At 38.5% G+C, this 124,699-nt stretch overlaps 1 protein-coding gene across 2 annotated transcripts; it reads left to right on the top strand.

Annotated features, from left to right (window-relative positions):
* Positions 1–33,935: 33,935 nt before the first annotated feature.
* On the top strand, positions 33,936–123,144 carry SMARCA1 (SNF2 related chromatin remodeling ATPase 1). Of its 2 annotated transcripts, XM_081081297.1 has the most exons (25): positions 33,958–34,321; positions 39,494–39,580; positions 41,455–41,621; positions 41,959–42,059; positions 42,151–42,251; positions 44,949–45,128; positions 52,809–52,964; positions 54,353–54,484; positions 55,625–55,693; positions 60,140–60,249; positions 62,719–62,945; positions 63,864–63,985; positions 66,669–66,704; positions 67,645–67,797; positions 72,082–72,214; positions 72,790–72,938; positions 75,335–75,454; positions 89,481–89,591; positions 89,923–90,036; positions 101,028–101,150; positions 102,250–102,382; positions 104,952–105,070; positions 106,301–106,513; positions 121,209–121,319; positions 122,421–123,144. In XM_081081297.1, exons 1-25 carry the CDS (start codon positions 34,154–34,156, stop codon positions 122,490–122,492), a joined length of 3,207 nt encoding a protein of 1,068 aa, XP_080937423.1. In that variant the 5' UTR covers positions 33,958–34,153; the 3' UTR covers positions 122,493–123,144. The 2 variants fall into 2 exon arrangements, with proteins under 2 accessions (XP_080937424.1, XP_080937423.1); XM_081081298.1 differs by lacking the exon at positions 66,669–66,704 and having other exon boundaries at positions 33,936–34,321.
* Positions 123,145–124,699: the final 1,555 nt, after the last annotated feature.

The raw sequence follows: 124,699 nt of genomic DNA, 5'->3' as shown, positions 1-124,699 counted from the left end.
ATATTTGCAACCATAGTAAAACAAAGGCTTATATTTTTGATATTTATTTTATATATTTAAATGCCATTTAACAAAGAAAAATCAACCAAAAAAATGAGTTCGTGTGTCACCTCTGACACGCGTGTCATAGGTTCGCCATCACTGCCATAGGAGATGCCTGACACTGATATTAATCCACATTATATTATCTATCTAGATAAAATCTATTGACTCTGCAATGATCAAAGCAACCAGAAAAAAAGAATCTTTTCACTACCTGAAAAACCAGAAGGCTGATGCTTAGTGTCTAATTTCTGGTACCAGCTGGATGAGTCCTTTTGTTCTGGAACAAGAAGTTGTGAATGTGCTGGAGAGATAAGGGTCATGGTCAGAAACTGGGGAGCCCCTTCATTGGGTGGAATTTACGACAACCAAAAGCCATTCACTCAGCACTCCGCAAATGCAGGGCCAGCAGCATTCTTGAATGTAAAGGAAGACACTAAGAAAATGAGGGCAGCTTGGGAATCATTTGGGGACAGAAGGCAGATTACACTCTGTAGTAAACTGTCAAGTAGTAAGCTGTAATGGAGATTCTAGAAACTGGCTCAGTGTCCTTAAAGCTGAATAGACTTGTTCCCTCACCCATCCCTGGGTTTATTCTTGAATTTTTTAAAAAAAATCAGCTATCAAGACTCAGGAGGTGAGGTACTTTGTTCATGGCCACTTGCTTCTGTATGAGCATGTCAGAACTTCACTCCTATTCAAATAGTAGAAAGACAACTGAGGAGTCTTGAGTTACCTTCTTGGGCAGCAAGGACCTCTGACAGGAACTTCAAAAGGCGTTCCTCATTAGGGATTTCAAAGCGGCGATCTCTGGCCCAGTCCCCCTGAACCCGAATTCTGCAGCCACCTAAAAGGAATTGAAATCCATACACATATAGCTATGGAATACACTGCTTTCTTGGAATCATATTCTCAGCTTAAAAGATTATTAAGAGAAAGTCCAGATCACAAATACTTCAGGCCTCTAATATAGGAAGCATGTCCACCAGATCAAAAGATTCAGTGTGATAGTGGTGGTGGAGGGTAATGCAGGGTTGGAGGGTGGTGCAGAGAGGGAAATCTAAGGGGCTGGTGAACTGTGTCAATGAGCAGCCCAATATAGTGATATAATATATACTAAAATAATAGTTTCCTATGTTCTGATATATTTCTCAGATGTCAATGCAGAGACTTCTAAATTCTAGCAAAAGATTAATTCTGCAACCACCCTCCTCCCATCTCCTAGCTGGAAATTCCTACCATTTCAAATCCAGATCGCATAGTAAGAGTATCCGAAGTGTGAAGAAAGTAAAAGAAATAGGATGATTATTCCTAGGTACAAATGTACCTAGGCAATCAAATTTACAAACTAATTAAAACGAAAAGAATATGGGATTGGTTTAAATTATTCTGAAAAGAACCATCTATACTTCATTACTAGTGGAAAACATATGTCTTGGATAAACTTATAAAAGCAATATAATGACCTATGTTCAGGAGTGGTCTGGTTCAAGTACAACCAATTGGAAAACAGTATAATTACAAGCAAAGTTATCTAGGACTTTACAACATTCAATCTCCCTTTTTTCTGATGCCCTATAGTTATCGTCTATATCAATCATCTGGATATGGTGATCTAGGAAAACTATATAGTTGTTTATATTTTTATTTTAACTGATTTATTTACATCTATTGCTTTCTCATGCCCCTGGAAACTATAAGTTCCTTGACAGCAAGAGGCAGCCTGCAAGCACATACTTTTGATGGTCTCCCAGGGTTGTCTACAATGGAGGGGATTCTCAGGACTCACAACTTACAAAGCTAAGACCAGGAATGTCCCAGGAAAACAGAGATAGTTGGTCACTTTACCGGTGACAATGACATGACTTCGCAGATAGAAGGCATTTAATAAATGACTTTAACTGGACTCTTTCATACTTGTAAATAACAAAGAGATGAGAAAATGAAATGAAAATCCTAGTTTCTCATGGTAGAAATCCACTGCTGAACCTTTGACTCTTTTTTTCCCTTTGTATTTCCTTAAATTTCTATTGCCATAGATTTAGTGATCAGAAAAGAGATAAAATAGAGAAATAAATAAAAAAGAAGGCACGCAAGGAATCAGAAATAAGAAAATCAATGACGGTGCCACTGTAAGGAGGAGATAAAAAGAGGGGGCATGAATAGACTGCCAATGAAGAGCAGCTGTGAGATACAGGAAAATGCTCCTTCAGGGCACAAGTAGTCCTTTCTTTCTCAGATAATTTATATTAAAAACAGCAAAAATTAAAAAAATAATAAAAAAGAGAAGTTTCAATCTGATAGAAACTTAGAACAAGAACACATAGTCTTCTCTCTCACAATCCTTGAAAGATATTTTAGCACATCTAAAAATAAATTAAACCATTTAATGGAAAGAAGATTCCAGAAACTGCTTACAAAATAACACTAGATGCTCTCTCCCCATGCTGCATGGGAAAGAGAACAAATTACCCCATGACCCTACCTTCTAATTTGGCTCCCTTCTGAAAGACTCTGGATTCTTTGTGATCAATAAACACACCTAGATCCTCAACTTTTCTGAACATTCCCTGCAACTTTCAGTGGTTTCCAACTATAGCTGCATTAGAATTACCAGAGGCACTTTTAGAAAATACTGACTCTTAGGCCCCACCTCAGGCCAATAAAACAGAATCCATGGGGGTGAAGCCCAAGCACTGGTAGTTTTTAAATTACTCCCTGAGTGATTCTATGTGCATCCAGATTAAAAATCAGAGTCACCTGCAAACTGGCTGGTCCCCCTGTACTCCTCTGAAATGGAGGCTGTTTGTAGCCTCCCACACCATATGTAATTTAAGATTCGTGTCCTTATTTGTCCTAACACTATTTCCAGGCCATTCCCTCTTCTCCCTAAATCCTGTCTCCTTTGAGACTCACCCATTGTGTATACCAGCTTCTTACCCCCCGTCCTCCATAAGATCATTTACTATCTTCCCAGAAACTTCTGAATCCAGGGTTCAATATTTGACTCATAAGACCTCCTCTCCACTCAAACTCCTGCCTTAAATTTTGGTCCCTTCAAAACTAGCACAGAAAACGGAGTCAATGCCTTCAACTTCCTTATCCAATGACCTTGCCCCTCCACCTCAGTCATCTACTCCTTTAGTCCTTACTGGGACTCCCTCAGTTATACGCTGGACCTTTTCATCATGGAAACACCACCTCTTCATAAATCTCTAATTCAAATATCCCACTCTGACCTGTTATTCCTTCTACCTTACTTGCTCACATGACAACCTCTCCAGCCCATTGATCCCTCCTCTTTCTCAGCATCCACTCACTCACTCCCTTCTGCTTTCACTTCCCTTTATACCAAACAGATGCCATCATTACGCTCTGTTCCAAAAGCTCAGAACTTCCTTTCCATTCTGTTCTTCCACAGCACTTAGCTGGCAAACATCCAATCCTCAGAAATCCAACTAATTGCTTTCTCTTTACTTACACCTGAGCAACTAGAGAGTGTAACACACACACACATTATAAATTGATTGCTAACCTCAACTGGGCACTCTATGATAGGGAGCAATCTAAGTTTTCATAGTCAACTAGTGTCCTACTACTATTAGAACAACTATTTCACATCTTTTCATTTATCCTCAATCTTTGCATCCCCCTCTTCTCAAGCACTCTTATTCCAAGCTGAATGTTTTACTTCACACTTCAGAGAAAATGAAAGCCATCACATGGAAACTTACCTTATCTGTACTCATTTTTTCCTTTCCCCCCAGATATAAAGAAAACGCCACATTTTCTTTTAATTACAGCCCCTATCAAAGGCCATCTTTTCTTTGAATTACAACCCCTCTGATTCTCACAGGAATCTTACACTCATTCCTAGACACCTCCCCCGAATATTTTTAACCGGTCCCTTTCATAGCCTACTTCCCATCATCATTAAATTAAACCACATTTTAAATCCCTCGTTTTAAAAGCAAAAAAACCTTCCTGGACCCCCTATTTGCTCCAACTCTAGTCCGTATCTATATTCCCCTCCACAGTCAAGCTCCTTCAAAAAACCAAATTCGCAACTTGCTCATCTCCCATTTCTCTCTTAAATTCACTCCAATATGACTTTGGCTCCAACCACCTCTATGAAGTTGACTTCTTAAAGTCACCAATAACCTCCATATTGCTAAATCCAATGGGTACACTTCAGTTACCTCATTTGACCTATTAACAGATATCAACAGTTGACCATTCCTTGAAATGATCTCTTCCAAAAGCATGACACCATATTTATCTAGTTTCTCTCCCTCCTTCCCCCCAACTTCCCTCCCTCCCTCTTGTCACTAATTTCCAGAGCCTTTTGAGGCATCTCCTTTTCTGTCTAACCTTTAAAAAGTAGAGTTCCTTAGAGTTCAATCCTAAACCTTTTTCTCACTCTATAACAGCACTGTCATTGGACTTAACTGTGATGATGGGCATGTTCTATAACTGCACTGTTCAATATGGTAACCAATGATCACATGTGGCTAATGAGCACTTGCAATGTGACTAGTGCAACCGAGGTACTGAATTTCTAATTTTTAATTAATTTAAATAGGCACATGTATCTAGTGGCTACTATACAGTATCTGATAGCACAGCTCTATATGCAATCACATTATCTCTCTGGTTTCAAATACTATCTATGTACTAGAAACCCAGGCCTGAGCTTTGGAGACATATATGTATATTTATACTAAGAAATCCAAGATCCACTTCCTGCAACATGCTGTGTGCCTTAAAGTTTATGTATGCCCTGGCCGGTTTGGCTCAGTGGATAGAGCGTCGGCCTGGGGACTGCAAGGTCCCGGGTTCGATTCTGGTCAAGGGCATGTGCCTTGTTTGCGGGCACATCCCCAGTGGGGGGTGTGCAGGAGGCAGCTGATCGATGCTTCTCTCTCATCGATGTTTCTAACTCTCTATCCCTCTCCCTTTCTCTATGTAAAAAATCAATAAAATATTTAAAAAAAAGTTTAGGTATGAAGTCCAAGGATCAAGATAAAATTTGGTTTCAGTGCATATTACTAAATGGGCAAAAATAACAAGAATTTTATTCAAATGGTTACCTGAACTCTGGAGAGAGTAACACGTGGCTAATTTCTATGTAGGAGAGGCCAACAAAACTAATGCCACAAACTAGGTGTTTATAAGAGAAAAGGCATACTTCAGTTTAATTTTTCAGCTTTGGATGAAATACCTATTTCCACACTAAGAACAGAATATTTCAGTCTCTTCTTTCAGTAGCAATGTCAGCCACTGCTGAACTACCTTTACTCAAACTTTTTTAGAGTTCTTTTTGCCTTCTTTCTAAGCACAAGAAAACATAGATTGTAAGTTATTCACTCTCTTGGATACCTGCAGTAGAAGTCAGGAGCTGAGTTTATTTAACTTTTAGAAATTAGCCTTTAAGACTTCCAAAGAAAATAATAATAAAACCTAAACCAGAAAAGCTCACCCAAACTGTTAAATGCAAATTAATGGTGCCAAGGACAGGGACTATGTGTCTAAACAAAAGTGACAAAAGTGTATACAATCCACAACGCCAAGATAAGAGTTCAGTCCCACTCATCCAAGGACTCAACCAAGAGATAAGGCAACCGGTTTGATTCAGATTCCTGTGGTCACATACTCTTTTCAACAACAATCAAACAGTGCCCATTTTCTCCTCCCCATAAAACAGTACAATTAGATAAGCAAAGAACAGCTTGCACAGAAAGTCAATGATTTGCTTCAAACAGATACAAATGAAAGAATGAAAACAGTGAGAAGATGATGTTCTCTTTAATAAAGGGATGCCTTGAGGGGATGGGGCTAAAATAAAAGCCCAAAATTATTTTAAGAAAAAAAAAGGTATGCCTGGTAAGAGAGACTCTATAGCAGCCGTGGGCAAACTACAGCCTGTGGGCCGGATCCGGCCTGTTTGAAATGAATAAAACTAAAAAAAAGAAAGACCGTACCCTTTTATGTAATGATGTTTACTTTGAATTTATATTAGTTCACACAAACACTCCATCCATGCTTTTGTTCCGGCCCTCCGGTCCAGTTTAAGAACCCATTGTGGTCCTCGAGTCAAAAAGTTTGCCCACCCCTGCTCTAAAGCCTCCGAAAAGAATATAACAAGTAAAGGTGAACATTATGATTTAACATGTAAAAATAATAAATGGATAAAAAAAGTTTAAAGCATAACAGCAGTTAAAAAACAATCAATGCCCTGGCCAGTTTGGAGCACTGTTCTATACACCAAAAGGTGGTGGGTTTGCCTGACTGGTATGGCTCAGTGGTTGAGTGTCAGCCCATGAACCAGGAGGTCACCATTTGATTCCTGGTCAGGGCACCTGCCCGGGGTTGCCTGCTTGATCCCCAGTAGGGGGTGTGCAGGAGGCAGCCGATTGATGTTTTGCTCTTCCATGTTTCTATCTCTCTATCTCTTTCCCTTTCGAAAATCAATAAAAATATGTTTTTTAAAAAGGTGGTGGGTTCAGTTCCCAGCCACAGCACATACTTAGGTTGTGGGTTCAATCCCCAGTAGGGGCATGTATGAGAGGCAACCGATCGATATTTTTCTCTCACATCGATGTTTCTCCCTCCCTCTCTCTCTAAAAATCAATAAACATATCCTTCGGTGAGGATATAAAAACAAACTCATAAACCTTCTGTGCTTTAAACATTTTCTGGCCCTTCCTATAATTATCAATTCCATAGCAAAGATTTAACTGATAGCAACAATACTGGTAGCTCAAAGAAGTTCAGCATTAGAAACATGATCATATTTTCAACTTTTTAAGAGATTCTTGCCAGCCACCTGCTTTTTATTATGCATACCTAAGAAATTCTAATTTGTATGACTGCCTAAAGAAAATGGAGAATATAGGATAAGATGGTAAGATAAAAAATGTGGCAAAAAGGTGTCTTAAATATAGTGGGTATTCAAGTAGTTGTTTGTTGAATGAAAATTAGTTCCATTCAGAAAGATACTCACTGTTTGAAGCTATATCAATCAAAAGATTTTCTTCTGCTTCTGAGGGGAAAAAAGAATAGGATCAGGGAAGAGAAACCAGTCATTACAACCAAAAGAAGTATATGCCTAACTAAAAAACTGCTTCTCTCAATCACCACTTCTAGGTCCTAGAACACATATTTTTTAAAAACCCTTTGCTTTTTTGTTTAGCATTTAAAAAAAAGGATTTTAATAGTACTGATGCTAAAGATTATGAGCAAGTAAACTAAAAGAAAAATGAATTGAACAAGTAACCAAATGGAACGCCTCAAAGCAAATCAAGGGAACATAACATGTTAATTCAAGTGAAGATGAGTTTAAATCCCCCCAACTATAACATACAAATTTCATATAATCAGCAAAATTTAGATATTTTTTATAAAAAGCCAAGGAAGTGACCCCAAAAGCCCAGAGGTTAATTACTTTTTACACTCAGATCTAGTCTCTGAAAATTTCCCAGTGATCCCATTACCTCCGTCCCTGCCCCACTGAGGAACAAAGAATACCCAAAGTTCTTTATCTCAGGCTACAACTAGTACCCATCAGTCCAAGGCCTCCCACGCTCAAAAAGGAAGTATAAATTGAGGCAAAGTATAGTCTCCATGTTCAGACTTCTCTTTTCTCTCCATGGCTCTCCTGGAATTCCTTATTTACCTTTATTGTCTCGACCCAACCCATCTCTTCCTCTCTGACTTCCCTGGATTTGGCCTACGGCACCTGCCAGATCTTCCTGGTTACTGCACTCTGGGTACTGACTCCGTGGGATTAGCCTGGATTGACTGTGGCCAAATGGAGTAGTCTCGGCCTTTTCTAGTTCCTTCACAAGCCAGGATTGTATATTTGGCTCCATTATTCAGGCACAACAGAAGAAACTGGTAAGGAACTAAACTGTCTAATATTAGGAAATACTTAATACTCTTACTAGCATGATGAAGCAAGGGTCACAGGACATAGCTGTTTATATGTTTGTCCTTGTTCTTCAGTAACTAATTCTTTAAAACCCAGTATTTATAGACTTTTCAAAACAGGGCACAGGTCAGGAAACAGAAAATATGAAAACTCTAAGTAACTTCCTTTTGTTATGGGGAACTACTGTGTGTGTGCACACATATTTTCCTAGATTTCAACCTAACACTGCTGTATTTCTTATTAAAAACAATACTAAGAGGGTAAAAGAGACTCTAGAAGTAGTACAAAAAGGTATAGAGTTAATAGTATACTAATCTAAAGCCATCTTTGGCTTTTCTCCTTAAAGGTCTGGGTATGCAACAAAGGGTGCTACACCATGAAAAGTGAAGTGACTATAGCAACTTGTGTGGTATGCAGGTGCCTTGTTCAATGTCTCTCTCACACAGGGCAAGCTGAATGGTTATGACTTCAATCTTCTCTACAATGTGGATACCATTCATTGCAGGTATTTTTCATTCTTAATACATGCTTCCTTAAAAAGTCCTATCCACTTAGTATTTCTACTTGCAAGAACAAATCCTAAGGAAATAAAAGATGTGCAGAAAGATTTATGTACAGGGATACTTATCCTATTACTATTTATACTAGCAGAAAATAACCCAAATGTCAAACACAGGGAAATAATTACATTATGGGCCATTCATAAAATGGAATAGTATGCAGCTATCAATGGCACGGGAAAGCACTCATAACATGATGGCATACAGAACGAACAAAAAACTACATATAGTTTGAGTTCCACCAACTCTAAAAGTCACATGTGTAGAAAAAGGTGAAAATGTTAGATGTTTATCTCTGAAGGATGAGAATTTGCTTTGCTTTATACATTTCTATTCTTTCAAAAATTTTATTAAATATTTTTGGGGCAAAAAAAAAGTTCAATGTAGTTTAAGAAAGAATCCATGCAAGGTAGAATTCAAGTTTTCCAAGGAGCTACAGCTTAAACAGAACGCTTCTGTCAGATGAAGCCAAGGGACCCAGTGGAAACATAACGAGTTTGTTCTCTAGTAATCAGTTTCCTTTCCAGAGCAATGTGAGATGACACAAGCAACACCTCCTACACAAACCTCCCAATTTTTTGCTGCTCATTGTAGCAGATGAAACAACACATGTTCTGTTCTCTGTCCCTAAATTTGAGGGCAGGAAGCCAAATATATCCTCCCCAGAGCTGATTTTCTTATGATTCACCAATGTCAAGGTAAATTGCCAAATGTTTTAATTTCAAATGGTGAGGGGATAAAGTGCTGAATGTGTGTGAATCCCAGCAACCTTGATACTTTACAATGAGCAGTTTGTCAGTTAAACCCAAGAATGTCACTTAAATCTACATGAGTCTGTCAGCATAAAAGACTACCTACATAGGTAACAGACTACATTTTTTTAATTTTTTTTAATTTCTTTATTAAGTTATTACATGTGTCCTTATCCCCACATTACCCCCCATCTCCCCCCCACTCATGCCCCCCCCCCCCGCGCCCGTTGAACAGACTACATTTTTAACCCCCAGCCTGGGAAGCGTGTGAATATGTATATGTATATGTACATATATTCAATATAACCCTTCAGCTCTCAGACAAAGCATTTATCATCTTCTCAATGGTAGATTCATGCAGAGTAGTATGTTTCATTTTACATACAGTGATAAATTTAAATATGTATGATATTAAACAAGGCAATAATGACCATGGAAAAACATTATAAAACTAGCTAAGCAATTAAAGCTAGTACCTTGAACACATCTAAAGTGGCTATTTATAGGAATGATATCTTGAACATGCTGTTCCTTCCCGTGCAACTGGATTATTAACCTAGGAAACAGAAGAATGTATCAACGAATAGCTACTGAAAAATCCAAACATTTAACAACAAAATACAGTGCTGTGTTGTTACACAAATCTAGACTGTATTGATTAGGCTAGCTGTATCTTGTTCCCTAGATCTGAGCATCAAGACAGCTAGATATTGCTCCAGGACTAAAAGGATTTAGTGGTGATCAATATCTCAATATCCACACTGTCCTACACCATAAATAACATAGAATAGCCTATGTCCTAAGAACAGGTTACAATCTTAAGAGCATGAATTACAGCACGTATACCTTCAGCGTTTGCATACCAGAGGGAAGAACTAATAGCAGCTAGGTGTGAACTCCCTAAGGGCAGGGACTGTAGCTTTCTACCATAGTATTTCTAGCACCTAGCACAGTGTCTGGCACATAGCAATTGCTCAAGTTTGTTGAATGAATGTCTTAGAAATTTTATAAAATACCTCTATAATTATATCCCCATGGCTTTTACCAAAAAATGGTTCTATCTCTTCAAAGTATACAGGTTCATGGAGGACTAAGAGGAAGTGCCCAGCCAGCTAGATCACTCAAAATAACTCCAGTGGGCAACAAGGTAGCAGATATCACCAGACTGCCTTTATATCCCTTATGTTTTTTTTCCTCTGGTTTCCAACTTCATGCTGGTAGTTCTACGTAAACATGACTAAAAAACTTGCCCCTCTCCCCCGTATAAAATGTGTGAATTCTAAATTCCTATGCACACCTGAAATATTAATTTTCATTCACTACTTATCCGTTGTGGCCCAGAACCAAGGTCTAACCTACTGTTAAATGGCCATTCTGAACACATTCCTGCTTCCCCCAATCCTATCAGTCTTCAGGTGGTTCTCTTTACCAGGAACACTCTTCTTCCCAAGAGCCACCTCAAAATCTAACCTTCTGTGTGACACTCCCTCCCCCCCCAATACCCCAAGCAGAGCCTGAGACTTCATCCCCTTTGTGTGGTCCTGTAATACAGCACTTTTATACTCCATTATAGTTATATTTACTTCCCAAACATGTGAACTCCTTGAAAGCAAAGACCCTATCATATTCACTGTCTCCTGCCTAATACATAAATATTCGTTGAATAAACAAACTAGATTAAACTATAAACAGAGATGAATGTCTAAATATAACTGTTCAACATCTGACATTAAAAATGTCATTGTTTTGAAGGGTTTGATTTCTATTTTGTTATCATTTGGGGAGATAAACTGGAGAAAGAAGTTGCTTAGACAGAACTAAGGGAAATAAACTAAGGAAAAGAATACTGCTTGCCTGCTCTGATCTTAATTTGCAGTGGTTTGTATTTTAAGATGACTAAGGGAATGTGGGACCCTTTTCAACATGCAAAGTTCATGAGTTGAGCAGAGAGTCCTATAAACCCAGATGGAGACCAGAAACTTAGATAAAGGCTGAGAAAGCAAGGGTCAAGGAGGAAGAACTTACTTTGAGGAAAATGAACACATACCAATATAATCTCGAAGTAACTAAACTAGAAACCGTGTTAAACATTAGCAGTAAAGCTTCAACTGGAATGTATAGCTAAAAACAATCACAAAACAGGCAACACGGATGGGTCTTGAATGCATTATGCTAAGTTAAATAAATCAGACAGAGCACGCAAATATTGTATGATCTCAACAAAACACAACAAGAAACAAACTCAGAGATACAGAGAACAGATTGGTGGTCTTCAGAAGTAGGGGGTAGGAGGTGGGCAAAATGTGTGAAGGTGGTAAAAAGGAACACAGATTCAGTTATGGGGCTGTATGTTACATTCCCATAATTTACTTTACAAAACTGTAACTACGTGTGGTGATCATCTCTCAACATATACAAATATTGAATCTTTACACTGTACACCTGAAATGCAACCCCCACAAAAGGCCATCCGAAAACAAAGATAATCTGAGAATTTAATTCAATTCCACAAGCATTTAATGAATATCTACATGTTAGTCACTAAATGAATTGTGGTAAGAAAGTAGGGCTAAGAATAATCACAAAAATGCTACTTAACCATTCCTTTTAGAACAGAAAGGAACATGACAAAACAATGGAAATCAGAATTTGGTAGTTATCAAGCAGTAAAGAATGACAAATTGTAAATGTGGATTCAGCATTATCCCTAGGAAATACTATGATTTGTTCAAGGAAGGTTCAAGATGAAACAACAGCTTGTATCATAATCTATTTTCCTTGAAAAAAACAAATGTTAGTGCTTGATTTCATTTCCAAAAATCTTATTTTTAACTGTAATGTTAGTCTCTCATGTAAATTTCTCCACAGTCAATAGCAGCAACTACAGAACTAAATATTAAGGTAGGTTTCAAGTTCTAGGACAAAAAGGCCTAAAGTAAAAAAGTTCTGGACACCCAATTCAGAGAAGGACCCCAAGAGATAAGAATTTGAGGATTATACATGGTATGATAGTATTGGGTGTCTCTAATAAATGATCTCTAAATAAACTTCAGACAATGTAATTCTGAGATATGTTATATGGGTGTAAATCTCGGTTATGTTACATCCTAACTGTGAACAAGTGACTTAATTTCTCGGCTCCTCAATTTCTCTCTGTATAAAAGGTGGGTGATGAAAAGTGCTTAGAAGAGGGCCTGGCACAAATCAAGCCATTAAATGTTAGCTGTTGCTGTGCCTCCATAACCTATGCAGATATGGAACACAAGAATTTGATTTTTGTGGGAAAGACACAGTCAGGACAGCTATCATTGCAAGTTTAAAAGTTCTAGTACAAGTTCAGATAGTGAGACATTTATCTCAAAGCCAGCTGCTCACTCCCTTTTAGCTGAGTCCTGGGCTGTGATGATCTCAACAATGCAGCTATTTTATGTAATCCTCATAATTTTTTTTTGTCCGTGAGAAAACCAAGGCACAAAAAAATTACTGATTTGTCCAAGGGTCATATTTCTCCACCCTTTTCTAGAGTCACACAATGTAATTCTGAGAAGTGGCAGTGGTGGTCTACTTTTCAATTCACATTTATGTTAAACTGATTTTTATTAAATTGGTCTTGCAGGGTTTGATGAAACGGGGGAAAAGAATACAAGCTTCCTACATCAACAGATCTGACCAAGAAGGCCCTCGGGAAGAGCTACTTCATAGAACCAGTTGATGTCCAGATAGGGTGGCACTAAGAGTCTCAGAAAAAGGGCAGGATAAGCCAGCGGGAATGTCTTCTGTATAATTAGATACAGACTGAGTCTGGACAACCTAAAAGCAGGGACTGAGAAAAATTGTTTTTTAGGCAGAATCCAATGTTGGGCAATGGCAGGGTTTAAGTGATCAGCAATTTTTAAACTCTAATGTCAAGAAACCTGTGAATAACCAAGAGAAGTGGCTTGAGCTCACAGGGATAGATAGGGACCTATGAAATGTAATGGTCACCATAGATACTTGTAAGATGAGGCATTAGTGGCGATGGAGTGAAACCAACAGCTATAGTGATAGCTTATCAAAATAATCATTTGATCCATCAGTCAACAGTATTTACCGAGCTCCTACATGCATGGCAGAGTAGAAGGCAACAGATAAAATGCCAAATGTCATTTCTATTGCTGCACATTTCATTACTTTTTCTAACAGTCAAGTCAATAAATGGGGCACTTACTGGGCTACATTAAACCATTACTGAATTAATGAATATGCGTTCTAGCCAGTGGACTAAGCGGGTGGGGAGACTGGAGGAACCAGTTGAATGGGGTTAAGAAAAAGCACTTCTGTCAAGATTAACAATGAAGTGATTCTACAGCACTTTTACCTTTTGTAAACCACTCTCACATTTATTATTCTTTCAGTTCCAACTCCAAAGGCTATAAGGTAAGCAATTAATGTTTTTATTTAACTTATGACAGCATTAAGGCCTCGACACCTTTATTGACTTGCCCGAGGTTACACAACTCAGGTCAGTTGCAGGGGCGGGAACTAAGAACCCAGGCTTCCTGCTTCCCTGCCCATTGAGTCCTTCCACTGAGCCGCACTTCCAGGAGCCATCCTGCGGCTTAAGAGTTGGCGACAAGGCCCCGCGGTTAGAACACTCGCAGTTCACACCTGGCCCTGAACCTGTTGCCCACGCGGCATCAGGGGGAAGGTGGCTGGCTCCTCGGTTTGGGGCTGGGAGGGAATGGCAGGCTACCCTGTGGGAATCAGCTGTTACTTACTCATACTGCCCGTTCCTCTGGGCTAGGGTCAGGGTGCAGGGCTCCTGGACAGGACCCTTAATCTCCACACCCTCCACAGTATGTGGGCTTTAGTCAAGGGTTTGCACTAAAATGCGGCCAGCGAGGGGTAGCCCGTTGCGGGACGGAGGGAGGCTGCCGCCCCTCGGCCCGCCCACCCCCAAACCGGAGGCTCGGCCTCCTGCGCCGGCCCCCTCCCCCCCTCCCCCCGGCGAGGCTCTGCCTCGGGGCCTAACGGCTCCCGCTCCCGCCCCAGCCGCGTTCCTCAGTCCCTCCGACCCCCACCCTCGCCCGGCGCGGCCTCCCCTCCTCCTTCCCTCAGGCGGATACTGCAAGGGGCTGGGCTCCGACTGGAAGCGGCGCCTCCATCCGGGCGGCCTCCGGACTCGGCCGGGCTGCGGAATGCGGACGACACTGCCGCTCGCGTTCTCCTACACGCGCACCTCCGTTGCGTGTAGGCTAGGGGAAGCTCCACGCCGCGAGCCGAGACGGAGCCGGGAGCCGAGAGCCGGACCGAGAGAGAGCGTCGCCTCGCGTCCCCGCCAGTTTCCCAGGCCGCCACGGAGTCCGCCCCCTGCGGCCAACCTGCGGAACTGCAGCGAGAGACCCGACGGACTGGGCGTCTCCGACACGTCCAGTATGGAATACGTTTTAAATGCTGCCCTGGACACCAGAATTGTTCTGGCGACTTTGAAGATTGCCACAGAAATAAAACATAGTCATATTTGTGAGGGAACTCAAAGGAGTTGGGCCAACAGGATCCACATCATCCATTCAAAATGTCCTTATTACCATTACAATGCACGGTCCTGGGTATCCTATCTCTCAGATGTTCCTTCCTCCTCTTCCTCTTATTCCTTCCACCCACTATATCAGAAAAATCCCCAAAGCTCAGATCTTTGAACCCTTTCCAGGTCACCTCTATGCAGGCAACAACCAAGTGTATATCCCTGGCCCTGACCCCTTCCTTACCTAATATACCCCATTGTTACCACAGCACTGAATAACAAAACCAACTCATCATAATTTCACACAGCCACCCAGGCTTGAAACATCAAAGCCATATGCTTTCTTCATCTCTCCTCATTTCTCTGTATCCAATCAGTCAACAAACCTTGTTAATATTTCCTTTGGAATTATGTTTTCTCTCTATTTGCACCACCATCACTTTATTGTAAGCCATTGTGATAGATCTCTCCTTTGACCATTTTACTCTGTTGAGTCATAAGAATATTACTCCCAGTGGAATGCTTCAGCTGTTATTCATTTGCTCAAGAATCTACAATGGACTATATGTCTTATTTTAAACTGATTTTTATAGTGGTTATAGAAGTAAATAGACCAGTGGAACAGAATACAGAGCCCTGATACGGATCACACATATATGGAAGTTGATATGCAGCATGTGACATTTGAAATGAGTGGGGGGAAATGGATTATCTACTAAATGGTGCTAGGACTATAGATCATCCACATGGAAAATTATAAAATTATATCCCTAGCCGAAACCGGTTTGGCTCAGTGGATAGAGCGTCGGCCTGCGGACTGAAGGGTCCCAGGTTCAATTCCGGTCAAGGGCATGTACCTGGGTTGCAGGCACATCCCCAGTGGGAGGTGTGCAGGAGGCAGCTGATCGATGTTTCTAACTCTCTATCCCTCGCCCTTCCTCTCTGTAAAAAAATCAATAAAATATATTTAAAAAAAAATTATATCCCTACTTCACACCACAGAGGGGGAAAAGCAATTCTAGGTAGATTAAAGATGTAAATGTGAAAAGCAGATCTTTAAAACTTTAAGAAGAAAATAGGAGACCATCTTTCTGACCTTAGAATATGGAATGAGAATAATTACTTAATATACTAAAAGGATAAACAATAAGGGAATTGATTAGAACACTTAACTATATTACACTTCAAAATGTATGCACTCCAAGACAACATAAACAGTTAAAAGACAAGGCATGGTCTATGAGAACATTATATATATATATAACAAAGGATAACCTGTGAGGTTCTACATTTCCAGCTGGTACCACCTTTCTGACTTCCTCTTCCACCATTCTCCCCCATTCACTCAGCTTAGACACACTGCTCCTTGCTATTCCTAGGACTTGACAGGCACACTCTTGCCTTAGGGCCTTTGCACTTGCTGTTTACCTTGTCTGCACTTGCACTTCCTTCAGGTCTTTTCTAAAATGGCACTTTCTCAATGAGGCCTTTCTAGACAACTTTATTTAAAATTGCACTTCAACAATCTCCTTTTCCAATCTTATACCTTCTTCCTTGTTTATTTTTCTCCAGAGGATTTATCACTATCCATTAGTCTATTTTACTTATTAATTTTGTTTACTGTGTCCCTTCCCCTACTAGAATGTTAGTTCCATGAGGGCAGGCATTTTTTTAAAATATGTATTTTTATTGATTTTTAGAGAGAGAGGAAAGGAGAGGGATAGAGAGAAATGTCGATAAGAGCAACATCAGCCCTAACTGGTTTGGCTTAGTGGATAGAGCATTGGCCTGCAGAGTGAAGGGTCCCAGGTTCGATTCCGGTCAAGGGCATGTACCTTGGTTGCGGACACATCCCCAGTAAGGGGTGTGCAGGAGGCATCTGATTGATGTTTCTCTCTCATCGATGTTTCTAACTCTCTATTACTCGCTGTAAAAAATCAATAAAATATATTTTTTTAAAAAAGAAGAGAGAGAAACATCACTGGTCAGCTGCTTCCTGCATGCGCAATACTGGGGATCGAGGCCACAACCTAGGCATGTGCCCTGAAGGGGAATCTAACCAGTGACTTCTTGGTTCCCGGGTCAATGTTCAACCATTGAGCAAAACCGGCCAGGCAGGAGGGCAGGCATTGTTGTCAGTTTTATTCATTGCTTCATTCCCAGTGCCTAGAACTATTCTTATAACAAAGTAGATGCTAGAAAAATATTGATTAAATGAATGAATGAACTAATAGCTAGAATATAAAAGATCCTCTATAAATCAGTGAGCAAAAAAGAAAATTAGTAGAAAAATTGACAAAATATATGAATAAGAACCTCATAGTCAAGGAAACCCAAATGGCCAATAAAGACACGAAAGGATGTTTCACTTAATTACTCTTTAGGAAAATTGAAAATTAGAACCATGAGATAGCATTTCATGACCATTAGTTTGGCAAAAATTAAAATTCAGATGACGCCAAGTGTTGTTGAGGATGTAGAACAGATAGAACTCTGATCACTGTGAGAAGGAGTGTAAGTTGGTAGAACTGCTATGAAAAGGAATTTGACATAATGCAATAAAATTGTATATGTAATATAGTTCAACCTAGAAATTCCATTTCCAGCTACAGAACTGGGCAAAATTCTGCACTTTGTGCACAAGGAGGGCACAAAGAATGTTCATAGCAGAATTCTTTGCAATCTCAGAAAAAAAAATGGAAGCAAATTAAATGTCCACCAGCAGGTGAATGGATAAATAAAGCATAGTATTCATGAAGTTGGTTACTATTTTTAAATTAAAATGAATAACTCAAACTATATGTATTAACAGAGTTAGATATCATAAAATACAATGTTGAACATAAAGAGAATATTGTAAAACATGTACAGTATACCATTTATATAAAGTCTTCAAATATTGTATGTTGTTTATGGCCACATAGATATAATAGTAAAAGTCTATAAAACATGAAAGGGCAGGCCAGGGCCGGATTGCTCAGTTAGTTAGAGCAGAAAGTTGTCCTGATACTTTCAGGTTTGATCTCGAGTTAGGGCACATACAAGAATCAACCAATAAATGAGTAAAATAAGTAGAACAACAAATCTCTCTCTCTCTCTCTCTCTCTCTCTCTCTCTCTCTCTCTCTCTCTTCAATAAAAAAAAAAAAAACACGAAAGGGCATAATCACCACCAAAAGAGGGAGTGTACTGAGACTAGAGAGGAACATACAGAGAATATCACCTATATCTGTAATATTTATTTTTTTAAACACAATCTGAAAGTTGATGTTGCAAGATTTGATATAATTGGGTGGTTGCTACATATACTGGTTATGTTATTTCATGTTACTTCCTGCATTTTAAATTGTTTGCTATCAATGAAAAGGAAATAATATGTAGGGGAGGGTCAGCAGTGTCAAATGCTGAAAACAGGACAAGGAAAATGAGGATTGAGAGACTGTGTTCAGATGTGTCAAGGAGTTCAGTGGAGACCACAAAATAAATGGTTTCAATAAGTGGTACAAACAAACAAACAAAAAATAAGTGGTACAAACAAGGTGACAATTGAGAAGGAATGTATCATGAGGAAATGGAGATGAGAGACCATGTATTGCAGAGGTTTGAGTATAAAAAGGAGTGGAATAAAATTTTAATTAAATTAGCTAGAAGGGTCAAAGAGAAATACTTGGCAAAACCTGAAGCCACTTTAAAACAAAGGGGAAGGAACCATTGAAGGGGTGGGGGAGCATTTAAGATACTAGTGAGGAAAACAGAAACTTTGCAAGAAAAATTCCTCAGTAATTAGGAAGGGCAAGGATCCAAGTTGGAGATGGACACATCAATCTTAGGGAAGCTCATACTTCCTCCCCCAAGTCTACAGGATCACCAGCATGTAAAATAGTGCCCTGCATATAGTGGGCACTCAAGTATTTGTTGTAAAGAATAAGAGGTGGTGCCCTGGCAGCGTAGCTCAGTTGGTTAGAGCATCGTCTCAATATGCTATGGCAAGGTTTCAGTTTTGATCCCTGGTCAGGGCACATATAAGAATCAACCACTGAGTGCATAACTAAATAAAACAGCAAATCCACCTCTCTCTCTCTCTCTCTCTCTCTCTCTCTCTCTCTCTCTCTCTCTCCACTCCCCTCCTCCTCCTCCTCTTCTTCTTCTTCTCTCTCAACAAATAAAAATGAACAAAAAAAAGAAGTTGTGAAGAAATGGAGGTGAGGACACCAAAACTTCTGGTTTCTCTAAGAGGAGATGATGCTTTTCTCAAAAAATGTAATAAGTGGGTGTTGTAATAACAAAAATAATTCCTAATCCAGGTGGCTAACATTGAATATTCACGTGACAGACATTCCTCATGGCTTTGCATACATACTTTTAAAAATTTAATTATCACTAAATCTCTGTAAAGAAATATTGTTTCTATTTTAAAGATGAGAAAACCGAAACTCAGAGAGGTTTAGCAACTTGCTCATTAACTAGTAATTGGCAGAATCGCGATTCAAACGGACATTTGTCTAAATCCAAAGCCAGCGCTTTTAATATATATATATATATATATATATATATATATATATATATGATTGACTTCAGAGAGGAAGGTAGAGGGAGAAAAAGATAGAAGCATCAAGGATGAGAAAGAATCATTGATCAACTGCCTCCTGCATGCCCCACACTGGGGACTGGGCCTGCAACCCGGGCATGTGCCTCGACACTCAACCACTGAGCCACACCAGCCATGCAAAGCCAGAGCTTTTTAACCAAGATAGTTCGCCATTCATTTAGTATTAATAGTAAAAACAGTATTTATTTGGAACCTTTGATGTGCCAGGTACTATGGTACCTGCTCTACCTGAATTATCACATTTAATCTGATGAAATTAAAGTTGAGCGTAGAGGAGGGTTTGATGCTGGGGGCCAGCCCCAGCGGTTCCAGGGGTTCCCAAAGGTGTGGACAGAGTCGGGGAAGAATGTTTTACACGGAGACAGCGTTCAAAACTCTCTAGCTTTCCTTAGTCTCCGTGGATCTTCCCTGTGCCTGGCTGAGGCCAGAGAGAGAGATCCCAAGGCAAGCTGAGCCTTTATTTTATAGTGAGAGGTAAACAAGGTAGTGGTTTCCATTAGTTACATTGTTCTTGTGAGTTTCACTTGTTTACACTGTTCTTGTGAGTTTCACTTGTTTTTGTTCTTGTGAGTTTCACTTGTTTACACCATGGTTATACTTCCTGCACTTCCTCAGCCCATTAGCTTCCCAGATAAGATCTAGGGAGCCTCATAAGGTCAAGCCTAATTATGCTAAGAGGACTGTGCCCTCTAAGCTGGGAATTGTTTGTGACTTTGCCCACAGGTCAGTCCGAGGCTTAACCCTATATCAACTCCCTACAGTTTGAGAATTTAAATAAGGCAGAGAAGGAGGGAAGGCACTGTTGGAGAGTGATAGTGAAGGCAGAAAGATTAATAAAGGGTTTTAGAACAACAGAGAGAACCCCATTGGAAGCAGATGGCACGACTTTCTATAGTGATCCAAATGAGCATGCATCTATAACTTTCTCTGGCAATGCTTGGCACATGGAAAGCAAGAGTAAGAAAATATACCAAGAAGGTACATTAGGCTTGGGAATTAGTATAGCAGGCACAGCAGAAGGTCACGGGGTGAGGGAGTCTAAAGTGGTGCTTAGGATGCATTGAAATAGCTGGCCCTATAGTCAAAGTTAGGTGAAGATATGAATCCCCTCAGACTAGGGCCAGCCGAGGGAACAAAGGCAACCTTGATAAATTTAATCATTTCCTTAGGCCTGATCCTGTGGTAAATTGTTATATCTACTTTGGGGGGATCATTTTGGGGACTGTATGTGCTTCTCTATGCAAAGCCATTTTTGTAAGTTGAGTAAAATCTTTTTTTTTTAAATTCACAACTGCCTTCTGACTTATCTGTGGTTGTTAATGGCATCACTGTTTAACTAGTCATTCAAGTTTGAAACTTCAGGTTTATCCACCAACCCTGCTTCTCCTTCACCTATGATACTCCATAAATCAAGTTTTGCCATTTCTATAGTAAATTCCTTAATGTATAGCTCTGATCATTTTCACCTATCAGATGGCATTTTGCCTTAACAGAGAAAGGTCCTGTGCCTTATACTTGTATTTACATACAAGAGACAGCCAATGCAAAAGTTAAATGGCCATTAAACAAAATTCAAATAAATGAAACTCTAGCTTCAAGAAAACACAGGCCTCACTTACTTCATTACCACCACACACACACACACACACACACACACACACAATTAAATGGGTGCTCAGTGCCTGTCTTTATCCATTAGACAACTATAACTAAGTGCTTAGGATTTATGGGCTCTTTGGAGACAAAATAAAAAATTGAGATCTAAAAAAGAGACTATAAAACACTAAAAGAAAAGGAAAACTCAAAATAATAACCATTTAATGAAATAGTTACAAAATATAACATACTAAGTTCATTAAATATTAAAATTTGTTATTAAAAAAGTTGTCTTTGAAAACAATTTGTAAGTTGGATCGTCTCACTTCCCAAGAATTTCCAGGTATGCATAATAATTATAGAGAAATTACAGCCATTATAAATGAAATTAGTTATGCACAAATAATTTCAAGAGCAAACTTATAAAAGCCCTTTCAAAAATTTACAGCAAAAATATAAATATTTTAAATGCAGGATTTAGATGCATTTTAATATGTTTATATAATACTGGCTGAAGCTTTTACAAGTGAGAGAGCTTTGGGCCTGCAAGGCAAAAACAGGCCTGCTTAACATAGATGAGGCTGGGGAGGAAGATTTCAAATAGGTGAGTCAGCAGCCAGAGGCTGGAAAGCAGACCAGGCAGAGGTAAAAATGATTCAATGATTTTTAAAACACCACTAGTTGAAAAGCCTTGCTTTTCATATGCACAAGTCCAACTTAGATATTTTTTTTCCATATAGTGAATCATAAATAAGAGCTATTTTAATATATATATATATATATATATATATATATATATATATATATTGATTTCAGAGAGGAAGGGAGAAGGAGAGAAGATAGGAACATCAATGATAAGAGAGAATCATCGATCGGCTGTCTCCTGCAGGTCCCACACTGGGAATCAAGCCCAAAACCAGGGCATGTGCCTTCACTGGGAATCGAACTGTGACCTCCTGGTTCATAAGTCAATGCTCAACCACTGAATTATGCAGAAGAGCTCATTTTTATTTACATATTTCCATTTATGTTTTTCATTCCTTATAGAATTTGGGGTGAGAAAGGCTCATTAGATGGTGAGAGGCACCTTTCCTTTGCTACTTTATTTCTGCCCCCGCTAGTTTCTTAATTCCCTTTGTCCTATTTTTTTTCCGCTAGGCTAGGCTCTCCTGTAAGCTCAATGAATCCCATAGCCAGGTCTGGCACCGCCTAGGCCTACTTTCCTCCTCTCTGCAGAGATTGGAGATATGAACTAAAAGAATATGGACTTAGCCTGGTATTTAAGGCTCCAAGGAAGCCGTCCTGAACAAACCTTTTCAGAGTCACTTCCCAAGAACAGTCTTCACAAATCCTATGCTCTATTCAACATTTCCCTTAGAAATTGAACATGGGCAGTGGTTAGTGGCAATCAGACGAGTGTGCTCATGACTCAGGTACTTCGTTGATCATACAGCTGAGTAATGCTAACTTGATATTTTGGTCTTGACCATTAGAGATTGTTTAAAAAAATTTTTTTTTTAAAAATACTGGTCATAAGTTGTTTAATGTATATCTACAAAGAAACAAAGACATGCTGATGTTGAAACAGGTGATAAAAATTCTACAAATTCTCAAGATGATACTCATCAGACCCATAAGCTGCATTTATCTGATCAAAATTCCTACAGAGCATGTACAGGTTCCTCTAGTACTTTGAAAATCTTAAAAGAGAGAGTAGAGTTATGGCTAAATTCACCTCAGTTTTTCCCTTATTGGGAATAAAAATTATCCACATCTGCCAAGTAAAAAACATTTCTGTAATCTCATTATTTAGAAATAAAACACAGAAAGTAAAGCAAGCTGATATTTTTTTTAAAGCACAAAATTTTAAAAATCCGATCAGATCTTGAAAAAAGGGTTTTTTTTGTCTATTTGTGACATTTAATTGACTCTTTGATGGATCCAGTGGGGCAAACCATGAAGATTATTAGCTGAGCTCCCTTCTATCCTCAACCCTGTGACCCTTCTCAAGGCAGGCAGTGACCCATGAGGCTGGTCTCACTGCCAATGCAGGCGTCACAATTGAAGGGCAGAATACATTCTGGGTTTTTAGGTTGTTTTCTGTCTCATTCCAGAGTATAAGACAGAAAACTTTAGGGAAGAATGCTTGCTGCGTAAGACATATTAGGTTACTTACCCCATCCCTCCACCCTAGTAGGTAAGAGCCTCCCAGATGAGAAGAAGGAGACAAGTAGGGAAAGAGAACTTAGAAGCAGGGGTCTGTGGTCCTGATGAAGGGATGCAGCATTGAGTGGCAGTAAGGACCATGCCATTAGATGCCTGGTGAGGAGTTGTCCACCTTAATGGATGGCAGCAGGGAGGGATGACACGGTGAGTGTACTTCTCAGAGAAGGCCAGTGCGGAATATATCAAGAGCCCAAGAAGTGGACACCTCCTTCTCACCACTGCTGTCTTAATCTTACATAAACTCTGGAGTTAAAAATCAATAGTAGGGCCATGAAGGAGGGAGAGGGTGACTTTAAATCTGTTTAATCATGAAATCGCACACGCGCGCGAGCGCGCACACACACACACACACACACACACATTTTGTGGATGAGTCTAGATTGTTTTCTGCTCTCAGGAAGAATGTTGAAATTAAACCGAGATATCGGCAGTGTAATTTTCAGAACCTTATCTGTCTTGCGAGGATGCCTGTATCCCTAGCACGTAGCACAGTAATTATTCAGTGGTATCTGTGGAATGTATAACTATTCTCTAGAGAAAATAACGTATGATTTAGAATTTTCCTCGGGGTGATAAGCATCAAAACAAGTTGGGAACTGGTCCGGCTTGGCTCAGTGGTTGAGCCTCGACCTATGAATCAGGAGGTCATGGTTAGATTCCTGGTCAGGACACATGCGGGCTCCGGCATGATCAGGGACATGCAGGAGGCAGCCAATCAATGATTCTCTCTCATCATTGATGTTTCTATCTCGCTCTCCCTTTCTGAAATCAATAAAGTATAAATAAAATAAGTTGGGAGATGCTACTCTAATCAATTTAACTATTTAATTTCTTGATCACATGCTACTTATTTTTACTTCCATCACATTAATGCTGTCTTTCCCCCCAACCTCCTCTACAACAGTACCTGCTAGAATCCTGTTTTTCAATGCTCACCTCAAATGGTCTTTCTTCTGTGAAGCTTTTCCCCTGTCGCCTCTCAGCTGGAAAAGAATGCTCTCTCTTCTGAACAACAGTGTCACTGTGTACTTCTTATAGAACTTGGAATTTCTCAAGGTCTGTTTGTTTTGTTACCATATTGTTACAAAGCACATAAGCACAAGATAGTGCTGGTCATTCTAATCTTCACTCCCACACAATCTTCTCAGGGCTTTAGTTATCCTTTTTTTTTTTTTTTAAGAAGCAGACTTTCTTTTTTTTTTCCTTTTTCTTTTTTTTAATATATATATTTTATTGATTTTTTTTTTTACAGAGAGGAAAGGAGAGGGATATTGAGAAACATTGATGAGAGAGAAACATCGATCAGCTGCCTCCTGCACACACCCTACTGGGGACGTGCCCGCAACCTAGGTACATGCCCTTGACAGGAATTGAACCTGGGACCCTTCAGTCCGCAGACCGAAGCTCTAGCCTCTGAGCCAAACCCGTTAGGGCTATAGTTATACTTTTTAAGGTAAACATTTATAAAGTATGTATGTATGTATTTATTTATTTATTATTTATGTTAACCCTCACCCAAGGATATTTTTCCATTGATTTTTTTTTTAGAGAGAGCAGGAGGAAGGGGAGGGAGGGAGAGAGGGAGAGAGTGAGCACATGCTGATGCTCTAACCGCTGAGCAACACCAGCCAGGGCAACATTTATTTATATTTTCCTATAAAATATTTATATTTCCTTCTTTCAATGTGCATAAAATATATATGTACAGTTTAAGAAATGATTATAAAGTGAATGCCCAAGTAGCCTTCACCTAGCCGAAGAAATCAAACATTGTTAGCTTTTTGGAAATCACCCTCAAACCAGGTGCCCCTCTCTCTAACTACCCCTTCCTCCCTCACCCAGAATTAAACCAGGGCTAGTATTGAGCCAGCATACTCTGGTGAGGTATAAAACTTCTGTCTAGCCCTAGCTGGTTTGGCTCAGTGGATAGAGCGTCAGCCTGTGGACAGAAGGGTCCCAGGTTCAATTCCAGTCAAAGGCACATGCCCGGGTTGTGGGCTTGATCCCCATTGAGGGGCATGTAGGAGGCAGCTGATCAATGATTCTCTCTCATCACTGATGTTTCTGTCTCTCTCTCCCTCTCCCTTTCTCTCTGAAATCAATAGAAATATATTTGGAGGGGGGCGGTAAGAGATCAACTGAAGAACTTGTATGCATGCATATAAGCATAACGAATGGACACAGACACTGTGGGGGGGGGAGCGGTGAGGTGAGGGCATGTGCCAGGGGGGAGGTAGCAGAGGCCTGGGGAAGGTCAATGGGGAAAAAAAGGAGACATATGTACTACTATTTGTGATACTTTAAACAATAAAATGAAATTTAAAAAGAATAAAATAATTCAGAAATGATATTATTGGAAAAAAGAAAACAAGGAAACTTGAAAATGTAGCTTATAAAGCAGTGGTTCTCAACTATCCTGATGCCGCGACCCTTTAATACAGTTCCTCATATATTGTGGTGACTCCCAACCATAAAATTATTTTCATTGCTACTTCATAACTGTAATTTTGCTACTGTAATGAATCGTAATGTAAATATCTGATATGCAAGATGTATTTAGGTGACCCCTATGAAAGGGTCGTTCCACCCCCAAAGGGGTCACGACCCACAGGTTGAGAACCACTAGAAATAATATTTTAGAAACAATATTTTAGAAATGGAGACTAAATAAAAGTGATATGGTAGTTAAAATATATATATTTAAATAAAACAGCAACAACAAAGTTCTTGAATCAAAAACTTGTTAAAAAAAACTTCTGTTTTCATTGGTCAAGACTTTTTAGAAAGATATTAAGCATCATGTAAATTCTCACATCTTTATTTATTCATTATTTTAGTATACTTTATTGATTTCAGAGAGAAGGGAGGGGACGAGAGAGAGACATAAACATCAGTGATGAGAGAGAATCATCAATTGGCTGCCTCCTGCACACCCCTTGCTGGGGATAGATGGAGTCCACAACCCAGGCATGTGCCCTGACTGGAAATCAAACTGTGACCTCCGGTTCATGGGTCGACACTAGCCAGTGAGAATGCCAGCCAGGCTTCATTGGTCAAGATTTGTGTCATACTGATTGATTGTTAAAATTTTTGATGATCATCCCATAGACATAGCCACTATCTTGACTTCTGTGATAATCATCTAATTACTTTTCTTTATATTTTTATCACTTGTGAATGCTGCCATAAATACTGCTAACCTGTTTTTGAACTTTATATGAATGGCACTATACAGTATGCACTCTTTTATATCTTGCTTATTTCACTCAATATTATGTCATGCATGCAGTTGTATATAGCTACCATTTTTATTGATGTGTAATAATTCATCATATGAATATATCACAGTTCATTCATTCTCCTGTTGATGGACATTTAGGTGGCTTCCCCTCTTTGGCTACAATAAACAAAAACTGCTATGAAAATTCTTGTGCACAGTTTTTGGTGCACTTATGAATTATTTTCTCTAGGGCATATTATCCTAGTGGAATTCCTCAGTCAAATATATTGCACATTGGGCTCTCCTGAAGCAAAAACTAGGATGGAGTGTTGAGTACAAAATGCTTATTGAGGACCAAAACTCATGAATGTAAGGCAGAGGAAGTAAAACTGTGCAGAGGGAAAGGATGAACAGCAATACAAATCTGAAAAAGCTTGGGTCAACTTGACATGGAGCTGGAATATAAGTAGTGCCCATCAATGTATTCTGCATGAGGCTTTGCTCATTTCCACTCCTACCTTGCTCACTCACCTTAGGATCAGCATGACCTTGGGCAAAGCAACTCTCTGCAGCTAAGGCAGCCCCTCAAGGAGCTGGTAGCTAGAAGCTACCTATTGACAGCATTCTCTGTATCTGTGCAGAGTGACCTTCCTTGGAGGAGAATCGGGAGGTAAGTCTCTGTTTCTCTACCACAATAGGATACATATGTATTTGGCTCTAGTAAGTAATGACAAACTGGCTTTCAAAATGGTTGTGCAATTTACACTCTTATGTGAGTGTAAGTTCCCCATTGATTCTCAACCTCACCAATTGTTGGTACTGTTAGTCTAAAAAAAAAAAAAAAAAAAAAAAAAAAAAAAAAAAAAAGGTCATCCTAGTGGATGTGTAGCAGTACTTCATTCTGGTTTTAATTTGCAGTTCCCTGATGACTATCAATGTCAACCACTTTCTCGTGTATTTATTGCTTTATGTCTTTTTTTAAAAAATTGTTTTGTCTTCCTTAGATAATCACTCTCTTTCAGGTAGGGGCCAGCAAACACAGCCTGATGCCCATTTTTGTGTGGCCCTCAACCTTAGAATATTTTTTATATTCTTAACTTGTTGAAAATCAAAAGAGGAACAATATTTCCTTATACAAGATTCAAATTTCATTGTCCATAAGTAAAGTTTTATTGGAACCTGGCCATGCTCGTTGTGTTTACCTATTGTCTATGGTTGCTTTCATGCTACAACAGCAGAGTTTAATCATTGTGACAAAGACCTCATAGTCTACAAAGCCTGAAATATTTACTGTCTAGCTCTAGCCCTTGATAGAAAAAGTTTGCTGATCTCTGTTCTAGGTCACTGGTTCTGAAGTGTGGTTCCGGACCATCAGCATCAGCATCACCTGGGAACTTGTTAGAAAGGCAATTCCTAGCCATACCCCAAACCTACGGATTCAGAAACTCTGGGAGTGGGGCCAGCCATATGTGTTTTAACAAGTCCTCCAGATGATGCTGATGTGTTAAAGTTTGAGACTCCTGATCTAGGACCAGGACAAGGACCTAATCTGTTTTCTTTGCAAATCATCCTCGGCCTGATATCTTGTTCTACATGTAGTAGGTAAGCTGTAAAAGAGCCTTTAAAAGTGTTCTATAGATGTATTATTATGCATGTGAAATCTGGCCAAAATGGACACCTGGGCAAAATTAATGAGGAAAAGTGGGAGAAACCCCAGAGGGCAACATAAAATCTGAAGGGTATGTGTGGAGGGTGGAAGACCCAATGTAGCTAGGGAGCTGGCCCCTGGATTTTCTTCACTCCACCTCATTTTATGTAGCCTCTTAACAAAGATGAATCAGATATGGCCCCTGTCCTCAAGGAGGTCACAGTCTAAGTAGGGAAGTGTCCTGTTGTCCCTCTTCTCTCTCATTTACTGCCTTCCTTCAGAGCTTACCTTTGAGGAAGTGTAATTGCACCAAATTGCTGACACTAATAATGAGAATGAACAGAGAAAATTAATTTGGCAAACCACAGTTTTGCTCTATTCCCACTTGAGTTTAGGACTGACTTCCAGAGTGACTTTCTCATATCCTGGCTTTTTCCTTGGCTCACTCAGTGTGAAGCTCAAAGCATCCCTGCGTTTTTTTTAATTTTTGTTAACTACCATCCATTGAGTGCATATTACATGCCAAGGCCATGCTAAATGTTTTACATATACTTTTACATTAAGTCCTGATAAAGCCACTTTGAGTTAGGTATTATTATATTTATTTTACAGATGCAAATCTGAGGCTTAGAGAAGTTAAATAATTTGGTAGAATTGGACTGCCAAGTCTTTTTGACTCTAGAGCCCACGCTGGTAATAATTGTGCCTCTAATAACATTCACCATTTGCAATATTGCAAGACAATGCAAACCAAATTCAGATTACATAGCATATGCTTCATGTTTTAGGATGCTTGGGTGTGTAGAATTTCAGGGAGGGAAATATTTAAAAATCAGCTTTATCCTTTTCCTAAGCTAGATTATGTGTGATAATTTTTAAAAAATATTTTTATTTTTTTCAGAGAAGAAGGGGGAGAGAGAGAGAGAGATAGAAACATCAATGATGAGAGAGAATCATTGATTGGCTGCCTCTTACACACCCCACACTGTGAATCAAGCCCCAAACCAGGGCATATGCCCTGACCGGGAATTGAACCATGACCTCCTGGTTCATAGGTCAATGCTCAATCACTGAGCCATACCAGCCGGGCTGTGTGATAATTTTTAAAAGTAGGAAAATCCTTTTGCAGACAACTTAAAAGGATAGTGTCATAAACAGTTCCTTAACCAGGTAACATTATTGTAAATAGCACAGTAATTTATATTTCTTTTGTTAAATTACACATTAAATAACTGCATTGAATCTTCAGTATGAAATTGTTCTTTTTTGGACTCTGTCTCACTCCTGTTAGGGAACATTTCAACTGGTCCATTTTTGAGCAATATTTTTAAATTAATCTTTAACAATATTATTTAGTTATTATATAAGTATAAATACCTTCATCAAAGAAAATTAGAATAGGAAAGCAAAAATAAAAAAGTCACCTGTAATCCTACCACCTTGTTGTAACTACTGTTGATATTTGGAGTAGAACTTTCCAGACATTTTCCTTTGTGGAAATTTATTTATGCAAATAGTTTATTTTTATTTATTTTGCAAAAATGGGACCATTTTAAAACAATCCTCACTCAAGGAGATGTTTATTGATTTGAGTGAGAGAGAGAGAGACAGAGAGAGAGAGAGAGAGAAACAGAGAAACATCGATAGTCTGCCTCCTCTATGTGTCCCAACCAGGGATCAAACTAACAACCTAGGTATGTGCCCTGACAGAGAATCAAACCCACAATGTTTTTGGTGTACGGGATGACACTTCAACTAACTGAGCAACCCTGGCCAGGCCATTCTACTTTCTTCCTTTCCTTTTTTTTCACTGAAACACATATTAGGAGCACATCTCCATGTTCACAGATATATATTTACAAAATCATTCATAATGACTGCACAGTATTCCATTTATAAATGTACTGTACAATATTTTGCCAAATAATTCTTCTTGAATATCTAAGTTGTTTCAATTAGGTTTCTCCCTTCGCTGCACTCTGTCATGAGTCCCAATATTGTTCCAAGAATTTACTTTGGGCACATGCAAGAATCCCAAATTATTCTCCAAATTCCACCTTATAATAACTTTTATGTAGACCTAAAGAAATTATCTGGCTAGCATTACACCAGAGCCTATGATAGACAATACCTCCTTATAAACTCAGAGGGAACCCTGTAGAGACAGATGGCAAAAATATTTCTCAGTCATTTTCTCAGTATGATTTCTACTGTCAATAAGAAAGCCCTGTGAGGGACAGAGAACTTAAAAAAGGTGAAGTGAAAAGATGAGGTTTGGAGCAAGACAAGTTGAGATTTGACTATGGCTTCTGTCACTCATTAGCTAGGGGACTTAGATGAGTTATTTAGTCTTCTAAATGTCTGTCTTCTGATACGTAAAATAGGGATACTAGCATTTGTTTCATAAAATTCCCAGTAGTATTAGCGTTCTAATATGTAAAGAATCTAGAACAGTGCCTGACACAATAGTGGGTGCTCAAAAAATGGTAAACGTACACAAGCTATTACCATTACTTTTCCTTAACATACAGAACACTGCGGAAATATCACCTTTTAAAAAATGCCACTATTGTAAATGTGTTCAAGAAGAAAGGTGAGAAAGCTTACTGATATAAACAGGATGGTTACTGAAGCTGTAAGCAAGATACTATTACCAGAATATTTTTTACCAGTTTCTGAAGAACACTGACCGTGGGATCACAATGTGGTTTTAAGTCATACTGTGATTTTGATGATAAACTTCAGATACAGCCTCAGGGAAGGAACACCAAGCCCTTGACTTCGCCTTTATGAACTTTATAAAAACATTTAATACCACCATTGGACATGCATTCTGCTGGCTACTAAACAAGTTTGGCTATGAAAAATGACTATGGGATAACTTCTACAATATCCATAATTTGACAAAATGGATATATTGTCCAGTAGACTAGGATTTATTTTAAGGCTCCCAAATATGGCCCCAAGGTTCTTTATAAAATGTTGCTTTGTTCTCCAACTTCAATGGGGCAGAGCAATTAAAGACCATGTCAAGACAAGAAAGGAAAATAGTAGCAGATAGAGCAAGGTGTTGAGACGGATCAGAACCCAGGTGACTCTTGTTCTGTTTTAAATCATTTTTTATTTTCAATTACAGTTGACATACATCATTATATTATTTTCAGGTGTATATCCCAGGGACCAGACATTACATAACTTAATAAGTGATCACCCCCCAAAATCCTGCACTGATCCAGTTCCATGCCTAGTTATTGGAATATTATTGGTTATAGTCCCTATGCTGTACTTTACATCTCATGACTATTCTGCAACTACCAATTTGTACTTCTTAATCCCTTCCAGGTAATTTTTTTTAACAAAGTCTACAGATCATGAATTTTAGGCAGATTTGCAAATAAGGTAGCACATGCTCTGTAAATAGCAGCTGTTGCCACAAGCCAAAGGGCAATATTTACATGAATCCTGTCTCAAGGTCTATGGATCAAGCTTTGACCTTTCCAGCCAAACTCAGAGACTTGGTAGCACTTTCAGCCATGTCATCTTGAAAAGAAAGAATCACATCATACACACATGGAAAATTGCCAATGTACAAATATATTCTACCCCCCAAAATTAATTTCTAAATTTTTGTTTTGGAACTTGGAACACATGTTTGCACAGAAAAGGTGTTATAAAAGGAAGTGACTTTCCTAGATTTCCTCATAAGAGTACATTTAGTCCACAATGTAACTGAAATACTGTGCATTGGCCCTGAGAAATACAATGGAATGAAGTACCCTTGCAAGCAGCAACACATCAACACACAACAAATATTTCTTGAGCTTTTCCCTTTGAAGCCCCAGGCAATGAAAAGGGAATTCAATCCTCCCATAGCTGCTGTTTGCTGAAAAAGAAATTCTCTACTGTCCTTGTCTGTAAGGGTCCTTCTCAAGTCAGGTGGATGCATGCGTTTCAGCATCCCTCTTTTTCAGTGCTTCTTGAACTTTCTCATCAAAGAACCCTTAATGACTGAGAAGATTGAATAGGTAGTGGGGAAAGGGCAGAATGTCTAACTGGAAGTCTCTCAAGCTTTTGTTTGGAGAAACTTCAATCTGTGCAGTGCATTCCTTGACACATCTGCACACTTTAATAGAAAAAAAGTGTTTAAAACAGTTAAGAGAGTAGATTCCGTCCCACTTTTTGACTAAAGTTGATGCTCCAGAAATATGAACCATTTTTATACTGATACTCACTGTACCTGTTGGACAGTATGCTTGTGTACTTCAGGACGAAAAACAAGGGCATCAGGGGGAAGATGTGAGGTAAATGAGTTCTTTTTTTTTTTTTCTTCATCAATCCTTCCACCCCCTCTCTCCACCCCCACTAGAGCTGTCTGCCTGCTCTCTATGGACAAGGAAAACAGAATGGCGATTGCCAGGGATGGAGGGGGGGTGGGGGAGATAGAATAGAGTATGGGGGGAGGGTTTAATGGTAATGGGGAAAAATAAAATAAAAAAATAAAGTAAACGAGAACACAATGAAAGTAAAATCAGAGCAAAGCTAGCTAGTGCCACCAGCCTCTCCTTTCCCCTATCAGAGACACATTCCTTCAATAACCAGTGTCTTGCTCATAGCTTTTTCTCTGCAAAACCAGTCCCAGGACAGGATCTCACTCACAGTAAGGTGTAAATGACCAATAATAGCTAAAATGTCACACTTTTTTTAAAAAAAATATTAAGAGTCACAACTTTAAACCAAAAAGGAATTTAAGGTATTATCTCCAGGAAAAAGGGATATATTTGAGGGGGGGGGGCAGCAATTGTGTGCCTTTCTGCTTTTTGCAGAATTCACACTTGATTTCAAATTAGTAATTTACCAAGGAGTGTTGAGGGAAATTAATCATGATTTCTTTACACTTTGGAAAGTATTTGCTTCATTTTGGAAATTATAGGTTTTGTGACTGTTTGCTATGTTTTTCTCTCTTTTGTCTCTGAAATGTAAAAACTAGGAGGTAAATCTCCCCGTTATTGATAAAAATAAAGGGCAAGGAGAAATAGAAACGGCAATATTTAATAATTGATATTTGCACACTGTTGCACCCTTTACAAAATGCTTTTATATTCGTGATCATGTATATTTTTGGCACTGAATTATTACTAAATAATAACGAGTATACAAATAGAACACCCGCCAAAAAATCACAGTAATTCAATCTAATTGTTAACTTTAGGCACTTAGCATGAGTTGCCCAGGTTCTGTGGGGACCTTGACCTTGCCCCCAGGATTTTTACAGTTCAGTCGTTATGGCAAAAGAAAGGCATATTGGCTATTTGAGAGGTATGAATTGAAAATAGAACACATATGCGTAAAACCCAAGAGTCATTTTTGCCTTGGAAGTGAATGTTTGCCGCTCCAATGGAGATTCAAGGAGTGCTTTTCCTTGTGCAGAATGTACAGAGGTGGGAATAAGCACCACCGATCCCTTCTTGGACCAGGGAAAGGGCAGTCCGGGGGGAGGAGGAGGGAGGGAGGAGATTCTGTGTTTTACAAATGGTGAGAAAGACCTTCGCCAGTACAGTTATAAACAGAGGAAAAGTTCTTTGTGCAGGAAGGGGAAAGCACCTCGATGTACAAAGAACAGATTTAAGGGAAAGAGGTTTCCTTGTGCACACATCTGCGAGGGGAGCTCAGGCTGACTGTTGGGGGCTTTTGGGAATGGAGGTTTGAAGGGGGCTGGGGGTTGTGGGTTCCCGCCTCCACCCCAGTCCATGTCCGGTACTCAGGCAACAGTTGGTCGTGCGGGGCCAGCTCGGGCTCGGAGTGGGGAGGGGGAGTCTCGCGATCGTTGAGGGGGGGGGGTGGGGAAAAAGGGGAGGGTGATGGGGGGGAGGCCATGACGTAGGGTGGGTGGACGGAAGTGGGGCAGGGTTGAGGGTTATTTAAAGAAGGGGGGCCGAGCGCAGGGGTTGGAAGCGGAGTGATTCCCCACCCCTGCTCCATCTAGCTCTTTCCAGTGCAGCCTGTGCCGCCGCCCAGGAGCCCTCGTCGCTTCCTCGCCTCTGCCTCTCTGCTTTTCCCGCTCCAACGCCATGGAGCAGGACACCGCCGCAGTGGCAGCCTCCGTGGCAGCCTCGGATGCGACCTCCACAGTCGTGGTCGTAGAGGACGAGCAGGGGCCGTCCACCTTTAAGGAGGAGGGAGCGGCCGCCGCGGCCGCCGAAGCCACCGTGGCCACCGAGCAGAGCGAGAAGAAGGAGGTAAATCGGAAGGGGGTGTGTGTGTGTGTGTGGGGGGGGGGTGTGGGGGGTGGAGAGAGATCCCGTGCTGGCCACTCGGAGGGCCCCAGACCCCGACCTTTTTGCGCCGACAGGTACCCACGAGCTCGGGGGGATGGGGGTCGCAGGCGCGGAGTGGGGTGGGGGCGGCGGCACAGTCTATAGCGTTCGCTCCCCTCCCCCTTCTCTTCTCGCCGCCTGGAGGGCGGGGGCGGGGCTGGGGCGCGGGCGCTGCGCGGGGTGCAGGGCGCCGTTATCCCAGGGCTCGGGGGCTCGGGAGCCCCTTCGCAGCCCCCAGCCCCCTTCACATTCCCGGAACTGGGGTAACGCGCTGGGTGGGGGATGGGGCCGTGCAGGAACCAGCCTCCGCCTCTCCCTCTCCTCTCGCTCTCTCTCCCCCTCTTCCCGTCGGCCTCTGCCTGGGAAATCTGGGCCCTTCAATCCCACACTCGCGCTAAAGGGGTTTTGCTGGGGCTTATTTTTTTCAAATTTGAATTTCAAGGTGCCAGTGGTTGGGAGGCAGAGGACGATCGGGGAGACTTTTACTGCCCTGATTGGCAATGTCGGCCTTTTGGGCGGCAGGGGAAAAAAACCACATCCCTTGTTCCGTGGGTCCCCGCCTGCTGAGGTGTGGGGGGGTGTCACCCCGAGAAAAGGAGGTCTCTGAGTCGGACCCCCTCCCGCCCCAGTTCAAATCCCAAACTGAGGAACCCTGGACGCTGGGCTTAGGAAAATTTCCAACGTGTGCACCCTCACCCTCTCCTGCCCCGCCCCCAACGGTTTAGTGTTTCACTCCAGGGCCACCCAAATGGTCCCCCAATCCGGCCCCAAGCCTTTCGGGTTTCTTCCTCCCTCTCCTAGTAGGCGCTGCTGGCTCCTGGACACAGGCAGGTTAAAAAAAAAATTTTTTTTTAAACCCAGCTTCGCCAGGATGAGCTGCTACTAATATGCACGAGGGGACTGCTCAGACACGTATTAAAGCCAAATCCAGAAAATATGTATTATCTCCTTAAGGCGTATTTCATGTGGATCGAGACTTGCAAATAAAACTATGAAAGGAATTGCAAAATTGAGATAGAAATAGGATGGGGCATAAGGATTTTTGATGTATAACAACATTGTAGAATAGATAATTTATCGGTGCATTTTTTCCCCCGTTTATGAATAGACATCACAATTTAAACGGTGGGTAATTAAAATTATGGTTAAGAGATCTTAGTGGCTTTGTCTGAACCATTATATCAGACTACGACCAAATGAAAAGCTTTTGAGGGAAATTTACGTCTTTTGCTATGAATTAGAATAATTTTAAATTCAGCAGTTGCTTAAGTGACATACTTTACTGTTACAAGGTTGACTAAACAGAAAGACAATTGTGCTAAATGAAAACAGTAGCAAACATGCATTTTAAGTGATACTTGGATCAGTAAGGCAATATTGATGATTAAGACTGGGCTAAGTACCAAGTGTCACTATAAATCAAATGTTGGGAAATTCAGAAACCCATCTAATATGTCTTTTATTCCCCAGGCTGGGCAAATGTAACTGCTAAACTGCCTTTTGTATGACTGTAAAGGTTGTTGAATTTCCATGTTGTATACATTTTTTGAATTGTGAAAAGAATGAGAATCAATGAAAATAGCCTGTATAATAAACACTGAGTTGATATATATTCAAGAGCTCTGTAGCCTCATCAGAAAGTGCCTTAATAATGGAACCTTATTTGTCCGCTCAGCGTAGGGAAGTGAGATGCTGCATGGCAGGAACTTTCTGGGTATCTGAAGTTGACTACTTTACTCATTACATCGTTTTATTTTTATTTTAAAATTCCCTTGACATTTAAATAGTACCAAGACATCTACTTAAGTTTTTTTTTTTTTCTCATTTGTACCATTTCTTCAAATAAACTAATTTGGTCCCCCCCGAAAAAAACAAAACAAAACAAAACACTAAATATATTACACATTACCTTGACTCCTTAAATGATGTACTAACAGTGCAAATTAACCTTTTCCTCATGTTCATCAATTATTGTACTCTATACAAAGGCATTTAAGAGCTAAGAGGTTGTTTCCCTCAATTAAGTAACCACCTCCCAGACACTTTCAGTATTGTGTTGATTTTTCAATAATTTCTCAGCCTCCTCCATCAATTGTCAGGCTGTTAGCTATCACTTTTTAAATACTTCATCTACTTTCGTTAGAATTTTTTATGATAATGGATGTAGATGTAAAAGATCAACAGTAACTGTAAAATACAAAAATACAATTGTTGCAGCAGGGAGAGGGAAATAGTTATACCTGAACACCAAGGAAAAAGGACATTACTGTGGTGGAAGTCACATTTTAGTCCTGGGCTCCTGCCATCCCTTCTTACTGTTGACAGTGTGCCTTCTTCTAGGGGTCTTTCTCATGCCATTTGCTGCTGTTTTTATTCTCTCTACTATGGGAAGCCAGATTATTAAGCTCGCTAAGAATTGTATATCAAATAAAAGAAAATAGGCTCTGAATGAGAGCATTTTCATGATGCATAAAGTAGATGAGATTTAGTGGATTGTCTTGTGACATTTAGCTACAGAGAGGTACTTTTGCTTATCTTCTGGTTCTTCAGCTTTTTGAAGATAGGTATTTTTGCTTACCTTCTGGTTTTTAAACATTTTTTGATGTAAGTGATAGTTGGATAACTTCACTGCTAGATAATCTGTAAACTGGAGCTGGTATTTTTGGTAATAAAAACATCAAGAAAAAGGTCATGATCTTTTAAGACAAGGCATCTTGATGACCTTAAGCTGCATTCTCCTGGCATCTCAATTACCAGATGATAAAATCCATAAGGAATTTATTAGAATAGCACAGTCACTTTTTATCTTTTCTTGTATGAGAAGCGTATTTTTGAAAACACACGTATACAAATAAGAAGGTGTAGAGCAGCCGTGGGCAAACTACGGCCCGCGGGCCGGATCCGGCCCGTTTGAAATGAATAAAACTTAAAAAAAAAAAAGGCCATACCCTTTTATGTAATGATGTTTACTTTGAATTTATATTAGTTCACACAAACACTCCATCCATGCTTTTGTTCCGGCCCTCCGGTCCAGTTTAAGAACCCATTGTGGCCCTCGAGTCAAAAAGTTTGCCCACCCCTGGACTAGAGGGTAGGTTTAGAATTTCTTGTGGAAGATAGTGCCAATTAAGTAATTGCCCACAGCTTTTAATAGCACTGTTCAAGATTAGGAATTTTAATTAGCATATAATTAAAATTTTATGGTATTTTACTGCAAGGTAAGCACAAAAAAGTAACGAGTAAAATGTTTTTCTAATATTAAAGCCTTAATTTTTCATAAATCCCACATTTTAGATATATATATTTGTATATATGAGGTAAAGTAATTTTCACTGTTTTGAAATTTGAAAATGACTTCATATAGCTTTTCAAGGAATAATAAAAGTGTGGGGTTTGTTACCCAATTTTCCTTTAATTGTCGCTTTGAAAATACAAAAGGACTTATAGTATATGTGACATTTTAAAAGTGTGTGGTTGAGGGGATTTCAGCAGTTTTCTGTTCTTATCTATCCAGGATTACATTCAAAACACCTCATACTAGTATAGATTATATATATAATGCTGTAAATCAAGATGGCTGTTATTTGGATTAAGAATAACTGAACAATATCAGATCAGTGCTCCAAAGTAGAACCATGACCAGGATCAAATCTCCTGATTTTTGTTTGGATTTCCACAGAATAGAAATTTTAGTAAATCTTGGAAGATATGTACAATAAATATTGGAGCCATGTTTTTCTTATGTTTAAGGTTGCATTCTGTTTTTGATTTATGCTCTCGGTTTTCAGGAAAAGGTTGACAAAAAAACATGATAAAATGAACATAATTTATTTTGTTTTCACAAACAGATTTATATTTTGACTTGTGCAGTCTGTGTTAAAATTGAAATACTCTCAGATTTGGTACCAATGGGTAGATTTATGTTTTTACTATTTTATTTCTTGATTTCTTGCAGGAAAGGGCTTGTATTCTATATATGGATTTATATTTACAAGTACAAGTTTGTCTTTACAAAGCATAGAATGCATGAGATAAGCCCCCAGATAATTTCAGTATTTTTAAATGAAATTAAAGCTGATTTTTTTTTTAGTTTCCACTAAATTACAATGTTTTAAATACCAAAGGTCAATAGTTAATAGCTCTGAAAAACTGCTTCTACAAAATATTTAAGTAATATAAATAGCTAAAATAGTTTTATTTCCATTTGGAGAAAACATAAGTCAAAAGTTTTAAACTGTACTAGTTAATTATTTTAAATATAAATGATCAATTATATTGCATTAAAAAGGTTAAATATTCTAATTAGAATATGGAAACAATAAGACATAGTGTCTTTTCAGGAACAGAAACCACATTTTTTTTTTCTTCTGAAACTCTGGCTTTTTTCCAATACTAACATAAAGTGTTAGTATTAATATTTACTTTCCTTGAATTCTTTGGTTTGTGGTTGATAAGTATATTCTAGATTTATTATTTTATTATTTTAAGTATATTCTAGATTTTAAATCTTCTATTCAATGATTAAATTTTCTTATGCTTTAAATGAAAAAATAGGCGAAATGGTTCAATGTTTCTTCTTTTGTTTTTTTAAATATGTTTTTATTGATTTTTAGAGAGAGAGGGATAGGGAAAGAGAGGGAAAGGAAGAGAGGGAGAGAGAAAGAGTGGGAAAGAGGGAGAAAGAGAGGAAGAAAGAAACCTTGATTGGCTGCCTCCTGCATGCCCCCTACTGGGGATAGAGGGGAAACCAGGGCGTGTGCCCAGCAATCTCTCCCGGCAAGGGTTGGTGGTCAACCAACTGAACTACAGGGGGCCAGGGCTCTCCTTTTGGTTTTTATTTTATTTAATATTGTTGCTGTGGCTTTCACAATTTTTTGGATTTTTTTATTTGACTTCAGGTGGATTAATCATAAGCCCTGCTTCATGACATGCTGTTATCATTGGTCCATGCATGGCTCTTATTTATTTATTTATTTATTTATTTATTTATTTATTTATTTATTTATGTAATTTTTGCTTTCTTCACATGAGAATGTTGATCACTTTTAAGGCCTTGCTTTGCAATTTGATGATTTATTTTCTTTGAAATTCTAGAAAAGCGTTTCTCCATTTCAACTCAAAATTGCTGCTAAAGTTTCTAAATCTGAAAAGGAAATGGACCCAGAATATGAAGAGAAAATGGTAAATATTCTTGGGTAGGATAGTGAATACTGTAGTTGATTTTTATAGAGGAGAAGTGAAAGATTAAAAAAATACATGTGTATATATAATGAGTACAGAATCATAGATTTTAGAATTGGATTTTTTGTTGAATAAATGAATTTCCACATTCTCAGATGAGGAAATAAAAGAGCAGAGAAACTATGGAATATTTGGGACTAGAAGCCACAGCTCTTCATTTTTGTTCAGTGCTCTTTACCCCATAATAAGGTGTTTTGTGCTAGAAGTACTTTATTCACTAAGTGAAAATACCTGTGTCAATATCAATATGGCTGAAAGAAAGCAGGTCACAAAGCCAGACATATTTTTTGCTCCCTCTCTCCATTGCTTTGGGTTTATGAATGCTACACATTATGAAACATGTAATATGGTAATATGTCTTCTGAAGGGAAGGATATTTCCCTGTGCGTGAAAATATTACATGTTTAAGCAATATAATCTTAATTTATGCTCACCTACTGCTTTGTTTTACATTTAATTTAATTTTTAGTCACTAAAATCCATATTTTAGGTTTAATTTAACTATAAATTTTTATGCTTGGGATTTTTTAAGACCAGTGAATTTGGTAGACTCAAAGAGAAATTAACAGGTAGTTGGAACTGAGGTTTTTTTTTTGTTGAGGGGTTGTTTTAGCAGTGATATTTTAAAAATAAATAGATGTGAAATGCGTTTTTTGGTGCTTCATAGTGATTTTATAAAAGTCCATTCCTTAATGTTTAAGGCCATAGCTAACATAAACAGTTAATGTTTTAACAACTCAAAAAACAACATTCCAGTGAGGATAACATAAAATGAAAAGGTTTTGGCCTCCTTCCAGCTACCGGTCTGAATATATTTGTCTAATTCTTGTATTTATGTTAATGATCTCTTGTAAGTTTCTGGTGTTATTAATTATGCATCCTTGATTAGCAATCAAATATTCTCTACCCTGTGAATTAAAAAAATCATAATTTTTTCTTTATCTGGAATGAAACATATCCATCTTTTGGTCTTTTAAGAATTTTTACTGAAAAAAGTTTTATTGCATTTACGTGGTACAAGTTCTATGACCTTTTACAATGTATTGAGAAATTATATATCAATTTTCGGTAGTAAATATACTATTTCGTGTGTGTGTGTGTGTGTGTGTGTGTGTGTGTGTATGTGTGTATGTATGTACTTTCCTACAAATCCTGCTTACTTTCGGGGGGGAAACTTTATATACTGTTAGCATAAAACATAATTTTCCAGATCATTGTAATTGAAGAGAAAAATGTTTATTGCATTATTGTACCATACCATTGAAAATGTTTTGAGACAAGGTGACACTGGATTCTAAGATTACAGTTATTTCTAGAAGCAACTTGGAAATTCTTAAGAGTTCAATTTTTATATATATATGTAATGTTTAATTTATATTTTCATATCTGGGAAACATGATACATTATGATAATTTTGTTAACTGTTCGAGAAAAGAAAATCATTATGGTTTGGTAAGAGGATTTGCTTTCTGACCACAACTCTTTAAGCAGGGTACTTCTTATTGGGGATATTTACTAAGTCTGGCAGATCATTTGGCTTCTATTCAAAATATTTGAAAGTACCATTATCAGATTTGGCTACCTACTAGTTGTGGGAGCTTGAGCCAAGTTATTTACTCTCTCTGTACCTCAGTTTTATCATCTATAACAGGGGAAAATACTAGTACCTATCTCATAGGTTTATTAAGAGAATTAAATGGGTTAGTATGTTTAAAGGTTAGAGCTTTAAATTAAGTACAGTATAAGTTTTTATTAAATAAATTTGAATGAATAAGAAAGAAAATCATTACTTTTTATTTTGTTTTGTGAACTAGAAAGCAGACCGAGCGAAGAGATTTGAATTTTTACTGAAGCAGACAGAACTTTTTGCACATTTCATTCAACCTTCAGCACAGAAATCTCCAACATCTCCTCTAAACATGAAATTGGGACGCCCTCGAATAAAGAAAGAGGACAAGCAGAGCTTAATTTCTGCTGGAGAGTATGTTGACATCTCTCTCTACTTTCTTCTCTTCCTCTTCCTCCTGTTCCCCCTTCTCCCTCTCCTCATACAATCCTTTCCCTCTTCACATATGCACTATAATCTTATGTTAAAAAATAAGGTTATTGTTAGTACAGATATGTTTCAGAGGCAATAATATTTTTTTCTCACTAGCAGTTAATCCGTAAAAATGTAGGCTGGTTCTACCCACTTCTGAGCAAGATCCTAGGGTAACGCATTGCTTTTTTTTTCATAAAGGATATTAGCAATGTATACTGACTTACTTGACACCTTAGCATTTGGGTTGAATATGAAGGTGTTTCTTATTTCATCCCAGCTACCGCCACAGGCGCACGGAGCAAGAGGAGGATGAAGAGCTACTCTCAGAGAGCCGGAAGGCATCTAACGTGTGTGTTAGGTTTGAGGTGTCACCTTCATGTGAGTACTTCATCATTTTTTTTCTAATTTGGTTTTAGAAAAATTGTACTTGATTGTATTAATGAAAGTATGAGATATCCTTTTTTTTCAGATGTGAAAGGAGGACTACTGAGAGATTATCAGATTCGAGGACTGAACTGGTTGATTTCTTTGTATGAAAATGGAATCAATGGTATTTTGGCCGATGAAATGGTAAGGAGTTCGTAGCCAAAAATGCATTCTCAGTTATCAATAATTTTTTTGTAAATGTGAAATAGCTGAGCTGATTTTATTTAGTTATTATAGCATGAAAGGGATTTGTAAAGTCAAGAATGGCTTCTTTAAGTAACCTTTAGAACATACATGTCACTGGCCATAAAATTGTTTTTTTAAAAGTATGTTTTTATTGATTTTAGAGAGACAGAGGAAGGAGAGGGAGAGAGAAACATCCATGAAAGAGAACCATCGATTGGCTGCCTCCTGCACGCCCTCTACTGGGGATCGAGCCCACAACCTGGGCATATGCCCTGACTAGGAATGGAACTGGGGGACCTCTAGGTCCATGTGAGGACACTCAACCAAGTGAGCCACACAGGCCAGGGCTAGCCACAAAATTCTTATTGAGAGTTGCTCAGATGGTATTAAAAAAAAACCACACAACAAAAAGCCCTCCTTGTACTTTTGTTTTTGTTTGCACTTTGGCTTCCAGGAAGCTCAGAGCCAAAATGAATGCCAGAATGGAGCATCTTTGTTAACCTTTAATGGTCTGCTTATTGTGTGTCCTTTGTGCCTTATCCTTTTCTTTACCTTTTAGTCTTATTTTCCTTGATCCCTCTTTATTTCTATTTCACTATTAATTTCCGTTCCATGTTTTCATCACAGGCCACCTGAAACGAGTTTTCATTGTAGGCTATCTGAATTCATTTGGGGAATGAGGCAGGGTGTATAAGCCAAACACTAAATGAATGAATAAATAAGCCAAACAATAAACAAATGAATGCATGCATGAATGAATGTAAATGCCTCCATGTGCGAGCAACCAGAAAGTGAATAGATGGAATAAAGAACAAAATAGTAAAGAGCAATGTTGAGTCTTGATAGTTGAGTGCCAGGTGGGGGTCAGGAAGTAAGCCACGAAATGACATATAAATAAAATGATCAAAGATAAAAAGTAAGCCTATTTAAGATGCTAATTTAGCTGTTCAGGGGAGTATCTAAAGGCCTAGATTGGTATTTTAAGACCAAAGAATAAGATGAGATTTAAGAGAGGACAAGGAGAGTTCTAGATCTATATGACCCAGTGAGACTCATTTACCTAACTACTCTGAAGAGTCTTCATATTGAACTTATACTGACACAAGATATGATTTAATTACTAAAAGGGAAAGATACTTTAAGGAATATAGAAAAATTGGGGGGAAAACAAGAAAAATACTAAAAGTAAGTCATAATTCTGCTACCCAGCAATAACCACATTGAACATTTGGGCATATTTCTTTTCAGTTTTTTTTCCCCTTCAGGTGTATTTATTTTGCATAGTTAAGATCGTAGTGTATATATAATTGGGTATTTTTATTTTTTTCACATTCATATGTATTTTCAACATACTTTAAACATTTTTTTATAAAAATAATTGTTAGCCCTAGCCGGTTTGGCTTAGTTGATAGAATGTTAGCCTGTGGACTGGAGGGTCCCGGGTCCGATTCCGGTCAAGGGCACATACTCAGGTTGTGGGTTTGATTCCCAGGTTGTGGGCTTGATCCCCAGTAGGGAGTATTCACAAGGCAGCAGATCAGTGATTCTCTCTCATCATTGATGTTTCTTATCTCTCTCTCCCTCTCCCTCTCTGTCATCAATAAAAATATATTAAAAAAATAAAAATAATAAAAATAATTGTTAGTTACTGCATAATAATCCTAGGGAGGTGCTAACCATCATTTTATTCATTTCCTCCCTCATTGCTGGTCATTTGGATCAGTTGATGTAGTGTGCATGTGCGTGTACATGTGCGTTATATAATAATGCTATTATGAGAGCCCTTGTAATTTATTCTGTACCTGAAATTATTTTCATAGGTTTTCTAGAAGTGGAGTTATTTGGTTAAAGAATATAAACATTTTAAGCTTTTGATGTGTAGCATAGAAAACTGAAGCAGACAGAACTTTCAATTTAGGTTTATAAAATAAAATATATATAGTACTTTGCATAGAGATAAAGCCAGAAGTTGTATGTATGTATGTATGTATGTATGTATTTATTTATTTATTTTTGCCAGAAGTTGTTTTAAAAGGCCATACAGCATAGGACATTGTTCCCTTTCCCATGGTTAAGTGGTGTGTTCTTGGTGCTAAATATATTATTTTTAAAAGTCCACTGGGCTGGATAATCTCTAATATCCTTTATGGCTTAAGAGTTCTGTTATGTTCTGTTCTTTTATGGTTCCTTAGGTCTTCAAGGGTGTGAGGTACTTCTACAGAGCCATATGCCCCTTGACATGCATAGTCTGAATATTTCATGCCTGTGTTGTAGTGTTGGGGACAATGGGTAAGAAAGACTGGTATCTAAGCAGGCTGGTAAAATAAATGTGTCTTTGTGAAATACTCAAAATTCTTAATTTTGAAACTGGTAGAAAAAATTATATAGTAGATTGTTTGCTTTTTAGAAGTAAAAGTCTCCTAAATAGAGAGTTGCTTTGTTGAGCAACTTTCTAATTGCAAGTTCTTGGTTTCTTTTTGTGCTCACAGTAACTATTGAATTGGTATGGTTATTCACTTTTTAAAAAGCAAGATTTTTAAACTTTTCCCTATGTGAGATAGTTGACAAGTATCTTTTGTAATGTTGTTATTAACAGAATGTTTCATTAAATAAGAAATGTTCATGGATATTTTTTTCCTTATGATGATAATGCAGGGTCTTGGTAAGACTTTACAAACGATTGCTTTGCTTGGTTACCTGAAACATTACCGAAACATTCCTGGACCTCACATGGTTTTAGTTCCAAAGTCTACTTTACACAACTGGATGAATGAATTTAAACGATGGGTCCCATCTCTTCGTGTTATTTGTTTCGTCGGAGACAAGGATGCGAGAGTAAGTGAGAAACAGGTTTATAAAGGCAATCAAGACTAACATATTTCTGAGGTTAAGTTGCATACTATTGCCATAAAGACATTTAAGTTGACTACTACTACTACAACTAAATAACACTTAATTTGTGCTTACTCAGGCTCTGTTTCAGTGCTTTTTAATATACATATTTCATTCTCACAACACTCTTATGTGGTAGATGTATTACTTAATAACAGACAATCCATTATTTTGCTTATCTTCATTCATGGTTTTTCTGTTATTCCTCATCAGAGGATATTTTTTCCATTGATTTTTAGGGAGAGTGTAAGGGAGGGTGAAAGACAGAAACATCAATATGAGAGACGCATTGATTGATTGCCTCCTGCATATGCCTCAACCCGGGGCCAGGGGTCTAGCCCTTGACCAGAATTGAACCTGAGACCCTTCAGTCCAAGGGCCAATGCTCTAACCATGAGCAAAACTGACTAAAGCTGCATTTACTTTTAAGTAGCTCATTAACTTAAGCATGTTTGAGTTGTACTTTTAAGAGACTTTTTATTTAAAGACGTTATTTTATTGACGGTGTATCTCATCAGTAACTCTTTGTGCTATTTTGACACCAGAAATGTGTAAATTTGCATGACATAAGGTTTTATGTTTAAGTTTTTGACTTTTGACTTTGACTGGTATACATGCATGCACATGCACACACACACATATGAATGGAACCTTTTCAGTTTGTACTGAGAGCCTTGTGTTTTGTGTTTATGCATAGACACAGCTTTCAGTTTTGGTCATTGAAGAGAAAAATATATGTCTGCATGCATTCTTAGATACGAAACTCTGAGCTCTTGTTTAAATTAGCCTTTTGTCAATCTAATAGGCTACAATTATTTTGGGAGTGTAGAATTATTTAAAAAAATAAATTGTGCAAAAATACAAAAATTAATAATCAGCTTAGAAAGCATATTATTAAACTTTGTCTTTATTTTTCCTAAAGAGAGCATAGTTTAGAGTATAGTTATTCTGTTTAACATATTTTAGATAGGTTATCAAAATATATACTCAAAAGAATGGTAGCATAATGAATTATTTAATTTTATTTTTGTCATTTTGCTTGAAGAAAAATGACTTAAATTTATTGAAATTTAACATAAATAATTTTAAATATTGAACTCATACATTTAGAATTATAGACTTGATTTTGCCCTGTGCCTAATATTTCCCAGTAGCAGATTGGTCACTTAGAACTCTTTCTAATCATTACTGTTATTTAATGCAGTGATTTTCAACCTTTTTCTTCTCATGGCACACATAAACTAATTACTAAAATTATGCAGCACACCAAAAAAATATATTATATTTTTTGCCCATCTGACAAAAAACTAAGTATAATTTTGATTCATTCACACCAGATGGCTACTGTTGTGTTGGCTGTTGATTATTAATTTTTGTCTTTTTGCATAATTCATTACTTTTAATTTGAAAGTCTAAGGGAAAACAGATTAGTTTTCCCTGACTAAATAGTCAGGTAGTGGATGTTTTAAACATTCTTGGGGCACACTAGTTGAAAATTGCTGATTTAATATTATATTACTACTTATAAAACTTGGTATTTCTAAAGTATTGATTTCTTTTTCCTGCAATGATATCTTGATGAAGATCACAAGCAAAATAGTAATATCTAGAGCAGTGGTTCTCAACCTTCCTAATGCTGCGACCCTTTAATACAGCTCCTCATGTTGTGGTGACCCCCAACCATAAAATTATTTTCGTTGCTACTTCATAACTGTAGTTTTGCTACTGTTATGAATCATAATGTAAATATCTGATATGCAGGATGTATTTTCATTGTTACAAATTGAACATAATTAAAGCATAGTGATTAATCACAAAAATAATATGTAATTACATATGTGTTTTCCGATGGTCTTAGACGACCCCTGTGAAAGGGTCGTTCGACCCCCAAAGGGGTCGCGACCCACAGGTTGAGAACCGCTGATCTAGAGGCTTGTGTTTTCATGATATCTCAGTAAAAATGTATGTCATTGATTTTCAACTATATTATGTAGAATCCAACAGTTTCATGAAGTATCTCTGAAGTATTTAATAACTTTTAAAGAAAGAGTAGATGCATTTAATTTGTGACTGCCTTATCTCTACCCCATGGGAAGTTGGCATTCTTCTGGTAGCTTCAACATTTTCTTAATTTTGAAAACCAATCTTCAAAATGGTGTTTTTCAAATTGCCACTCAAAGGTCAGGAAGTAATCTTAGTGGGTGGTGATGACAATTTCATAAAACATTGAGATAGAATAGAATAGAAAATAGTAGAGTGTTTTATACATAGTAAGGATATGTATTGCTTTTTTCTATATACACACACTTGAACATGTATGTATATACTGGATTGCAACCTGAAATGTAATTTTACTGTGGGCCATGGTCAAAAGAGTTTGAAAACCAGTAATTATTAATTATATAAATAATGTGTCTTTCTCAACACTTAGACATTGATATTGGTATGTATAGAGAAAATCCACATCATTATGTACTAACAGATTTGAACCTTGGTACCACATGGGAAAGCTATATTGGGCCTTTCTAGTTTCCTGGCCTTTTGTAAACATTATATGAGGTCAATATTTTAGTAATAAAAATTTTATGTAGGCTACAGTAATTGTTTAATTGAGTTGCAAGTGTAACAGAAAGAGGAGGGGAGGGTCTGTGGTCGGGCCTTCAGGAACTCAAAGTCCTATAACAGTGATGGTGAACCTTTTGAGCTTGGCGTGTCAAAATTTTGAAAAACCCTAACTTAACTCTGGTGCTGTGTCACATATAGAAATATTCATAATTTTTTTGATATTTGCAACCATAGTAAAAAAAATTATATTTTTGATATTTATTTTATATATTTAAGTGCCATTTAACAAAGAAAAATAAACCAAAAATATGTATAAAATGAACAAAACCAGAAAAACAAACCAAAAATATATATAAAATGAACAAAAAAGAAAAATAATGTACATTTAGGAAAAAATAATAATAATAAACAATGATAATCAAATGGTAGGAAAACTAGAAATTAGTGACTTTTTTGGTGCTGAAGTTTGTCTGCTAATTCTTTGATTGCAGGTTCATACTTGGTGGACTTCAAGGCCAAGCAAGCGCCATTAACTTCATCTGTTAGCGGTTTCTTTTGTTCGTTTTAATATTATTTATGCTGAGAACAAAGTCTCACAAAAATATGTTGATGAAAAAATTGTTAGCAAAGCCATCGCTAGGTTTTTTATGTTGCTAAAAGTGTCAGGTACTCTGTTCCAAGCACTCAAAATTTCTTGTTCGTAGTTGCACTCTTCTTCATTATTCAAATGATTTTGTTCCAGATTTTCAAGTTTCGACCTTAAGTCGACAAACACATGAGTCCAAATGCTACCTTGAAAATCTGCAAGTTACATCTCTAAATCATCAATTTGCATCCATTGGAAATCCTTTAATTCCAAAGTACTGTAAACAACTACATTCGGATACTTAATTATTTTAATGGTCTGTTCTAGGCTTCTAAATTGGTCGAATCCTTTGCTGAACTGTTCAAATAACGAGTTTACTATATTCTGGTACATAGTATGGACTCCATTACACTCGTTGTAGTGGCCTTCTCGAAATACTTTTTCATCCGAGGAAATACTTATAAGTTTTAGTTTCAATATCTCGCTTGAAAATTTTAAGTTTACTTTCAAAAGATTTGATGTATCCAAACATAACGTCAATACTTTTGCCAAAACCTTGGAATTTTAAGTTCAGTTCATTCATATGAACAGAGAGATCTGTAAAAAACATCAAATTGCTGACCCACTTATGATCATTGATCTGAGGAAAGTTTGCCAGATCCTTCTTCTCAATAAATACCATAATTTTTCCAAAGCACTCCACAAATCGCTCAAGTACTTTACCTCGACTCAGCCATCTCACATTATTGAACATCAGTAGTCCACTGTAGGTTGAATCAACTTCCTGTAAAAGTACAGAAAATTCTCGCTTGTGTAGGGGTCGAGAAGCGATAAAATTCACAATTTTTGTTACAACTGACATTAAATCATTCAATTCTGAGAATCCTGATTTGGCACACAACACCTCTTGATGGATAATGCAATGAAAAGGTACAAGTGGATGTCTAATAGCTGCCATAAAGAATTTCAGGAATCTCACATTTTTCCCACCATATTCGGTGCCCCATCTGTCGTGACTAACACAATTTTAGAAATATCAATGTTTAGGTCACTGAATGTTTTTATAACAACCTTACATATTTTGTTTCCTGATGTACTTATTGGCACTGATTCTAACTTTATCAACTCTTCTCTCATTGTGAGACCATCAGAATATCTAGCAATAATGGCCAAACGAGCATTTGATGTGACATCAGTAGTTTCATCAAGAGAAATCGAAAAATATTTACAACTATTTAAGTCTTTTTAAAATTGATGTTGTACGTTTTTGTTAAGATCTATTATTCTGTCTTTGATAGTATTTCTACTAAGTGGTAACTCAGAAATTCTTTTAATAATATCATCTTTATTTTTCATATCGTGAAATAGAGCTGGTGCACATCTTAGAAATGTTTCCTTAATAAATTCTCCATCACTGAGGGCTTTTCTGTGCTGAGCTATGGAGTGAGCAATACAGTAACTTGCTGATGTTAAATTTGTAGAGCATCTTACAAATTTAATGATGGAATTTGATTGACTTTTATAGAGGTGTAGCTGCCTAGAAATGTATTCCTTCCTTTCATCGATATTTTTTTTCAAGAGCTCACAATGATTAGTTTCAAAATGTCTCTTTACATTCCACGTTCTGCTTACTACCGTTTCATTACACAGTATGCACAATGATCTGTTGTTTCTGTCGACAATCCCGTACATCTCGGTCCATATATCTTGAAAGGGTCAGCTACTGCTACTTCCACTTCCTTTATCATTCAATCTTGCTTTTTTATTTTATTTTTTAAATATATTTTATTGATTTTTTACAGAGAGGAAGGGAGAGGGATAGAGAGTAGAAACATCGATGAGAGAGAAACATTGATCAGCTGCCTCCTGCACACCCCCTAGTGGGGATGTGCCTGCAACCAAGGTACATGCCCTTGACCAGAATCGAACCTGGAACCCTTCAGTGCACAGGCTGACGCTCTGTCCGCTGAGCCAAACCGGTCAGGGCAACTTTTTTATTTTTTTGATTCTCCATCACAAGTCTGTAAAAATAAATATAAATCACGGCGTTTTTTATAAAAAGTTGATAGGTTTCTTTCCTACTAACATTTTGCAGTGTTGTTGCACTGACTCCTGGTGCAAAACAACTCAAAGATAGTATGTATAACCAACAAATATATGGTGTTGTAACCAATTATCCGACACGCAGAATGTCTCGTCGAGCACTGTTGCACTGTATATCTTTTTCTAACCCTCCCACTCCTGTCTCCTAACGAACATGGCGATCAAGTGCGTCCATTTGCCGAATGCACCCGAACGCACGGGAAGCTTACCCGAGGCACATGACAATAACGAGGCTGTTTCCAGAATTGGCCATTTTGTCACTCGAGTAAAAATAAAATGTCATGAGTAAAGATTAATCTCTTCATAGTGCAATTCTTAACCTTTTTATATTAATGTCAATATTGGAACAATGTATCTTGGATGTTTTGTATCTCTGCTACGCAACACCTATGTACATGTTTACATCCGGTTTTAGAATTGCATTATTGATCATGAGTAACGTAAGTAATAATATTACTCGAGTGATGCCCAACTCTGGCCGTTGCGAGAGACAAATATTTGAATTATGCAATTTTTTGTTTTTGTCGATGTGTGTCACCCAAAATGAGTTCACGTGTCACCTCTGACACGCGTGTCATAGGTTCGCCATCACTGTCCTATAACAAGGTGGCTAATCTTCTATGATGTTACAAACAGCTCAGCCCATTTCCTGGGGCCAGAGAATGGTCAGTTTCTGAGATAAACTCCCGACGGGGGTCAGGGTCCTGGCACAGCAACCTAATCAAAGCGTGTCCTGTCCTTGGTCTGTTCTCAAAATGTATTTCTTTTCTGTGTAATGAACCCATCGAGGTATTGTATCTTTTCACAGTCTTGTTTCATCCTCCAGTTTCCCAGGGTCTGTAAGAAAACCTCTTATGTATAGTTAATAAGGTGAACTCTATTCTTATTAGATGTCCTTCCCATTATCAAGATCACTGTGGTCATGTCCCCTAAACAAAATTATGTCTGAAGGAAAAAAGATTATTTAACAGTTTCTTTGAATAAACATTTCAGTGATAATCCAAGAAACCTGGATCATTCTGCCAAACATGGTTTTTTGACCCTTTTCTTTTCCACTCTGGGGGCATCAAAGATCAGGGACATAGAAACAGGGGATCTGTTCTGACTTTGCTATTGACTGTATGATGTTGAGTAGATCTTGAAGGGCCTTAACTTTGCCGTCTATAAAGTGGGAGCTTTTGGATTTTGTGATCTTAAATGTTTTGTCAAGATATTGAAATCTTTCAAGTAGTTAACAAATTTCAAAGCAGAGCTAATGTAAATTAAAAAATGTGCATATATTCCATGAAACAGTAGGAGGAACCATTAAACTGAGTCACAAAATCAAACAAGAATTAGGTGTTTGCAGGACAAAATGCGGTCTGACACTTTGGTTCCCTTTATTTTTGTTTCCAATTCCCCAATATTTTAATTAACTTTTTAAGCTTGACCACTTCCAAGGGTGCAACTGAGATCTCTATAAAGGCTTTACTTCTGTCTGGGCAATCCTTTTATACATAGTGGGCACTCAGTGAATATTTGTCGAATGAATTCACAGTGTTTTGGTGCACAACTGAATTTATTAAGTAAAGACTTTGCAGTGAACAATTAATTTTGCTTATGCACTGTAATTTAAGATTTATAATACTAATCAACCAACCCTTCCCCAAATAGTTGTTGCTGCTCCCTGTTAACTTCTGTGGTTTTATTTTGACCCATTCATCTGGAATTCAGTTCATACAAGTTAAAAAGCTGTCAGTTAACTCGGCTACCATGTTGGCCACTGCCTGTGAAGATGTAAAAATAGTTTTAAATAATCTCATAGTTTTAAATAGGCTCCTTACTAAGATAGAGCAAGTCCCCTTTATAAAATCACATTTATAGTCTCATAACAACATCAGGAAGTTCACAGAAACATGAATAGGCTTTTATGACCCTTAACCAAATATATGACCTGTCCTTGCTAGAGATCTAAAAGGGTTGAAATCTCTCATGTTTATTGAGTTATTCCCATTTGTTGAAACTATGTCGTGTTGGTAATGCTTAAGTCTTGCTAAGGATGTGGTATTCAGAAAGCAGTTACTTTGCCCATGTCCTTTTGGACCCTTTGTGATATGAAGAGAAAGCCTAGTAATTTAATAATCTTTTGGTGATATATTCTGTACTTGTTTAAGGGGAGCCATTGCTTCTCTTTTATTGATGAATATATTAGCATGGAATCCCAATAATTGACACTGAGGTATCTTTGTGCCTCAGTTTTCCTATCTTTAAAATGGATGAGTCCAAATGATTCCCAGGGTCTCTTAGAATTTTTAATCTTCTCTTGATGCTTTAATTCTGTGTTAATCTTGTCAGCATACTCTAATATAAGGAATCTTATTTTGCATTAGGCTGCTTTTATTCGTGATGAAATGATGCCAGGAGAGTGGGATGTTTGTGTTACTTCTTATGAGATGGTGATCAAAGAAAAATCTGTATTTAAAAAGTTTCATTGGCGTTACCTAGTCATTGATGAGGCTCACAGAATAAAGAATGAAAAATCTAAGGTAAGCCAGTTCTCAATACTTTTTATTAAAGATTTCTTTTACTATTATGTCTGTTTACTTCTCTATATTAAAATAAAAAAACTGAAGGAAGATTGTGATTTTATTCATGGAATATGAATGAAATCAGTATTTTAAACGGTTTTAGAGTTTAAATTATTGAATACAAAACACATGAAAAACTGAGCATAGTTTTTAATGTAATGAAAATTGGGTGTTCATTTGCTATATCTGTTGCAGCCTAACTCTGTTCTGATAATTTTGATATTTTGTTAATATTTGGTGTGCAAATGTCATTTGTGTTGATTTATTTTTATTGAGGAGCTATCTTACTAGTATGTATATTCATCTTTATTAGAAAAGCCATTTCCTGGCATTTTCTGACTTGTGTGAATTAGAGTGTGGTGTTAACATAAAAATATATTATATTTCTTGCCATTTAACTCCACCAAAAGTAGGAAAAGCATCAGTTATTATGATGAACCTCTCTTTGGGTCACTGGACTACTCTGAGAGAAACAGGGACAGAAGTGGAGCGAAACCATGACTAGGTGGATCATACTCCTTTCAAATTTGAACTAATACTAGATAAAAAGGATGTATGTTAGGGAATAATTGTTTATTTGAGAGTATTCTAAAGATGTGTATTTTTATTGATAAGATTACTGTTCTTTTATACTTTTTGTGCTTTCATTTGTGTGGCCATATATTTTGAAAGTCAATGTAAGATAACAGGGAAATTGGGCTCAACTTTGCTGCTTAAAAGTTGCAACCAAGTCAAGTTAGAACTTGGCTAGGCATGTAGATGACATAATTGACAGGGTGAGGAAGATATTGTGTAAAGTGACTGGCTTGAATTCCACAGAGTTCTGACTGTTTCTGTGATCCCAAAATGGAGACAATAATTTTCCTGAAGTGGGGGAAGGGTCTCAGGTATGACTGTAATCTGCATTCTTGTAAGTGTAGAAATGCATAGAATATTTTATTCAGTTTTGCTTTACTGAGGCAATGTTACCTGAACTAGGATGTTTTTCATAGAAAATTCCCTTTTAAGATTTATTTTTTAATTATTATTTTTAAAATATATTTTAGTGATTTTAGAGAGGAAGGGAGAGGGAGAGAGAGATAGAAACATCAATGATGAGAGAGAATCATTGATTGGCTGCCTCCTTCAGGCCCCCTACTAGGGATCGAGACCATAACCTGGGCATGTGCTCTTGACCAGAATCGAACCTGGGACCCTTCAGTTCCCAGGCCGACGCTCTAACTACTGAGCCAAAACAGATAGGGCTAAGTTTTATTGTATTCAAAAACTGTATTGGTTGGATAAAGGACTGAATATTGAGTATTCTAATAAATAAAACAATGTTAACATAACTATTATTTCTCTAGCTTTCAGAGATTGTTCGTGAATTCAAGTCAACTAACCGCTTGCTCCTAACTGGAACACCTTTGCAGAATAACCTGCATGAACTCTGGGCCTTACTCAACTTTTTATTGCCTGATGCCTTTAATTCTGCAGAGGTAAGTTTAAGTCATATGTTTCGAGTATATTTTTCTTATGTTCGCAGGCATATGTTTTTAAAGCATAGATTGAAATTTATAATTCTTTTTTCTTTGTAATTCTTTATCTGTGTGTTTCGGTTTTCTCAGAAAAGAGCTCTTAAGTACAAATTTTTCAAATGGGGATATTTAGAGAAATAGTTTTTTTTTTCTTTGAGATTATCCTGGCTGTTAAACTTTGCCTATATCACATTGTTGCCACAACTTATGATTTGAGATAGGCTGAGTTCAGAGTAGTGCATTCACAGTTTTCTTTTAATCGAATTGGGAGGGCTTTCTGCAGAGTGATTTGGCAGGTGGAGTCTTTAAAATGGTCTTTGCTTATTGTAGGCATTAACATTTGGTGAGTACTAAGGAGCTCATAATATGCGATTAGAAAATACATTTTGTAAATGTATGATTTATATTGCTTTTATCATTAACACAAGGTTATGAATAGAATGATTTAAGGACTTTCGAGCTTGATTTTCCTCATTACTGATATTAATTGAAAACAAAAAGTACCAAGTTTAGCTATCTATTGGTTTGTATACCTTATCTTGCTTTTGTTTGGTTTTTATTGTTGGATTTGCATTTTCATTATTATATGTCTTCGATTCTATATTCATACTCCTACTGGATAAAATGCTGTTATGGTATGGGAAGCCTTACAACATTGTTTTAAGGACAAACTGCTGTTTGAGTTCCTGTATAATGGAGTTCAAATTTTGTTAGCTGCTCCAGCTTTTTTCTATTTTTAGACGTAAATAATATTGGCCATTACAGTTTACATATTTTGAAAGTGCTTCTTTCAAAGGGAGAGAAAGAGAGAGATAGAAATATCAGTGATGAGAGACAATCATTGATCCGCTGCCTCCTGCACACCCCATACTGGGGATGGAGCCTGCAACCCAGGCATGTGTCCTTGACTGGAATCGAATCTGGGACCCTCCAGTCTGCAGGCCGATGCTCTATTCACTGAGCCAATCCACCTAGGGCTGATAGTGCTTTTAAAATGAATTATTGCTATGTCAATTGTATAAGAATTTATAGAATATTGAGTTTACATTTAAAAAACCCCCAAACCTGTGCACTTATTGCAGAATTTTCTTCCCTCCACAGGACTTTGATTCTTGGTTTGACACTAAAAATTGTCTTGGTGATCAAAAACTTGTGGAAAGACTTCACGCAGTGAGTAATAGCAGATAAGAAAATTTAGTAATTAAATAGAGATTAGCAAGCCAAGAAACAAACTGCCATAGAATCTGTTTGGACTGTGGGTTTGCCTCTTGACTCAGTCTCACCACTTCTTCCTCTCAACCTTCCTGACAGCCTCTTTGGGAAACAAACTTTACTGTTTCCTCAGCCTCTCTGTGGAATAGTTTTTTTGCTTCTGCTCTCCCCAATGGATAATGTGGTCCTCTCCAGTAGAGACTGTTCACTCTACACGCTCCACAGGTCCTCAAGAGCACATCAGTATTCTAGTTCGCCAATGCCAGTTCTAAGCCACTGCTTCTCCACTTATGTACAGAATTCTTCCTTTGAGGCTCATGGTGCTACCCATTTTCTTCTCATCATCTGCTCATCACCAGGTGACTCCCTCATATTTATTGAACACCAATTTTACGTTCTTTGATAACTTCTCATATTCTTCTAATACTTTCACTCATGTAACTCCTTTTGTACTTATTTTGTTACCTTACAGAGACCTCCAGTCCTGGACTCCTGCTTTTTCTCTCCATCCATCAGCCTATTTCTGTGGTTACTTTTTTTCTGTACCGAGCGATGAGCCCGTTTTCTAACACTTGGACCACTCTTTTGTGGATACTCCCAAACTCACTTGTTCTCTTGATCTTTCATTTCTGACCTGAAAGCCCTAAACTGGAATAATGTAACTGTGTGTCTGTCTTGGGGTGTAAATTCTGCTTCTACCACTTATTAGCAGAGTGACCCACTCTGTACTGGGGCTGCTCAACACCGATAAGAAGATTATACAACTGTACAGCCTGGAACCACGATTTCATGTTCCCTAATGTAAGCTGGAATTTGAGGAGGCTAGTGATTCTTCACCATGGCCTTGTACAGCATTCTTTCCCATTTTCTATAACAGTCATTTCACACCTCCCCAAGACATTTATCCCAGGTATTCCGTGCCCCCCTCCTTTCGCAGCAAGTAACAATATTCCTTTCTCAACGAGAAAATAGAAGTTATTAGGGTAAGAACTCCTTTAAGGATATCCATCTTCCAAGGGTATCTGATGTGTGTTACCTTCTGTCTGAGTGGAACAGATGTTTCTCTGGGCAGTGCCTAATTCTTCCTATGTGAACCATGGATCTCATGTCTTCCTGTTTCCTATGGAATTTTCCCCATGATGTATCCTTTTTTACTGACTGAATTTTCTACCTCTCCCTCCATATTGGCTTGTTTCCCTTAACATTCTCAGGTTATCTCCTTTATTAAATCCAAATCTGCACTATGCTAACCACCCTCACACATACAGAACAGTACCCCCTCAACATTTGTCCCTCTCAGTGATTAGTTTTTTCCCCCCACTCTTGATATCTAAGCTTCTTGAAAGAGTTGTTTATCCTCTCCATCCCTGCTACCTAATCTCTTATTCACTCTTTTTAAAAATTAAGTTACTGAATTTTTATTAAAACGTTTCTTTTTAAAAAAATATCTTTATTGATTTCAAAGAGGAAGGGAGAGGGAAAGAGAGATAGAAACATCAGTGATGAGAGTCATCAATTGGTTGCCTCCTGCACACCCCCACTGGGGATCAAGCCCACAACCCAGGCATGTGCCCTTGACTGGAATTGAACCTGGGACCCTTCAGTCTGCAGGCTGATGCTCTATTCACTGAGCCAAACCAGCCAGGGCTCCTATTCACTCTTGATTTTAGAGAAGAAAGAAGAGGGAGAGATAGAAACATCAATGATGAGAGAGAATCATTGAATCTCTTCTTCCTGCACGCCCCCTACTGGGGATTGAGCCAACAACCTGGGCATGTGATTCCCTTGACTGGAATCAAACCTGGGACCCTTCTGTCCGCAGGCCTCCGCTCTATCCACTGAGTCAAATAGGCTAGGGCTTCACTCTTATTTTTATGTACAGTTCTAAAATTTTTTTAAAAATTGTCTTATTGAAGTTTTGTGTGGAAGTGGATGCAGATGCATGTTTGCTATTTTTTTTAGTCTGTTGTTTTTACTGAGAATCACAAACCTTCTTTACAAATTAAAAAATAAAAACAAAAACATGTTGTCCACCCCCCTTCTCCCCATATATGTTTCATGTGGCAGAAACCCTGTCTGTTTTCCATCACATTAGCTCTGTGTGCCTGATCCATAGTAACTGCTCATTAAACATTCATTGACTTGAATCCCCAACAGTTCTCATGCTATAAATATTTGTTCAGAGTAAAACAGAACAAGTTACCTTAAGTAATGGGGCATTTATTGTAAGAATGCAGAAGAGGAATAGAAGACAAATCTTCCAAGAATCTTGTCATACAAGTCGTAGTGCAGTTGGGCCTCAGATGTCAAACTTGGACAGATCTAGGGACAGGGTATTCTGTCTCTAGTGGGCCTTATTCACTCCTGGATCCACTGACCACTGGATTCTATCCATTCCATACAACTGAAATTTATCTCACAGGTCTTCAGTGATTTTGTTAAGTTGCTCCATTTAGGGTATACCTTTTGGTCAGTATCTTGGCTTCTCTGTACTATTTAGCACAGCTGGCCATCGTTCCTGCTTGAAACTCTTACCTGCTTGATTTCTAGGGTACAGGATGGATTTTCTCTTCTTTTACCTCTTTGTCTGCTCCTCTCATCCCCTTTATGGGCTTTTCTTTCTCTGTCCATTCCCCAAAATTTAGTGTTTTGTAGGGCTTTGTATTTGACTTTCTTTTTTTTCATTATTGTTGAAAGTATTACAGATGTCCCCCTTTTTCCCCATGACCCCCTCTATCCCACACCCCCCCAGGCCTTCACCACACTATTGTCTGCGTCCATGGGTTATGCATACATGTTCTCCCTGGGGATACATTCCTATAGTTTCAGCTATCACCTATAACTCTCAATTTTATCTCTCTATATCTCTGTCCTAAACTCTAGACTTACATATCCCATTGCCTTCTAAGTCTTCTGCATAAATATCGTACAGGCAGTTTAAACTCTTAAGAATCCCCCACATGATCTCACTCATGTGGAACCTAATAAACAAAATAAACTGATGAACAAAATAAATCCAGAGACATCGAAGTATGGAACAGATTGATTAATCTCAGAGGGAAGGCAGGGGTAGGTGGGGAGAGATTAACCAAAGAATTTGTATGCATATATGCATAACCCATGGACACAGACAATAGGGTGGTGAAAGGCCTGAGGGGGGTAGAGGAGGTCAATGGGGAAAAAAAGGGGACATCTGTAATACTTTCAACAATAAAGATAAATTTAGAAAAAGAATATCCCTTAGACAAATTTAAGAGGCCCAAATCAAAAACCAGAAATCCGCTTTTACTTCTCCCTTTTCCTTATCTCCCATTGATCTCTAATAATAATAGTGATAGTTTAGTAATGTCTGCTGTGGTTAAGTTTTACACATGTACTACCATAAATTGTCACATCAACTTAGAAATAGGTATCATTATCCCCATTTAAAAATGCTTGCCATATATATATATATGTGTGTGTGTGTGTGTGTGTGTGTGTGTGTAAATATAAATATATATATATATATATATATATATATATATATATATATATATATATATATATTTGGATGAATGGATGATGAAACAAGCTTGGAAGAGTTAAGGAACTTGACCAGCTCATGACAGCTAACCAGAGACTGAACTGATTGTAGAATTAACTTGATCTGGGTTTGAATTCTGCTTCTACCACTCATTAGTCAAGTAACTTTGGTGATATTTTAAAAATTAAAATAATCACATTTCCCTAAAATATTTACTGTAAAGATTCAATACTAGTGTGAAGTTCATGGTGCAGTGTCTGATACATTGCAGGTACTCTATAAGATCAGTGATGGCGAACCTATGACACGCGTGTCAGAGGTGACATGCGAACTCATTTTTTTGGTTGATTTTTCTTTGTTAAATGGCATTTAAATATATAAAATAAATATAAAAAATGTAAGTCTTTGTTTTACTATGGTTGAAAATATCCAAAAATTTCTATATGTGACATGGCACCAAAGTTAAATTAGGGTTTTTCAAAATGCTGACACACCGAGCTCAAAAGGTTCGCCATCACTGCTATTGGTGGTAGCACTATTATTTCCTTGTGATAGAATCTGCCTTGCAAGCATACACTCATTATTTCATCTTTTTTTCTCTGTTCATTTATATCTTCCTTAACATTGGACCATTTTCTCCTCATTCATATATTTAGCCATTTTGGAGTTGCCTGAATTTTTATTTCATTTTTAGAGACTCCAAATTGATTTCTTCTTAGGTTTAAAAATCTTATATGACAGATTTTTAAAGGCTCCTTTTTACTTATTCAATAATCTAGTCTTAATTTTTGTTGTATTTTGTGCCATCACATTATGCATGTGTAATTTAGGTTTATATATGAAATTTTTGATAAACTTTTATAAAAACTGTAACTTTTTAGGTTTTAAAACCATTTTTGTTACGTCGTATAAAAACTGATGTAGAGAAGAGCCTGCCTCCTAAAAAGGAAATAAAGATTTACTTGGGACTGAGTAAAATGCAACGAGAATGGTGAGCTATTTTATTTTTATTAGAATTTATGTATAAGGAGTTATTAAAAATTAGCTTTGAAGTGGTTCAGTTACGCCTTAAGTTCAAAAATTACATTGTATGTTTCAATGGCAAGTTAAGTAGTTCACATATTTCAGTGGAAAATTGGTGAGTATTTCATTTAGCCATTGGGAAAGAGCGTTGGCTTTGGAGTCTATAAACTTGTGTTTGAATCCCGAGCTTTTCCTCTTAAGAGCTATTTAGCTTGGGCAAGTTATGTCACCTCAGTTTCCCTTCTCTAAAATGGGGATAATAATACTTAGCTTATCAAGATGATATCAGGGTTAAAGAGGATAATGTCATGGACACATTTGCTATTTTTTCCATCAGCGGAAATAGAAATAACTATAATAATAATCAGTAATAATGAGATGGGTGGTTATGTATATTATAAAAGTAGAAGCTCAAATGGTTTTATAAATACAAACAAAGCAGGAAATTGACAAAAGAGGAGTCACAAGGAATCATAAATTAGACATGTTAATAGTGTAATAATGCTGCTAAGAGAAACAGTATGATGCTTATATAAATAAAATTAGATCATTTATGACATATAATGACTTCTCTGTTATTGAAACCAGTTTAAGGTAGTTGTGAAGAATATGTTTTTCTGGACTCAGACATAAGATCAAACTCTGGCTTTATTCCTTCCTGTAGCTCTGAGTAAGTTGTTTCACTGCTCTCAGCTGCTTGAATTTCTGTCTGTAAAATGTGGGTGATACTAGTACAAATTTCAGGGTTTTTATGAAGATTTAACAAGATGATTCATATAAAGCCTGTGACTTGCTATTTGGCACTTTTATTCAGTGCATGTTGGCTCTTATTATAATTAAATATTCTTACCATTCAGGTGAATACATTGGTCTATTTTTGCCTGCATGAAGGTCTAGAAAAGAAAATGAAAAATGTTTATAGGATCAGAAAAAAAATGACCTGGGAAGAGAGATATAGAAATAGTGATTGTGTATTGAAAAATTATCAGATATAGTTATTTGAATAGTTATCAGCTGATTGTAATTTCTAGTAATGGAAAAAGCAGAGGAATAGGTTAATAGGCAACAGACAAGTTAAAATGTTTCAGCCTTTATTACTTTCTTGGTTTTGCTGATCAGATTTACTATCGAATTTTTATCTTTTTTAAATGTATTTTTTTATTGATTTTAGGGAGGAAGGGAGAGGGAGAGAGAAATAGAAACATCAATGATGAGAGAGAGTCATTGATTGGCTGCCTCTTGTATTCCTCCTGCTGGGGACTGAGTTTGAAACCCAGTCATGTGCTGGGAATTGAACTGTGACCTCCTGGTTCATGGATCGATGCTCAACCACTGAGGCACTGCAACCAGACTCAAATCTTATTTATCTAATCTAATAAAAGAGAAACATGAAAATTGACTGCATCTCCGCCATGCCCAAGCCATGCCCACCAGCCAATCAGAGTGACTATATGCAAATTAACCCAACCAAGATGGTGGCCGGCAGCCACAGAGCTGGAGCAAGCAGGAGGCTTGGTTGCCCAGGCAATGGAGGAAGCCAAGCTTCCCGCCTGCAGGCTGTGGCCTCCTCTGCTCAGGCAACAAAATTTCAATTATAGAAGATAAATAAATCCCAGATACCTGCTTCCAGCCAGCCTCCACTGGGAGCTTGGGTGGCTGGGGGCCGTGACCAACCTGCAAATAGCCATCAGCCCCTCACCCAGGATGGCCACACCCTCATGGGGTGAGGTTCCCCGCTAGGGGGCTTGGCCAGCCTGCCAACAGCCATCAGCCCCTCACCCAGACTGGCCAGGCACTCCAGCGGGACCCCCACCCTGATCCAGGACACCCTTCAGGGCAAACCAGCCGGTCCCCACCCATTCACCAGGCCTCTATCCTATATAATAAAAGGGTAATATGCAAATTGACCCTAACAGCAGAATGACTGGGATTGACTGGTCACTATGACACACACTGACCACCAGGGGGCAGATGCTCAATGCAGGAGCTGCCCCCTGGTGGTCAGTGCGCTCCCACAGGGGGAGCTCTGCTCAGCCACAAGCCAGGCTGATGGCTGCCAGTACAGCGGTGGTGGTGGGAGCCTCTCCTGCCTCCTCAGCAGCGCTAAGGATGTCTGACTGCAGCTTAGGCCTGCTCCCCACTGGCTAGTGGACAGCCCCTGAGGGCTCCTGGGCTGCCAGAGGGATGTCTGACTGCCAGCTTAGGCCCAATCCCTCAGGGAGCGGGCCTAAGCCAGGAGGTGGTCATCGCCTGAGGGGTCCCAGACTGCAAGAGGGCACAGGCCGGGCCGAGGGCCCCCCCCCCGCCGAGTGCACAAGTTTTTGTGCACTGGGCCTCTAGTCTTTAAATAGGAGTCTAAATTGTTCTTGCAAGTGATGTTTTTGATGGCATCAAACCTTTCTAATAATCAGTGATTAATTATATTTTAAAATTTTAGGTATACAAAAATCCTAATGAAAGATATTGATGTTTTGAACTCTGCTGGCAAGATGGACAAGATGCGACTCTTAAACATTCTGATGCAGCTACGAAAGTGTTGCAATCATCCTTACCTGTTTGATGGTGCTGAACCTGGTCCACCTTATACTACTGATGAGCACATTGTCAACAACAGTGGTAAAATGGTAGTTCTTGATAAACTGTTGACCAAACTCAAAGAACAGGGTGAGTTACAAGTCTTTCTATTAACATGAAATAATATTAATGACTTGTATATGAATAACATTTTGCAGAATCACTCATTATTCATTCATTCATTCATTCATTCATTTGGTCAGGAAACATTGTTGAGTACTTACTATTTGCCAGGAATTGTCCTATAGGCTGGGTATAAAAAGATGCATAGACACACAAAATACTCTTTGCCTTGGAGAAGCTCACAGTGTGGTGAGGAGTAATAGTTGGAGTTCATTGTGATAAGTGCTGTGATTTGTTGAGAAACTGGGAGTTGGGGAAGTGGTCACAGAGATGACATTTGAGGTGCATCCTGGAAAATGTATAGAAGTAACCCACTGGAAAAGGAGGGGAAGGGTTTTCCAGAGTAATGAAGACAGGTGTGAAAGAAGGGAATGTGGAGCTTATGGTATTATGAGAGTGGCAGTAATGAATCTGGGAATATTGATGGGGCCATGTTACAGAAGGCCTTTTAAAACATACTTTAAGGAATTTGTGCTTATTTGAAGGCAGGGTGGGTTGCAGGGCAGTTCAGAGAAGACTTGGCTGTGGTAAGTAATACAATCAGACTTGTATTTTTGGAAGAGAACCTTGGAAGCAGTATGGGGGAATCTACTAAGAAGAACAGACTAGAGGGAAGAGGTTAGAAGATTCTTGCAGTATTCCAGTGAAAGATTGGGACCCATTGCTCAGCCTCAGGACAGAGTAAAGTCAGATTTTACTAGTAGATCACCTCAACAAATGTATAGCATGCCTTGAAGGTGTGTATGTGTGTGTGTGTGTTTAGTAGAATGTTCATGTGCTACATATTTATATTTCATATGATGCTTACTGTTATTTTTGTAACTTTCAGGTTAGTTTTACACAAGCTGAATAACTTGTTTTTTTTTTTTTTGTAAAATGTTTTAGGTTCAAGGGTTCTCATTTTTAGCCAGATGATTCGCTTGCTGGACATTTTGGAGGATTATTGTATGTGGCGTGGTTATGAGTATTGTCGATTGGATGGACAAACCCCACATGAAGAAAGAGAGGTAAGGATGAGAAAATAAAATAAAGACTTCAAAATTTAGAGTTAAATTAAGCGATGTTGTCATCATTAAGGAGTTTTGAACTTTGACCTTTTTTGTAGCTAGATGCATTGAATTTCTCACTGCCACTCCTCTCTCTCTGAGATTTCCAGTTTGGCTTCCATTATACTGATTCTTTACCAATCATTCTTTTCAAGGTCTTCAAAGACATTTTCACTTATCTAAAGGATATTACACTATTGCATCTTTACCTCCTCTAACCACTGCTATCTCTGACCTTTTGATTACTAACTGTTTCTCAGCTAATTCTTTGACCTCTGATTTTATGTCATTTTCTTTTACTGATTTGCCTCCTACAGTAGACCCTCACCATTCGTGGAGTTTAACATTGAGATTTTTTCCACTTTATGACCAACCCTAAAGACTCAAGAAACATAGTAATTTGTAAAGGGAATAATCTCAATCTTACAGAGATTTTGTAAAAGTGAAATGGGATAACATAGGTATAGGTGCTGATCATACATTTGGATCTTGGAATACTAAAAGTTTGGTGTGCAGAAAATGGTCATTTAGTTAGTGAGGAAGCCTACTTTAGCACCTAGTATTTTTCTCATATTTGGAAATTCTTCTAGGTCTTAGATTATTCCTCACGAATGTCATGGGTCTAATGTATTTTAAACCTTTTAAAGCACTTTTTGGGAGGGCTTTGCTAATTTATCTTCTCTTTTCTGTGATCCTTCAGGACTCTGTCTTTGGCCTCTGTTTTAAGTCTGTACTCATGCTCTGGGCAAAGATCGTGATTTCATGGTATAGTGGAAAATGCATTGAACTTGGTTTCAGAAGACCTGAATTTTAGCACCAACTCCACCACTTTGTAGTGTGTGCAAGCCATTTAATTCTCTGAGCCTCAGTATCTTTAACTGTATTATAAGGGTAATATTAATACCTAGGCTTCTTTTATCTGACAACGTTGTGAGGACCATTGGATATAATAGGTATGAATGCAGTTTTTAAATTGTGTGGTGCAGTTTATAGCGCATGTCATGAAATTGCACACAATCCTTTTTACCTCTCAACTTTGGGGCCCCTTCTCAGGTCACAAAGACTCAGCATATGGCCTTCTCCCTCCATAGCTGTGGCGGGCCCTCTGTCCCTTGTATGTTGCATTGAAGCCTGGCTGGAGCATAGGCTAGATATACAGGTCCTTTTCATATTAAGGGTTTACCTGCTGCCCACTTTGGGGAAACACTTGCAGTAACATTTACAATAGTGGGACATTTGAAAGCTTGCACTGTCCACTGCTCTATAATATTTTACTCTTTCTAAAATGGTAACTTGAAGGTTTATTGGGCTTTTGCTGATTTAATCTTGAGAATGGGTTTCTCCAAATTCACCCTAACCGTAGACCATATAGTACCATTCATGATGACCCTTCTTTCTGGAATAAAGATGATACTAAGGCCGAAGGGTAGATGCTTTCTGACTTAAACTAGCCAATATGCATTTCTAGCTGATCTCCCTCCTCATAAACATAGTAGATGTTACCAAATTATGCCCAAAATTCTTCGGTTTTCTTAACATTTCAAATACTGTTGTCCCTCCAGAGGCTTTAAATTGCATGTATTGACTTTAGATACAGCAAAGTTAGAGCTGATCATTTTTTATTTTTTGGAAATGCCCTGCTTTTCCATTATGTTGTCCACACAATCATTTCAATCATTTTTTATTATTTTCCCAATAAGAAGGGGAAGACCATATTTGATTCCTTATTTAATCATTTCTCAGCTGATAATAAAGAATTCTTTCTCAACAGCTTACAGATTGGCCCTTTCTCCATTGATACAGTTAAATTCAGCTAAGTCTTTGGTCATCCTCAGACTCAGTTCCTGTAACTTACACTTAATTGGCATCGTCACTTTTATAGGGAAAGGGACTAACATTTGTCAAGCAACTACTACTATAAGCTAGGCAACTTATAGTTCCAATTGAATTCTTCCAGCAGCCCAATAAAGTATTGGTAAAATTTTCTGTACTTGAAACTGTGTCTCAGAGAGGTTAAATGCTTGCTCAGATCCACATATGTAATAAATGGTAGAGTTATGATTCACGCCCAGGTTTTTGCTATTTCCTCTACACCAGATTGCCTCTCACTACACCATGCTGCTTTCTATACTGCCCTCTCTACATGCTATACTGACTGTGGCAGTGGGAGTCACCTTTTCTGCCTGCAACTTTTGACCATGCCATTCCATTCATGAAAAGTGTAACTGCCTATATTTTGTGATTATAACAGTAATATTTGATTGCTGAAGGAAATTTGGAAAAGAAAAGTATTTCTGGCCAATCTTTTAATGTATAGTCATGTATATATTAAGTATATAAATATAAGTGTATATATAACATATACATTAAAAGATTATAATTGATATACTATGTACATTATATATAACGTTCAGTATCCTGATACTTTTTACTCAACATCAAATTGTACTTTCCTGTATCAGTAAAAAAGTCATTGTAAAAATAATTTTAGTGTAATATTTTATCTTATGGATGTACTATGAATAATTTATCCCCCTATTGTTGATCATTTAGGTCGTTTCAAATTTTTCACTATTTATAAATAATGGTAAAGTGAAAGTCCTTATACATAAATCTTTGTGCACGTCTCTGATTATTTCCTTAGGATAATTTCCTAGAAGTGGAATTACTGGGTCAAAGGGTATGAATATTTTTAAGACTCTTGATGCATATTGCCAAATTGCTTTCCAGAAAGGTTGTACCAATTTACACTCCCAGCAGCAATGTATGAGAGTGCCTGTCTCACCGCCCCCTTCGTCAACATTGAGTATTATCATTTTTTTTTAATCTTCAAACAATGGTATTATATTTTAATTTGTATTTATTTGATTACTGGTGGAGTGAACATTACTCTTGTGTTTATTAGCCATTTGTGATTGTTCTTCTGTGTATTGTCTGTTTTTTGTTTTTTTTGGCTCATTTTTTTCTTTTGGGGTCTTAGTGGTTTTTTTTCAAATTAATTTGTATGAGATCTTTATATAGTAAGGATATTAACATTCCATTAATTTTTAAGACTCTTTACTATATATCCCTTGAATACCTTCCTGATTTTCCTCATTACATCTCTGTTTGCCCCTTTTCACCATATCGAAATAAATCTACTTACCTTCCCCTATATCTGTTGCTCTCATTCCCATTTCTAAAACTTTTTCTTTCTTGGCTGATCTCCTAAACTATACCTTCCTTATTAATTCATCATAGAGTAATGGGAATGAAGTTGACATATCTGACATTTTGTCCCCTAGATATATGTCAGCTCCCACTTAGTTAAAACATTTTCACTATTATTGTTTTAATAATTCAAATGATTTATCACTTGCTTAGTTAAATTTATTTATATGGGTGTTCTAAGTTTGACTCTATTGATGTACTCTTATAAAGATTAGGCACTTTATGCAATATATTTCCTACAGCAACTCACACAGTACAGTATATAGACAGCTAAATGTTTAAATATTTTAGAAGGTGGGAGAATATTACGAAGTGGGGTTTTGAGTCTGCATTTTAAAATTATATTTTAAGGTAATATAATCTGATTTTCTCTCTTTTTCTTCCATCTCGTGTGTAAATTTTTAAAAAAGGAAGCAATAGAGGCATTTAATGCTCCTAATAGCAGCAAATTCATCTTTATGCTGAGTACCAGGGCTGGAGGTCTCGGAATTAACTTGGCCAGTGCTGATGTGGTTATACTATATGATTCAGACTGGAATCCACAGGTTGATCTGCAAGCTATGGTTAGTAATCTTTAATGATGTCAGAAATTTTTCTTCGCTCAGAATACTATTGTCATTTATATAGCACAAAGACAATTTATGATAAAGGGATAACAACAATTTTGGCGAGTTTTTATAGATGCTAAAATAGATTCTCATGGAAAATAAACAATATTTCAATTGTGCTACCTGCAAAAACAAACAAAAGGAAACGAAAACAAACATACCCAAATCCAACTATAGCATTTGTGTGTTGATTTTAGCTTTTTATCGTGAAAAAGAAATGTCTTGAAGAGGACGTATGCATGTTTTAATGAAGAGGGTTAAACGTCTCTTAATATTATTCTGCTTACCAATTAAATATATTAAAATCCTTACTACTAAAATTGGGAGAGGTGCGATTTTAACTTTTGTAATAAAACATTTTGGGTAAGAAGGTAACAAAGGAAAATATTTCAGGAAAACATTTGCCAGTATCAGGAACTATTCTGCCTTAATTTTTTTTTTTCAGGGAGCCATTTCTCTTACCTTTCATCATGGTTTCATTTATTGAACTAGAACTACAACTTCTGTCAATCTTAAGATATAGAAATATAATTTCAGAAGTAAAAAGATTCAAAAGAACTATTCATTCAAAATCCCAAGAAGTTATGGAATAACTGACTGTCTTTGGAAGTCATATGCCAGTGAGGCATAACTTAGAAGTCTTTCATTTTCTTTTATGATAGAGAATTGAAAATATTGACCATTGGGGCATTTAAAAATCAATATGCTTTGGCATAATTGTTCTTTTAGCATGGTACCGAACTACCTGCTTGATATAACTAGGAGAAAGCCAAGTAAGTTACAGTGTTACTGAACTGGAAAACTTACTGATGATAACCTTTATTTCCATAAAATTTTTTGAGTATTGCTGTTTCACAATTTACTGATTTGAGTTTGAAATTTAAAATATGTGTAGGGATGCTGCATTCTCTTTCAGTGTTGAAGGTGTAACTGGACTCTGGTATTTTTATATTTAGTACAAAAGCTGTTTTGAACTTTGTTTCTTTGATGATATTTTCTCAACTACCATCCTCCCTTCACCTATTTGCTCTAGCAGCTTCTGTTTTTTAAAAACCACTACCCCTAGATCCGTGGTCAGCAAACTGCAACTCGCGAGCCACATGCGGCTCTTTGTCCCCTTGAGTGTGGCTCTTCCTAAGCCTTAGGAGTACCCTAATTAAGTTAATAACAATGTACCTACCTATATAGTTTAAGTTTAAAAAAATTTGGCTCTCAAAAGAAATTTCAATCGTTTTACTGTTGATATTTGGCTCTGTTGATTAATGAGTTTGCCGACCACTGCCATAGATGTTTTAATATTATCAGAACTTGCCACCTGTCAGCTTTACCAACTATAAACCATAGGACCAATTCTAGACCAATATACAGTGAGGATATTAGTATCCAATTAATTTTTATGACTCTACTACGGATTCCTGAATTGCCTCAGCAAGCAGAAGGAAGTGTTCGATGATGAGATAAAGCTGACTTTTGCTACCATAGCAACACTTGTTAACTACTTTGTCCCTTACTAAAAGTCCTTGCTCGTGTGGAAGGTGTTTGGACTTAGTGGGTTAAAAATTATTTAGTAACTTAGTAAAGCAGCTTTTAGCTCTCTCTAGTTTTTTTTTTTTTTTAAATTTTATATAGTTGGCATGTAGTATTATATTAGTCTCAGGTATACAACCTAGTTGAACATTTGTAAACCCTGTGAAGTGACCACCATGGTAAGTTCACAAAGCTGTAATGATGACTATATTACCTATGCTATATATTATATCCTCGTGATTCATTTTATAACCGAATGTTTGTGCCACGGAATCGTCTTCATCTTCTTGATCATCCCCCCTCTGTCACCATTAGTTTGTTCTCTGTATCTATGAGTCTATTTCTGCTTTGTTTTTTAGATTTCACATATAAGTGAAATATATGACTGTATTTCTCTAACTCATTTAACTTAGGAAAATGCCCTCTAGATCCATCTGTGTTGTTGCAAGTGGCAAGACTTCATTTTTTATGGCCGAGTATTTCATATATATAGATATAGGTATAGATATAGATATAGATATAGATATATAGATATATAGATATATATATAGATATAGATATACTAGAGGCCTGGTGCATGAAATTCGTGCATGGGGAGGGTCCCTCAGCCCGACCTGCACCTTCTCGCAATCCGGGACCTCTGGTTCCTAACTGCTCACCTGCCTGCCTGATCCCCCTAACTGCCCTCCCCTGCCAGCCTGATCCTCATAACTGCCCTCCCCTGCTGGCCTAGTCACCCCTAACTGCCCTCCCCTGCCGGCCTGGTTGCCCCTATAAACTTTTTAAAAAATCTTACCCCCTTCACACATAGTTGTATTTGACTTCCTTATTGGCTTCTCCCTGTCACACAATTTTTCTCTCTTTCATTTAACACTTTTTTCTACTGACTCATCATTTGTAAACTTTTCTTTCCTCCTTATTTCCTAGTTTTGTTTCATCATCCTCCTTCCCATCTCTCTCCTACCCTCCCTCCCTCCCCACATTCCTTCTTTCCTTTATCTTTACCCCTCCCTACCCTTTTCCTTCCTTCCCACCTTAATTTTTTTCTTCACTTCCTCCCTTGGACCTCCCCCATTTCTTCCTTCTTCCCACTTCCCATTCTCCTTTTAAGTCCTACTGGCTCCCCTTTAAAACTTTTCTTCCCTCCCTCTTTCACTCTCATCCACATTCTTCTCTACTTACTTCCACTGTTTTAATATGTATCTACCTGCCTAATTATTCACTATCAGTTATCTTTTTGCTTTTCTGACTCTTACTTTTAAAATCTGTTCCCAGTACACAGCTATACTTGATTTTCATTATAGCTCCTACAGTTCACTCACACATCCTCTTACCTTCTTTAACTCTGCTCTCTACTGACTCCTTTATAAAGTTCTTCCCTCCCTCCTTCCCTTCTTAAAGCTTCCGTTGTGGGGCGGGCGTTAACCCTCAGCCCAGGGCTCAGCCCAGCCAGGTGTTCACCATCCCTCCTTCCCCGGCTTCCCTGCCGCTGTGTTGCTCCCATTCCCTGCCCAGGACGCCCGGCCCAGCGAGGTTGGCTGAGGCCCGTACGGCCTGGGCGCTGCTGCCACAAAAGCAGGAGCACCTCTGCCGAGAAGGCCTCGGACAATCCTCCACTTCATCCAGGACCTGTGAGCACCTCCCCACCAATGGCCACCACTGCCCTCCTCCCGTGTCTGGGCGGGGCTCCCTGCTCCTCACTGCCTGCGACCCCCCCCTCGCTGGGCGCACCTGCTCCGCCCTCCTGCGGTCGCCACCCCCTTCTGTGTGCAGTTTCCTTCCCTTTTCCATTCCTGCGCCTATTGTATCCTATCCTACCCCAGGCCTTGCAGCTGCTACAGCAGAGGGCAGGTTCGCAGCCTGCTGATCCAGTCTTCACGTCACGCTGTAATGGACAAATTTGCATATTCCTCTATTATTAGATTAGATAGATAGATAGATAGATAGATACTAGAGGCCCAGTGCACAAAGTTCATCCACTGGCGGTCTATCCCTCAGCCCAGCCTGCACCCTCTCACAATCCGGGACTGCTGGATCCTAACCGCTCACCTGCCTGATTGCCCCTAACTGCTCCCCTGCCAGCCTGATCGCCCCCAACTGCCCTCTCCTGCCAGCCCAATTGTCCCCAACTGCCCTCCCCTGCTGACCTGATCGCCCCCAACTGCCCTCCCCTGCTGGCCTGATCACCCCCAACTGCCCACGCCTGCCGGCCTGGTCTCCCCCCAACTGCCCTCCCCTACAGACCTGATATCATCCCCAACTGCCCTCCTCTGACGGTCATCTTGTGACAACATGGGGGCAACCATCTTGTGACCACATGGGGGTGGCCATTTTGTGATGACGTGAGGGCACAAGGGCCACCTAGCCTTTTTTTAGTATGGATATGCCACATCTTTATCCACTCATCTAATCTACTGATGGACACCTAGGTTGCTTCCATATCTTGGCTATTGTAAATAATGCTGCAATGAACATAGGGGTCCATATTTCTTTTGGAATTAGTATTTTTGTTTTCTTTGATAAATATCCAGAAGTGGAATTGGTAGTTTATATGGTAGGGCTTTACCTTTTATAGTCATCATGCTTTTAAAAAAAATTGTAGGTATAGAGAGGTTAGGAACTAATTTTAGTTTCAGAATTTTATAGCAGATGGTGGCTATACTACCTTTTATCTAGAATACAAAATCTTATAATAGATTTTTTTTCTATCAGGATCGAGCACATCGTATTGGTCAGAAGAAGCCAGTACGTGTGTTCCGTCTCATCACTGACAACACTGTTGAAGAAAGGATTGTAGAAAGAGCTGAGATAAAACTGAGACTTGACTCAATTGTTATACAACAAGGTATGTATATGTATGAACTTAATTAGGTGTTTTTTTTTTTTTGCAAAAATATATGCAAAAAAACTTTCTTTAAAGGAGATTACTTTTAGTGAAAGTTGACCAAAATTTGCAAGCTTCGTGGGCGAAAAATGTCAATTTTTAAAACAAAATGCTAATTTAAATCTTAAACTAAAGCCTTGCATTCACTATAAGCTAGTTAAGCATTAATAGCTTATAGCTGAATGTCAATGTCTTTTGACAGGCAAAATGTTGAGTTAAAATTTTTTTAAACATGTACTTGAGGGTATCTTTCCATACAGAAAATTTTGATCTAAAAAGTGAAGTTTGTACTTGAAAAAATGTTTCTGTCCTGAGTTTTAGCTGAATTTTACAGAAGGAAATTCATGTTGAAATAGAAGGTATGATAGAAGAAAAACTTGTAGAGCTGTTAATTAAAAATAACTTTAAAGCTCACTAATTTTTGTTCTTATAAAGCTTTACTTATGGATAAATGTAGTGGTGTCTTATTAGAACTGTTATGCCATGCTTTCTCTGGAATATAGTCGAATATATACAACTTCTATTTTCACTATTAGGAAGACTCATTGACCAACAGTCTAACAAGCTGGCCAAAGAGGAAATGTTGCAAATGATACGTCATGGAGCCACTCATGTTTTTGCTTCTAAGGAAAGTGAGCTGACAGATGAAGACATTACAACTCTTCTGGAAAGGGGGGAAAAGAAGGTTAGTTAAAATGGCATTTTGTTTTCATGATGGATTGTTTTGAAATCAACATACATCAACATGCTATTTGTACTTGCGTTGTTTCAAATACATGTTTTAAACCTCATTCTTCAAAAGACTCATGTCCTCTCTAAGAAATTGTAGATTTATATCCTGGGGTAGTTTAGGTTTCTTTAGTTTAAGAAAGACTATGAACCAGAGTTTAACATTGAGTGACCTTATACTACATGCTTGTTGAAAATAATGTTGGTATAAAAACAAAATAAATTTTGTGTTTAAGCACATATATCAGAACTATATTTTTTGCACTGGATTAAGAAATGTCTGCTGATAAATTTTGTTAACTAAAAATCTTTTGTGCACATTTCATGAAATATTAAAGCATTATTTGTTAAGGTATATATAATAAGCTGTTGCAGAATATTCTGGTTTTCTGTTGAATTTGCTTTTTGCCACAAATTATTTTGGATAATTTTAAGCATAAACAAAAATAGACATATCCATCCATGCTGTCTCAAAAGGTAAGATTGTCTTTATTTTTTATGACTGAGTAGTATTCCATTGTATAAATGTTCCATAGCTTTATGCTAAGTGAAAGAAGCCAGTACTATGATTTCACTTATATGTAGAATCTAACGAACAAAATAAACTAAAAAACAAAATAGAAACAGACTAAATACAGAGAACAGACTGATAGCTGTCAGAGGGGAGGAAGGTTGGGGGACTGGGTGAAAAAGCCGAAGGGATTAAGCAAAGAAAAAACCCCCTCATAGACACAGACAACAGTATGGTGATTACCAGAGGGAATGGGGGTGGGAGGAGGTAGAAGAGGGTATAGGGAGAATAATGGTGATGGAGGAAGACTTGACTTGTGGTGGTGAACACACAATATGATATACAGATGAGGTATTATAGAATTGTATACCTGATATATATATAATTTATTAACCAATGTTACCACCATAAATTAAATATATAAAAATAAAGTTAAAAAATAAAATGTAAGAACTTTTTCTAAAAACATAATAATTATAGCATTGCACTACCTGAAAACCCTGATAAATCACTAATAATATCAAATATCCAGTTAGTATTAAAATTTCTAATTGTTTCACAAGTAGCTATACTTTTTAAATTTTTTTTTAATTTGAGTACACATAATGTTCATACATTGCCATTGGTTGATATGTCATCTATATTTTTAAAAATCTGTAATTCTCCCTTCTTTTATGTATTATTTTCTTTGTAATTTATTTGGTATAGAAACTGGGTTATTTCCCTTTTGAGTTGCTTACAGTTTGGATTTTGCTGATTTCATCCCCATGGGGTATTTTTCTATGTTCACTATTTGCTATATTTTCTGTAAGTTGGTAGAATTTACTTTTCAGACCATATTTTTTTGTTTATTCACATTATATCTCCAGGACTTATTTTATAATTGACCCCACCCCTTGTCTTTGGCAACCACCAATCAGTTCTCTGTATCTATGAGGTGTTTTTTTTTAGATTCCACATATCACATGGTTTTTGTTGTTCTCTCACTTAATGCCCTCAAGGTGCATCCAAGTGTTGCCAATGGCAGGATTTCCTTTTTTTTATGTCTGAATACTATTCCATTGTATACATATATACCATATATTTTATATCCATTCACATATCAATGGACATTTAGGTCATTTCCATGTCTTGAGTACTGTAAATAATGCTGCATTGAACATGAGGGATGCAGCTATCTTTTCAAGTTATTGTCTTTGCTTCAGATAAATACCCAGAAATGGAATTGCTGGATAATATGATAGTGTTATTTTTAATTTTTTTGAGGAACCTCCATACTGTTTTCCATAGTGACTATACCAATTGACATTTCCACTAACAATTCACAAGGGTTCCCTTTTATCCACATCCTATCCATTACTTGTTGCTTGATAATTTATTGATGATAGCCGATCTGACAGCTGTGAGGTGATATTTCATTGTAGTTTTAATTTGCATTTCCCTGATGATTAGTGATATTGAGCATCTTTCCATGTATCAGATATTATCTTGAATTTTGAGCAATCTTGTGTTAGTATGCCAATTGTTTAATCCATGTTTTCCTGTATTTTTGTACTAGCTATTTGTCCCATTAAAATTTTGCAATAGAAAATATAATTTGGTTATATCTTCAATGATAAAAGATTTTAAAGAAAGCGTAATTGAAGAATACTTTGGATGAACCACTTAAGTATTTAAAATACTTGGGGCAAGTTAAATTTATATTTAAGTTTGATGTCAGCATTGTATCCTTACCTTATAAGTTAACAGATTGGGTATTTCGTGTCAAAACTTGACTTTTTAAAAACATAGAGTATACTAATTCAGTGATGATTTTCTAATTTCAATGCTTTCAAATGTAGACTGCAGAGATGAATGAACGCTTGCAGAAAATGGGAGAGTCTTCTCTGAGAAATTTTAGAATGGACACTGAACAAAGTTTGTACAAGTTTGAAGGAGAAGATTATAGAGAAAAACAGAAGGTAACTTTTTATCCGCAACCCTTAGACTCTCAAATGATCATTTCTCCCCATAACAATTATAAACATCACTGGCACTTATCTAATACAGTTCTCAGTTATACAGTGAAATTTGATGTAAGTCAGAAGATCTCATGAAAGGGTTACCTTTAATATATTTTACTGGTTTGTTATTACCAGTATTGTCATCATCATTTTTGCTGCTGTTGCTGCTATGACTACTACTTTTGTTTTTGAGAATCACTGTAGGAGTGTCATTGAGTTCCTGGATTCTGAAGCTGAAATCCCAACTCTATCACTAAGTGACTTTGGGTACCCATTTTTCTCACCTGTCAAATGGAAGTTATAGTAATATCCTAGAATGATTCTGAGGTTAAATGAGGTAATATTCATAAAGTAATTAGAACAATGTACTTAGCACTTAGTACTAAATATATTAGTGATAATATTATTAACACATAGTTACTTAAATGATAGAAGGACTTTTGTTAAAGGTGAATGAAATAATGCCTTACGTTAATAGCAAGAATCTTTTAAAGAAATGGGAGTTTTATTTATTTTGTTTGTTTTAATTGAATTGTGACTGTAGATTTTAAAACTTTTTATTTTAAAATGACTTTAGACTTTATTGCAAAAAATAGTGCACAGTCCACATATATCCTTCATTTAGCTTTCCTTAATTTTAACAACTTACATTATTAAAATACAACTAGGGGCCTGGTGCACGAATTTCATGCACTGGGGGGTGGTCCCTCAGTCCAGCCTGCCCCCTCTCACATACTGGGAGGCCTCAGGGGATGTCCTACTGACAGCTTAGGCCCGCTCCCTGCTCCCTTTGGGGAGTGGGCCTACGCCACAGTCTGGCCTCCCTTTGTGGGAGGCAACCGGGCTGATCAGGGGAAGGAACCAGCCCCATCACCCCGCTGCTGCAGCCTCTGCTAGTCACCGCAGCCACCAAGGTGTTTTCATCAACACAGACTCCAGTCCCTTTACCATGAAAAAATGACAACTTTCTTTAGGCATTTTCAAGATGTATCTTTCGTAGGATATGACATTTCTTTATTATTTTTTTTATCCTCACCTGAGGATATGTTTCCGTTGATTTTTAGAGAATGTGGAAGAGAAAGGGAAAGACAGAGAGAAACATCAAAGTGAGAGGAACACTTTGATTGGTTGCCTCCTGCATGAGCGCTGACCTGGGCCCCAGCCAGGGAAGAGCCTGCAACCTAGGTACATGCCCTTGGTCACAATTGAACCCAGACCCTGTGGTAGGCAGGCTGAGGCTTTATCTACTGAGCCAAACCGGCTAGGGCAGGATATGACATTTCTTAGCCCATCCAGCAGCAGACCTTTGTTTTTTTCTCCAGGAGTGAGGTGGAAAAACCCTACATCACCTTCTTGGATTCTTATTACTCAAATTACTAAGAATATTACCAGGGAGCTTAGCCAATGAGTGGTCAGAAAAGGTGTTTCCTCTGTAGTTTACACCAATCCCCGGCTTGGCCCCAGCCCAGGCCTAAGGCCTTAGGCTGGGCATTAGGCCTGGGCAGGGGACCCCCAGCCCCGTGTGATTGCTGGCTCTGCCCTTGCCCAGGACTCAGGCCTCTGGCTGGGGCCTTAGGCCTGGGCAGGGGACCCCCAGTCCGCTCCGATCCCCTGCCCAGGCCTAAGACCTCTGGCCGGGGTGTTAGGCCTGGGCAGGGGACCTGCAGCCCGCTCCAATCTCAGGCTCTGCCCCTGCCCAGGCCTCTGGCTGGGGCGTTAGGCCTGGGCAGGGGACCCCCAGCCCCATGCGATCGCCAACTCTGCCCCTGCCCAGGCCTCAGGCTTCTGGCCAGGGCGATCACTGGCTCCGCCTTCCCGGGTGGCATCTGGTGCTGCCCGCCCCGCCTCCCCGGTCCCCGATCTGCAGTCCGGATTCTGCGGGTGGCGTCTGGCGCTGCCTGCCCCACGTGCAGTATGCAAATTTAACGGCCATCTTTGTTGGGTTAATTTGCATACTCTTATGATTGGCTGGTGGGTATAGCAAAGGTATGATCAATTAGCATCTTTGTCTTTTATTAGTGTAGATGATCAAATCTAGGAAATCAACAGGGGATATGGTCCAGGATCCCACATTGCAATTTTGAAAAACAGCTTCATTTTGTAACTACCAATCTGTACTTATAAATCCCTTCACCTTTTTCTTTTTTAAAAAATATATTTATTGATTTCAGAGAGGAAGGGAGAAGGAGAGAGAGATAGAAACATCAATGATGAGAGAGAATCATTGATTGGCTGCCTTCTGCACACACCCTACTGGGGAATGAGCCCGCAACCCAGGCATGTGCCCTCGGCCAGAATCGAACCTGAGACCCTTCAGTCCGCAGGCTGACACTCTATCCACTGAGCCAAGCCTGCTAAGGCTTCACCTTTTTCACTTGTCCCCTTCCCCCTGCTCTAGCAGCCATCAGTCTGTTCTCTGTATCAGTGAGTTTCTATTTTGTTTGTGTGTTTATATTGTTCTTTAGATTCCACATATAAGTGAAATCATATGATATTTGTCTTCCTCTGACTCACTTATTTCACTTAGCATAATACCCTCTAGGTCATGGGGATATAAAGTACAGCATAGGAAGTATAGTCAATAATATTGTAATAACCATGTATGGTGCCACATGGGTATTGGAAATATCAGGGAGAACACTTTGTACAGTATATGATTGTCTAACCACTATGCTGAACACCTGAAACTAATACAAAATAATATTTAATGTAAACTATAATTGAAGAAAAAAGAGAATGTTTTTTTAAGAACTGTTTTAGAGTCATACCAAAATTGAGCAGAAAATAGAGTCCCATATTCCTCCTACCCCCACACAAACACAGCTTCCTTCATTATCAACATCCCCACAATAGTGGTATGTTTGATACCATCAAACTTACGCTGACATATCATTATCATCACTCAAAGTCCATCGTTTTCATTAGGGTTCACTCTTGGTTTGTACATTGTATGGGTTTAGATCAGGGGTGGGCAAACTTTTTGACTCGAGGGCCACAGTGGGTTCTCAAACTGGACCGGAGGGCCGGAACAAAAGCATGGATGGAGTGTTTGTGTGAACTAATATAAATTCAAAGTAAACATCATTACATAAAAGGGTATGGTCTTTTTTTTTTTAGTTTTATTCATTTCAAACGGGCTGTAGTTTGCCCACGGCTGGTTTAGATAAATGTGTAATGACCTGTATCTCCCATCACAGTATCATACAGAATAGTTTACTGCCCTAAAAATCCTCTGTGCTCTGCCTATTAATCCCTCCCTCCCCTCAAACCCTGCAACAACTGATCTTTGTACTTTCTCCAGATATTTTTTTTGCCTTTTCTGGAATGTCATATATTTGGAATCACACAGTATGTAGCCTTTTAATATTGGCTTCTTTCACTGAGCAATATACATTTAAGCTCTGTTCATGTCTTTACATGGCTTCATAGCTCATTTCTTTTAGTGTTGAGTAATATTCCAGTGTCTGGATATTAGACAGTTTATTTATCCATTCACCTAATGAAGGGCATGCTGGTTGTTTTCATATTTGGCAGTTGTGAAAAAAGCTACTATAAAAAGCCAGGTGCAAAGGTTTGTGTGGACATACATTTTCAACTCCTATGGGTTTATACCAAGGAGCATGGTTGATGGATTGTATAGTAAGTATGTTTAGTTTGATGAGAAACTGACAAACTTGTCTTCCAAAGTGGCTGTACCATTTTGAATTCCCCTGAGCAATGAATGCAGGTTCCTGTTGTTATGCATCCTTACCAGCATTTCATATTGTCAGTATTCTGGATTTTTGCCATTCTAATATGTGTGTAGTGGTATCTTGTTTTAATTTGCATTTCCCTGATGACATATGATGTAGAGCATCTTTTCATTTGTTTATTTGTCATCTGTATATCTTCTCTGGGAGATATCTATTCATGTCTTTTGCTGATTTTTAATCAGGTTGTTTATTTTCTTATTGTTGAATATTAAGAGTTCTTTGTATATTTTGGATAATAGTCCTTTATCAGATACTAGTGGCCCGGTGCATGAAATTTGTGTGTGTGGGGGCTGTCCCTCAGCCTGGCCTGCACCCTCTCCAATCTGGGACCCCTCAAAGGATGTCCTACTGCCGGTTTACAGGGATTGGGCCTAAACCAGCAGTTGGACATCCCTCTCACAATCTGGGACTTCTGGCTCCTAACCACTCACCTGCCTGCCTGCTTGCCTGATTGCCTCTAACCACTCTACTGGCTGGCCTGCTCGCCCCACCTTCCCTCCCCATTGGCCTGCTTGCCCCCAACTGCCCCCCTGCTGGCCTCCTCACTCCAAATTCCCCCCCCCCCGTCCTGATCACCTCCAACTGACCACCGCTGATTGCCTGCTTGCCCTCAACTGGCCCCCCTGCTGGTCTGCTTACCCCCAACGGCCCCGCCCCCCATCAGCCTGATCACCTACAACTGCCGTCCCCTCTTGGCCTCTAACTGCCTCCACCTCAGCCCCGCCACCATGGCTTTGTCCAGAAGAACATCTGGAAGGTCTCCCAGTCTAATTAGCATATTATCCTTTTATTAGTATAGATAGATGCCTGGTTCATGGGTGGGGGCCAGCTGGTTTGCCCTGAAGGGTGACCCAGATCAGGGTGGGGGTCCCGCTGGGGTGCCTGGCCAGCCTGGGTAAGGGACTGATGGCCATTTTCAGGGTGGCCATGCCCCCTGGCGACCCAAGCTCCCAGCCTCTCCTTTTCTTTTTTTCTTGTTTTTTTCAGCACCTCCTTGAGCAGAGGCCAGGGTGGGCTGGAAGCAGGTATCTGGGATTTATTTATTTTCTATAATTGAAACTTTGTAGCCTTGAGTGGAGCCCAGGGCTGGCCAGGTCAGGTGGGAAGCTTGGCTTCCTCCATTCCTGGGGGCAACCCAAGCCTCCTGCTCACTCCAGCTCCATGGCCAACACCATCCTAGTTGGGTTAATTTGCATACTCGCTCCTGATTGGCTGGTGGGTATAGCGGAGTGATGGTTAATTTGCATGTTTCTCTTTTATTAGTGTAGATGTCATTTGCAAATATTTTCCCCCAAGCTATGGCTCCTCTTCTCATATTCTTAACCCACATTATGTTTTGGTTGCTATGTCTCTTCTAATTTGTGATCTCAGTTTTTCTTTGTCTTTCATGACCTTGACACTTTTTTTTAAATTAAATCTTCATTGTTCAGATTATTACAGTTGTTCCTCTTTTTTCACCCCATAGCTTCCCTCCATCCAGCTCCCACCCCACTCTCTGCCCTTACCCCCCCCCCCACTGTCCTCATCCATAGGTGTACGATTTTTGTCCATTCTCTTCCCGCACCCCCACACCCCTTTCCCCCCCCGAGAATAGTCATTCCACTCCTTTTCTATGCCCCTGATTCTATTATATTCACCAGTTTATTCTGTTCATCAGATTATTTATTCACTTGAATTTTAGATTCACTTGTTGATAGATGTGTATGTGTTGTTCATAATTTGTATCTTTACCTTTTTCTTCTTCTTCCTCTTCATAAAAGATACCTTTCAGCATTTCATATAATGCTGGTTTGGTGGTGATGAACTCCTTTAGCTTTTTCTTATCTGTGAAGCTCTTTATCTGACCTTCAATTCTGAATGATAGCTTTGCTGGGTAAAGTAATCTTGGTTGTAGGTTCTTGCTATTCAACACTTTGAATATTTCTTGCCACTCCCTTCTGGCCTGCATAGTTTCTGTTGAGAAATCAGCTGACAGTCGTATGGGTACTCCCTTGTAGGTAACTGACTGTTTTTCTCTTGCTGCTTTTAAGATTCTCTCTTTGTCTTTTGCTCTTGGCATTTTAATTATGATGTGTATTGGTGTGGTCCTCTTTGGATTCCTTTTGTTTGGGGTCCTCTGTGCTTCCTGGACTTGTAAGTCTATTTCTTTCACCAGGTAGGGGAAGTTTTCTGTCATTATTTCTTCATATAGGTTTTCAATATCTTGCTCTCTTCTTCTGGCACCCCCATAATTCGGAAGTTGGTACGCTTGAAGTTGTCCCAGAGGCTCGTTACACTATCTTCATATTTTTGGATTCTTTTTTGTTTTTGTTTTTTCGGTTTGGTGTTTTTTGCTTCTTCATATTTTAAATCTTTGACTTGATTCTTGCGATCCTTTAGTCTGCTGTTGGAACTCTGTATGATATTCTTTATTTTAGTCAGTGTATGCTTAATTTCTAGTTGGTTCTTGTTCATATCATCAAGGGTCTCACTAGATTTCTTGAGGGTCTCACTAAATTTATCGGTGGTTTCTAGAAAATTCTTGAAAAACCTTATAAGTGTGGTTTTGAAATCTATATCCAGTAGTTTGCTTTCCTCCATTTCTGTCATTTGTGACCTGTTTCTTTGTCTCCGCATGTTTTATGCTTCCCTGTGTTGATAGAGTGGCTTTCTGTGCTAGGTGTCCTATAGGGCCCAGTAGCTCAGCCTCCCCAATTACCTGAGGTGGACACTCTTGGTGCACCCCTTTGTGGGCTTTGTGCACAGTCTTGTAGTTAAGCCTTGATTGTTGTAGGTATCACTGGGAGGAATTGAACTCCAGGACAATTGGCTGTGAGAATCAGCTGTGTCTACAGTGGGAGAACTTCTGTGCTGAGACACCCTTCTGGGGAAAGACTTGCTTCAGTGGGGCTTTGGTACTCACTGAGCCTGCTCCCTGAGTGTGTCCCTTATGGATCTGAGGAGTTGTAATCTGGATGGTCCCTCTCTGACCACTGAGTACACTGGCTCTTGGATCTAAGGAGGTGCTAATTTAGCCTCTGCCTGAAGCTACCTAGCAGGAGCTACAAAGAGAACTGCAGATTCCACTTCTTTGTTTTGGTTTTGGAGGTGCCCAGATGAGGCCCAGCTGTGAAGCAATGCAAGCTGCTGTGGGGCCTTGGGCCTTCTTTTGTATGTTCTGGGTCTCTCTGACCCAGCTGAAGTTTGTTAGGTAATTTTCAGATTGCAAAGCGCAGGCCTTTCATATGCAAAAGCCTCTGGGCACAGCTTGGGTGGGGCGGGGTCTCAGGGAATCAACAGGGCTGAGCAAACAGCTATGGCTGCTCCTCAGGTCTGCCCTAAGGGGCCCCGCATCTCAGTGTCCCGGTAATTGCTGCAAGCACCTCTGAGAGAAACCACCCTCAAGTTCCGACTGATGCCAGACAGTCCAGTTTCTCCCCGTATGAGTCTGGGTCCCCAGAGACTCACCCGGAACTGGAGTTCAGGGCCATGGGGAGCTTGAGACTCCCTCACGATTGAAAAAAACAACCGTGTCCTCAGTTGCCAGCCCTTTCCACATGTGCCTCCGTACCGTTGCACTTTACTTCCGTACCTCCTCTGAGTCTCAGTGTGGTTTTCTCTTTCCTTCTAGTTGTAGAATTTGCACTCAGCCAGCCTTCCTGTGGTTATGGGTGATGTCCATTTTGTCTTTTAGTTGTATTTTTGAAGTGGTTGTGTGAGGCAGCAATTTCCGGTATTTACCTATGCCGCCATCTTGGTTTCTCAACCTTGACACTTTTGAAGAGTATTGGTCAGTTATTCTGTAGTCTGTCTCTCATTTTGCGTTTGTCTGACATTTTCTTGTGTTTTCATGGAAATTTATGCATTTTTGGCAAGAATGCCATGGATGGGATGCCATTTTGTTCTCAGTACATCATACCAGGGAACATATGATGCCACTGTATCTTTTTTTTAATATATTTTTTATTGATTAAGATATCACATATGTGTCCTTGTCCCCACGTTACCCTCTACCCCCCTCCCCTGCTCATGCCCTCACCCCCCCATTGTCTGTGTCCATTGGTTAGGCCTATATGCTTGCATATAAGTCCTTTGGTTGATCTTTCTCCCTTACCCCTCCCCTCCCCTACCTTCCCTCCAAGGCCCGACAGTCCAATCAATGCCTCTCCATCTCTGGATCAGTCCTTGTTCATCAGTTTATGTTGTTCATTATATTTCACAAATGAGTGAGATCCTGTGGTATTTATCCGCTCTCCAGTTCCATCCATGCTGTGGCAAATGGTAAGAGTTCCTTTTTCTTCTTCCTCTTCTTAAAGAATACCTTTCAGCATTTCATATAATGCTGGTTTGGTGGTGATGAACTCCTTTAGCTTTTTCTTATCTGTGAAGCTCTTTATCTGACCTTCTATTCTGAATGATAGCTTTGCTGGATAAAGTAATCTTGGTTGCAGGTTCTTGCTATTCATCACTTTGAATATTTCTTTCCACTCTCTTCTGGCCTGCATGGTTTCTGTTGAGAAATCAGCTGACAGTCGGATGGGTACTCCCTTGTAGGTAACTGACTGTTTTTCTCTTGCTGCTTTTAAGATTCTCTCTTTATCGTTTGCTCTTGGCATTTTAATTATGATGTGTCTTGGTGTGGTCCTCTTTGGATTCCTTTTGTTTGGGGTTCTCTGTGCTTCCTGGACTTGTAAGTCCATTTCTTTCACCAGGTAGGGGAAGTTTTCTGTCATTATTTCTTTAAAAAGGTTTTCAGTATCTTGCCCTCTCTCTCCTTCTGGTACCCGTATAATTCTGATGTTGGTACGCTTGAAGTTGTCCCAGAGGCTCCTTACACTATCTTCATATTTTTTGAATCTCTTTTCTTTTTTCTTTTTCGGTTGGGTATTTTTTGTTTCTTTGTATTTCAAATCTTTGACTTGATTCTTGGGATCCTCTTGTCTGCTGTTGGATCTCTGTAAATTATTCTTTATTTCAGTCATTGTATGCTTAATTTCTAGTTGGTCCTTTTTCATGCCCTCCATGGTCTCACTATACTTATTGAGGGATTCATTAAATTTATTGGCGGTTTCCATAAAATTCTTGAAAAACCTTATAAACGTGGCCTTGAACTCTATATCCAGTCGTTTGCTTTCCTCCATTTCTGCCATTTGTGACCTGTTTTTTTGTCTCCGCATTTTGGCTGCTTCCCTGTGTTGATAGAGTGGCCCTGCGCTCCAGGTGTCCTGTAGGGCCCAGTGGCTCAGCCTCCCCAGTTACCTGAGGTGGACACTCTTGGTGCACTCTTGGTGCCTTGGTTGTTGTAGGATCACTGGGAGGAATTGACCTCCAGGCCAGTTGGCTGTGAGAATCAGCTGTGTCTGAAGTGGGAGAACTTCTGTGCTGAAGACACCCTTCTGGGGCAAGACTTGCTTCAGTGGGGCTTTGGTGCTCACTGAGTCTGCTCCCTGAGTGTGTCCCTTATGGATCTGAGGAGTTGCAATCTGGATGGTCCCCCTCTGACCACTGGGTACAGTGGCTCCTGGATCTAAGGAGGTGCTAATTCAGCCTCTGCCTGAGGCCACACAGCAGGAGCCACGAAGAGGCTCAGCTGTGAAGCAATGCAAGCCACTACGGGGCCTTGGGCCTTCTCTTGGAAGTTCTGGGTCTTCCTGGCTCGGCTGCCGTTAGGTACATTCACATGCAAAAGCCTCTGCCGCAGCCTGGGTGGGGCGGGGTCTCAGGGAGTCAAAGGGCGGAGAAAGCAGCTATGGCTGATTCTCCTAAGGAGTCGTGCATCTCAGTGACCCGATAATTGCTGCAAGCACCTCTGAGGGAAAGCCGCACTCAGGTTCGCCCGCTGCCCGACAGTCCAGCTTCTCCCCGTATGAGTCCTGGGTCCCCAGAGACTTCACAGAACCGGAGTTCAGAGCAGTCGGTAGCTTGTGATTAAAAAATAAACAGCCGCGTCCTCAGGTGCCACCCCCTTTCCGTGCGTGCACGAGCCGCCGTACCTCTGCACTTCACCTCCGCAGCTCCTCTGGCTCTCAGTGTGCTCTTCTTTCCTTCTAGTTGTAGAATTTACACTCAGCCAGGCTTCCTGTTGTTCTGGATGATGTCTGCTCTGTCCTTTGCGGTATTTTTCAAATGTTGTGGCAGGCGGCAATTTCCCGGTGTTTATCTATGCCGCCATCTTAGTTTTTCCGATGCCACTGTATCTTACTACTGGAGATGTTAACCTTTATCACTTAGTTGAAGTGATGTCTGCTGGGTTTCTCCACTGCAGGATAACCATTTTCCCCTTTGTAGTTGATAAATATCTTGGGGGAAGATATTCCTCAAACTTTTACTCACTGATTTTAACATCTATTGGTGGATTTTGCCTACAGCAGTTATTATTGTAGTGTTTGCTTAATGGTAATTTTTAAAATTTTTCTTCATTACTAAATCTACATTTATTAATGGGATTTTGTAATAAGGAAGAACTGTCCCTTCCCATTTATTTATATCAACACTAGAGACTGATGCATGAAAATCGTGCAAGAGTAGGCCCTCACAGCCCCCAGCTGCCTCAAGGCCCTGCACCCCCCTCCCTCACCCACTGTTTGTTCTGGAAGGTCGTTCCACCATCCAGTCTAATCAGCATATTAGCTCGCTATTATGTAGGATGGGCTCATGGATACTTATTTTTATTTATTTTATTTATTTAATTTTTTGTTAATCTTCACCCAAGGATATGTTTTCCATTGATTTAAAAAAAATTTTAATCCTCACCAGAGGAGTGAGGATATTTTTTTTCATTGATTTTTTTTTTAGAGAGAGTGGAAGTGAGGGGAGAAAGAGGGAGAGAGAGAGAGAAACATTAATGTGAGAGAGACACATTGATTGGTTGCCTCCCACAGGCGCCATAACAGGTCTGGGGATTGAACCTGCAGCCCAGGTACATGCTCTTAACTGGGAATCAAACCCACAACCTTCCAGTGCCCAGACCGATGCTCTATGGAGCCACACTGGCCAGGGCAGCTATTTTATTTTTGAGTTTTAATACAATTATATCATTATTTTGTTACTCAAATGGTTTTATAAAGCTGTTGTATTTTTTAACTTCAGAAGTGAATTTTATTTAAAAAAACCCTTATTCTTGGATATTGATTTTACTGAAAAAATGAGAGATGAGCCATTTTAGTTTGCAGTGCAACTAGTATGCTTATAATGCTTTGTTGCATTCATTATTTCAGGTAGTTTTTAGTGTCTTGACTTAAATCTATCTAGTTATATCTATAACTTTAATTCTGACTATTTACTTTTTATTGTGATGAGATAGAGGTGAAGGCCTACATGTACATGCTAGAAATTGTACCCCTAATATGCTTTCTAGATCTCATTATGTGATATTAATTGTATAAATTTTATAGTTATTCCCATGGGCTTACTGATATTAGGAGTGTTTTACAAAGTAGAAAAGTATTACAGTGAAGAGTCTAAATATCATTGGAGCTTCTTATCTACATTCTTAGAGGTAAATTAGACTTAGTAAAGTACTTGTCTGTTTCTAATATAACTGGTTTTCTTGTGTTTCTAATTCTAGCAAACCAATGATGTACAGATAACGAGAAATTTTAATGATGATATATTTTTATAATTGAATGTCTGACAAATCAGATTTTTTCCAAGTATTTGAGTTGAGATTATATTTTATTTCTGTCTTTTCATATTTCCTGGATAGGTTCTTAAAATAGGTTCATACTATTGTTTGAAGGAATCACAAACTTGCAAGAATGTTGTTTATACTTAAATCATGGGAGTTACACAGTGCGGTAGATTTTCATAAATGATTTGTTGAACCACTTGCAGTACTTTACAACTATACCTGGTAGATTAAGTCATGACTGATATTGATACTGAATAAATTAACCTGAATAAGTTTGTATTAATGTACTGCAGTCTGAAACAAACTAATTCAGCATGATTTATTCTGTTTTTAAAAGTTCAGGAATTGGTTTTTAATGCTATTTCAAATTTGGGTACCTAGACCTTCAAAAAAGTATAGTTTAAATGACCAAATACATTACTTTTAGAAAGTTAATTGAAGTTATTATTGATTTATTTTTCACCCCAATTGAGACAAATAAAATATTGGTTATTTATAAAATATTACTATTATCCCACATTAATCCATCTGAGGGGAAGAAAAACAAAACTCATTTCACTGCTCAGGGTATTTCTCATTTTATGTAAATTCATATTATACTATCGGTATTTCATAAGTCTAGATAGAGTTAAAAGAGACCTTAGAGGTTATTTATTCTAATCTTTTTTGTAATTAAGAAGTCTCATTATAGTATCTATGATAGTTATCCAGCCTGAGACTGTGGTCATGTTGGTAATTCTACTCTTAGGGTAGTTCATTTCATTGTTTTATTTTCTCCGGTTCTCAGAAAATTTCTTATCTATAATAATAAAAGCATAATATGCTAATTAGACCAGACAGCTGGACCTTCCAGACGTCCTTCTGGACGACTTTCTGGATGAAGCCAGGACTGTGAGGGCCGAGCCCCTTGCATGAATTTCCTGCATCGGGCCTCTAGTTTGATTTATAAGCTTCATAATGGAAGAGAATATTTTATTCATCTTTGTATCCTTGACACTGACTTGCAAATAATACAGTAGATACTTAAGACGTATTAAATTATATTGAGTAGATGTCTACTTTCCTGTGACTGTCCATGTTGTTTTTAATCTTATGAATCAATGAAGAACTATATTCTTTCCTGTTTGATAGACTTTTACCTATGTGGATGCCACCATTATGTCTCTTTAGTCTTTACTTCTCTAGACACTGAGATCTCTAACCATCCTAGTCATCTTAGATCTTAGTTTATCATCCACTCTTTATTTAATATATATATATGTGTGTGTGTATGTGTATATATATATATTTCAGAGAGGAAGGGAGAGGGAAAGAGAGATAGAAACATCAATGATGAGAGAGAATCATTGATCAGCTACCTCCTGCACGCCCCCCACACTGGGGATTGAGCCTGTAATCTGAGTACATCCTCCAGTCTTTAAATATGATACCAAATTTGGAACTCAATCCTTAGATAAGATTAGAGTGGTACCATTAATTGTAGATTAATGGCCTCTTTTGTGTAAAGACACTAGGCTAGGCACTATGAAATAAAGAAAAATGTTTGAACAAGAAAACTATTCCTATAGACTCCAAAACTTGTATTGTCAGTTTTGTCTGCTTATTTTTAAAATATATTTTCTAGCTGCTATTGGGGTGAAGTTTTGTAAAACTCACTGTTTACTCCACTTTGGATGCTTAATAATAACTTACATTGATCTTTTGGCAGTTTACCTAATGCTTTCACATATATATTCACATTTAATCATTAAGGTAGGTATTATTATTTCCATTTTACAGATGGAAAAATAATTTCTCCAAAGTTAAACAATTGGTAAAGTGGCAAAACCTGGTTTCACATTCAGGTCATTCTGATTTCACTGACTTTTTCCACAGCTACCTTACGAAGAAGTCTCATTTAAAAAACTATCTTGCCGAAACCGGTTTGGCTCAGTGGGTAGAGCGTCTGCCTGCGGACTGAAGGGTCCCGGGTTCGATTCCGGTCAAGGGCATGTACCTGGGTTGCGGGCACATCCCCAGTAGGGGGTGTGCAGGAGGCAGCTGATCGATGTTTCTCTCTCATCAATGTTTCTAACTCTCTATCTCTCTCCCTTCCTCTCTGTGAAAAAATCAATAAAATATATTTAAAAAAAAAAAAATAAAAAACTATCTTGATTTTAAGGGATATGTGCCTGTCATATTGATATTCATCATTTACCCCTTTCAGCTATTTTCTAATTCATGCACTTAACAGAGTCACCAGAATCAATGTGAGTCTTCTTTCTTTAGTAGCTACTACAGGGTGGGGAAAAAGTAGGTTTATCTACTTTTACCCCACCATGGATTTATTTATTAGGCATAAAAAACTAACCAGATTGTGAAAATTCTTCTCAATTGCTAAGGAAGAACCAAATTTTAAACTTACTTAAAAAAAAAAAGAAAAAGAAAACCATCCTTGCACCTAAACTTGGTATACAGGGCAAGGTTTTGGCCCTTGGGATGCATATTTGTGACTTAAAAAAAAGCAAGTTTTGGTTCTTCCTAAGGGCTCTGGTTTTCTCATGCTTCTGCAACCTTGATGTGCTTGATTTTTATAAAACGGTTTAGAGTAATTAAACTCCTCATTCTTGTTTGTTGTGTATAGCCCGGGATGGTGGAATGGATTGAACCTCCTAAACGAGAACGCAAAGCAAACTATGCAGTGGATGCCTACTTTAGAGAGGCTTTACGTGTCAGCGAGCCAAAGGTTCCAAAGGTAAAAGACAACAGTATGAGGCCAGTTTTTATGTCCTACAGCAGAATTCTTTTGTAACATCGTCTGTGAATCAGTTATTTCTATTAGTGCTAAATCATAGTCCCTAAAATATAACCATAATACAGAAAAGTACTTGATAATGGCCCAGCCATATCAATGGATTTCATTTCATGTATTCATTTTTCTATATATAAAAAATAGTAAAAAATAAATATGTTCACCTTATGTACTGAAAAAATATGTGTATATATATATACACACACATATGTGTGTGTATGTGTGTGTGTATGTATATATATATGTATATATCATGCGTTTTCCCCCCCCACAGGCTCCACGACCTTCAAAACAGCCAAATGTTCAGGATTTTCAGTTTTTCCCACCACGTTTATTTGAGCTCCTGGAAAAGGAAATTCTTTATTATAGGAAGACAATAGGCTATAAGGTAAAATTTAAATTTTTTAGACTAGTGTTATATAATCCTTTAAGCTAATATAATCTATTCAGCTAGACTAGAAGGTGTTTTATTTTAATTTGAGAGGATGTAAGAGTAAATCAAAATAGTGGTGTTTTTAAAACCAAAGAGGGTTAACTAGAAGTAAAACATCAATCTACTTAATTGCCAGTAGGATCATCACTATATCAGATTAATGGAGAATTCTCCAGTATTTTAAAATAGTTATAATAACATATTATTTTAATAATGCTAGTGTTCAAGTGGTTAAAGAATGTGTAAAAGAACAACAGGTATGTGATTAGGTAGAAGTGAATGTATGATAAATGATAGGAAAGTTTATCATTTTTTAAAAAATATGAACAAGAAATAGTATTTTTGAGTTTATTGTTCAAGGTTGATGAAAGCCCTGTTGGTGATTAGTAGACTGTGGTCACAGGTATTAATGATAAACATGACAATAAATTATATCATTTAAAAATGATATTTTGGAATTCAAAATTCTTATTTATATTGATAAATAGGAACCCATTTTTGTGAGTGAAATTTAATGTTATCACACTAAAGCTATCACATTGAAAATTATTGCATATCATATTTCTATATGTTGAAATTGACTTACTAGTGAACAAAAAGGGATGACTAGAAGTATAACCAATAGTATAAATTAAATTATAAAAATATTAACATTATAATTTTAGAAAAATTTCAGTTATATGAACTGGACAATGTGTTTTAAAATTTATTTTGTGAGCCTTTAACACAAGTGGGACTATGCCCAATTATTTTGATTAGATGTTGTAATGTGCCTATAAAAGCTCCATGTATATAAGGTATTTAGTTAGCTCATTTATATTTTGGAACTAGAGTGGATCTCGAGAGCATTTCTACTATTATTACAGAGTGGAAGCATTGCCATTTGAAACAGGGTAAAAAAGCTTTGCTTGCTCTTTATGTACCAAAGTTTACATATATATAAATAGGAATAAGAAACTTAAGGTAAATACTAGTATAAGTAGTTAGTTATAATCTGGTTAGGGAAATGTGATTAAATTTGAATGTATTTAACCAACAGGACTGGATAAAATCCTTCTTAGGAAGTTATACAGGTGTACAGTAACCAGTTGAACGTTGAGACCAAACATAAAACTATTTCAAAGACAGTGAAAATGGTAATATGACAAGAGAAAAAGGCAAGTTATAGGTACAAAATGTGAAATAAAAATAGTGAAATTAATAAAGTAGTTACTACTATTTCATGAGGTAAACAAATATATATTATCTCACTAAGGGTTATAAAAATTTTGTTTAGATCATTACTTTTTGTTACTTTTATTGTTATTTGTGAGACTTGAAAGAAAAATTAATTGAAATGTTAGACCTCAGAGTTTATTTGATTACTAACAACCCTGTGAAATAGGTGCTGTTGTCACCTCTATATAGTAGGTGAGGAAACTGAAATTCAGAGAGGTTAAATGACTTGTTCAGAGTCACACAGTTAACAGAATTGCCAAGGGTGCTGGTCCCAAACCCAAGTTCTCAATGTTCAAATGCTATGCTCTTTCCACTCAGACATCCTGGGCTATCTCTGCATGTGACATAACCCTGCTTCTTTCTGCAGCCCTAAATAAGGACTGTGTTTACAGTGGTGTGACATGTTTGGGAGGTGAGCCAAGTGGTAATCAAGAAGCAGCAATAAAAATTATCTTTGTTGACAGAATTGTTTTTGCTCCTTCTTTGGGAGATACTGAAATTCTGTTCCCTGCGATAATACAGTGCCCACCGCATTCTTCCCATACCTCTGGTTTTAATGTAAACAGTGCTTTTCCTTACAGGCAGTTTGTAGTGAAGAGCGAGGTCTCACAATGATTGGTTGGGTGGTGGCCAACTGGAAGGAGATGGAGGAGAGGAAACCTTAGAAGAGGGAGTAATGAAGGGACAGCTGCAAAGGGTGATAAAAAGGAGGAAGGTGTAAGAAGAGAGGAAAGGGATGAATGAGGAGCAGGAAGGTAACATGGAATCCATGCTATGGCACCTTACTATTATTTTTTCTTCTTCACCTCCCAGAAAGAAGTGACAGGACAGGGAGAACGAGTGAAAGGAGGGCTTTTAAAAAATGTTAATACATATTTATTGAATACGCCTCTCTGTCAGGTTCTATGCCAAGCACTGGGGATAAAGCAATGAGTAAGAGGGACATGAACTTTACATTCTAAAAGGCACAGGCATTAAGCAGGTACCACAGAGTAGTGACATTTGTATGTGTGTGTTTCAGTGCTTACACAGGGTGCTGCAAGGGAGCATAACATGGTTATCTAATGTGGACTGCAAGATCTAAGTAGTGGTCCCTAAGGAAGGGCCATTTAAACTGAGATCAGAGAGATGCACAAGAATTAGCCAAATGCAGTGTGGGAGAGAAAAGCTCAGGTAACGGAACCATAGCTGCAAAAGTGTTGTGGTAGGGAGGATTGCCCCTTCAGAAACTGAAAGAAGCCGAGTGAGGAGAAGAGTGACTTGAGATGCAGCTAGTGAGCAGGTGGAGTTGGATCATGTTGAACCGTTATAGGTCATATTAATGAGGTTGAACTTTAGCTTCAGAGCAAAGGAAAACCATTGAGATGATTTTAAGACAGAAGGGTGGATGGGTGGTGAAATAATAATAGCTACTTATTCAGTCCTTGTGATGGTTACTGTTCTAAGTTCTTTAAAAAGATTAGCTCATTATTCTCATAACAGCCCTGGAACTACATCCTATTTTACAGATGGGGAAACTGAGGCATGGAGAGGTTGAGTAATTTGTCTTGAATAATTTGTTAAAGATTAACTTATAAGTAAGTGGTAGAGTATGATCAGATTTACACCTTTAAAAGATTACTCTGGCTGCAACACTGAGGATGATGAGTTTCTCCAGGAAATCAGCCAGGGGCTGTTGAAGTGTGAAGATGAGAGAAGATGGTGGCTTGGAGTGTAGTGGCTGAAGTGGTGGTGATAGAGGTGGGGAAGGAGGCAGAAGAGGAATGATCCCATACCACTCTACCTTTAGCTTGTCCTCCCTTCATCCTGAATTGCTTCTGTATTGTCTTAAGACTTGCCTTGATCCTCTGATGCATCTGTAGCTGAGGATTTATAAGACAAATAAGAATGCATTCTGGATGTTGGTTCTTTCTGAACCTTTTTTTATTTTTTACAAGAAGCTACAGACCTGAGTTAAGTTGGGTGACTTAATTGGGTGGGTTTCATGTTTGAGTTCAGAGTACAGAGAGAAGAGCATGGCATGTTAATTACCTGCAAATGCTTCCTTTCAAGGACAGTGTGATACTAATAACTGTTAGACCTATTTTCTCATGGATATACAGCATTGATTCCCCCCTGATACCTCCAGAAAACTCAATAGAGGCACAAATGAATTGAACAATAGTTTATTCTCAGATGAACAGAACTGCTATAGCACAATTACATGGTATTCTCTACACAAGTTAGGTTCTCAAACGGGGACTCCTTCCCCCCATTTCTGCTTAAATGATTGCTAGCCCAAGGGAGGTGTGATCTATAGCTGGGGCCACTGTGGTGCACAGTACTGTTTTGTCCATTTTGAGTCCCTCATAATCTTATTCTGTAGTGATTTGGGTTAGGGTGAGAGGCTCAATAATTGATTTTTAAAATATATACCATATTTTTACTGATTTCAGACAGAGAGAGAGAAACAACAAAGATGAGAGAGAATCATCGATCAGTTGCCTCTTGCACACCCCACACTGGGGATTGAGCCTGCAACCCAGGCAGGTGCCCTGACCAGGAATCGAACTGTGATCTCCTGATTCATAGCTCGATGCTCATTCACTGAGCCATGCTGGCCGGGCAAGGGGCTCAATAGTTTTGAAGCAGTTGGGAAAGAGTATTTTTCTTGAGGGCCTACTTATTTGAATTTTTATTTTTTCTCTCCCACCCTTCCCCCATATTCAGCACAATAAGGTCATAGCAATATTGCTGATAAGATCTGTAGTTAGAGTTTTGTTTTATTGAAGGCTGGATGAAGTACAGGTTTGCTTTGCCCTAACCACTTGGTGGACAGCAGTGCATGTGTACCAATCCCCCCTGCTGTCTAAGCTTTGACCTTGTTGCGAGTTAGACATGTTCAGAAGCTTCATTGCTCTTGCAACTTAAGTTACTTAATGCATTTAATAGCTTGTTCACTAAACTCTTCACATTGAAAGAGAGGACTTAACTGAAATTTTAATTGCAGAATAAAAAATCCAGAGTATTTAGAAATTCTATTGAAATTTAAGACATGGAGTGAAAGAGTTTTGATATATTTGAACCTGAAGAATGCTGTAGAGCTTTCTAACATGCATCCTCAATAAAAAAAATCTTTAGGGATAGATATAAACATTTGACAAATGGAGGAAGTCCCATAATCTTTGTGAGTTTTGGTAGCGTGGGCCACCTGTTTTGCAGTGGTAGAACTAAGATGCAGTGAGCTGATTTCAGGTTACTGCTTTCATTTTGTGTGCCGTCACATTTAATTCAGTATTTCATATTTCTGTGAAATGCTTGCTAAACTACTTCCAAGAAACAAGGCCAAAAAATGTTTTTCACTTCTCCATGGAACACAGCTCTTAAGTGCAAATTCCTTAGGGTCTGACTAGAAATCCATATAGTAACAGAGATGCTTCCTTTTGAAAGATAACTTTTGTATATTGTGGCTATCAAGTGTTGCTGGGAGCCATTAGTAAGAATCACAGTGTGAGTACTTGAGACCTTTGAGGTATCTGGTTAGTACTATTAGTCTGTAATTTTTCTACTTAATTATTATATAGCAGTTTTAAATAACTGCAGGAAGCTGAGTGCTGATAAGAACCTCATGAAGTAAAAACTGAATACCTTTTTTAAATGATGAATATTAAAGGAGATTTTTTTGGTAGGAGGACATAATGAAATTTAGGAATATTGAGTTATTTCTAATTCTAAAAAATTAGCAACTATGTATTTGAATAATTTCTAGAATTAAAATAGTAAATGTGACATTGATGAAGGCATTTTTGTATTAAAATATGACTGGTGTTTATGGAAGAATCAGTCTGCAGTAGATCCTAAAATCTAATGGTATGATATAATATTTTGATTTTGTTCTTATTAAAGTTCAAGGGGGGAAAGTTTTAGTATTGGGATTACCTGCATAGGAATAAAGAGTTTATTTTGTATGGGTATTTCCCATTTTCTGTCATAAAATTAGACATTTATGAAATAATTTATTTGGTTAAAATATGGTTTATTGGACATAAAAAATTTGAAGGTATTTGATAGAGAAATATCTTACAATTAAAGAGGTTTTTCTTAATTAAAATTTGAAGCCAAGCCTGGCCAGTGTGGCTCAGTTGGATGAGCATCGTCCCATGAACCAGGAGGTCATAGTTTGATTACAGGTCAGGGCACATGCCTGGGTTCTGGCTCAATCCCCAGTAGGGGGTGTGCAAGAGGCAGCCGATCAATGTTTCTCTCACATTGGTGTTTCATCTCCTTAGTTGTAAGCGTATTTACAACTCTGTACCCAGAATACAATTTATAATTTCTGTTAGTGACTGCCATTGGAGTCTTTTTCCCTTGACTGAGGGTCCCATCACAGGTGTTTGTGTGCTCCATTACTCCTACCCTCTTATATACAGGGTGAGGCAGAAGTAGGTTTACAGTTGTTTGTATGGAAAATAATAAAATAATCTACACTAATAAAAGACAAAGATGCTAATTGACCATATCTTTGCTACACCTTAAGCCATGCCCACCAGCCAATCAGAGCAGCTATATGCAAATTAACCCAACCAAGATGGTGGCAGGCAGCCATTGAGCTGGAGCAAGCAGGAGGCTTGGTTGCCCTGACAATGGAGGAAGCCAAGCTTCCCGCCTGCCCTGAGCTTGCTGTGGCCTCTGCTCATGGCAACAAAGTTTCAATTATAGAAGACAAATAAATTCCAGATACCTGCTTCCAGCTAGCCTTCACTGGGAGCTTGGGTGGCTGGGGGCCGTGGCCAGCCTGCAAACAGCCATCAGCCCCTCACCCAGGATGGCCACACCCTCATGGGGTGAGGGTCCCCTCTGTGGGGCTTAGCCAGCCTGAAAACGGCCCTAAGCCCCTCAACCAGCCATCAGCCTCTCACCCAGGCTGGCCAGGCACCTCAGCAGGGACTCCCACCCTGAAGGGGCTGTGGCCTGCCTGCAAGAAGCCATCAGCCACTCACCTAGGCTGGCCAGACACTCATGGAGTGAGGGTCCCTGCTGGGGGGCTTGGCCAGCCTGCAAACAGCCATCAGCCCCTCATCCAGGCAGGCCACAACTTCATGGGGTGAGGCTCCCTGCTGTGGGGCTGAGCCAGCCTGTAAACGGCCCTCAGCCTCTCAACCAGACTGGCCAGGCACCCCAGCAGGACCCCCTACCCTGAAGGGGGTGTGGCTAGCCTGAAAATGGCCCTCAGCCCCTCACCCAGGCTGGCCAGGCACCTCAGGAGGTCCCCTACCCTGAAGGGCTGTGGCAAGCCTGCAAACAGCTATCAGCCCCTCACCCAGACTGACCAGGCACCCCAGCAGGACCCCCAACCCTGACGGGGCTGTGGCCAGCCTGCAAACGGCCCTCAGCCCCTCACCCAGGATGGCCAGGCACCCCATTGGGGACCCCTACACTTAAGGGGCCGTGGCCAGCCTGGAAACAGCCATCTACCCCTCACTCAGGCTGGCCAGGCACCCCAGCGGGGATCCCTACTCTGAAGGGGCTGTGGCCAGCCTACAAACAGCCATCAGCCACTCACCCAGGCTGGCCACACCCTCATGGGGTGAGGGTCCCTGCTGGGGGGTTTGGCCAGCCTGCAAACAGCCATCAGCCCCTCACCCAGGCTGGCCAGGCACTCCTATATAATAAAAGGATAATATGCAAATTGACCCGAACAGCAGAACAACTGGGAATGACTGGTCACTATGACACACACTTACCACCAGGGGGCAGATGTTCAATGCAGGAGCTGCCCCCTGGTGGTCAGTGTGCTCCCACAGGAGGAGCTCTGCTCAGCCACAAGCCAGATTGATGGCTGCCAGTACAGTGGTGGTGGTGGGAGCCTCTCCCGCCTCCTCAGCAGCGCTAAGGATGTCGGACTGCAGCTTAGGCCTGTTCCTTGCTGGCAAGTGGACATCCCCCGAGGGCTCCCAGCCTGTCAGAGGGATGTCTGACTGCCAGCTTAGGCCCAATCCCCTGGGGAGCGGGCCTAAGCCAGCAGGTGGTCATCCCCCGAGGGTTCCCAGACTGTGAGAAGGCACAGGCCAGGCTGAGGGAACCTCCTGAGTGCACAAATTTTTGTGCACTGGGCTTCTAGTCTATACTAATAAAAGGGTAACATGCTAATTAGACCGGGTTGACTGGCCACCTTCTGGATGTCCGACTTCCTTCCGGACAAAGCCATGGTGGTGGGGGTTGAGGCAGAGGCAGTTAGGGGCAATCAGGTTGGCATAGGAGGGCAGTTGCGGGTGAGACCAGGCTGGCAGGGAGGGCAGTTGGGGGCGAGATCAGGCCGGCAGGGGAGGGCAGTTGGGGGCGAGATCAGGCCGGCAGGCCAAGGCACTTGGGAATGAGATCAGGCAGCCAGGAGAGGTCAGTTAGGGGAGATAAGGTCGGCAAGGGAGAGCAGTGGGGGGCGTGATCAGGCCAGGAGGGGAGGGCAGTTGGGGGCAACCAGGCGAGCAGGGGAGGGAAGTTGGGGGTGAGATCAGGCTGGCAGGAGAAGGCAGTTAGGGGCAATCAGGCAGGCAGGCAGAGGCAGTTAGGGGCAATCAGGCTCGTAGGCAGAGAGGTTAGGGGCATTCAGGCAGGCAGGCAGAGGGGTTAGGGCAGCCGTGGGCAAACTACGGCCCGCGGGCTGGATCCGGCCCATTTGAAATGAATAAAACTAAAAAAAAAAAAGGACCATACCCTTTTATGTAGTGATGTTTACTTTGAATTTATATTAGTTCACACAAACACTCCATCCATGCTTTTGTTCCGGTCCTCCGGTCCAGTTTAAGAACTCATTGTGGCCCTCGAGTCAAAAAGTTTGCCCACCCCTGGGTTACGGGTAATCAGGCAGGCAGTTAGGGGCAATCAGGCAGGCAGGCAGGTGAATGGTTAGGAGCCATGTCTGACTGCCAGACATCCCTCAATGGGTCCCTGATTGGAGAAGGTGCAGGCTGGGCTGAGGGAACTCCCCCCCCCTCCCGCCCTGTGCATTAATTTCGTGCACCAGGCCACAAGTTAATACATAATAATCCAAGAATAAACTGTTTCACATACTCACAACTTTTGCTCCACCCTATATATTATCTTCCTCCCCAATTATTCTGTCATTTCTAAACATTTTGCATTTTATGTGAAGATACTCTCCCTTTCCATACCCTGGCAGGCAATAAATAAAAACACTACTTTCCCTTTGCATGATGACTTGATCAACATGTTGGATACAATCTTCAGATGTATTGCCATTTCCCTACCACTGTTTGAATATGGGCTCTTTCTGTACTGCCAAACTGTTTCTTCTGGGCTTGAGGATTTTATTGTATAATGTTGGTATTGGGGCTAATGATATTATTGTTTTTATCATGTATTACAGTATATTTTGTTCCATTGTATAACCAAATCTAGAATATAATGTGGCATTTAGCAATTGGTTTTAACTCTAAAATACCATGTGGTTCTGTTTCTATTTTGTTTGCTTAACTGTTTTGTTGATTAGACTCCATATATAAGTGAGATCATATGGTATTTGTCTTTCTCTGACTGGCTTATTTCACTTAGCATAATAATTTCCGTCTATCTATGCTGTGCCAATGGTAAGATTTTTGTCATTTTTATGGCCGAGTAGTATTCCATTGTAGTATACGACAGCTTTTTTATCCATTCATCTACTAATGGACACTTTGGTTGTTTCCAGATCTTGGTTATTGTAATCAACAAAGTAATTTAACAAACAAAATAGAAACAGAAGCACAGATACATAAAACAGACTGACAGCATCAGAAGGGAGGGGAATTAGAAGGCTGTGTGTAAAAAAGGTGAAGGGATTAAGCAAAAAATTTATATGTATACTAGAGGCCCAGTGCATGAAATTCGTGCAGGGGTAGGGTCCCTAGCAGCTGCCAGCCAGGGCCTTCCTTCCCCCAGCTGCCTGCCATGGCCGCCGGAAGGAGTGGGGCCGGCTAGGGAGAGGGACCATGGCAGTTGGCCAGCCCTGCCCCCTGGACGAACTCCTGGTCGAGGGGACAATTTGCATATTAGTCTTTTATTATATAGGATATATATATATTATCCCAGAAAAGCCAAATCATTCTGCTTCCAAGCATTCTTCTCCTACCTTTCAGGTTTAAAAAAACTCCATGAAGAGACAAAGACATCAGAAAAATATGGTTGCCTTGTAGTTTGCTCAATTTAAAAAACCTACTTTTGGTTTTCAAATGAAGATATAAGCCACCCACTCCATCAGGCATCTTCTCTTTTTCAGATTTCCATTTTTACTTGACTAAGTATTATAATATTACTAGAGGCCTGGTGCACAAAATTCATGTGTGGGTACGGTTACTAGGTCTGGCCTACAATCAGGGCCATCTTCCCTGGCTGCCCACAGCTGGCTCCACCCCCTGCTGCCACCCACCCCCTGCTGCCACCCACCCCCCAGGTCCCCATTCACCATCAGACAATCAGAGCCTGCCGGATGGGAAAGGGACCGAGAGGTGGTCAGTGTGCCTCATAGTGACTGGTCCAGCAGTCATTCTGGTCATAGTGCTGTTAGGGTCAATTTGCATGACATTTGTGCACTGGGGGGGGTGAGGTAGTGGAGGGGGGGTCCCTCAGCCTGACCTGCACCCTCTCCAATCTGGGAGCCCTCAGGGGAGTCCTCACCAATCTGGGAGTTTCTGTCTGTCTTTGCAATCATATGAGCAAATTGTCTGAGACCCCCAACCCAGTTTGGTTTGTTGCTCACAGAATAATAGAGGCTTTTTTTTTTTTTCTTTGCTCCATTGGTGGAGATTTCCTGGAAGTTTTAGGATATCTTCCCTTTAATTTTTCCTAGACGCTCTGATTTTACTTATGTCTCTCACCTTTGCTTTCCCTCCATCCCCCACCACAACAGTAACTTGCTCCAGTCTCACTTTGCTCTAGTGTCTAGGAGATCCGTCTGCCACCAGAACTACGATTCCCAGCATTCCTGGTGCTCCCTGCACTCTGGGCTTCCGTTTCCGGTCCTGGGGCTGCCACCAGAGATACTATTCCCAGAATTCCTGGTGCTCCCTGCGTTCTTGGTTTTCCCTTCCTGCTCTGTCTCCATCCCATGGCCTCCCACTCTGCCAAGTCCTCTAAGCCACCAGCTCTCCCTCTCTGCTCTCCATCTAGCAGCTTGGGGAGCCAAGTTCCCCAAGCCGCTCCACTCTCCCTCTGGTGCCTGTGTTAATTTGCATACTCACTCCTGACTGGCTGGTGAGTGTAGCAGAGGGATGGTCAATTTACATGTTTCTCTTTTAGTATATAGGATACACACACACACACACACGCACATGTACACACACACACAGACATGGCCAAACAGTATGGTGATAGCCAGAGGGAAAGGGAAGTGTGGGAAGGTGGAAATATGCAAAGGAGGGATAAATGGGGTCAGAAAGAGACTTGACTTTGACAACTTTGGATGGTGAGCACACCATGCAGTGGGCAGATGATGTTTTATTGAGTTGCACACTTGATACCTATATGGTTTTATTAACCAATGTCATCCCAATAAGTTCAATAAAAAAAGTACCATGTGGCACATTTAAGGTTTTTATTTTGGTAATATGGCAGTAGGATTGTGGAGAGGATCATATGTCATTCTGGTATGACTTTATATTGTTTACTAAAGATTGATATGTGTGTGTGTGTGTGTGTATCCTTAATTACTTTTTCTCAACAGTTTACTCATAACTCATCTTTTGAATTTATAGGTCCCAAGAAATTCTGATATCCCAAATCCAGCTGTGGCTCAAAGAGAGGAGCAAAAAAAGATAGATGGAGCTGAACCTCTTACAGCAGAGGAAAATGAAGAAAAGGAAAAACTTCTCACACAAGTAAAATATTTTAAGTGACTGAAATACTTCTAGTCAACTAATAGAAAAAAGAAAATATAGATTACTTATTTTTTTTTTGTATAGGCCTAGTACCTTGACTGGATACATTAACAAAACTCAGGGCTATTTTGTAAGTGTTTAGACCAGATATCCCTATTTTTTTTTTTTTATCTCTTTCACAAAATACACCCTTTTGGAAATACCAGTAAATACATAAATATAGGTGTCAATTGTTGAAAAGAAGATAAGTATTTTATCAATTATAATAAGGTAATTTAATTCACTATGAGTCCTGAGACAATAATTACTAACAGATTCTTGAAAATTTAAATTTATTTTATTGGCTGATGCAAACTGTCCTCTGAAATTATACTTTACTAATATTTTATTTATGGACTAATTTCATAATTCTCAAAATGCCTTTTATCCTTTCTTAAAAAGAACTTTAGTACAATGATGAGAGATTTTTGAAACTTTTTAAGATAATCATTGTATACGTAAAAGCTAATAGCTCCTCAGCTATAAAACCACATATATATGGACAGATAATTTTCGACTAAGGAGTCTGGAACACACAATGGAGTAAAGACAGTCTCTTCAATAAATAGTGCTGAGAAAACTGGAAAGCCATATGGAAGCGAATGAAACTGGACTGCAGTTTGTCCCCATGTACAAAAGTACAAAAATTAGTTCAAAATTGATCAAAGACCTAAACATAAGACCCAAGACAATAAGTTACATAGAAGAAAATATAGGTACCAAACTTATTGTCCTTGGTTGTAGAGAACATTTTATCAACTTTACCCCAAAGGCAATGACATGTATAAAATATGGGATTAAAAAACTACAATATCTTGAAACTATAAATCAGTTTTTAGTACTTGGGGAGAAGTACATTCTCTTCACGATAGCAAAGCAGTTATTTTTATAAATAACACTCATTCAACTTTTGATTCCAACATAAAACACCTAGGATTTTATGAGGAGAAACATTTTCAGTTTTTTAAACTGTTTTAATGTATCATTGTATAGAAGTAAATAGAATAAATGGATTTGTTACTTTAACCTTGATTGATAATGCTTAATTTTTTGTTCACAGGGATTCACAAACTGGACTAAGCGTGATTTTAACCAATTTGTTAAAGCTAATGAGAAGTATGGAAGAGATGACATTGATAATATAGCTCGAGAGGTGGAGGGCAAATCCCCCGAGGAGGTCATGGAGTATTCAGGTTTGTATATAACTTCAAACATGATGTTTAATTGTAATATTATTCATTTCATTAGTGTCACTGTAATTGTGCATTGTTCAGAGATCTTTTAAACTTTTATGAATAAAGTACAGGTGAGAGTATAAAATATAATTCTATTTCTATGAAAAGATTTTAAGAGTTTTCAAAACAAAGTAACTGCCATTGTCCCTAGCTAGTGGAGTTAAGTAAAGCCCTGATGAATAAAAGGCAATTGGATGAGCATTGAGAAAATAAGTTTCCCACCTCTGGAATTTGGTCCTCTTCTGGGTAAAGTTTTTTTCTTTATTGATTAAGGTATTACATATGTGTCCTTATCCCCCCCATTGCCCCCCATCCCCCCTTCTAGATAAAGTTTGAGATTTCAGGTTCAGCAGAATGAATTAGTGTCGTTCTATGTCATCCTTGAAGTAGAGAATTCCTATTAGGCCCTTTTAGGTCCTCAGACACTGTCAGGGTTCCAATGAGCTCCAGGCAGGTCATGTGGGTTCCATTAACTCCAGACAAGCTAGAATAGATCTAAAAAGACTGCTTCAATAAATCTGTTGATTGATCCTAGAATCATGTCCCTCTCTTACTCATCTGTGTCTTTGGTCTTGACCAGAACTAAGTTAGCTGCTGAAGCACATGGAATTAATATAATTCCCATGTCACAGCATATTCAACCTCGGGCTTCTAAAAAAAATATCTTATCAAATATAGGCAATTATGTCTAGGAAATTTTCTATATATAGAATAGGAAGTTTCTGACTTTCAAATAGGTTGGGCTCTAATATTTAGTCTGAATATTAGCTGTTTAGAATCCAGCACATTTCCCCCATAAAAACAATGTTACAAAGTAGTCTGAGGTTTCTATGCTAGTCCCTCAAATCCTACTTAGCTTAACAACTCAAATTCTGTAGGGAGGAGACATTATAATACTGGCAAATATGTCAAGGATTAATAGAAGCTGGGACCAGCTCTTAAGGTTATCTATAGTGTCAGCGTTTGAAGAAATCCAGATTTAATTAGAGAGTACATTTTTTTTTTCTTTTGGAAATATGGAAGTGTCTTCTGATGATCACCAGGGACTTTAGAGGCTGATTATATTGAGTTTTTATTTCATATAGTATAAATCAAGTTTATGAACTTCCTTTTTTCTTGATACTGGCATAATATTTCTATTACTCTTAAGCTTTATCGCATAAGTTTAGAGCACTTGGGGGCTTAGAGGAAGTAAAATAGGTGAGAGACACATTTTGCAGCAAGAGGTGAATAAAAGAGTTAAAAGGTTATGTGCAGAGTGATATTCTGAAGTAGAATTTTCTTCAAAATAGCATCAGTGTATATGAAGTTGCAAGAAAACAAGTGATTCAAAAAGATAACATATCAGATGTTCCCTCAAATTTGACACCAGGCCTGGTGGCATGACTAGCTAAGGACGGTTTAATTGGGGCTCTGTCAAAGGGTGGGGAGATTGGCATGGGTTTATGTAGTTGGTTACAATAAGAGAAGAAATACCTACAATTGGCTGTTAATGAGTATCTTATGCATAGCAAGCATTTAAACATGTGTTGAACGAATAAGTGAAAGAATGAATAAATGAATGTGGGTGCTTCTACAAATTAGAGAATGCTAACATTTCTTTCTTTTTTAAAGAAATTCTTACCTGAGAATATGTTTTTATTGATTTTTAGAGTGAGAGGAAGGGAGAGGGAGAGGGAGAGGGAGAGGGAGAGGGAGGGAGGGAGAGAGAGAGAGAGAGAGAGAGAGAGAGAGAGAGAGAGAGAGAGAAACATTGATGTGAGAGAGAAACATCGATTAGCTGCCTCCTGTATGTACTCTGAATAGGGATCTAACCGTACCTGGGTATGTGATCTGACCAGGAATCAAATTCACCACCTTTCAGTGTATGGGATGACTCTCCAGCCAACTGAGCCACACTGATCAGGGTAATATTCCTTCTTATAGGCTCTAAAAATGAAAAATTTTAGAGTATGTCATTAAAAAGGCTTTTCACTGAAGTTACATTAATGCATATTAATACAGCCAGATTATTTAGCTCATTTATAAAATTAGGGTGACTTGGTGTTTTGTTTTGTGTTTTTTAGAGAAAAGGCTATTCCAGGTAAGTTTAAAAAATAAGTGACAGGTCACTGAAAATAAGATCAGTGAGTGCTTCCAAAGGTGAAGCAATGGTTTCAGTAGAAATTGCTGCTTTGTAGGAAGTTTGAATAGTGTGTTGATAATGTTTTCCTTTTTGTTTTTGCGTGCTAAGAAGCAATGCTCTCTAAGTGATATGGTCACCCTCTCTCCTTTGATCCCTTCTGTATCATGTTGGAATAAAAGCATAGCATAAATCAGTATCTGTAGTATCTTGAAATCCTGTCATTTGGGATGGATAATTAAAAATGTCATTTGTATTTAATAATTTAACATATACAGATGGATCTGAATTTTAATTTTAAACATCATTTTGCTGCGTCCTTTTCTGTTACTTCTTTATTGTACAATTTTGTGGATTTATTTTCTTAAGATGATAGTATTCTAAAGTAGTAACTCTGTCTTTCAGCTGTATTTTGGGAACGTTGCAACGAATTACAGGACATTGAGAAAATTATGGCTCAAATTGAACGCGGTGAAGCAAGAATTCAACGGAGAATCAGTATCAAGAAAGCCCTGGATGCCAAAGTACTATATTTCATAATTGTAACATTATTATTAGACTAGAGGCCTAGTGCACAAAATTTGTGCACTGGGGCGGGGGGTCCCTCAGCCTGGCCTGCACCCTCTTGCAATCCAGGACCCCTCAGGAGATGTCCACCTGCTGGCATAGGCCTGCTCCCCTAAGCCAGCAGGTGGAAATCTCCCTTGCTCCTTACCGCCCACCTGCTTGCTGCTCCTTACCGCTCGGCTCACTGCTCCTTAGCACTGCCGCAGAGGTGGGAGAAGCTCCCGCCACCACTGCTACATTCACCAGCTGTGAGCCTGGCTTCTTGCTGAGTGGTGTTCCCCCTGTGGGAGTGCACTGACCACCAGGGGGCAGCTCCTGCATTGAACATCTGCCCCCTGGTGGTCAGTGTGCATCATAGTGACCAGCCATTCTGGTGGTTCCACCATATCGGTTGCTTAGGCTTTTATTATATAGACTAGAGTCCCAGTGCACGAAATTCGTGTATGGGGGGGGGTCCTTCAGTCTGGCCTGTGTCCTCTCGCAATCCAGTACCCCTCGGGGGATGTCAGGCCTAAACCAGCAGTTGGACATCCCTCTCGCAATCCGGGATGCTGCATGCACCAGTGACCATACTTTTCATACAGGTGAAAGGCATCTTGCTGTTGTATGGGCAGCTACAATTTTTTGCCCTGATTATAAAACGTAGTACATAATATGATCCTTCTGAGGCAGTACTACCATTTTCCCCATCTTATGGGTGGAGAAACTGAAGCAGAGAAAAGTTAAGTAATTGGCTTTGTCACACAGTTATAAGTGTCAGAATCAGGGCTGACCACAAATGTGCAAGCCAGAATCCATGCATGTCATTGCTGTATCACCCTGTTTTTTCAGTGTTAGAGTAGCCTTGCCAGGTTTTAATTTTTAAATCTAAGAGACTGTTCAATATATAGGGTAGGGTCCCTAGGCCTTGCCGGCGATCAGGGGTGACCGGTGGGCAGGGCAGTCGGGGGGCTCCTGCTTTCACTCACCTTGGCTGGTGGCCTGGCGCTGCCTGCTGGCAGGCCCTGCCCCCCGATCGCCATCACCGGTTGCCCCCATTGTGGTCAGTGTCATAGCGACCGGTTGTTCCACCGTTCGGTAGATTTCCATATTAGGGTTTTATTATATAGGATTATTTTAACTAATATGGTTACTAGCTTTGACTTATTGCACATTTATTTTAAACACTACTTCGTTTAAATCCACAGATTGCAAGATACAAGGCTCCATTTCATCAGTTACGTATTCAGTATGGAACCAGCAAAGGAAAAAACTATACTGAGGAAGAAGATAGATTCTTGATTTGTATGTTACACAAAATGGGCTTTGATAGAGAAAATGTGTATGAAGAATTAAGACAGTGCGTACGGAATGCTCCTCAGTTTAGATTTGACTGGTTTATCAAGTCTAGAACTGCCATGGTATGTATTCCTTTCTTACTTCTTTTAACTTTTATTTTGAAAATTTCAAATATTATATATTCTTCACTTAGATTCTATAATTGCTAACATTTGCCACATTGACTTTCTCCCCCACCCATATATGCATGTATATACTTATACATATATACTTACTATATAGATATAATCTATATTTTGCATTCAGAAATACATATATTTATTTTATATATATATATATATACACATATCTATACTTCTGAACATTTGAAAGTAAGTTGCACACATCATTAGTGTTCACCTGTAAATACCTCAGCATTTATCTAAAACCAAGAACATTTTCCTACATAACCACAATATCTTGATCCTACCTGAAAATGTTAACATTGATTCAATAATGTTATCCAGTATACAGTTCATGTACAAAATGCACAAAATTTCCAGGTGTCCAAAAAGTGTTTTTCATAGCTGTTATTTAAATTTCATGATCCAGTCAAAGTTCAAACATTAAATTTGGCTGTTGAGTCTCTTTAGTCTCTCTCTCTCTCTCTCTCTCTCTCTCTCTCTCTCTCTCTCCTTACCAGAGGATATATTTTTATCACTTTTAGAGAGAGAAGAAGGGAGAGGAAGAGGGAGGGATGGAGAGACAGAGAGAGGAGGGAAGATGGGAAGAAGAGAGGGAGGGAGGGAGGAAGGGAGGGAAGGAGGGAATGGATTGTTGCCTAAGTGGATTCTTTATAAAATTATGATGAGAAAAGAATAGTTAAGTAGAAGAGATATTTTTATTTTAGCTACTTATAATTTATTCTTGTACTTTCTAATCTGAATTGTGTTTTTGTTAAATTCTAGTGCTGCTTAGCAGTGTTCTGATGATATTGAAATAAATGCAACACATTTTTAATGGCGACATCATCAATTTTTTGAAAGCTGAAGTAATTAAAACAAAAGTTGCTTTTATACAGCCTAAAAATTAAAAGTAACCAGAAACTAACTATCCAAATATTGAACATTTTTTTCTTAAGTGGTTGCTATCTACTATAAATGTTTTCTTGGCCAAAGCTTCCTAGGGGTGCAAAGATTTTATTTGATTTTGTATTTCAGTTCAAGTTGAATAATAAGAAAAGAAAAAAAAAACTGAGTTGTCATATTGAAGATGCTAATTTTGGAAGATGCTTTATAAGATCAGATATTTCATAAAACTTTATAAAAAATTTAGAGTGTTCTCTTGGATTGTTATTAGAATGTTCCTGTCAAGTTTATGGAATATGCAATACTGGGAGAGCTAGCACATTTTTTGGATAAAGCCAGGATCCAAAAGGAACTAGAGAAATTGGAATGATGGATCCGTTGGATCTTACAACATAACACTTAATAGGAATAAATGTAAAGTGTTATACTTGTTCAAAAGAATATGAAGAGGTGTATCTCTATATAAACACCTAAGCGACCAAATGACCAAAGGACTGGTCAAGTAGTCACTATGACGCACTGACCACCAGGGGGCAGACGCTCATTGCAGGAGCTGCTCCCTGGTGGTGAGTGTGCTCCCACAGCCAACCTCCCATGGCCAGCCAAACTCCCACGGTCCCTTCCCCCAGCCAGCTGGCCCCAATCAGCCCCAATCAGGACTGGGCGAGACAGTCCTGAATGCCCAGATTGCCAGCCAGGCCGAGGGACCCCACCTGTGCATGAATTTGTGCACTGGGACTCTAGTATGTTAATAAGATGCAGTAGAAAGTACTGAGAAGAGAATAAAAAAATTAATCAATAGCATGAAGGGCTAAGTTTGGAAGTAGGAAAGAGTTGTTTGACAGGGTTCTTTGGATAATTGACATAATCAGTGAAGAACACTGTAGAATAATTTGTCTATTAGATTTCAAAATGAGATTTTATTTTGATTGTCTGAAGGCTTTGACAGTGAGCTTCTTGGCCTTTTAAGGTGCCTTCTAGCTTAGTACATCTATGACCATGTTTTGCAGAGAACTCCTTTCAAGCATTTTTTGAGTTATAATGGGCATATAACATTAGTTTCAGGTATACAATGTAATAATTTGATATTTGTATGCACTGCCAAATGATCACCACAATAAGTCTAGTTACCATTTGTCTTCAAATAGAGTTAGAAAATTTTTTCTTGTGGTGAGAACTTTTAGGATTTAATCTCTTGGCAACTTTTAAGTATGCATTACATTATTATTATTTTAAAGATTTTTAAAATTGATTTTTATACAGAGGAAGGGAGAGGGAGAGAGAAATATCAGTTGACTGCCTCCTGAAGGCCCCCTACTGGGGATTGAGCCCACAACACTGGCATGTGCCCTGACTGGGAATGGAACCAGCAACCCTTTGGTGCATAGGACGACACCTAAGCAACTGAACCACACTAGCCAGGGCTATAATATTATTGACTGTAGTCACTATGCTGTACATTACATCTTCATGGCTTATATGTTTTATAATTGGAAATTTGTACCTCTTGTATTTAGCATTTTAGCCATTTGTAGGTTTATGCATTTAACTATTTAATTTAGAGCAGCATCAACAACTTGTAAAAGACAAATCCCTACCTATATTTTTTGGTGAATCATATTTTATATCATGTATGCCCTTTTATGTGGTGGAACTTTTGATGAATTTTCAAATATTATTTCAGTGATATTTTACTAATTTTTAAAAAGGTTGAGAGTTTAATGCTGTTTTCAGTTTCTGGAATCATTAAACAAAATCAGTAGGATGAAATAGATTTAGAAGTGCAAGGAAAAGCTTATATTATTTGTAATATGAACATGCCTGTAGAACTATATAAACTTATTTCATTTTCCAAGAATAAACCAAGTATATTATTAACAACCACTAGATGTCCCTGAAATCCCTTGTAAAGAATCCTTTTCCTCCATCTTCTTTCTACATTTACCTGTTTCTTTACCAAGATATTTAAATCTCTAATGTGTGTTTTCAAAAGAGCAGATATTAACTACATAGCTAATGAACAATGAAACCTTCATTTTGTCTTTTGAAAATTAAGACATCTCTGTCCTTAATTACCTTCTAGAAGGTGCAATTTATGATTTCTAACAAATCTTTAAAAATATGTAATAGTTTATTTCATATTTAAATACTGTAATACAAAGTGTTCTATTTGTTAACTTTTCTGTCATATTGTTTTTATTTTCCTCCTGGGTAATGGATCATTTTTGCTTATATATCTGGAATTAGAGTACAGGTAGTATATTTTAAAATATATTTAGACCGTCTTTTTGGGAATATTTTATGATAATATCAGTCATTAGGGAAGTGAAATAAGTCAGTCAAATACCATATGATTTCATTTATATGTGGAATCTAAAAAAACAACGTAAACAAACAAAACAGACTCATAGGTACAGAGAATAGACCTATGGTTGCCAGAGTGGAGAGGGGTTGGAGGACTAGGTGAAAACTTTGAAGGTTTTGAGAAGTACAGATTGGTAGTTACAAATAGTCATGGGAATGTAAAGTACAACATAGGGAATATAGTCAATAATATCGTAATAACTGTGTATGGTATGAGGTAGGTACGGGAACACTTACTTAACTATGATTATCTAACTGCTATGCTGTACACCTGAAACTAATACAAAATAATATTGAATGTAAACCATAATTGAAAAAAATTAAAATAAAACACAAAGAAATAGATTATTAATATTCCTAGATGATCTCTTTGCCCCATCATTTTAAATAATTGTTCTTGTATAGTGAATCACATTCACAACCTAGGAAGATTGAAAGAGGCAGTTGTGATTTCCAAAGTTAAAATAATTTGTTTCATTGAAAAATCCCATCTTAGAAATACAGAAGATGTAATTTGATTCATTATGTGTGTCACTGTGTTCCAATTAAAACCTTATTAATGTTTAAACTTTAAACTTAGCTTACTATAGAAGCTATCATTAAAAACATAATCTTGCTTAAAGATGTCTTTCTTTTCTCCCAGAGATACCAATAAATAGGATGGAAATGCTTAGAAAAAAAGTAGAAACTTTGGAAGTCATATTTTATTCTGAGATCTCAAAGTACTGGATTAATGGCTTCTGACTTAAATAACAGTCTTATAGTGCTTGAAGTCATGAACCTCCACTTCTAAATATGCCTCACTTTGAAAGCCTTCAGCTAAAAGTTGAAGATTTCTTTGAGGCTCTCCTCCACTTAAAAATTCTTGCTCTACAAAAGAAAAAAAATGAATTTTAGTTTCATTTCTTTGTGATAAAAAGATTGTGATTTCTTTCTTCAAAAACTTATGTGTTCTTTAAGTAACCAAAGCCTATTGAACTATATAAACAAGTAGGAAGGATACGATCAATTTAGATTTTAAAACTCAGAGCATATGAATAGCCCTACCATTTCCCTCCTAAGAAAAATATCTTAAAATGGGGTCTTAGTCTTAGGGCATTCAAAGACTTTTACCAAATGACTATAAAAAATGATAATACTTCATATTTGATAATACCTTTTATATAATGCTTGCCAAAATCTTTATCACTATTAGCTCATTAATTTTCTTGTCATTCCTTTTAGGGAATAGATGTCAGGGTACTATTTCCATTCATTTAGTGATAGACCAATGTGACTTGGAGGTTTGAGAAGAATATGAGAGGTCCAAAAGATCCAGCACATTAGTCAGTTTACTGGAAAGGACATATGAAAAGTACCCAAAGCTTAATCAGTACATTTTTGGATCTGCTTAGATCCTTTTAAGTACTTAAAGGAGAAAAGCAGAATTTTACTCTCTAAGAGAAATAATATTTCTTGATATAAACATTTATTGTATCCTTTGCAGGGTTCCTTTTACTCTTAATTTTAGTAAAAAAAAAAAAAAAAAAAAGAAAAGAAAAAGAAGAAGAAGAAGAATTCTTGCCTTTTAACTTCTGGGGAAAATTTTTCTTTCCTCTCCCAGATAAAGGAGCTATGTGCATATTGCCTGTGGCCATGTGCCTTGGAGTTGAATCAAAGTACTAGTAATTAGTTATTACAATTACCGTGCCTTTTATAGTAGTTTAAATGATTTTTTTTTTCTGACAGCCTCTCAGAGAATCACACACTGTTGTATACAATGTAATAAAAATTTCATGATATTACTGTTTGTTTTTAAATCAACTTATTATTAATGAAAGTGTTCCTTATTTAAAATAAAAAATGAAATTTCTCATGAGAATGGTAGGAGAAAAAATATTTTTTAGAAAATATCACTATAGCCATGTATTAGCTTGCTTCCCTTTTTTATAGGTTTATCAGTGATAGTGTTAATTAGGTTATTAGTTCATCATAGAGAAAGATTTTCTTTATAGGTACTATACTTCAGAAAAATAAAAGTCAAATTTGAAAATTTCCTACTTATTCTAGAGTCACAGTAATTTACTTTTGTTTGTTGCTTATGCAGCATGGTCTAGAAAATTTCATAAAGCAGGCCAATCACAATTTTTTATTTTACATGTCAATAGTTAATTATATGATAACAGCTAACATTGATATTTTAGACTATTACATTATTCATGAAATGTGAGAAATATGAATTAATACATTATTGATAAAACTGGTTAACTGTAAAATGTATTATTCGGTTCTTCTTGACTATAGAATTATTAAAATATTAAAAATGCAATATAGTTATGCTCATAGAGATATATTATTAACTCATGCACTTAAAAGCTGAAACTGTCCCTCTCTAGCCTCAATTTTGAAAAGGTTCTATGTAGAGATATGCACAGAGGAGGTACTGTTTGACTTTGCCTTGAGTTTTAGGCCTGAGGAATAGCTTCATAGAAGAGGTCCTTCTTGGAACCAAGTCTTAAAAAACTAAAAGTAGTTGGCCATGGGACTACATTCAGGGTTGTGGAAACTTCATGGGCAAAGGTATAAACAAGCCGAGCATATTCAGAAACTGCAAGTAGGTTGATAATGGTAGGGTGTAAGCAGGGAAGTACTGGGAAATAAGGAAATAACTCTCTGGTATATTGAAGTCTTTGGTCTTTAGTCTATAGGAAGTGGGGAGTCATTGGAAGATTTTAACAGGTCAGTGACATGATCAGATTGACATTTTAGAAATACTGTTTTGTGCAAATGGCCAAATGTCTACCTCACCTACCAACTATAGGCTGATAATTTCCAAATTTATATCTCTATCTTTTCTCTGTTCCTCATCTTTTTTCTCTTCCCTTAGCTAATGTATCACCATCTGCCCTAGACGCATTTTGTACTACTGTTCTCTTAATTTTTAATTGCAACTGGTTATATCTAAAGGGACCAGCATAATACCTTGCACAAAGTAGGTGTAGATGAGCTTGGAACTTTTGTACTTAAGTTTGCTTCTATCTCATAGATACCTGCAGTTGGAGCAGATTTGGATAGAATGTGAAGAAATGTACCAGTGGGGTTGAGTTCTTTTCTTTTCATCTACCTTTTTCTAATCCTAGACTTTATTAGGCTCTTATCCCTGTAGCTTTTATTTATTCACTAGAGGCCCAGTGCACGAATCTGTGCACCAGTGGGGTCCCTCGGCCTTGTCTGCGGGATCGGGCCAAAACCAGCTCTCCAACATCCCCCAATGGTCCCAGATTGCGAGAGGGTGCAGGACAGGGCCAGGGACTCCACCAGTACATGATCAGGGCTGGGGAGAGATGCGGGAGGTTGGCCAGCCAGGGAGGGCTCCAGGGTGGGTCTGGCCCATCTTGCTCAGTCCCCATCAGCCTGACCCCAGCAGCAAGCTAACTTACTGATCGGAGCATGTGCCCCCTAGTGGTCATGCACATCACAGCGAGCAGTTGAGTGCCCTTAGCATATCATTAGCATATTACACTTTGATTGGTTGAACAGCTGACCAAGCACTTAGCATATTAGGTGTTTATTATATAGGATAAGTTTGAATAGTCAGTTGTAAATAGCATGTGTTTTATTAATAACTATAGTGTTTGATTTAAGGTAGAATTGTCCTAACAATCTGCAATACAATAAATGCACTAACAGGAGTCTGTTTTAGGTGTTTATACTTATGTGTTACCTTGTGAGGAGGTGATGTAACATTTTATAAGTAACTAGAGGCCTAGTGCACGAAATTCGTCTGCCAGCAGTTGGACATTCTTAACACTGCTTACAGAGGCGGGAGAGGCTCCCACCACTGCCGCTGCACTCACCAGCTATGAGCCTCGCTCAGGGCTTCTGGCTGAGCGGTGTTCCCCATATGGGGGTGCACTGACCACTGGGGGGCTGCTCCTGCATTGAGCGTCTTCCACCTGGTGGTCAGTGTGCATCATAGTAACCGATCATTCTGCCATTTGGTGAATTAGCATATTAGCCTTTTATTATATAGGACTAGAGGCCCAGTGCATGAAATTTGTCCATGGGGGTGGTCACCTCAGCCCAGCCTTCACCCTCTCCAATTTGGGACCCTTCAGGGGATGTCTGACTGCCAGTTTTGGCCCAATCCCACATCCCTTTCACAATCCGGGCCTAAACCGTCAGTCGGACATCTCTCTCACTATCCTGGACTGCTGGCTCCTAATTGCTTGCCTGCCTGCCTGCCTGCCTGCCTGGTCACCCCTAACTGCCCCCCTGCCAGCCTGGTTGCCCCTAACTGCCCCCCGCTGCCAGCCAGGTTGCCCCCAACTGCCCCCTGTGCTGGCCTGGTCAACCCTAACTGCCCCCCCCCGCCATCCTGGTTGCCCCCAACTGACACCCCCCGCTGGCACAGTTGCCCCTCACTACCACCTCTGCCAGCCTTATTGCCCCCAACTGCCCCCCCTGCCAGCCTGGTTGCCCCTAACTGCCCCCCGCTGCCAGCCAGGTTGCCCCCAACTGCCCCCTGTGCTGGCCTGGTCAACCCTAACTGCCCCCCCCCGCCATCCTGGTTGCCCCCAACTGCCACCCCCCGCTGGCACAGTTGCCCCTCACTACCACCTCTGCCAGCCTTATTGCCCCCAACTGCCCCCCCTGCCAGCCTAATTGCCCCTAACTGCCCCTCTGCTGTCCTGGTTGCCCCCAACTGCCCCCCCCCCTTCTGGCCTCGTCTAACCTCACAGCTCTCCCACTGGCTTGGTCGCCCGATGTGGTCTGCTGTTCAGTCGTTTGGTCATCCCTCACTAACTCCCTGCTGGCATGGTTGCCCCACGCAGCCTGCTTGTTCAGTCATTTGGTCATCCCTCATTAATCCCCCTGCCGGCCTGGTCATAGGCAACCATCTTTGTGAGGGTGTGATGGTCAATTTGCATATCACCTCTTTATTATATAGGATAGGATGATGTTTAAGCAGCAGTAGTTAAGTAAAAGCATCATAACATTTGATACTTGTTTTTTTAAAATGTATGATATATTTATTAGAATATTAATTCTCATTTAACTGGCAGTGTGCTTGGGTCCTGAGATTCTAGTATAGAATGTGATTGCTTTTTGTTATTATGATAGAGGTTCCAAGGTGACAAAGGACCTGGGAAATATACCACACAATGTATAGTTCAAGGTATTGATTTTGTTAGTAAAGTATAGGGAGTTTATAAAAGAGCAAAGGTGAAAACCTACTGATTTTGTTTTACTAAGAACTGTAGAAGAAAATTATGGCTTTATAGGACTACCTAAAACTTTAGAGACACAAATGTGAAGTGAAATTTATTTTTTTCTCTTGCTTATTCACCTGCTATTGACTTTGAACCATAATGGGCATGAACCTTCTGTCATTTAGACTTAGGTAGGGCTAGTGTCTAGGATTTTAGTACATAGGAAATGTACTAAATGTGGAGCTTCTTTAGTCTCTTTCAATAAGTCACTTCAAGACTACTGATGCTTTCTGTGCTTTTTGAATTGATGCTTTGAAGCTGAGTATTGGGGAAAATGATATTTGAACTTGGTGCCCAGGATGACTGATGTTTACCACACACTAAGGGGCAGTGCTGTTCACTGCAAACATTCCATCATTTATTACATAGAGATACATATCTTAGTATTTAAAAGTTGAAACTTGGGTGACTTTATAGTGAGTAAGATCATAATTAAAGGCGTGGAAAGCTAAGGCAGTAAAATTTGTTTAAGTAAATTTAAATTCTGTAGTTTTAAATGGGTTGGCAAATTGTGCTCACCACCTGTTTTTGTATGGCCTGCAAGCCAAGAATGATTTCTATATTTTCAAATGGTTGAAAGAAAACCAAGAGAATACTATTTTGTGACATGTGAAAATAAATACAAAATTCAGATTTTAATATCTGTAAGTAAGATTTTATTGGAACACAGCCACACTCCATTTATATACTGTCTACTGCTGCTTTTTTCCTATATGGCAGAGCTGAATAGTTGTGACAGAGACCATGTGGTTACAAAGCTGAAAATATTTACTATCTGGCTCTTTTCAGAAAAGATGTGCTGACCTCTGTTTCAAATATTTTTTTATTGATTTCAGAGAGGAAGGGTGAGGGAGAGAGAGACAGAAACATCAATGATGAGAATCATTGATTGGCTGCCTCCTGCATGCCCCACACTGGGGATTGAGTTTGCAACCCGGGCATGTGCCCTTACTAAATGAGGGGTGTTTGGGGGTTGTATTGGTGATAGTGATGGAAACATGATAGCTGCTTTGTAATATTTGAAATATTGTCATGCAGACGAGGGAATCAGCTTGTTTTCTATAACCATAAAATTAGATGTAGCCCGACCATTGTGGCTCAATGGATTGAGCATCATCCCAAGCACCAAGAGATCACCTGTTTGATTCCCTGTCAGGGAACATGCCTGGAATGCAAACAAGATTTCCAGTAGAGGGTGTGCAGGAGGCAGCTGATTGATGTTTCTCATCGATGTTTCTCTCTCTCCCTTTTCTTTTTTCTCTCTCTCAAGTCAATAAAATCATATTTAAAAAAATTCTACCTAGAACTGATTGTTGGAAACTGATTGTAGCAAATTGTAATGTTGCATAGGGGACATTTTAAACTTGTCGAAAGGTGAAATAGAGAGCATTGGGAGGTAGAGAGGACCCTATCATTGGAAGAATTCAGACATGCTGGACAACTAATTAACAAGGGCCTAATAGGGATTCAAGCATCAACTTGAATGGTTTTTAAAGGCCCTTTCTAACCTTAAGAGTGTATAGTTTTATGAACTCTTACTATTGAGAATCTGTATCCAGGAAAGAATTCCAAGTACCAAAAAACACCTTTGATTATATAACTCCTCCAGTTCAAAAATCATCAATGAGATCCTTTTGTCAACTGAATTAAGTCAATTTTCTTAGTTATTTGTTCTTAGTTTCTAGTTGTTGTTTTTTTGTACTTTGATCCAAACTTAACCTTATTCATCCTTCTTACCCTGCACAGCATTTCCTTAGTTAGTTTTTACCAAACATTGTTCTAGGATATGCAAATAGATGATATGCAGGACAAGGGTTCTGTGTTCAAATAGATTTGGGAAATTCTGATACTGAATCCTTCCCTGGATGCTTCCAATCTACATTAGAATGTGAAATACCCAGAGAAATCCTGCCATGAAGAAATTTGTTTAACCTTTTTAAAATCCAGCATTCCACATATGCGTGAACACAAAGTACTTTCTTCTTTTGCCACAGTTATTAATATTGCAGAACAGTCTTCCATTTGTCACTTTCCTGTTGTATTTATTGGTTTAGCATCTCCTCTCTTCCTCTCATATGCTATTTTTCTCCTTGCAACTTCATTCCTAAATTTAGCATGGGGAAATGATGAGAGAAAGAGATAAGTAGACTATAGAACTGTAGAAACCACTCCCTGTAACCCCAGGAAAATGGGTAGATAAAGAGTTATAAAAATGTAGTAAAATACATAAATGAAAGGATAATCATATACGATGAAAGTGCTTTTGACATCATGAAATTTCTCATAGTCATTTAAAAAGTACAACACCCTTTTATTGGTAATCTGGCCTTTCTCCATGTAATTTCTGGTTTTAGCTAGTAATCTATTTATGATACCATCTGTTTAGTTAGGTAGTCTTTAAGTGTGTGAATAAAAAATGGGGTTGGGTCCTGGCCAGTGTGGCTCAATTGGTTGGGTGTTGTCCAATGTACCAAAAGGTTGCTGATTCCATTCCTGGTTAGGGCACATGCATGGGGTTGCAGGCTCAATCCTCGGTAGGGGGCATATAGGAGGCAGCTAATTGATGTTTCTCTCTCCTTCTCCCTTCCTCTCTTTCTAAAAAAAATAAAAATATGTATTTGGTATATCTAGAGAAAGTGACAGTACCTATGCTAGTAAAGCAACATTCATCCTTTCCCATTCCTTGGTGCGTTTATCTAGTGAGTTAGGTTATTTTTCTGTTTGGAGTAGTTAGTGACAAGTTAAAAGGAATGAAGGTAAGAAATTATATAGTAAAAAAAAAAAGAAATTATATAGTCTATATATAATCACTTTTATATATACTACTTCCCTGCATATGAGACTGTGTCAAAAGTATTATTTTTTTTCCTGAATCACACATATAAACCATGAATATGTATCCAAAGATATCTGCAGTCACAGACAACTATTACTTACTGAGAATAATAATAGCCAGAGGGTATAGCTTAATGATTCAAGAATGAGATTCAAATAAAGATTCCATCTAGTCTCCCTAGAAACCAACAATCAAATCTCATCAGGGTCAACTTAGCCCTTTCTATAATAGATAAATTGAATAACATGCTGTTTAATTTGTATGTGTGTTATTGAATGAAGCTATGGAGAGTATTTGGTCTGCATATTAAAGATACCAGTATTGTTTTGGTAAGTAAGGAAAATTTCAGTGTTACTTTTCCTAAATTATTTAACCTTGGGTAATTGAATATGTACAAGAGATTTGAATGTACCAGTGTTTTGTAAGGTAATATTTATAACAGTTAAACAATAACTTGTCAATGAGGAATTTTTCTGTCTAGACTATCTTTGGTTTTCTGCTTCCTTTTGGGCTTGAATTTTAGAGTAAAAAATGCTTGGATAGTTGATAATATTTTTGTTATGTAACATTTTCTATGTTGTATGCCATTTTTCTGGCTTTTATTTGGACAGATAAAACTGTCTTCAAAAAACCATTTTCCATTTCTTAAAAATGTTACAGATTACCAAACACCTAAAAGTTCATTGCAGAAAACTTGGAAAATACAGACTAGTATAAAGAAGAAAATATGTTACCATTGGTCCCACTCTCAGAGATACCTGCTGTTAACCATTAGTAGTATTGTAGATAATCTCTCAGCTATATCTCTGTATATATGTATATAAGATGCACTTGTGTATTTCCAAAAATTTAGTCCCCAGTATTTTCCTGCTAAAATAACACTGCTGTAAACATTCTTTTACAGTAAATCTTTATATATAGGTGTCCCAAAATTCACGCAAGATTTGCAGTTGAATTGAATTGAAAATCTTGCGTGAGTTTTGGGACACCCTATATATTTCTTATTTCCTTACATTAAGTTTCTAGGAGTGGAATTGCTAGTTAAAAATACGACATTTTTAAGATGCTTTATTGATATTCCCAAATTGCTTTCTAGAAAGGTAATGTGTTAGTCTGCAGGTGGTTTAAAGAGAAATTTCTCACTGTTTTGGAGACTGGAAGTCCAAGACCAGGTGGTAGCAGGGTCGGTTTCTGGTGAGACCTTTATCCCTGACTTGTAGATCGCATCTTCTCATGTGTTCTCTCATGGTCCTTTCTTTGTTGGAGTGTAAAGCGAGAGAGATCTCTGGGCATCACTTTCTCTTTTTGTAAAAACACAAGTCCTCATCTTTATGACCTCATTTAACGAGCCTTAATTACCTCCTATGGGTCCTACCTCCAGTCACAATATGGAGGTGCTAATTTCAACATACGAATTTTGAGGGTTCACAATTCAGTTCATAACATTGGCATCTCATCATCAGTGAATTACAGAGTTCTCATTTCACCATCTGACTGCTGACACTGGATACACATACCACATACATATGTACATACATATTGCAAATTTAATAAAGACGATATTGTTTTACTTTGCATTTCTTTGATCATAGTTTTAGTGAAAAATCAAAAATATTTGGACATTTTAATTTTTAGGAGTTTTCTATTGTATTTTGACCATATTTTTGGTTGGAGTTTTAATTGTCCATAAACATTTTCATTTGAACATTTAGCTATTTTGTATTTTATCAGGCATTTTTGCTTATACAGAAAAGGAATCATATTTTAAAATATTACTTATTTTTTAATATTAAACTACTATTTACCTTTAAAATACAGCGAAGTATACAGGATTAACGTATATGAATGTCTATATTTTTTAAAATATATTTTATTGATTTTTTACAGAGAAGAAGGGAGAGGGATAGAGAGTTAGAAACATCAATGAGAGAGATCGATCAGCTGCCTCCTGCACGCCCCCCACTGGGGATGTGCCCACAACCAGGGTACATGCCCTTGACCGGAATCGAACCCGGGACCCTTGAGTCCGCAGGCCGACGCTCTATCCACTGAGCCAAACCGGTTCGGCTGAATGTCTATATTAATGAATCATATGTTTGGTACTCACCATACATTCATAAAAACTGTTTATAGTCAGATGCATTGATTTGCTGGCAGTGAAATATAGGTAGTGGCAAAGTGAATGCAGAATCTTTTCAGCTATTGTTTGCTCCAAATTAACAAATACAGCAGTGTTTCCTGAGATGTGTTCCTCAGAACTCTGATCCCACAAGATGTTCTGTGAGAAGAGAGTTCTGTTGCTTGAAAAGCTTTGGGAACTACTTGCATCCTACATCTCTCACCTAGTAGCTGACAGTGCTCATCGGAAACTTGACCACTGTGAGGAGCCCTGTACGACAGCAATCTGTTTCAGTTTTGTAAACTGACTACTCGCAAAACTTATTCTGGCAATAAAATATTCCCTTTTTTTGTTTATGTGATTTTAGCTTTTTATTTAGAAATATTTATAGATTCACAGGAAGTTGTAAAGAAATGTACAGGAGGTCCCATGCACCCTTCACCTAGTCTTCCCAAATTGATACGAGACCATCTTGCATAACTATAGTAAAATGTCATGACCAGGGAATTGACATTAGTACAATCCACAGTGCTTATTCAGATTTCATCAGTTATACATGGCTCTTGTGTGTGTGTGCTCACGCATGTGAATGTAGATCAGTGAAATTTTTATCACATGTAGATTCATGTAACCAGCACCACTGTAAGACTCCCTCATGCTAGCTTTTTATAGCCACTCCCACTATCCCCCCTTTCCATAGCACCTGGAAACCACTGATATGTTCTCTATTTCTAAACTATCATTTCAAGAATGTTACATATTCTTTGTTTGCTCTCTTCCTGAACAATAAAAAAATTCTCTAAAAAATGTTATATAAGTGGAATATGTATGTAACCTTTTGAGGTCGACTTTTTTCATTCAGAATAATTCTCTTGAGGTTCATCTAGATTGTTGTATGTACCAAGACTTACTTACTTTCCATTGTTGAGTAGTATTTCATGGTACAAATGCACCAAAGTTTTTTTTGTTTGTTTGTTTGTTTTTTGCCCATTTACCCATTGAATGACATTTACCTATTCCCCATATTTTTGGTGGAATGTATTAATATCCTGTATAGGTATTGTTCTGAAAAATACTAACTTTAGAAATCTGTACCACAGAAATGATACAGCTAAAGAATTATCACTAATGAGTATTCCTGGGTTACAAAAATTTAAGATCATTAACTGTTTGGTTTAGGAGTTCCAGAGACGCTGTAATACTCTGATTTCATTGATTGAGAAAGAAAATATGGAAATTGAGGAAAGAGAGAGAGCAGAAAAGAAGAAACGCACAACTAAAACTCCAATGGTAAAATTTTCAGCATTTTCCTAATTTTTAGGTAGATCCCATTTTTTTACATAATTAAAATGCCTATATTATGTTTAATGCCATAGTGATACCAATTATAAAAACTGGTTTTATGAATTGCTAATTTGTTTTTGATAGAAAAAGAATTACACTGCAACTACTGTTTCTTATTTGTTTATAGACCAAATGGTTAGGAACTCCCTACCTAGTAACAGGGCTCTATTTTAAAAAATTCTTCATGACTTTAAGCAAAAATATAATGCAAGTAAAGTCCTTCAAATTGAGACTAGAGTTGTTGGTGGGAGTTGGAGGGAGGGGATGGGATGGGGCTGAAATTGAAACAGGGAGTTCTGATTTGATCAAATAAGTGTTCTTTGTGGAACTATGAGTGAAAATTAGAACTTTGAGCAGATAGTAAAGCTTTACTTGGTTTGCTTGCTAATAAATTAACTGTTGAATAATAAGATGACTTGATTTTAATCCAGTCAGGTTGCCTTGTATAGTTACAATTTAAAATAGTCTTAAATGGGTCATGTTATTTGAGTGTGGTTATGTAAACTACCATATTTCAGCAAGCCTGGATCCCTTCTACTCTAAGACACAGCATTATTTTGTGTACCACTGAGAAAAACTGTTGCCAAGTAACCATAACTTGTCACCAGTTGTAAGATGCATCCTGATTTCAGAGATGCTAACGTGGGAAAGAAATGTGCATCATAAAATACATGAAATGTGGTATTTTAATATCTTATATAGTTTTTATAAATAATACACTCATAAATAACATTTTGCCCAGAAAACTTTCAGTGTTAAGTAGTTAACATAAGAGTACAGTCATAGTACCATGTGTAACTAGTCACTTGATGACTATTTTTTATGCGTATTTTATGTCTTTTTTTAAAAAGAAACATATTTGAAGGTTATTTTACATTGGGTTATATAGTTTGTTGGGCTATTTAGAACATTAATTGTGAGTATAACATTTAAGTGAATATTCATGTTAAAATTTTTTTTAATGCATTTACATCCTAGATTTAACATTGTTGGGCCATTTAAAAATATCCATATTGGAGCAGAACATTAAATCTGTTTCCATTTTAGTCACAGAAAAGAAAAGCAGAGTCAGCTACTGAGAGCTCTGGAAAGAAGGATGTCAAGAAGGTGAAATCCTGAAGCCTAGAAATAAAGTTTTAAATGGGAAACTGCTATTTTCTTGTTCCCATCTTCAAATGCTAATTGCCAGTTCCAGTGTATTCATGGTACTCTAAGAAAAATCTTTTTCATTTTGATTTCTTGCATATTTTATATATTTTACAATGCTTTCTACTTGAAATGTGTAGCTTTATATTTTATGCATTCTAGTATTTTGTGTACTGTATTTCGTGCATTTCATGTCTTCATCAAATCCTCTCAGTCCTTGTTCTTTTGAAGCTTTTGCTGAGGTTTTAGCTTTTCTATGTTTTATATGCCGCTGCTTTGAAAGAAAACCTAGATTCTATAGCTGTATTATTGTTGTTTCATACTTTAAATTTATATGGCTGTGGAAAAAAGAATTAAAATGATTTGAGGAGAAAGACTTTTTCACTTCTTTGTTGCTTTCTTTTCTATTGAGTATGGGATTGTTGTATTACTGCATACTGTGATTAGCATAAGTGTTTCTTTGAGGTCATCTAAATATTTTTTTCCTAAAGGAATCAAGGGTGAGAACAGAAAAATATTAAAAAGCTAATATTTGATACTGTGCTTGCTGTCAGTATGAATCACATTTAAATTATTCTCTAAATATTCAAGTGGGAAAATATAATAAAGAAATGTCTATACGAAATTTAATTATTTCCTGTTTTTTTGTGCAGTACAAAATATTTGTGCTTACTGAATTGTATTGCTCACTACTATGTATTTGGTTGAAAGTTAAAGCTTTGCTTGCTGACTTGTGTGCGATTTTATGTCCAGTAGAACCAGTTCAGAGGATTATGGGTTTAACATGCAGATTTATTAACGACTAAGTTAAGAGTGTGAAATAAGCCCTATGCATGCAGGAGAAGGGGGCTGTCTTCTATAGGAATACAATTATGTTCAGATAACAATCTCAAAGTGTCAGAAGTTTTACACACCAAGAGTTTATTTCTTGCTCATATCACAGTCCCATTGCTGGGGAGAGGGATATGAGAATGGGAGGGGATCTGCTCCACACAGTCACTCCACTGTTTTGTAGCTGCACCATCAGGACATGTAGCTTGTTCAACTGATGCTGTAGGAGAAAAAGAGATGCTGGATAATTTCATGTAAGAACTTTATTGACTCAGCCAGAAATGACACATGTCACATCCACTTATATTTCATTGTCCAGACCTAGTCATGTGGTCCCATGTATGTGCAAGTGGGCTGGCAAATATAGGGGGACACATTAGAATGCTTTACATTATTTCCTCTGCTATTGGGGCTCTCTGTTCAGGAAAGAACTTGGGTCTCTCACATGAAACTGCTAGTGTGCAATTAATCAAAGTCAAGGTTAGTTTATAAGGAAACAGGTAAAAATGGATCAGAATCTAATGTGAAACACACAACAAATAAGAAAATCTGAGAATACGGGACAGTGGTATTAGTTATCAAAACAAGGTTTGGACCAATAAAGAATTACTCCCTCCCCTATTAAGATCTTTTGCATTTACTATCAAATTCTATTTAGTGTCCTCAATCTTCTCATAGAGATTGTGAAACAATGCTGCAATGTACATAGGGGTGCATATTTTTGCAAACGAATGTTTTCAAATGTTTTGTATAGATACACAGAAGAGGGATTGCTAGGTCATGTGATAGCTCTCTTCTCAATTTTTTGAGGAACATCCATACTGTTTTCCATAGTGGCTGTACCAATTTACTTTCCCCCCAACAGTGAATGAGGGTTCTCTTTAGCATTTCTTTTCTTAAGGTGGAATGAAGATGGAGGGTGGGAGCAGGTACAAATCTTGGGTAGGAGTGCAAGCCAGCATCTTTCACATCCCCAGTCTTCTCATAGAGGTTCTGAAACAAGAATACTTCTAGAGTGACAGCCCATTATCTGCTAGATTTTCCAAGATTTTATTCATTGCTCAGATTTCTTATTTCTTACTGACATGCCCTGGATTGGATACCTTTTACTGTATCCACTATTAGGAGTGAGACTCTTTTACTTTATTGGAGGTTGGGGTGTCATTGGGGTACTAGTAAGAGATGTGATTAGGATGATACATCAAGGAACCCAGAGAGACCCAAATGCTTCCTTGGCTTAACTGCTCTTTCTGTGAGGCCCACAAAGGAGATAAAGGTAAGCAAAATAATACTTCAGGAGCTGGTGCTGTGGCTCTGACTCTAATCTAGAGCTCTTAAACTCAAAATAA

The sequence above is a fragment of the Myotis nattereri genome (assembly GCF_964212035.1).
Source record: "Myotis nattereri genome assembly, chromosome: X".
NCBI lineage: Eukaryota > Metazoa > Chordata > Mammalia > Chiroptera > Vespertilionidae > Myotis > Myotis nattereri.
Note: the sequence above shows the minus strand (reverse complement) of the source record. Positions and strands in the feature narration are given on the sequence as shown.

Coding starts and splice junctions, on each gene's coding strand:
- SMARCA1 (XM_081081297.1), top strand. CDS start 34,154: ATGGAGCAGGACACCGCCGCAGTGGCAGCCTCCGTGGCAGCCTCGGAT. Junction 39,581..41,454: donor CAGAATATGAAGAGAAAATG/GTAAATATTCTT, acceptor TTTGTGAACTAG/AAAGCAGACCGAGCGAAGAG. Junction 66,705..67,644: donor TGGAATTACTGGGTCAAAGG/GTATGAATATTT, acceptor TTTTTAAAAAAG/GAAGCAATAGAGGCATTTAA.